General features: G+C 37.9%; 5 protein-coding genes and 1 long non-coding RNA gene across 9 annotated transcripts; 5 read left to right on the forward strand and 1 right to left on the reverse strand.

Moving 5' to 3' along the window:
* Positions 1–21344: 21344 nt before the first annotated feature.
* On the forward strand, positions 21345–29368 carry st3gal1l (ST3 beta-galactoside alpha-2,3-sialyltransferase 1, like). Its single transcript, XM_057354578.1, has 7 exons — positions 21345–21477; positions 23071–23406; positions 24193–24386; positions 26086–26265; positions 27348–27393; positions 27558–27677; positions 28094–29368. The coding sequence occupies exons 2-7, from the start codon at positions 23122–23124 to the stop codon at positions 28259–28261; spliced, it is 993 nt and encodes a 330-aa protein (XP_057210561.1). The 5' UTR covers positions 21345–21477; positions 23071–23121; the 3' UTR covers positions 28262–29368.
* A 7793-nt stretch (positions 29369–37161) lies between these two features.
* On the forward strand, positions 37162–37738 carry LOC130566809 (uncharacterized). The gene is made up of 3 exons (XR_008964526.1): positions 37162–37234; positions 37362–37467; positions 37604–37738. It is a non-coding gene; the product is annotated as an uncharacterized LOC130566809 (long non-coding RNA).
* Positions 37739–53217: 15479 nt separating this feature from the next.
* LOC130566795 (CMP-N-acetylneuraminate-beta-galactosamide-alpha-2,3-sialyltransferase 1-like) lies at positions 53218–59230 on the forward strand. The gene is made up of 7 exons (XM_057354576.1): positions 53218–53346; positions 54885–55220; positions 56008–56201; positions 56289–56468; positions 57562–57607; positions 57772–57891; positions 58308–59230. The coding sequence occupies exons 2-7, from the start codon at positions 54936–54938 to the stop codon at positions 58473–58475; spliced, it is 993 nt and encodes a 330-aa protein (XP_057210559.1). The 5' UTR covers positions 53218–53346; positions 54885–54935; the 3' UTR covers positions 58476–59230.
* A 5673-nt stretch (positions 59231–64903) lies between these two features.
* Positions 64904–79388, reverse strand: fbxl20 (F-box and leucine-rich repeat protein 20). Its single transcript, XM_057354561.1, has 15 exons — positions 79106–79388; positions 73100–73161; positions 72938–72992; positions 72428–72502; positions 72237–72331; positions 72021–72089; positions 71849–71944; positions 71651–71777; positions 70607–70681; positions 70306–70436; positions 70147–70207; positions 70003–70047; positions 69676–69732; positions 69157–69369; positions 64904–68461 (listed from the first exon to the last, which is right to left on the reverse strand). The coding sequence occupies exons 1-15, from the start codon at positions 79145–79147 to the stop codon at positions 68354–68356; spliced, it is 1311 nt and encodes a 436-aa protein (XP_057210544.1). The 5' UTR covers positions 79148–79388; the 3' UTR covers positions 64904–68353.
* A 1321-nt stretch (positions 79389–80709) lies between these two features.
* Positions 80710–99572, forward strand: cdk12 (cyclin dependent kinase 12). Of its 3 annotated transcripts, none has more exons than XM_057354545.1 (15): positions 80710–82599; positions 83634–84281; positions 86077–86274; positions 86356–86495; positions 89566–89736; positions 89820–90009; positions 90808–90864; positions 91151–91252; positions 91345–91422; positions 91502–91618; positions 91914–92045; positions 92218–92423; positions 92705–93109; positions 96835–96974; positions 99463–99572. In XM_057354545.1, the coding sequence occupies exons 1-15, from the start codon at positions 81518–81520 to the stop codon at positions 99493–99495; spliced, it is 3699 nt and encodes a 1232-aa protein (XP_057210528.1). In that variant the 5' UTR covers positions 80710–81517; the 3' UTR covers positions 99496–99572. The 3 variants fall into 3 exon arrangements, with proteins under 3 accessions (XP_057210528.1, XP_057210527.1, XP_057210526.1); XM_057354544.1 differs by having other exon boundaries at positions 99390–99489; XM_057354543.1 differs by lacking the exon at positions 99463–99572 and having other exon boundaries at positions 96835–99088.
* Positions 99573–99683: 111 nt separating this feature from the next.
* ppp1r1b (protein phosphatase 1, regulatory (inhibitor) subunit 1B) lies at positions 99684–115222 on the forward strand. Of its 2 annotated transcripts, none has more exons than XM_057354586.1 (5): positions 99684–99800; positions 110188–110271; positions 111059–111134; positions 112517–112636; positions 113392–115222. In XM_057354586.1, exons 1-5 carry the CDS (start codon positions 99687–99689, stop codon positions 113526–113528), a joined length of 531 nt encoding a protein of 176 aa, XP_057210569.1. In that variant the 5' UTR covers positions 99684–99686; the 3' UTR covers positions 113529–115222. The 2 variants fall into 2 exon arrangements, with proteins under 2 accessions (XP_057210569.1, XP_057210570.1); XM_057354587.1 differs by lacking the exon at positions 99684–99800 and adding an exon at positions 108980–109186.
* Positions 115223–115885: the final 663 nt, after the last annotated feature.

A 115885-nucleotide genomic window follows, 5' to 3' on the forward strand; every position in this document is an offset into this window, starting at 1 on the left:
ATTCTTAGAGCACCGGTAACACAAAACATAAATAAATATTTGTAATATAATACGACAAAAATGCCCTCTGGCCGGCGCTTCAGAGCACCAAACACCAGGACTTCCAGACACAGAAGCAGCTTCTACAGATAACTGCTCCTTAAGAGCAATATTCCACTTCCACTACTCCTATAGTGTGCACTATTGTGCCTTATTATATGTACATTTCATTTATACATGTATATAACATTACCTCTACTTACTACATTATCCATTTGCACAAGTGTACATACAATCTGTTAATATGTATATTCTACTATATACTACCCTGTACAATGTCTCTTATATGTTATTATCCCACATTTTCTGTACAATAGTCTTTATTTTATATATGCATATTTTAGAATCTTTTACACTGTAAATCTTATTATATTTGTATTGTCATTGTGTTGAATGTCTGTAGCTTCCAACATCAAAGAAAATTCCCTGTGTGTGAAAGCACACTTGGCAATAAATCTCTTCTGATTCTGATTCTGAAAAAAGTGCAAAAAATTGGAAAAACAGCATTTTGACTAATCACTGTAAAATGAGCAACAAGGTAATAGACCAGATAAGGGAGATCTTAAAGTGCAGTGAGATAGCAGAGTCACATTTGAACATTTACTGTAGATAACTGTTTAGGATATGTATTGTCCTGGGATAGAAACTGTCTCTAAATCGGCTAGTGTGTGTTTTGGCTGATCTGTAACGCCTGCCAGATGGCAACAGTTCAAACAGACCGTGACCAGAGTGAGAGCAGTCTCTGGTGATTCTCATTCCTAACAAACCTTTATTTTAGACACTCACTTTGCTTATTTGTACAATCTCTTAGTAGTTATAACTTTTTACCAAACTCAGCTAGCCTATAATGTAATATGCAATGATAAGGACAGGTTTTGATTAACTCAGCTTATTTTTGTAAACAGCTATCATACATGTAGAGTTGTATAGAAATGTTTAGTCTTTTATGTTTAACATTTTCATGAACTTAACATTTGACAACTTTCACATTTTTAGTGCAAACAAAGGTGCAAAATTGTTTCAGACGTGCAAAACGAGCTGCTCTCACTATGAATTTAAATGGGGGCTATGGTTAAACCTCCCTTGCTGTCAGCTTTGCAAGCATGTATGCGCCCGCGCACGCACACACACATTCTTTATTTTATCAGAATCAGTCGCAGTTTTAAGTGTTTTAACTGTTCACTTCCAGTTCACGCTTTAACTTGTCGATTTCATGCTTATGCGGAAACTGGCAACATTCTGTTATCAGAATCAGAAAGAGCTTTATTGCCAAGTATGTTTGCACATACAAGGAATTTGTTTTGGTGACAGGAGCATCCAGAACACAGAAACAGCAACAACAGTACACAGAGACCATAACACAATAGAATACAGTACACAGATGACTTAAATAAGGGCCTATGGGTATAAAACATTTAAGAAATACAATTCAATAAACATAAGATAAAGCTATAGAGAGTAAACTATGCGTGTACTGTGTACACGCATGTAAATATGTAAATATGTACAAGTAAAAAATAAAAATAGACTATTATAGTACAAGGTATGTGCTATATACAGCAGAATGAATGAAATATAATTTACATGAAAAGTTGTATAAAAATATATAGTGTATTATCTGGAGGATATAATTATTAATTGCACGTAAAACACCGTTTCATTAACTGCGTGTATACTTCTACATTGCACAGAAATGTCTACCTATGTGTCTGTATGGTTGTTTACGGATTTAGTGGCACACACCACTGAAAACATATGTATAATTCAGAGAGTGGTCTTGTGCTACCACCTCTCGTCGCCACAGGCGGCAGTGCAGCTGAACTTCCGGTGGACTAAAATGCGCTTTGTTAAGAAAAATACTGGATGTTCGTTTTGGTTTTGTTGTATATTAATTTGATGCACTTAAAGAAATATTGAGGAAAACAACCCAAAAATTAGTCTCGTATACGGTGGAATATGTAAAAAATGAACGGTTTATTCGTTTTTCTGTTTTGAAAACAAAAACGAATAAATGAATTACACGGACCTATACAGATGAATCTCAATAAATTAGAATGTCGTGGAATGTCATTTATTTCAGTAATTCAACTCAAATTGTGAAACTTGTGTATTAAATTCAATGCACACAGACTGAAGTAGTTTAAGTCTTTGGGTTTTTTTAATTGTGATTTTGGCTCACATTTAACAAAAACCCACCAATTCACTCAACAAATTAGAATACTTCATACCAATAAAAAAAAACATTTTTTGTGAATTGTTGGCCTTCTGGAAAGTATGTTCATTTACTTTATATGTACTCAATATTTGGTAGGGACTCCTTTTGCTTTAATTACTGCCTCAATGCTGCGTGGCATGCGGGGATCAGTCTGTGGCACTGCTGAGGTGGTATGGAAGCCCAGGTTTCTTTGACAGTGGCCTTGAGCTCATCTGCATTTTCTGGTCTCTTGTTTCTCATTTTCCTCTTGACAATACCATAGATTCTCTATGGGGTTCAGGTCTGGTGAGTTTGCTGGCCAGTCAAGCACACCAACTTTGGTCATTTAACCAACTTTTGGTGCTTTTGGCAGTGTGGGCAGGTGCCAAATCCTGCTGGAAAATGACATCAGCATCTTTAAAAAGCTGGTCAGCAGAAGGAAGAATTAAGTGCTCTAAAATTTCTTGGTAAATGGGTGCAGTGACTGGACCAACATCAGCAGATGACATTGCACCCCAAATCATCACAGACTGTGGAAACTTAACACTGGATTTCAAGCAACTTGGGCTATGAGCTTCTCCACCTCTAGGAACTTGGTTTCCAAATCAAATACAAAACTTGCTGAGTACTTTGGACCACCGGGCAACAGTCCATGTCTTCTTCTCCTTAGCCCAGGTAAGACGCCTCTGACGTTGTCTGTGGTTCAGGAGTGGCTTAACAAGAGGAATACGACAACTGTAGCCAAATTCCTTGACACGTCTGTGTGTGGTGGCTCTTGATGCCTTGACCCTAGCCTCACTCCTTTCCTTGGAAGTTCACCCAAATTCTTGAATCGATTTTGCTTGACAAGCCTCTCAAGGCTGCGGTTCTCTCGGTTGGTTGTGCATCTTTTTCTTCCACACTTTGTCCTTCCACTCAACTTTCTGTTAACATGCTTGGATACAGCACTCTGTGAACAGCCAGCTTCTTTGGCAATGAATGTTTGTGGCTTACCCTCCTTGTGAATGGTGTCACTGATTGTCTTCTGGACAACTGTCAGATCAGCAGTCTTCCCTGTGATTGTGTAGCCTAGTGAACCAAACTGAGAGACCATTTTGAAGGCTCTGGAAACCTATGCAGGTGTTTTGAGTTGATTAGCTGATTGGCATGTCACCATATTCTAATTTGTTGAGATAGTGAATTGGTGGGTTTTTGTTAAATGTGAGCCAAAATCATCACAATTAAAAGAGCCAAAGACTTAAACTACTTCAGTCTGTGTGAACTCAGTTAGCTGGATGATCTTGTATAGATCATCCAGCTAACACAATTAAAAGAATCAATATAGAAATAGTTTCTAAATCTCGATTTTTTTTCAAACTAAATCTCCAGTTTTAGGTTTGTGTTCTTTATATTGTCAAGGTCGATGTATTGAAGTTTTGGCTTTTTTGCATATATTCAACATTTAAAGACTTTAACAAGTTCATACATGGGTGCGCCCAGAATGATGCACACACTAAGGGCTAATATTACCCACAACTCACCGCGAGTAGGCGGAGTTAAGTGACGTTCCACTGCATTAATTCAATTTAATTTTATGTATATAGCGCTTTTCACAATGTGCATTGTTCCAAAGCAGCTTTACAGGAGAAGATAAGAAAAACTGAAAAACACAAACAAAAGGTAAAACACAGCACAGTGCATGGTGTTTATAGAACAAGCAAGATTATTATAGTAAATAATATCTAATAAATGCAGTCTCCCGGGGTGGTTTATTTAGCATATTTTGCATTAAGTGAATGCTTGGCTGAAAAGATGTGTCTTTAATCTAGATTTAAATTGGGAGAGTGTGTCTGACCCTGGAATAGTATCGGGAAGGCTATTCCAGAGTTTAGGTGCTAGCTCCGCCCCCTTTAGTGGATTTAGTTATTCTAGGTGTTATCAAAAGTCTGGAGTTTTGAGATCTTAGAGAGTGTGATGGGTTGTAGTGTGGTAGAAGCTCTGTTATGTAGGTAGGGGCTAAACCATTTAAGGCTTTATAAGTGATTGAAAGAACTTTAAAATCGATACGATACTTAATGGGTAACCAGTGAAGGGTTGATAACGTTGGGGTTATGTGATGGTATTTTCTGGACCTGGTTAGAACTCTGGCAGCTGCATTCTGAAATAACTGTAGTTTGTTTATTGATGGTGCAGGACAACCACTAAGCAGTGCATTACAGTAGTCAAGTCTTGAGGTCACAAATGCATAAATAAGCTTTTCTGCGTCAGCAACACATAAAATATTTTGTAATTTGGCAACATTTCTAAGGTGGAAGAAGGCTGTTTTTGTGACATTTGAGATGTGATTTTTAAATGACAGGTTGCTGTCTAATATAACGCCTAGGTTTTTAACTGTATTTGTTGGAGTAACAGTGCAGCCTTCAATTTGCAGGTTATAATCCAAAATATACTGCTCACGTGTCTTTGGTCCGATAAGTAATATTTCTGTTTTATTAGAATTTAATAGAAGGAAATTACAAGTCATCCAATGCTTTATATCGTCGATGCACTCTGCCAATTTAGATAGTTGGAAGGAATCATCTGGTCTTGATGAGATATATAGCTGAGTATCATCTGCATAACAGTGGAAGCTAATTCCATGTTTTCTAATAATGTTTCCAAGGGGCAGCATGTATATGGAGAATAGCAAGGGTCCTAAAACCGATCCCTGAGGTAATCCATAATTTACTTGCGTTAGATTTGATGATTCCCCATTTAAATGGACAAATTGATGTCTGTCTGATAAGTAAGATCTGAACCATTGTAGTGCCTGTCCCTAAATACCGGTGTAATTGTGTAAGTGATCTAGAAGTATTTTATGGTCTACAGTATCGAACGCAGCACTAAGGTCAAGCAGGACTAGGAGTGAGATGTTACCTTTATCTGATGCTATAAGCAGGTCGTTTGTAATTTTAACGAGCGCAGTTTCAGTACTTTGATGCGGTCAGCCTGACTGAATTTTTCGTGTATGTCATTATTTTGTAAGAAAGAGCACAACTGAGTGGACACTACTTTTTCTAGTATTTTAGACAAGTAAGGGAGATTTGAAATCAGTCTATAGTTTCCTAGTTCATTGGGGTCTAAGTTTGGTTTCTTGATAAGAGGCCTAATGACGGCCAGCTTAAAGGGTCCTGGGACATGGCCTAGATTAATTGACGAGTTGATAATGTTATAAATGGGCTCAATTGCAACGGGTAATAACTCTTTTAATAATTTAGTTGGTATGGGGTCTAATAAGCAAGTTGTAGGTTTAGATGTTGCAATAAGTTTAATTAAATCTTCCTGTTTTATAGGTGAAAAACACTGTAGCCTTTCTTTTGGGGCGATGGTTGGTACTAATTCATAGGACAGACTTGGAGGTTGAGTTTGTACTATTTTGTCTCATATGTTTTCAATTTTCTCTATAAAAAATGCATGAAATCATTGCTACCAAGGTGCGGCGGAATACCCAGATCAGGTGATGTCTGTTTATGTTAATTTAGCAACTGTACCAAATAAAAACCTTGGATTGTTTTTGTTAGTTTCTATGAGGTGCTCAGCCTTTGCTGCTTTTAGTGCCTTTTTATAACAGTTTGCACTCTCTTTCCACATCATTTTAAAGACCTCTAATTTGGTTTGTTTCCATTTGCGCTCCAGTTAACGTGTTTCTCTTTTAAGGGCGCGAGTGGTGCTACATTTTTCTCATTAATCTTTTTTGACTTCATAGGTGCGACAGCTTCTAATGTATTAGAAAAAATTGTGCACAATTTGCTGGTCATGTCATCGAGCGATTCTGTGCCGGTGCAGGAGTGAAGTTCATTTGGGCTGATCGTGTTCTCGAAGCCTGGGCTCTGTGCAGAGAAACACGCGGAGTAGAAGTAGTAGGAGTATTACAATCGCGATGAAAATTTACCGCGTGATTACGTCACGTGTCTTTTCAGTGTCTTTTCCTCATAAAAATCGATCGTTTGACCTCTGTACACTTGGAATATTTGTCCGTTTTGAAAAACAATTGTGACTCTTTTGTATGCTGTGTTTTATGTTATACAAATAAATAAATGGGTTACCTTGCTTGCTCAAAATGCGTGGATGGTGTCATTGTAATGTAAATACAGTTCATCCTGACAGTATAAAGTGAAAATCACACTCCAATACGTGTCATGATTGCAAAATAATAGCGCAATATATAATTTTATAATTACGGTAGACAAAAGCTTCTCCTGCTGCCGGTAGAAGCGCTACTTTAGGAAACGCTCCACGGGGTCGTATTTGGGGAACGTTGTAAATGACCAATGTGGTCGTATGAGTTGGAGGACTTGTTGCATTAAAACTGATCTGTGTCACCTAAAATGTCTAGAATTTTTGTGCGTTTCAATGAGAGTTTTGTGTCATCTCTTTGTTTACCAGTTCTTGTAACGTGGACAGACAACTTTGGTGAAAAAAGGCTGACTATGTGTTTATTTTTTAACGATGGTTTGCAAGCATGTAGAAGCATATGGAAAATAACCATTGCTTCAGCCATAAGGACATCTTAATTTTTTAACCTTTCTTCATCTTCAGGAACTGGCGTTTATTAAAACACATCTAATAATCTGTATTTTCGTGCACATGCGAGCCTTTAATTTTAAGTGTCGGTTTTTCAAGGTGTTGTCCAAATTTACATGTTTTACCTTTCTCGGCTATATGAACAAAACATAGTTTCAACAAAGTTTTTTACATTAAGGTGGCTTGGACTGAAGAACTTTAACACAGTAGATCAAACCTAAATCAAATCCGTAGATTATTGCAATGTAATGTTATTTAGGACTGTATTTAAGGATCAATGATAAAAAAATCTACTTGTTTTATGTACGTAAGAATGGCAATTGCCAGTTGGAATGAGATCTTTTGTATTTGTTTTGCTTGGCAACAGAATGATTGAGTCCTAACACAGATAAAGAACTGCCAAAGAGGATGAAGTACAAATGAAGTAGGCTAATGAGAAAATGTTCTAGGATATATGAAAACACTAGCTCTGTGATAATACCAGAGTGTCAGAATCTACAGTTGCTGATAACATTAGATTGTAACTTTGATATGACAAAAATATTAACATGTACATTTTTTATTTTTGTATTTCTCTTGATTAAACTTGACAGTTTAAACTTCTGTCTTTGGTGTTTCTAGTGTTTGGTCACTAGATGGCGGTGTAAGCTTTCGAGTTAAACTTTAAAACAGCGCCGAGGCCTAATTTCTAAATGTTGCACACAGAAAAACTGACATTAAAATGTGCACAATTTTCCATTTATAAAAGCAGTAAGCAACTCATTTTTATCTGCACACATTCTTGTTATGAAGCAGTGTTGCATTTGCATATTTCTGAAACCCAGTTAAATTCATTTTGTGTGATCTACTTTTTACAAACACTCATTCGATAAGAATAGAATAGAATGTGAAGATATAACCTGATATCTTTAATATTGACTGAGTAATGAAGGCCTATATTTGAAAGATTGAAATAGTGAAGTTAATGATTGAAATTATTGAAATCTTTCATGCCAGAAATCTCATAAATAGAGTGTGAGAAACATGAAAAACTTAAGAAATATAAATGGTAATTATAGGTTTGTTTTCACTTTTGTATGTGGAGGTTGGGTGTGCAGAACAGAGGCAAACATGATAGAACCGAAAGGTGACGCACAACACCAGTCCTGGCTTATGGAGGACTAAACCTGCAAAAATGATAAATAAATGAATGTATAAATAAATAAATATATTAACGAATAAATGTAATAATATGAAAATAAATACAGGAATGAATGGTTTGATAAAACAAAATAATTCGTTTTAGCTATTATTGATTTTAGCTTTAACTTTTCTTTTCATTTTTTAAATTGATTTATTATTTTTTGTGTCCATTTTTAATTATTTTTAATTATTATTATTTTTTAGATTATTTTATTTATCATTTCCTTTTATTTTTACATTTATTTATTTATACGTTTATTTATTTTTATATTTATTTATTATCACATGTATTTATTTCCACTTTTATTTATTTATTCTTGTATTTATTCTTACTTTTCTGTGTCTTGTATGATAATTGATGGGTTGGTCTTGCCTACTATTGGTTCAGCGTAGATTGAAGCGTTTGATCGATTACTCTTGACTTGTTTTGGACTAACGTCACGTCACTCACTGATCGTTTGCTTCGTGTATAACGTTTATGGCGTGCGCACAATTAGCTAGAGAGTTACAGCATTTAGCCAATGAAGTCGATAACCATGCATCAAATGACTATGTGTCATTCAGATTAGATGCATTTATTGAGGATTTATTACAGATTGACGGAGAGATAAATGACAAAATTCTTCAAAATCTGTGCGAGTCAGGGGGTGCTAAGGTGGTGACCAAGTTCCGGTTACAGGTCCTCTGCCATAGAGGTGCATGAACGACCTCAGCAGATTCGTCGATTCTGAAAGCACAAGACAACTTGATATTAAGATGTCTAATAAACACAGACTTTCTTGTTACATGATTTTGACATTCTTGTTAAGATTGCAAATTATTGGTATGATCGCCCGTAACGGCTGAAGCGAGGTGAAAAAATAAATAAAGCGATTTGACACGGGATTCGTACCCATACAATAAAGCGAGGCTGCGTGTCACTACGGTAACAATCACACTAAGCTATTTCGCAATGCTAGCTGCTGTGGATCTTTGCAATAATATCAAGATGTCACACAACAATATGCAGCTGGATGAATCAAGGGAATATGCCCGTTTTAACTTGTGACCTCTGTGTTATTTATCTCTTATGGAATGTAGTTTACGAGTACCGTTTAGTAACCACGTCTTTTTAGAAGGAATGGTTTCCATTTGATGGCCCCTGTAGTGAAAGAACGATGCTCATTACTACCGTGTTAACTTGTGACTTAAGTTCACTATGTCTCAATTCATTTACATTATGTTACATCATGTTACATTAAATCTTTACGCTTTTTCTAACCGAAAGGCTGCTTATAACTATCACTTTGACAAAGCGTTAGCTTGCGACTTCGGTTTACAAGCTCATCTGTGTAGTTAAACCTTATTACATTTGTGCTTTATGATTTTCACCAGTTGAACTGTAACACCACCATAGCACCCTCTGACTCGCACAGACTTTGAATGTGCTGCAAAGAGGCTAACAACCGAGGGAGAACTTTGTCATTTATCTCGCCGTCAATCTGTAATAAATCAATAAGTGCATCTAATCTGAATGACACACAGTCATTTGATGCATGGCTATCGACTTCATTGGCTAAATGCTGTAACTCTCTAGCTAATTGTGCGCCCGCCATAGTTACTTAACGTTATACACGAAGCAAACGATCAGTGAGTGACGTAACGTTAGTCCAAAACAAGGCAAGAGTAATAGATCAAACGCTTCAATCTACGCTGAACCAATAGTAGGCAAGACCAACCCATCTAATTATCATACAAGACACAGAAAAGTAAGAATAAATACAAGAATAAATAAATAAAAGTGGAAATAAATACATGCGATAATAAATAAATATAAAAATAAATAAACGTATAAATAAATAAATGTTAAAATAAAAGGAAATGATAAATAAAATAATCTAAAAATAAATAATAATAATAAATAATTAAAAAAGGGACACAAAAAATAATAAATCAATTTAAAAAATGAAAAGAAAAGTTAAAGCTAAGATCAATAATAGCTAAAACGAATTATTTTGTTTTATCAAACCATTCATTCCTTTAAATATTTTCATATTATTACATTTATTCGTTTATATATTTATTTATACATTTATTTATTTATCATTTTTGCAGGTTTAGTCCTCCATACTGGCTGGGCTGCGTTTCCCAGAAGAATCGTAACCTTAAGTTGATTTTAGAACCATTGCCACCAACGCTTTTGGGAAATGCAGCCCTGGTCAGTCGTGAGCAAAGAAGCCTGTGAAGGCTCCAACGGTTTGTGTTGCTTCATATTTTTACTCATGTGTGACGTGAATGTCATGGCTGGATGATTTTATAGTCACCCTGGTGTGCTAAGAAAATGTCAATATGAACAGAAATATACTTCAAAGATATTTTACTCGTGATCTTTTGAGGGGTGCCAATGGCCTACATATAAGAAATAATTGTTTTACTTAATCTTAGATGATGATCTTTGATGTTTTTTTATTATAAGGATAACCCATACATCTTTGCTTTTAGATTGTGATCTCTGTACATGAACTTGTAATATTGCATTTTAGTTTATCAGATAAAAATACAGAATACGTGCCAGTGAACGTCTTTGTGCTGCATCTGTTGTTGTGGTGTCATGTTGGCATTGTCTCTTGGCCGGAAAGTGATAAGTCACAAATCATGTACAGCTCAGGTGACTGTCAGAAAAATGTTAAAAATGACAGCACACACGTTGTGTACTTCTGGGTACCAGCAAAGCAACATGCCATTGAGGGGGAAACTGAAATCTACTTTGTGTACAAATATTTTTTATATTTGTATTCTAATTTTTGTATGAAGGCAGTGGTTTTATTAGGTTTGTAATGATTAGAGTGCTTACTCTATGTGGATGTGAAATACATGAATTCACTTTGTCATGTGATTTTAATTTGACTGGAATTTTAGGTGTTTTTTTGCATCTATTTTTAGCATATTTATCATCTAAATATGAGGAGAACGCTATTTCATACAGAACAGGATGTTCCAGTTTTGAGCAAACATACACGAGCAACATCAGAATCAGAACCTTTATTCATTTTTTTGCTGCATAATGTGGAAATAAATCCTCTTAAAAAGTTGTAATGTGTTTTTTTAAATGGTCCAGAACAGAACCCAAATTGGAGCATATTGTCACAGTAAATATAATGTGCGGTTAAACATTCAAATCAAATGTCTGAGCAGCAGTATGTCTATGTTTGATTTAGATCGGTGTATAGTGAATTTACACATCTCATTACATTTGACTTCATTAAACTAAATACACGAAGAGCAAGTGATGGTTTTTACCCAGGCATGAAATTTGGTTTCCTCATACATCAAATAATACATGTTAGACATGACAGTCAGACATAGAACAGATGATCCCAGTATTTCTTTAATTTAAACATCACAAATATGCATTTATCTACATTTGTTATATAGAAAAGAACAGACTGAGCTTTGATTTGTATAGAGGATTTGGTGCTTTGAATTGAAAATTGAATTGTGTTGTATACAGTACGTGACCGCAGCTGTGAAAAAGTTGCATCGAATTCTAAGATTAGGAGTGTCAAAGTCATATAGCCATTAAAATGACAAAGTTATTTTTAATGGCTGTAAGTGGTTTAAAAATACAGTACTCAAATTTACAGTATATCATAAATGTTGAAATGAATGAAGACCATGTTGTATTATTTTGCACAACAATTAAAACGTAAGTTGCCTTAATTCCCTTTAACATTGATTTCCATCTTTGACATTGCCTATGAACAAAGTCGATATGAACAATATCAAAGTTATGTTTTCGCAGAATGTTCCTACATTATGTAGGATGACTTTATGTAGGAAACAGTAAAGAACAAAATATTACTTTTGCTGGGTTTATATAAACAGAGTCGCATACCGAATGTTCCTTCACTCGTGTATTTCATTCTTGTTTGTCTTTATCAGGGGCGGATTTGGTGATTTGGGGGCCCTAGGCAAATCCATATGGGGCCCCAACTATGCACCATTTTACTTTACTGCAACCCTTATTTTTCTTCCTCCTCAAAGCACACAACTTTTCACCGCCAGTCAAAGTGACAGGGGAAAACTAAGCTTAATAAACAACACAGATACTGATTAATTAAAAAATATATAATAATGAATTCCCAAATGAAAAACATGGGATAAGTGTCTTAACAAAACACTTATATTAAAGTTCTAAAAAAAATTGATGAAATGAAAACTAATAAGTTATATAAAGCATTAAATGTATTCAATCAAACAGAAAAGTGGAAAATTTTAATATAAGCCTTTTTTATAAGACTTTTTCGCCCATAAGTAACCAGTCCAACTAAATGAGCAAAGCTCATTCACACCCTACGTTCTCTTGTAGTTCACTGAGCTTTGAACGATTCACTGATCTCTTACATTCTGTGTAAATGAATTGGTTCAAAGCAGTCATTTGTTGTCGAGTCGTTCTGATCGCAATGTGCGTTCATACTGGCGAACTCGCTGTGTACAGAATAACGCTGATTCAACGAGCCAACTTCACAGCTAAAAACATTATAATGATGTACAGCAAGTTAGTTTAGGAAATCTTTTAAAGAAATTCAAGAAAATGTAAATTGAACGTAAAACTCCTGAACAGCCGTGAAACACATCTAATACAGCTCCTAATACAGCTCTTTTACTGAACTCTTCAGCGTCTCACTGCTGGTAACGAAACAGCGCCTCCATTGTGGCGTAACTGCAGTTACAAATGACAATCTGTTTAATAATGCACGCAGTGTTTTTTGTGAAGACACCCGACATATTTTTGACGAGAGTCTAAGGCGGCACGAAATTTGATTGAAGCGGCCACCTCCAATTTCTTTATGCAGGAAAAACCCTGATCTGGGATTACTATATACAAAGTGTGCCCTCTCTCCGTGTTTTTTGTGGTTAACGACCTTTCATGCATTTAAATGTGACCAAATTTCTGTACTAGTGCGTACAGTACGAATCGTTAGCACTGTACTGACGTTATTATATTATGTCTTTATGTGCCCATCGGTCTGCGCAGCGGAGTCAAACAACCTTTCTACCTTTGAACTGGCCCTCTCCTACCAAGCGCACAGCACTCTTTGTTTGACAGATGTTTTGGTCGTCAGTCATTATAACTGTGTTGTCGGTGTTCATGGAGAAATACTCACCGGCACATTATCATTGCTCGTGGCCGGGAGAGTGCTGTGTCTGGCGGGAGAGAGATGCGCTGCTGCTGTAGGAGCAGCGGTGGAGTTTGTGTGGGGGGAAAGCAGAGACTTTGGCAACAATCTTTTGTAAATCGTCTTTTTTCCTCTCCGCTGGTGTAGCTGCGTTCTTTGTTGTTTTATTTCCCTGCGACTTTTACTTCGTTTTGCAGCTAATGTACCACACAATGACACTCTCACTGTGGGCAGTTCTACTAATTCCGCCACTGTGTTAACTTTCTCTAGCTGGTGTCGAACTCGTCTCGCGCATAAACGGTGCTAATGTAATGGTCCACTCTAATCTATAATGGGGGGAGTGCCTTCGTACAGCTGTAATAACGTAAAACGTTAACAGGGATATCCCGACTATTCTGATAATTACTTGGGGCTCTACGTGGCTGCTGACATGGCTTATTGGTTAAGTCTACCCCTTCTTTTTGGGGACCCCTGGTAGCTCGGGGCCCCAGGCGATTGCCTACCTTTGCCTAATGGTAAGTCCGCCCCTGGTCTTTATTGTATTGACTACAAGATCGAAAAAGTCTACACACTCCTGTTAAAAATAAAAGTTTTGGGTTATAACAATTTGTTTTATATTTCATTTAAATATTAATACATTCTATTGTATATTAATTGTATTAAATTAAATCAAAACTACTCAACAGTTATTGATATTTTGCTGAGGTCTTCCTGGAAGGTAAGTTTTGGCCACATAACGTTTGTTTATGCTGTTGCCGCTAAAACCGTCTATAAGACAGATGAATAGTCATAGTCACGTCATAGTCACGTCACATCAACATCATAGTTGATGTGACGTGAAAAGAATGATGTTTCACAAATTGATTCATCTTATAAGCTTATTGTCTAATAAGCAAAGTATGCTTTCTAGCATTTATATTAATACCAATAGAAATCAGCGAGCGTATTAGTATCTGTTCTGGAGATTTACTCAAGAAACTGGACCAGTTTCATTTATTTATCTGGTAAATGGTGTATTATGGGTGTAGCCCAATGGGTTGTTACACATTGATTGCTCAAAGGCTGAAAGTGTCTGAACATGACGTCAACGTCACAGACTAACACTGACAAACAAATGGCTCTATGTTACAAAACTGGTTCATTCCAAAACCATACAGCATGATCTTGGGACATTTGACATTTTTATCGGATGATGTACGTTACTTTTATACCTCTTATCCTGCGATAGAAAGACAAAGGTTTGACAAATTAAAACTATTAAAAGAAAAGCTTCTCATTCTCAATGTGAGCGGGTCCTTGAAAATTAAAAGATAAAAGTTACTGGCAGCAAACTCGAATGTCAAGTAAACAAGAACAACATCACTGTGCTGTTTGCCAACAAAATGTGTTGACGTCATGTGAATAAAGCCATGAGTCATTTGAACACTTTCCACTTGTCGCATGATGTATGATGATTTTTGACATATGATATGCAGACTATTGTGTTATAGTAACAATAAAATCTGCATACAGTCCTCCCCTCCCTCCATGTTTCTCAAATCACCTGACATGGGTTATGACTTGCTCTGTGTATTATGTGATCAAGTGGGTGAGTGCGTCTTGGGCATTAGGTCACTGACTCTCATTGGCTGCGGGACAATCTGAACATTCCACTCTCACACACACCATTACCCCTCCCTCACAGGCTACATCAATCCCTGTTCACTTACACAACACAGGCACACACATTCTCCTTATTCAAGCATTATTTCAGAGGAAAGATGCTAGTTTCTGTAATAGATTACTGCTTGAAGGAGGCTACATTTTGTAAAACATTCACCAATAATAATTTATATATTTTTTAGCATGTAAAGATGTGTAGACCGGGCAATTGTAGCGTACCATGTCCTAGCTCCGATGTGTAGCTTCTTGAAGCATTACAGAACATTCTCTAACAGCAATGTAAAAATGAACATAAGAAACCTTGGTGTGTGTTTTTAAAAGCAGATTGAGTTTAAAGGTACACATACAGTTCTGTTCAGAAGTTTGAGGACCATGTTAACTCGATGTTTAGAATAATAGTAAACTCATTGAAACTGTGACATAACACCAATGGATTATGTTTCTGACTAGTGAGAAATCCTAAATAAATTAAAACGTATAAGTATTATTATAGTTGTCATTTGCATTTTATCTAGCTCTTGCGGTCTCAAACTGCTTGTACTTCTTTATTCAGTCATGCATTTAGAAAATAATCTTTATGTAAATTAAACTTTTACAAATTTAAAGAAATAGTTCATCCAAGAGTTCTTTCGTTATTTTTTCACCCACATGTAATGCCAAACCTGTATTATTTTCTTTCTTCAGCAGAACACAAATGAAGATATTTTAAGGAACGCTAGTAATCAAACAACACTGACCTTAACAAAACCACTGGGACGCCTCTCAAAATATCTTCTTTTGCATTCCACAGAAGAAAGAGTCATACAGGTTTTGAACAACATAAGGGTGAAAAAAGGATGACAGTATTTTTTGGGGTAAAATATGTCTTTAAATAAACATGTAAAATAAGTATAATTAATTTTTTTCTACAAAAATAATTCAAAAAGGTTGGGATTAAAGTTGTTGCATCACAAAGGGAGAAAATTACATCTGTTAGTAGGATTCCAGAATAGCAGAATTTAAAAGGAAAAACTAAACTAAATGAAGCCCTGGTCAAATATTACTCCACTACAAGTAAAAGTTGCAAAGACAGATTCTTACTTAGCAAAAGTACAGAAGTACGTGCTTTTAAAAGTACCCAAGTATTAAAGGTAAATTTCCTTTATGTCAGTGGTGCATTGTTTTATTGTCGTATACCTTGTGCCTCTGAAGCAACCTACTGAATACACTGAGTAGCTCACAGTATCAGTTGTATTAAAGGAGTAGTTCACTTCAAAATTTACCCCCATTGACTTTCCATAGTCATTTTTATTCCTACTATGGAAAGTCAGTGGGGGCAAATTTTGCAGTGAGCAACTCCTTTAAGAGCTTTAAATGTTTAGCATATACAGTATATATATATATGTTTAGTTTATATATAATCCTGTGTGATCATTTAGCCTATCCTCATTAGCCCCCAGACCTATGTATTTATGAGCAGTGTTTTGTGTCGTGATTCTACCTCATCATGTCATGTCTGTCTTGGTTATGGGACAGAATCACGGCAGGATCCCTTGTTATGTGTGGAGAGAGTCTTTTTGACCCTTTCGGTCTTCGATACTCTCTCCGGTCTTTGTGTTCCCGCCCTTTTGTATCCCTCGTTATTGCTTGTTGATTAGTTCATGTCTCACACCTGTTCCCTCTTGATTTCCTCCCCTTTATATAGTCCTCATGTTTCATTGTCCTGTGCTCTGTCATTGTATCTGTACGCGTTTGATGTGCTTTGTGTTCTTGTTCCCCTAGTTCCTACCTTGTCTTGCTCTGTGCGTCCCTATATGTAAGTTGAGTTGTTTATTACCTTAGTTCTCGTGTTTGTCCCCCTTGAGGGAAGTTTTTGGTTTGTAGTTTTGTATTTTAGTTTATCTTGTCAGTCACCCCCTCGTGGGTATTTGTTTTGTTTTGTTTATTTAAATAAAAGTCTTTGTTTACCCTTTTACCACTGCCTGCCTGCAATTGGGTTCTCCACACCTCACTTATCATGACAGTTTTGTATTTTTGTATATTCCCTTTACCAGTTTTAGCAGCAATTTACCAGTAAGTAGTAAGGTTCTTGTATATAGTAAAGTGTAGAAACCATGTGTTTGTTGGATTTATTACCATTTGTATTATCATAGTTAAACTACAAAAACAAACTATAGCTACTACAATGAAACTATGGTGATTTTTTAGTTACTGTGGTTTTACTAAAAATAGCTTAATAGGAGTACGATTACTATATAGAGAAAATTGTACATTTGTGGATACAGTGGTTTTACTGAAAATACCATCCCTGCTGAAAAAAAAACAATGAATTTGTGAATTAGCATTATATTTTTCTATTAAATTCCTCTTTGTAGTGTGTTTTGGGTTTTATTCCAAGAGGATTTACCATCCCACATATAATCCATCACATACTGTACAACTAGACAACAAGTATCCATACAATACAATTCCCATCATAAACATTAAATCCATTACATTTACATTGTCACGGTATAGGACAGAACCCAAGCTCAGGCAGACGAAGGGTTAACAAACCCTTACTTAACTTTTTATTAATATAAAATAAAAACCCAAGATGGGGAAAACACGACTAACAAAACAAGAATGCAAACTTAAGCTTCCCACAAGGGGGACAAAACAAACAATGTTCAAATTCAAATAATAAGTCCAATATACGACTAGGGAATGGCAAACAGGAACAAGGTAAACAGGAACAGGGTAATCCACAAGACAACATGACGCATGTACTCACGAAAAGGCATACAATGAACCGACAAGGGATAGTGAAACAAGGGAGTTTATAAGGGGAACACTAACTAGGGAATAATGACAAATGGGGGGTGACGGGCAGGTGACGGGAATCAAACACTAAGGGAAACTAACGGGAAGATTACATGGGGCAGGTGAGGGGAATGAAACACTAATGGGATGCTAATGGAGAAACAAGGGGGCGGGGCCAAGAGACGAGACACCGGAGAGAATGCATGGCATGTCAAAACAAAGCCATGCTCCTCTCCACATTAAACACGTGGGTCTGTCATGATCCTGCCACAAGACTCGAAAATCATGACAGAACCCCCCCCCTTAAAGAACACCCCCAGGCATTCCCTAAGGGAGCACACTAACATGACAAGACCGACAGACATGAGGACAGACACCATAAACACAGAACAGAACAAACTAATGGCAGTATGAAGATAACAAAAATGGGGTTGTGGTTGGACAACAAAATAAACATTAATGGGAGGGGAGGGGAGGGGAGGGGGAGGAATGGGCAGACCAAACTTGGGAACACTAGGCTTGGGTGGGACAAGAGGCGGGGACTTAGGAGGAGCTGGGGCTTGCTTCCTAGAGCGGGGAGGAGGGGTAGGACGGGAAGAGCTAGGTGTGGTAGCGGAATCTTTCTTTGAGCGGTGGTGTAATGGACAGGCAGGACGAGAAGAGTCAGACATGGCATGGGAAGGCTGGGGCAATAATGGCTGGGCTGCCGGCAGGAGCACCGGCTGGACTAGGTTGGGCACCGGCTGGACAATGCTGGGCGCCATCTGGAATGGCCTCAGATATTTTTATCTGAGTAAAAATGATAATGACAAATGTGATTAAATTCATGCAATGAATATGCTAAATTTTGTGAATTAATTATTTACAATAATGTATATTAAGTTTGTTTATGGGATAGTTGTTATGTATCTTTACATTTTTAACGCCCCGCCCCACGTCTAAAGACCGCTAAGCGCAGGACAGGACAAGTCTTTTGGAACAAACATTATTATCACAAAGTGTCATCCAGTTGTTTTTAAGGAAAATAGTAAATACTACATTGGTAAATAATGCTAGAGTTATTCTGTTGGAAATAATAAACTACTGTTCAAAAGTCATTTCTGTTCACCAAGCCTGCATTGATTTGATCCAAAATACAGTAAAAGAAGCCTGTTATTTTATGTAAGCCTGTTTTCAATAAATAGTATATAACTAGATAGTAAAGTTCGAGTACAAACTTTATGTTGGCTTGACAAAGCCTGTCCTGAAGAGTTTGAAATAGTTTGAAAGGTTTTATCGTTAAGCTTTTTCTAACATGATGGAAAAAATAATGTAACCCCAGTGTGTTAAAACCGGGCTTAGTATGTTGTTAGCATGATAAGCATGTTACTAGCATGATTATAACGACACATGGGCGTGGCTTAGCATCTGCCATTTGATGATACTCTAAGCTATGAGTGAAACGAACCAACCCCCGTGTCCCTACAATGTTCTGATGCAGAGATATAGGTATTGCTAAATGGTTGCTAGGCTAACCTGTTTGGTTGCTATGGGCGTGGCTTAGTAGAAACCAATTGATGATGCTTCAAGTCCCAAGTGAAACAAACCAACCCCTGTGTCTCTACGATGTTCTGATGCAGAATTATAGGTCTTGTTAAATGGTTGCTAAGTTAACATGTTTTGTTGCTATGGCCGTGGCTTCGTAGCTTAATGAAGTTTCAGGGATACTGATTGGTTGCCTGAGCCAAATGAGCCCACCCCCTTGTCTCTACGACACTGTGTTGCAAAGATATCCATATGGACTTTTTATAATGGGAGTCTATGGATCTACCCGGATCAGTTAGAAAAGATGTAGCAACTCAAGTCAGACCAGACTGAAGGTTTATGGAAAGTTTGGTGGATGTAGCTTGAAAGCTCTAGGAGAAGTAGCAGTCAGAAATTTGGGGGATCAGAAGAAGAATCAGAAAAATAATAATAAGCTTAGGTACAAGATCAGTATGTTGGCTCTGTCAAGCCAACATAATTATGCATATTATGATCAAATATATTGTGTATTTTGTAAAAATTGTATATTGCGAGACTAAACCCCACCAAAAAAGAATATGCATGTGCTGGGAAGTTTGGTACCCCCCATAAGACTTGACTCAATTCGAGCACTGATTAAGATCACAGACAAACTCTGCAATTATTACAAATGACTAGCGGTCCCCAGGTAATACTAATCCCATGCGAATAGGGCTATCAGGGCATATCAAGCGATCTCTAACAAAGCAATAGTGACGCATAGTACAAATATGTTTTACTCACATAAGATTGCTGCGCCATGCCTATCAGATCCAATATTGATGCTTGACTACTTTTTAATTTTAGTCTCTCCACAAATTCAGCGTCGACCTGGGCCTTGTTCACAAAGGAATCCGCGGTGAACTGAAGCGAACAAACGCTCAATGTTTTACCCACGTGAGCAGGAACGTCTTTAAAAATAAACTTCAACCATGCATTACTATGTCGGAATCCGAAGGAAGGTTATGCAGCGACTGTGTTCTTCCACAACCAGGCACTGCACAATATTTTGTGATCTTTAACGGCATGTTTATTGCTTGCTCGCTCTACCTGTGGGCGGGGCTAGAGAAGTAGTCATTTATATTCTTCTGTGGAGGTGGTGTTCAACCTATGACGTCATTCTGACACTTACAGGATGTTCGCTTGAATACAATTCTCTCTTATATAACAAAAGCTCGGGTTAAAATTGATGTCTTAATTCATGACTCCTCTAAAATGTTACTGGACTGTTACATAAGCCACTGTCCCTGATAATAAGATTTTGTCAACCCCTACTTTGGCCTAAATAGTCTGTCATTCTTTCTTTATTTTGAAGTGGAAGTGGAACACACCTACAGTATCCCTATACACTTGTCCACCAGCCACAGGCAGCAAAAACTGAAGTCATAGCCCATTTGTTATGGCATTATGTTAATGACAAATGTTGCAAGTAGTCAACCAATCAGTGGCCCGCGGGCCCGCCGTGGAAGCCTATCCCTGATTGGTTGACTACTTTTGACAGCTTATAATGCCTGGAACACACAGGAGGACCTCTCGAGAGCAAGAGTACCAAAGGATTCGTGGACGCACGGCACGCATTTTGAGTGCGCACACGCTCACTGAGCGAGAGGAGAGAAAATTCATAAGAGAGCCGCGTATAGTTGAAAGCGCGCGTCCAGTTTTGTGCATGAGCAAAGGAAATCGGCGTGCGAGCGGAGAGATTCGTACAAATGCGTAAATGTAAATACAGTATATACTCATCCAAAAGAGTGGAAAATTTTTATTTGAAACCATTTCAAATTGAAACAGACTTTTTAATAATATCATTAACTTGTTAAAATTGTTAAATTTTTACACTGTAAAAATACTTTATTCATTCTAGGTGGAGGGGATGGGGGTGCTGTGAGGGGCTGTGTCATGAAAGTTACAAATCACATCAAAACAGCGTTACACAATAGTCTCAATTCTTCATAGAAAATCTAGAAAATCACATACAAGAATAACATCATACCATCCCCAAATCACAATTTTTTAATGAAGTTTAATAAAATCCATTTTGTTAAAAAAAAGCCATTTTGATTGAACTTTAGTTCAAGACCTTAAATGTTTTTTGAATTTTTCAGGGTGACTTGGTTTGGCGTTTTGTTGTATAGGTGTTTTTTTACAGTTCTCATTTAACATTACAACATCTTAAAATGTGAATCTTTGATCAGTCAGGCCCCATTACACAACAGGTGGAGTAACCGGATCGACTAGAAGTGTGAAGTCACAAACCAGCTCTCAATGAAACACTCGGCTCAAGTGTTTGCTTCCCACAGAACAAAAGAGGGTCATGCCATGTCATCCAGGAGTTAAATGGTTCCAGTGATTTGAAAAATCTGTCAAACATCAAAGGAGGTGAGTGAACTTGAACATGGGCTAGATGCATATGTGCAAGGTTTTACGAGAAAGCTTATTGATTTATTGAGTTGTCAGTGTATGGTATAGCGGACATGACTTTATAGGACTTCACTATAATGTTGGATGTGATACAGACCATTATCCTATAGACAAATTATTATGTTTCCAGTTACTGTCAGCTATAATATGTAACTTAATTAGCCTACATTAATAATAATACATTTGTAACTTTAGCCTTTATAGTAAACTGTGGCATGGTGTAATATTGCTCTTTGTTAATGTTTACTATAGTATGTAGTATTAACTGTAGTGCATTGATAACTGTAGTAAACACTGTAGTATACTAGGGTAAGGTTAAAACACAATGCAGTCTAGTAGTTTTTTCTATGTGGAACGTCTAGACCAGGGGTCTTCAACTACTTTTCTTTGAAGCCAGATTCCAAAAGTATCAATAGGATGCGGGCCAGTTTTTTCCCATATCATAATTTCTTCTGTTATTTTGTATTTCTGTTATTTATTGCATTTTGTTCCTTTTGTACTGTTTTTGTTGCTGTCCCTTACAGGTCATATATTAAAACATGCACACAAATATTGCATCCAGTATATATACCTTTTCATGATATTTAATTAAAAAGGATATTGTCTTTTTAATTGTATTTTATATTCCATAATACGTTAGTTTACCCAGAAATGGATTTGCCAAGATGTGGGTGGTGTTGTTGTTTTTTCAAGAAGATATTTATGAAGATATTGAATTAATGAAAGTCAAATAAAAAAGTCAAAAACGCTGATACATTCAGCACAAAAGTAATGCCTGCCCCTTGACGTTAAACTGGCGTCTTATAAAGCGAATCAGTCGGTCTGTGCAAGAAACTGAACGCTATTATAATCTTCGGGTGAAATCGCATATGTGCCCCACGCATGAGGGCAGATCCTTTGAAGTGCAAGTTCTGGAGGGAGATGAACAGCTGTTTTTGTAAATATTGCTGCTTAAATCATACATAATGAATGCAGTAATAAAAACAACATCGTTTTTTCCTTATCTGAGACAACAGTTCGCGTGGTGTAGTACTCTTCCTGCAGTTACATTCAAGGGCACAAGACCTGCTGCCTGTGGCTGTGGATTGCCGATTATAACATTGCAAATAACATTAAGTTTCTTGGACAGACCGATCAAATCGCTTTATAAGACGTCAATCGTTATGAGCCGCGGGAATAACTTTTGTATTGAATGTAGCAGCGTTTTGGACTTTCAAAGGCGTCTCAGGATGCGCATTTCTTAAAGCACACCATTCTCAAAGTCTCTCCACTTATTTGAAATGTTAAGTATAGACGAATACATTTATATTTATGCATTTGGCAGACGCTTTTACCCAAAGCGACATACAATGCGTTGCCATACATTTGTTTCTAATCCCCTGGGATCGAACCCATGAGCTTGGCATGCTAGCTCCATGCCACTGAGCCACAGGAAAGCTTAAAATACAAAAAGGCTAAAAATAAATGGGCTACAGCTTAATTTTAATTATTTAATTTGTCAACTTTCACGTTTTATTTCATGAATCATCATACACAACTTTCTCTCCGTAGGTCTACTTATAACTCTGCGTTCCCAATTTCTGGCGACTCCAAACTCCAGAGATGGCGATCGTATTACGCACATTGAGGCATCACCACCGCTATTTGACTTTTCTCCTCAGCTCCACTATTGTCCTGTTCTGTTTTCACTTTCAAAACTCAGTGGTGATTTTTACCTATAACTCTTATTTTCGTTATGTGTCCGAGCCCGCTCCGTGCGCGTGTGCCACCTGCGCGCTGGACCGGGGACGCGCGGACGGGTTCAGTGCGCGTTACGAACCGACAGTCCATCTGCTGCTCAACAGCAGCAACAGCGAGTTACGCGCAGACGTCTTCGGGTGGTGGAAGGTAAGTTTGCTGAAACTTGGATGAAGTTCCGCGTAAACGGGAATAGATGGCAACATTTAAATCTGTTGATAAACTTCCCAGGACATGCTATTCTTTAAAAGCCAGTTAATTGCACATTAGTTTAAGTCGTGTGGATCACATGCATTCATTGACCGAAAGATGTAAAAAAAAGATGAACATACAGTATGGAAGATTTATGGTTAAAGATGGGCAGGGCTGTTTCCAAGCAGTTCCCAGCATGCTTTCCGTGAGAATGGATCGGGAGAGTAAAAGCAGAAATGAACGTCTAAACAAGATGAGACTTATAAATGTTTGATGATGTTTAGCTGAAAACTGGAACATGTGGTTGAGTCAAGATTAGCCTTTTGCTGCCATTTCTTTCATATAGAAGGTGTCAACAGCTCATTATGAGTTATTAATATCAATTTATTAAAACCACCAAGTGTTTTTTTCACACATGACAGCAAAGCTGTTCTTTTCTTCTCAGTTGTGTAAACTGCTGAACATGGCTCTATACAAACAACAATGGCTTGAAGACAATGGCTTGAAAAACGTCTTTTGTGTGATTATATAGTTCAGTAGGTCAAACCGACGCTCATTTATTGCCTTTAGAACTGCTATTATGTCTCGATAGATTCAAGGGCCAAAAGATTCAAACATAACATGACATGATTCAAAACACATAGACAATAATAGTAAACAATTGAAGCATTAGAGCATTTCTTTATTCCACTGCTAAATAATAATGTATTATTATCATTATGTTCATTTTTAACTACCACACAGGGTCTACAAAATGTAACAAGTGTTGCCAACTACACAAGCGTGGTGAAGAACCTGTTTCCGCTCTTTTCGGATAAAGAACACTACTCAGATGCTGGTCCAGACCGCTGCAGAACCTGCGCTGTGGTCGGGAACTCCGGGAACCTGCTGAGATCCCATTATGGACCTCTCATAGATTCCAATGACTTTGTCGTGAGGTACAATTGCACACAAACTTACATCTGACTTTAATTTGATGTTTGATGTGTTGGCTTTTTTGAAAAAGGCCACAAAAAGGCTTTTTTGCAGTGGAAAAAGGGTCCTTTAGATTTGAAAAAAGAAAGAAAAAACAAAAATGGTTCTTATGGCCTTGCAGTAAAGAAGCTTTTGTAGCACCTGCTTTTTAAAGAGTGAAGCACAACTCATCCTGCCAAAAACAACACAAACGTCTTTGGTTCTTTACAAAGAATGCTATCATCAAATAGAAACTAGATAGTAAAGTTCGAGTACAAACTTTATGTTGGCTTGACAAAGCCTGTCCTGAAGAGTTTGAAATAGTTTGAAAGGTTTTATCGTTAAACTTTTTCTAACATGATGGAAAAAATAACGTGACCCCAGTGTGTAAAAACCGGGGTTAGTATGTTGTTAGCATGATTAGCATGTTACTAGCATAATTATAACGACACATGGGAGTGGCTTGGAATCTGCAATTGATAATACTCTAAGCTATGGGTGAAACGAACCAACCCCTGTGTCTCTATGATGTTCTGATGCAGAGATATACATATTGCTAATCGGTTGCTAGGCTAACATGTTTGGTTGTTATGGGCGTGGCTTGGCATCTGCACTTGATAATACTCTAAGCTATGAGTGAAACAAACCAACCCCCGTGTCTCTATGATGTTCTGATGCAGAGATATAGGTGTAGCTAAATGGATGCTAGGCTAACCTGTTTGGTTGCTATGGGCGTGGCTTGGCATCTGCAATTGATAATACTCTAACCTATGAGTGAAACGAAGCAACTCCCGTTTTGCTAAACGGTTGCTAGGCTAACATGTTTTGTTGCTATGGGCATGGCTTCATAGCTTAATGAAGTTTCAGGGATACTGATTGGTTGCCTGAGCCAAATGAGCCCACCCCCTTGTCTCTATGACACTGTGCTGCAAAGATATCCACCTGGTTCTTTTATAATGGGAGTCTATGGGAACAGTTGCTAGGTTCCTGTAAATGGTTGCTATGGGCGTGGCTTCAGAGTGTCATGATGATCTTGAAAGACTGATTGGTTGCCTGAGTAAAATGAGCCCACCCCTTGTCTCTAAGTGGTTGTACTGCGAAGTTATTCAACATGGGACAGGTATGACGCCTTATATGGGCATGTTTCCTGTCCCATTATAAGTCAATGGGGAATTTTGGGGGGCTGTTACGCCCCAGGGGTGCAACTTACACCCCATTGTGAGGTAATTTCTTACAGAGCCTGCCAGCTTCTTCAAACGTGGTAACTCGCAAGTTTCTACGACATCCTCACTTTGAGTTATGAACGTCAAAGTTTGTCGCAATGTTAAGTCTATGGGAAATTAGGTGAGTCCGGTTTTCGAAAACCAGAACCCGGATCAGTTAGAAGAGATATAGCATATCAAGTCAGACCAGTTTGAAGGTTTGTGGAAAGTTTGATGGATGTTGAAAGCTCTAGGAGGAGTAGCAGTCAGACATTTTGGGAATGACAAGAATAATAATACGCTTAGAACAAAGAACAGTATGTTGGCTCTGTCAAGCCAACATAAATATTCAGCATGAGGTTGCATGGATGCCACTATAAGGGTAAAAAAAATAACTCCTATTTGAACCTTTTCTCAAAATGTTGCATTTCTAATGACAAGTTCAGTTCAATAACAAGTTTTGCTGTGTGTTTTCCTTCAGGATAAATAAGGGTCCAACGGGAGGTTTTGAGAAGGATGTGGGTTCTAGAACCACTCACAGGATCATGTACCCTGAGAGCTCTGTGGATGTGGACAACTCCACTCACCTGGTGCTTTCTCCTTTTAAGATGCTGGATATAGAGTGGCTCATCAGTGCCTTCACCACTAAAAACATCACAAAGTAAGATTTACTGATTCTAATGATAGAACGTCTAAAATCTAATGCTATACTCGAACCAAGGGAGGCTCTCATAGTGAAATTAACCATGAAATCAAAAACGACTATTTTTATATTTTAATGTATTATTGCAGAGGTGGGTTTTTTATATGCCTGTGCACTAATCTGTCATCAAAAACATTAACAACAACATCTCTGTATGACGTTTGTCTCGGCCTGGGGGTGGAACTATACTGACTGTCAAGCAGCCAATCAGATACACCCGCCCACAACAGAGACACGTTAACATTTTCAAGGAGTTTAAACTACATGTCATGAAATACAGGGGAAGAACCCAATTGCAGGCAGTGGGGATTAAGGGGTTAACAAAACAAGATTTATTCAATACAAAACACAAAACAAAGACCCACGATGGGGCAGAACAGAACAAACAGGATAAATAACAGGACGAGGACTAACTAACACTAAACGGAGATAACAACACTAGACAAACTAAACTGGACACTTACTAGACTGACGGTGAAACAGCACGACAGGAACAGGCACTATTGGGAAACACTGGCCGAGCAACAAGACGAACTGAGTACAATGACTGAGCAACAAGACAATGAAACATGAGGGTATTATATAGGGAAGACAAATGAAGGATAACGACCCAGGGCAGGTGAGGGTAATCAAACACCGCGGGGAAACAATACAGGAAACCAGAGGGGCGGGGCCAATGACAGGACACTGGAGAGAACGCATATTATTGTCAAAAGGACAATAATATGTTTCTCTCCACACATAACCAAAGACTTTGCCATGGCTCTGCCTCAGGACCAGGAAATCCGAGACTATCCGAGACTAGAACCATGACACTATACTTGGTAAATCTATAGTTGTCTGTATTACAGTAGACTAAAAGAAAGTATTGTAACATCAGCTTTAAAACAAACCATCTTGCTGTAGGTTTACCCATAAAACCATGAATGAGTTTGTTAAGTCATTTAAGAGGAATTATTAAAAAACAACAACAGGGATATTTCATTTGAAGTGAAACTTGAAGTTAACGTTTTGATTTGGTCTCTTCTGTTCGTTCCCAGAACATATATGAACGTGTCATCCACAATACAGGCAAATAAGGACAAGGTGATCAGCACATATTTTCTTCAAATAAATACATTTACTAACAACAGAAAATGATTTTTTGTTCAAATGTGATGAAGGAGAAATCAAACTATACCAGATCACAACATTATATTAGTTCATTCACAAGAGTGTTTCACAAGGGTCTTGTTATTTTTTCTCTTTAGGTGATGATACTCCACCCAGAATTTATGAAATATGTTTATGTGAATTGGACGGACAGTCACGGAAGATATCCGTCCACAGGCTTCCTAACGCTGATGTTCGCTCTGCACATCTGTGATGAGGTAAAACATTCATTATACGTCTCAAATAAACAAATATTTTCTCGAGAAATTGTATGTTGTGATTCCAGTGTGACATTGGTTTTGTTGTGGAGTGAGGTTTGTTTAACGTTCACATCACCATTGAGGTTTTTAGTACAAGCTGTTTATACAAAAACAAATAGCCTCTGTTTGGATTGTAAATATTAATTTAATTTGGATGTGTGATATTTGGACCAGTGACAAAGATAAAGGGAAGGAACAGGATGCAGTTTCCACTATTTACTGTAACTCAAGATTTACTACATTTATCGCCTCTTTGTTCTTTTTCTTTTTTCTCAAATATGAAAGGATGAAATGCACAAGTTATTCCGTGAGAACATAATCGTGCGCTAAAGCTCTTTTCAATGATGAAGACATGAACTCCTTCTCTCTCACAGGTGAATGTTTTCGGGTTTGGAGCTACAAAAGCTGGACAGTGGCATCATTATTTTGATGAAACGTTGACTCTGTATGTTAATGAAAGTCATGCGGGAGACTTTGAATATCAGACAATCCTTCGACTTGAGCAGGAGAAGAGGATTGTGATGTTCAAGGGTTGGACATGAACCAAAATGAAGAGGGCCAATATAGTCCCAAATGTAGCAGTATTGACCCTTGGAAGTTAAGACAGGACACTGATATTAGTATACATAAAGTAGGCTTACAATATACTTAAACTTTACTTATACTGAATGAATTGATTCTGAAGTACTCATTCAGATCCATTCACTGGAGAAAAAGAGAGAAAATGTAATGATATAAATTACCCCAAAGCAAACTGTCAATCACAGTAAAATTACCTCCAGCAAATTGAATGTGCCATAAACTGATCTTCACCAATCTTCAAAGTTAATTTGTTGTATTGGTTAACTATATATCTTCTAATATTAAATACAAACGGAATAATAGTATAATGTAATTTATAAATAAAATATAAAAGACTGGGAAAGGGGTACACAGATGTTTCACTACTGTGAACTACACTTCATTGCCACATATCTTAAATGGCTGTGCATGCTTACAAGGGGATGTACATAGCACGCCATGACAGAATAGTGGATGTTATAACAAAGGACATATCAAGCTTCCTTTCACCCGGAGTAACAATGTATAAACATTCCTGTGTAAAACCTTCTATGTTTCAATGCAATAATAGTAATGCTGAAGTATTTTCCCATTTATCTGCTAATACACCAGATGTTATTGTGATCAATGAGGAGTGTAAAGAAGTGTTTGTTTTAGGGGTTGCGTGTACCTTTGACTCTAGTTTGAATAAAGCTTTTTTATGACTAAAATGATTTAATACCAACCTCTTCTGAGCATCATTGCAGAGATGGGTTATCGGGGTTGATTGCTTGTTTTTATATTTGGCAGCTTGGGACATGTACATAGGTTGGTGGTAAGAGGACTTCAACGACTTGGAATGTCTAAAAAGAGGGCCAAGCACTTAGCAAAGTACTGTGCTGTGTCTGCGGTTATAGGCAGCCGCGGTATATGGCGGAGACGTTGTTATTTATATCCCTAACAACTGAGTTGTATATTTAATATTGTGTACATTTGTTGTATAACACTGGTCCATGATTGAGTGGATATGCATTTATCTGTATCTATAAATATTTTTGTCCCTGTAAATGATTTCCTTTAAGCGGACTCAAATAAAATATTAAAATGTGCGTGCGTGCGTGTGTGTGTGTGCTTGCAAAGCTGACAGCAAGGGAGGTTTAACCATAGCCCCCATTTAAATTCATAGTGAGAGCAGCTCATTTTGCACGTCTGATACAATTTTGCACCTTTGTTTGCACTAAAAATGTGAAAGTTGTTAAATGTTAAGTTCATGAAAATGTTAAACATTTCTATACAACTCTACATGCATGATAGCTGTTTACAAAAATAAGATGAGTTAATCAAAACCTATCATTGCATATTAGATTATAGGATAGCTCTGTTTGATAAAAAGTTAAAACTTCCAAGAAATAAGCAAAGTGAGTGTCTAAAAAAGGTTTATTGTTATGTATGAGAATCACCAGAGACTGCTCTCACTCACGGTCTGTTTGAACTGTTGCCATGTGTTCAAATGTGACTCTGCTATCTCTCTGCACTTTAAGATCTCCCTAATCTGGTCTATTACCTTGTTGGTCATTTTACAGTGATTAGACAAAATGCTGATTTGCCAATTTTTTTGCACTTTTTTCAGAATCAGAATCAGAAGAGCTTTATTGCCAAGTGTGCTTGCGCACAAGGAATTGTCTGTGGTGTTGGAAGCTTCTACAGACATTCAACAAAATGACAACACAAATATAATAAGATTTACAGTCTAAAAGATTCTAAAATATGCATATATAAAATAAAAGACTATACAGAAAATGGGGGATAATAACATATAAGAGACATTGTACAGGGTAGTATACAGTAGAATTTACATATTAACAGATTGTAGGTACTGTATTGTGCAAATGGATAATGTTGTAAGTAGAGGTAGTGTTATGTACATGTAGAAATGAAATGTAAATATAATAAGGCACAATAGTGCACACTATAGCAGTAGTGAAAGTGGAATATTGCTCTTAAGGAGCAGTTATCTGTTTAGGAGGGAGATTGCCTTGGAGAAGAAGCTGCTTCTGTGTCTGGAAGTCCTGGTGTTTGGTGCCAGAGGGCATTTTTGACGTATTATATTACAAATATTTATTTATGTCTTGTGTTTTGTGTTAGAGGTATTCTAAGAATTTCATTGTTTGCTTTGCCTGCAATGACAATAAAAGCTATTCATTCATTCATATTCAGGTATGAAAATGTTAACTGGTCATAGTGACCCTGATAAAAGAAGAAGTAAAGTGAAGAAATAGTTTTTATAATATACAGTCTGCTTGATCAACATTTAATGTCTCATATTACTTCACACCACTCACTACATTTTATTAAGAATAAAAAAAAACAATAGAACCCTACCCTAAACACAATAGAAAATGTAATGGATTTATTAGTTGTAATAGGAATTTAGTTTTGGTTTTAATGCATAAACAAAGGTTCATAATGGTATTTACAAGGAAACCATTACATTTTCTATTGTGTTTTGGGCGGAGTTTTATTGCTATGTAATAGAATGTAACGTTCAATGAAAAGTACATATACACATATACATATACAATACACAGTATTGTAAGGCTAATGAAGTAGCAGATGAAAAAAAGCGGCTGTTTTGCTGAGTGTGATGGGCGCGAATACGTACGGATTGCTTCATAGTTTATTAACCTAACATCAAAAATGTCATCATTGTGGAAAAATGTCTCATGATGAAAGTGAATGTTGGTTCAAGGATAAGAACTGTAGAAAGTGCCATAAAAAGGGGCACATTGAGAGAGTATGCAAAACAGCCAAATGGAAGACACACAAAGACAGAACCCATAAAGTAAAACGTAAAGCCACTAATGTGCATCAGGTGACTGAAAATGAAACAAATACAAGCTCAGATAGCGATGATCTCTCCTATCTTGAACTATACAGTATCAATGAGACAGACCGTAGAGTCATTTGGCTCACTCCAGAAGTGTCAGGAGTTAAACTCAAAATGGAGTTAGACACTGGATCTGCTTTATCTGTCATCTCCACAGCTGATTACAAGAAAATGTTCCCAGAACTACAGCTGCAAAAGACATCAGTGATATTGAAGACATATACTGGTAAAAAAGTGTCTCCAAAAGGGAAACTAAAAGTAGATGTAAAGTACAATGAGAACACGCAGCAGTTGGATCTGTACGTCCTGGAGACTGAGGGTCCAGCATTATTTGGACGTGAGTGGTTGAGAAAAATACCATTAGACTGGCATGCCATAAAAAGCCTGAACATGTCATCTCACGTCACAAGCAAAGATGCACAAAAGACTCTTGCTCAGATTCTTGAAAACGCTGCACCAGTGTTTCAGAAAGGGATCGGAACACTTAAAGGCATAAAAGCAAGGCTTGAACTGAAAAGGGACATTTCTCCCAAATTCCTCAAGGCTCGTTCAGTACCTTATGCACTCCGTCTGAAGGTGGAGGCAGAGCTGGGCAATCTTAACTAAGGTGGATAGGAGTGAGTGGGCAACTCCCATAGTACCAGTGATAAAAAAAGACAAGGCAGAGAGCGTGCGTATTTGTGGGGACTTTAAAGCAACTATCAATCCTGTTCTTCATACAGTACAGTATCCCCTACCATGTATTGAAGATATATTTGCGTCTTTGTCTGGTGGAGAATGTTTCACAAAACTTGACCTTGCTCAAGCCTACCTCCAAATGGAGATGGAGGACAGTTCTAAGAAATTGTTGACCATTAACACACAAAAAGGGCTCTACCAGTATAACCGTCTTGTTTTTGGAATTGCCTCAGCACGAGCCTTGTGGCAGAAGGCAATGGACCAATGTTACAGGACGTTCCAGGAAGACAGTGTTACCTGGATGATATCATTGTGACAGGGAAAGATGACACAGAACACCTACAGAACTTACAACAGGTGCTGACTCGTCTAAGTGAATATGGACTAAGAGCCAATAAAGAAAAATGTGAGTTCTTCAAAAAACAGATCTCATACTGCGGACATGTGATTGACAAAGATGGTCTTCACAAGTCACAGGATAAACTTGAAGCTGTGTTAAATGCACCATGCCCGCAGAATGTTTCTCAGCTCCGATCATATCTAGGACTTGTGAACTACTACCACAAGTTCCTTCCGAACCTCTCTACTGTGCTGCATCCTTTAAATGCATTGTTACAAACAAAAACACAGTGGAAGTGGACAGACAGTTGTGAGCAAGCTTTCAAGGAGACAAAACGACTCATAACCTCTGATGTAGTGCTTGCGCACTTCAATCCATCCTTGCCTATTAGACTTGCGTGTGATGTGTCACCATATGGAATTGGTGCTGTGCTGTCACATACTGTAAGTTTCCAGATGGCACAGAAAAACCTATAGCCTTCGCATCCAGATCATTAACAGTGGCAGAACGTAATTATGCACAAATAGACAGAGAAGCACTCAGCCTTGTCTGGGGTGTAAAAAAATTCCATCATTACCTGTATGGTCAAAGGGTTACATTGGTCACAGACCACCAACCCCTGGTCTCAATCTTCAACTGTAGGAAGGGTGTCTCGGCAATGGCATCAGCACGGCTGCAGCGATGGTCACTTTTCTTGGGTGCTCACCAATATGACATTGAATACAAAAGCACCAAACTACACTGTAATGCTGATGGCTTATCACGCCTACCACTACAGATGACGGAGAGCTCAGACACAGTGGATCCGGCTGATGTATTTCACACAACAATTAGAAGCCAGCTACCAGTTACAAATGCCCTGATTCAGAAATAAACCCGCAATGATCCAACACTATCCAAGATCTACGAAATTACTGTCAGAGGATGGCCAAAACATGGAAACTCACTTTATCCAGCATTTTCGTCGAGACGAGACCAACTTTCGGTGTGTCAAGGAACTTTAATGTGTGGATTACGTGTTGTGATTCCCTCTAAATTGTGCAGAAAAATGCTGGACACCCTGCATGAGGGACATTTGGGCACAGTAAAAATGAAAAACCTGGCCCGCAGTTACATGTGGTGGCCAGGGATTGACAAAAAGATTGAGTATTTAACAAAAGCTTGCTCTGGATGTCAAAAGGTTCAAAACTCCCCACCGCTAGCTGCTCTTCATCCATGGGAATGGCCTTCAACACCATGGCAAAGAGTACACATTAATTTTTCAGGGCCATTCAAAGACTCAATGTTTCTCATTGCTGTGGACGCACACTCTAAGTGGCCTGAAGTCCTTCCAATGAAAACAACCACTTCTGCAAAAACTGTTTCTGTATTGAGGACAATATTCTCCAGAAACAGGTTGCCAGGGCAGATTTGTACGGACAACGGAAGATAGTTCATCTCTGATGAGTTTCAAAAGTTCATGAAGCAGAATGGCATCAAACACATCACGTCCGCGCCATATCACCCTGCCACGAATGGCTTGGCGGAGAGATTTGTGCAGACCTTTAAAAAAGCAATGAAAGCCATGGACAATGACAACGACAACATTCCCCTACAACACAAGATTGACAACTTTTTATTCATGTACAGAAATGCAGTACATGCCACTACTGGCCAACCTCCAGCAATGATGTTTCTCAAAAGGAACTTGCGCTCTCGCCTGGATCTCATCAAACCTAATGTGAGGCGGTATGTTGAAAACAAACAATTTGCAAGCATTAAGGACAGGCCTACAAGAACATTCAGAGTAGGTCAAGAAGTCTTAGCGCGAGATTACAGGATGGAAAAGTGGCAGCCAGGCACAATCGTCACCAGGACAGGACCCTTGTCATATGCAGTGAAAGTCGGAGAAGCCACCTGGATACGTCATGCAGAACAGTTAGTGGACTGCCAAGTGAAATCTGCTTCCTCCCCGGTTTCCGACTCAAATAAAAAAGAGGATGTTGTTGACGTTGTTTCTTCTGCCCCAGTCGAAGGGAATGACTCTGATCATCGTGTAAGCACTGCTGAGGTGACAAATTCAGTTGTGTCTGAACCACAAATACTGTAAGTTCTCAAAGACGTTATCCTGAGAGATGTAGGAAACCTCCACAGAGTTTTGATTTGTAGTCATGTTACAGTATGTACCAGTATGTTGGGTGACAATGTGTTGAGTTAAGGTAACTGAACATGGATGTTATTATGTTATAATTGGGAAAAAAAGCAAAAAAAAACTGTTGTGCTGGAGACGTATTTTTGTATATTTCTTGGGGGATAAAAATGTTCTTTGTATGGTTAATCCAAGAAGGGAGGAATTGTAATGTATGTATATGGTGAAGGGCTGCTCCCTTGTGGATGAATGTTGGAGTAGTTCAGAACAAGTTCAGTAAAAGAGTTTTTGCTGTTACTGCATCACACGTGTCAATGTCGTTCTTCTAATGCGTGCTTACCACATACACCACACCTCATCAGACACACTCAAGATTTGTGAAGCCTTTTTCAAATTGAATCACAAAAAAGTAATAAGTGTATTATTTCAGTGTGTGTTTGATTCAGGTTAACAGGTGAAAACTGGTGGGGAATAATATGATGTTTGAGACCACCTTTATTTCTTTAAATATGAAAAGTACAGAGTGTACACTTTCAAGTCAGCTTAGTTTTATTGTCATTCTGTTATATGTGGGACATACAAAGAAATTTAATGTCTCACATGACCACAATGTTGCATATTTAACATATAACTTATACCAGTGGTCTCCAACCCCGAAGAGCTACCGTCCAGAAGATTTCAGTTCCGACCCCAATCAAACACCCCTGAACCATCTTATCCAGGTGTTCGGGGTCGTTTGATAATTACAGACAGGTGTGCTGAAGTGGGTTGAAGCTGAAGTCTGCAGGACCGTAGCTCTCCATGAGCATTGTTAGAGATCCCTGACTTACATTTACATTAAGTTATTTAGCAGACGCTTTTATCTAAAGCGACTTACAGATGAGGGAAACAATGGAAGCAATTGGGACAACATAAGCACAAGAAAAAGCATGAGTGCAATAAAAAAACTGGTCTCGTATAGCCTACCACAGTATACAGAGCGAAGTTGGAAGTTTTTATTATTATTATTATTATTTATTTTTTTTATTATTATTTTTTGAAAGAGTAGAAAAGAAATAGAAGTCAGAACTGATCGGTCAGGAATTGATGGAAGAGATGCGTTTTCAGACGATTCTTAAAGATAGCTACAGAACCTGCAGATCTTGTAGCAGCGGGCAGATCTTTCCACATAAGTGGAACCGATCCCGAGAAGGTACGTGAGAGAGATTTTTTACCTTTTAGCAAATAAGATTACACATATCTATACATATACAGGTGCTGGTCATATAATTAGAATATCATCAAAAAGTTGATTTATTTGACTAATTCCATTCAAAAAGTGAAACTTGTATATTATATTCATTCATTACACACAGACTGATATATTTCAAATGTTTATTTCTTTTAATTTGATGATTATAACTGACAACTAATGAAAATCCCAAATTCAATATCTCAGAAAATTAGAACATTCCATAAGAACAATACAAAGAAAGGATTTTTAGAAATCTTGGCCAACTGAAAAGTATGAACATGAAAAGTATGAGCATGTACAGCACTCAATACTTAGTTGGGGCTCCTTTTGCCTGAATTACTGCAGCAATGCGGCGTGGCATGGAGTCGATCAGTCTGTGGCACTGCTCAGGTGTTGTGAGAGCCCAGGTTGCTCTGATAGTGGCCTTCAGCTCTTCTGCATTGTTGGGTCTGGCATATCGCATCTTCCTCTTCACAATACCCCATAGATTTTCTATGGGGTTAAGGTCAGGCGAGGTTGCTGGCCAATTAAGAACAGGGATACCATGGTCCTTAAACCAGGTACTGGTAGCTTTGGCACTGTGTGCAGGTGCCAAGTCCTGTTGGAAAATGAAATCTGCATCTCCATAAAGTTGGTCAGCAGCAGGAAGCATGAAGTGCTATAAAACTTCCTGGTATACGGCTGCGTTGACCTTGGACCTCAGAAAACACAGTGGACCAACACCAGCAGATGACATGGCACCCCAAACCATCACTGACTGTGGAAACTTTACACTGGACCTCAAGCAACGTGGATTCTGTGCCACTCCTCTCTTCCTCCAGACTCTGGGACCCTGATTTCCAAAGGAAATGCAAAATTTACTTTCATCAGAGAACATAACTTTGGACCACTCAGCAGCAGTCCCGTCCTCTTTGTCTTTAGCCCAGGCGAGACGCTTCTGATGCTTCCTGCATGTATTACCCTGCTTATATCATGGTCTTGCCACAATTAATAAGGTTAAAACTATCATTGATTTTGGAAAGACACTGTGAGTATCTATGCAAACTGACTGGAACTACATGTGCAGTAAACGGTTTTAATGCACACTACCTTCCAGCCAATAAGAATCCAGTATTGAGACTGACCATGGTATAATACAGTATGATCAATTTTTTGTTGTGACCGCCCCAGATTTATTGTTGTATAATAATTGAATGTATGTTTTATTATAGAAACAGCAGAGAAATGTCATCATATAATACATTATATGTACATCATAGTACACTATATAGCCCACTGTATGTACAATATGATCTTATTCCACTCTTAAATAACCAGGTGCACCACTTCAGCTTCAAGGGAATGACTGATTAATATTCATGTTAAGTGTTCATAATTGCTATACCATTGTTTCTGATCTTATATTAACAAATGCAGTGTTTAGCACACACAGAGTTTTGATTTTGTATTTTAGTACGCCATGTATGTGACCCTTGGAAAGCCCTTCAGTTTTTCAGCAGTGAGTTTTATCACTTTTTTGGTTATTTGTTCACCGAAATGGACTGAAAAGACAATTTAGTATCGATGCAATTAGTAAAAGACAATTATTAATGACAAGTAATGAGAATTATTCAGATATTTTACTTGACATATTTGATTAATTAGTTAGACATGCCTGAATCAGGAGGTGGTGGTGCCATCAGTTACTACAGGCATTTCGTCTGGCAAGGTATGATATTGCTAACTATACTTTGAATGAACATATTCATTGTGTGCATTTCTCAGTATACAGGTCATTTGTAATAAATAATGCACACTATAATAAAGTGTACTGTTTTGTCACTTTTTCTATAAAGCCAACAGTCAGTCACCAAACCAATGATCCAACCGGATCTAAACGTTATGGAGGTCACCCCATCTGTGCCAGACGTCATGGAGATCACCCCAGCTATGAGAATCCATGTACGTACAGGGAATGTTTATGTATTGTTTGACTCGTTTATGTGATTACCTTTACTGTTTCATAAGTGTTTGAGCAACACTTGACATTATTATTCATTATCTTTATTTATTTGATTATATTATTATCTTTTTGCAGAAAGGACTCGGCTGTGATGAAACAGATTCTGCTCACTGTGACTGGGTGAAGGAGTACCGAACCCACTTTGCTGGGAAAGTTCACCTTCCACAGGTCACAAGAATGAACGAGGATGATCATTGACCAATAACTGTCTGTCTGAAAAAAAAAAATCTTGTTGTTCATTCTCTCCTTTGCTTACTCCAGCTTTAATCCTAGTAGAATGGCCTTGTAAACTAACGGTACTGTTTAGCGTGTTGACAAAATGTTTATACTGTATGCTCTCCTACTGGTAAGTCGCTTTGGATAAAAGCGTCTGCCAAATGAATAAATGCAAATGTAAATGTAAATTATTCCTTGTTGGCTATAACAATGCAGGACCTATTTATTGACACCATTTTCTATGATGGTGGCATGGATCAGGACAAAATCCAGGCTCCCTTCCTTTTCACCTTTGAGAGAGTGCAGGACATGCAGTTTTTCATGCAGGAAGTATATGATAAAATAAATATTTGTGTGTCTTTCCTGCACAATCCTGACCTTTAAAAAGCTAACTGGTGGTGTAGATCTGGGTTAATTCTGTAAATGGTTTTGTATTGTCGTGGAGTTTTAGGTGTATAAAAATGTCTTGTTTTTGACCAATTAAAGTTTTGTTGGGAAAAAAGGTTACTTTATCCATGTGATTGTCTTAATCAAAAGGTAATGAGTCCATCCAAGATTATATTCCTTATACATTATATTCACAACTATACTGTTGTACATGCATTCATTTTTATTTGGCAGCAGCTATTTGCACCAAGTGAAAATAGTGACAGATGATATTTACACTAAGTTTAAATAGCTGTAGGTTCTGTTTACACTAAGTGAATATGGAAGCATTTCTTAGCGATATGCTATTTACACTAACCAAAAATAGCTGTATTTTCTTTTGATTAACTGTGAATAGGAGTTAGATGCTATATTGATACTTATAAATAGTGGGAGATACTATTTGCACCTCAGTATTGTTGTGCATTAAACATTATGAAATAATAACTGTGTAAATCATTATATTTATCCAAATAATTAAATGGATGGTAACTTATTGAGATAATAAAGCCCAATACCCAACGTACCCTTAACCTAAACTTTTTGAATAAAAGGCCATTGTAAGTTTAAATTGATTTGATTGAAAACAAATGCCTCCCTGGTCTGATATGTAATGGAATTAGGTAAAAGAGCATTTTTGGCGAAAGGTGAATAAGAACCCCCTATCTCCAATCCTCTACACACCATACCTTACGCCACTGTGGCGCTGTTTGAAATTACGTCGACAACAAGGTTACCTATTTGTACTCAAATTGACACCCCGTTTTTATTTTTTGAAGTGGAGCGCCTAAGTCTACATTTAAAATGAATAAATGAGATGGGACAAGCTACCCAGCAAACACAGAACGTTCCACTAACGTTAGTTTTTGGTTCCCTTTTGGTTATTTTTTTGAGAACCAAAAAATAACGTTCTAAGAACGTTCTTTTCCGGTTTTATTTTTTGCAACCAGAAAATAACTCCCAGAACGTTGCAGGCTGGTTTTTTTTAAATAACCAGAAAATAACGTTCTGGGAACAAAAAACTAACGTTAGGGGAACGTTCTGGGAACAAAAAATTGTTTGCTGGTAATAGGTGATCATTTTATTTATTTTTTATCACACCTGTAAGGGCAAAGCAAAAACCATATCAGCGTTTTTTTACATTAATGAATTATATATGTTATATGTTATATTATTCACAAATAGCGTTAATATGGTGGGGGGACGAAAGCAGGGGTGCAGATAGTGTAAGTCATACTGTTTCTCATAGAAACAATGTCATGAAAACATGACAATAGTTAAAGAGAGGAAATTAAAGTACGACCCATAGAGGTGGACCTTACGTAGCTCCTCCTCGCTGGATCTGTAGCTCCTCCTCGTTGGACGTCTAACGTCTGCCCATTTGCTCTGCATCGAGCACCATTTGCCTTCGAGTTCGCTTAAAACCGGCCAGACACCCATTAGTAAAATCACACGATATACAGTATATAGGCTATATAAAGCATCATCGAAATGTAGCAAATTACGAACGTGTCTCGGGCTTAAAGGCTTCTCAGTATCATTTGTTAAGCCTGTAGTTTTGTGTTCGCCAATTTAGCATACAGATCTCCAAATACAACACGTGCAGACACCAACATAACGCAATATGTTGGGTGAAAATAAATAAATAAAAATGTATTGACTTTATATATAGTTATTATTGAACTAGCAGGTACTTTGTCCATTTAAAAAAGACGTCTAATTTTTTAAGGCTTCGCTATAGCTTAGTGAGAGATACGTTGAGATACTTTGTGCTGTTGACATTCACAGCATTGAGAGTTATTGAGAATAGTGAAGTCTTGCGCCACCTGCTGGTCTTCTGAGATAAGCAAGTCTTGCGTTAACCTCAGTTCTGCATTTCATTTATACTTTTGTGAGTAAAATAAAGAGTTACTGATACTGACAGAGTCAGTTTGGGTGTTTTACTGACCCAAGTTTAAAAGAATTTAGTTCTTAAAAAAGTAAATTATTTAAGAAAAACTGTGACAGACTGTTGAAACTGTAGCGTAGTGATAAATTGTTAGGCCCTACATCAAAATGGATGCCTATGCAGTGTTGGGTGTAACTAGTTACTAAGTAATTAGTTGCTGTAATTTACTTACTTTTCCCTTAAAAAGGTAAAGTAAGAGATTACTCTTATTTTTTTCTGTAATGTGATTACAGTTACTTCAGATGTAATTGAACTAAATACTGTGTAATATATACAATAGTGGAATTGAAATTAAAATTCTAACTTTAAAATGCCTGCATTAATGTATCTTTCTCACATTTTACTTAGTCAGTTAATAAGAGTAGGCTACTTTATTTAGTTTTATATTATACATTTATATTGTTTGTGATCTGTTGTACCTGTAATGTAAATATTTTATCAGTTTATCTGTTTTGTGACAAAACTTCTGTCTTTGGTGTTTCTAGTATTTGGTCACTAGATGGCGGTGTGAGCCGTCGAGTTAAACTTTAAAACAGCGCCGAGGCCTAAATGTAACACAAAAAACAGACATTAAAATGTGCAGTAACACACTTTCTTATTTTTATCTGCACACATTCTTGTTATGAATCAGTGTTGCATTTGCATATTTCTGAGACCCAGTTAAATTCATTTTGTGTGATCTACTTTTTACAATTCAATTCAATTCAATTTGATTTATGTAGCGCTTTTCACAATGTGCATTGTTCAAAGCAGCTTTACAGGAGAAGTATAGAATAGAATAGAATAGAATAGAATAGAATAGAATGTTCTGAGTAATGAAGGCCTATATTTGAAAGATTGGAATAGTGAAGTTAATGATTGAAATCTTTGATGCCAGAAATCTCATAAATAGAGTGAGAAATATTTAAAACTGAAGAAATATAAATGGTAATTATAGGTTTGTTTTCACTTTTGTATGTCTAGGTTGGGTGACATAAATTGCAAGGACAGAACACAATTACAGACAGCTCTTTAAACAAAAACCTTTATTAACAAAACTTGAATAGAAAAATCCCTTGAGGGGGGAAAACGGGACCAAAACATATTAGGATAAAATACAAAACTCAATTTTTAACTAAAGAACAAGGCAAGCCGTGGCGGGGAATAACAAAACAGTCCAGCACAAGACAGATAACGCACAGGCTTGAAATAGGGAAAAAACTAAGGGAGGTGACCAGGGCAACAGCTGAAGGGCATAAACTAATGACGGGATAATGAATAGGGAAACGAGGGGTCGGGGCTAAGGCGGAGCACGATCAAAGGCCATGTGCTTCCAAAACAAACACAAGAAATGGGGCTGTCATGTCGGCCAGAACAAGAGAAACAGCTGCTAGGAAGGCGGGATTATGACATTGGGTGTGCAGAACAGAGGCAAATATGATAGAACCGATGGGTGACGTCACAACATCTTTGTGTCATACAGTCCTGGCTGGGCTGCGTTTCCCAAAAGAATCGTAATCTTAAATTGATTTTAGAACCATTGCCACCAATGGAGCTACGATCAATGTGGTTTACGATGCTTTTGAGCAAAGAAGTCTGTGAAGGCTCCTACGGTTTGTGTTGCTTCATATTTTTGCATTGACGTGAATGTCATGGCTGGATGATTTTATGTTCCCTATAGTCACCCTGGTGTGCTAAGAAAATGTCAATATGAACAGAAATATACTTCAAAGATATTTTACTCATGATCTTTTGAGGGGTGCCAATGGCCTACATATAAGAAATAATTGTTTTACTTAAACATAGATTTTTATGTTTTTTTATTATAAGGATAAACCATACATCTTTGCTTTTAGATTATGACCTTCTGTATATAAACTTTTAATATTCCATTTTAGTAAAAATTTTGTTTTTCTTGTATTTTACCCTTTGGCACAGAATATGTGGCAGTGAAAGTCTTTCTGTTCTTGATGGCATTGTCTCTTGGCCGGAAAGTGATAAGTCACAAATCATGTACAGCTCAGGTGACTGTCAGAAAAATGTTAAAAATGACAGCACACACGTTGTGTACTTCTGGGTACCAGCAAAGCAACATGCCATTGAGGGGGAAACTGAAATCTACTTTGTGTACAAATATTTTTTGTATTTGTATTCTAATTTTTGTATGAAGGCAGTGGTTTTATTCAAGAAAACTTAATAGGTTTGTAATGATTAGAGTGCTTACTCGATATGCAGATGTGAAATACATGAATTCACTTTGTCATGTGATTTTAATTTGATGGGAATTTTAGGTGGGGTTTTTTTGCGTCTATTTTTAGCATATTTATCATCTAAATATGAGGAGAACGCTACTTCATACAGAACAGGATGTTCCAGTTTTGAGCAAACGTGCACGAGCAACATCAGAATCAGAACCTTTATTCATTTTTTTGCTGCATAATGTGGAAATAAATCCTCTTAAAAAGTTGTAATGTGTTTTTTTAAATGGTCCAGAACAGAACCCAAATTGGAGCATATTGTCACAGTAAATATAATGTGCGGTTAAACATTCAAATCAAATGTCTGAGCAGCAGTACGGCTATGTTTGATTTAGATCGGTGTATAGTGAATTTACACATCTCATTACATTTGACTTCATTAAACTAAATACACGAAGAGCAAGTGATGGTTTTTACCCAGGCATGAAATTTGGTTTCCTCATACATCAAATAATGTTAGACATGACAGTCAGACATAGAACAGATGATCCCAGTATTTCTTTAATTTAAACATCACAAATATGTATTTATCTACATTTGTTATATAGAAAAGAACAGAGTGAGCTTTGATTTGTGAAGAGGATTTGGAGCTTTGAATTGAAAATTGAAATGTGTTGTATGGACGTGTCATCACCCCTGTGGGTGGCAAAACACTCAGCAAAATGACTGCTTAGTGCTTACAATATCAGGAAACGCAATTCCTCGCAAAATTTCAGTGTCCAGGAACACCCGATTCCTTTGTAAGTCGTAGTGAAGCCGTAAGGATCACCATCGAGTCCAGCTGCTTGTAAGTTCAGCAAATAATTGCGTTTTAGTCCCGGATTTTTTGTTTCTCCTATTCTCCTCAGCCATTTTGCTGGGTGTTTTGCCACCCGGGAGCGTGTCCCAGGGTGTGTCTCGACATATTAACGTGGTAAAGTGACGTCAATGCATACCCTCTATACCGTACATAACCGCAGCTGTGAAAAAGTTGCATCGAATTCTAAGATTAGGAGTGTCAAAGTCATAGCCATTAAAATGACAAAAATAAGTAATGCATGTTTATTACTGTAAGTGGTTTACAGTACTCAAATTTCCATTTACAGTATATCATAAATGTTGAAATGAATGAACACCATGTTGTATTATTTTGCACAACAATAAAAAACGTAAGTTCTTGCAGTGATTTCCATTTTTGACATTGCCTCATAAAATCAATATGAACAATATCAAAGTTATGTTTTCGCAGAATGTTCCTATGTAGGATGACTTTGTGTAGAAAACTGTAAAGAACAAAATTATTACTTTTGCTGGGTTTATATAAACAGAGTCGCATACCGTATGTTCCTTCACTCGTGTATTTCATTCTTATTTGTCTTTATTGTATTGACTACAAGATCGAAAAAGTCTACACACTCCTATTAAAAATAAAGGTTTTTGGTATTTAAATTTTTAAATTTCATTTAAATATTAATACATTCTATTGTATATTAATTGTATTAAATTAAATCAAAACTACTCAACAGTTATTGATATTTTGCTGAGGTCTTCCTGGAAGGTAAGTTTGGACCACATAACGTTTGTTTATGCTGTTGCCGCTAAAACCGTCTATAAGACAGATGAATTAGTTGATGTGACGTGAAAAGAATGATGTTTCACAAATTGATTCATCTTATAAGCTTATTGCCTATAATAAGCAAGGTATGCTTTCTAGCATTTATATTAATACCAATAGAAATCAGCGAGTGTATTAGTATCTGTTCTGGAGTTTTACTCAAGAAACTGGAGCAGTTTCATTTATTTATCTGGTAAATGGTGTATTATGGGTGTAGCCCAATGGGTTGTTACACATTGATTGCTCAAAGGCTGAAAGTGTCTGAACATGCCGCCAAACAACGTCACAGACTAACACTGACAAACAAATGGCTGTTTGTTACACAACTGGTTTATTCCAAAACCATACAGCATGATCTCGGGGCATTTCACATTTATCTCGGATGATGTACTTTATTTTTATACCTCTTATCCTGCAGGTAGAAAGACAAATGTTTGACAAATTAAAACTGTTAAAAGAAAAGCCTATCATTCTCAATGACATCATGTTTGATTTCATCGGTTTTACAAAATTCTGTGTGTTAGTTCGTTATCACTTGCATTTGTAACTTGTTTAAAGAGAGTCAAATTTGACAGATGACGAACTTGACAGGTTGCATGCCCCGTTAATAAATAAAACGCAGATGACATGAAAAATGGGTTTACTTTGCATTTTCTGTCATGTTTGAAAAGATTTGACAGAAGTTTTGGAAATATGTAATTTGTTCCATTTACAGAACAACATTATCAACATTGTTTATTGGTTTGCTCGGCCACAGAAATGCAAATATTTTTGTTATTCAAATGCTAAGGACAGGTCAAACCTTGCAAAAGTGTTGTTTGACCGAACTGAACCATGGCATCTCATTTTCTTATCTTCCATAAACAATGTCAGATGACTTTATCTTCATCTTGGTGGCTGATGTGAGCTGTTCCTTGAAAATGAAAAGATAAAAGTTACTGGCAGCAAACTGGAATGTCAAGTAAGCAAAAACAACATCACTATGCTGTTTACCAACGAAACGGGTTGAAGTCTTGTGGATAAAGCCATGAGTTATTTGAAAAGGTTCCACTTGTTGCGTGCTGTATGATTTTTGACATATGATATGCAGACTATTGTGTTACAGCAACTAAATCTGCATACAGTCCTCCCCTCCATGTTTCTCAAATCACCGGACATTAGTTTTACTGGGTTATGACTTGCCCTGTGTATCCAGTTACTGAAGACTTTTGTAAAACAATCACCATGTCATGGATCGAACAGAGAACCCAAGTGCAGACGACAATGAGGTTAAACAAAATACTTTATTTACACAAAAACACAAAGCAAAACCCACGTGGGGGTAAAACAACTATGAACAGGGGCAAATAACAGACACATCATCAACTTGGAGGGCTTGAGCGGATCATTAAGGCAGCCACTGAAGATCACCTTGAGTTCCGCCTCATTGAACCCCACCTCTCTCGCCGCCACCAGGAACTCCAGAGCGAAAGCCCGCACGCCTGCTTGACGGCTTCGCTCTGGAGTTGATGCGCTGTTCATTGCGCTTCTTGCAGCGCTGTCTGCTGGGTCCTTTAGCTGGCCGGTTCATTCGGTCATGGATCGGACAGAGAACCCAAGTGCAGACGACGATGACGTTAAACAAAAGACTTTACTTGCACAAAAACACAAAGCAAAACCCACGTGGGGGTAAAACAACAATGAACAGGGGCAAATAACGGACTCGACAAGAAACTAAACTAACTAGACTTGACAAGACTAAACTGGACTCAGACACGAACAGACTTGGCATGACAAAAAAAACTTGACTTGAAGATATAAATCTCAGGAACATTCGAACAGGAACAAGGTAAATCAAAGGAAACAGCACAAGACAGCAAACACAAGGAGATTAAATAGGGAACCAAATCAAGAGGGGAACAGGTGCGGGGCATAAAATAATTACAATCACTAATGAGGGAACGAGAGGGCGGGGACACAGACGAGACTGGAGAGACCAGTTGCACAGTTGCTTAATCAAAGATGCCGGAACCTGGTCTGGTGGCCGGGCATCAGAGACTGTGAACCGTGCCTCCTTAGTGGAAAGTCTGAACAACCTGTTCCAACCCCTTTGCAGCCTGTTCCATGGCCATCTCGTCCATGGGAGCACCTTCAACTAGACATTTGTGGGGAAATTCATGGTTGGGGCATCCCCCATCACCCCATCATTTCTGGTGGTTGTGTATGATCTCCACTCTAAATGGCTGGAGGTAGTACCAGCTGGAACGGTGACATCACAGACCATCACACAGATACTGGAGAGTCTGTTTGCTTGCTGGGGCATGCCTACGATCAATGGCCGGCAGTTTACTTCTGCTGACTTCTCCACCTTCCTCTGCAGTAGAGGAATTAAGCATATCCGAGGCGCATTTTACCATCCCCAAGCAAACGGCGGGGTTGAAAGGTTCAATCAGAGTTTTAAGAACGGCATTCATGCAGACATGGTCCAGGGGTACATGTTTCAGGCAGCACTCAATCTAACGTTGATGCATTAAAGAACTAGTCAGCACACCACCACCCAGGCTTCTCCTCCTTTGCTCATGCTTGGCCGAGAGATGGAATTGCCATTGGACAGACTCAGACCACAAGAACTATTACCAGCAGAGGCAGGCAGCACCTGGGCAGCAGCCAAAGCTGCTGTAACTTCAAACCAGAGACAAATGAAGGACAACTTTGACAAGAGACACAAGGTCAAGCGGAGTAAGATAACAGTTCTGGACTGGGTTTGGGTCCAGAGGCCCTGCAGTAGGAACAAAATGTCATCATTTTGGTCCAAACCCCTCCAGGTGGCTCGTCAATTAACGTCAGCTACATCCTTGTTGAGCGATGGCTCCCGCTGGCATGCTAGTAGACTACGGAAGGTGGCAACCCCTTTCACCCCATCTACGTGCTCACAGGCGAGGGAGCCTAGTGTTGGAGCCGCACAGAGCGGAGCTCTTCCACCGCCACTGCCATTACCAGTGGCAGTGCAGCCATGGCTAGGCCGGGCGTTTCAAGGTTCCCCTGTCAGGGAGGTCCCACAACTATCTCCGCCAGCAGTAGGGTCTCGACCCCTTCGGCCACAGATTGCTGATACTTAGGATGCCCAGGATGTGCCACAGTTGGTACCATTGGAGAATCGGCCGGTCTGAGCAAGGGCTCATCCTTTCATGCTTAGGTGTTAGCCATCTCTTTCTACTTATAGTTCCTGTACACAGAGTTTGATTAGTTCTAAAAAGGGGGGGATGTTATATCCTGCATGTCCTGTGTTCTGCCCCTATGTTATGTGGTTATCTGATTAGAATGAGTGGCACAGATAGTAAACTGATCTATTCAAGCCAGCCGTGTGTGTGACCTACACTTCTTGTTAATATAACCCGCCTAAGCAAACACAACAGATGCCTGCCCGGAGGTGGGGTGTGGAGTTGAGAGGGGCACCTTAGAGGATGAGGGCAGAGGGGCAGTGGCTCTGGGCCACCCCCCTGTGCACGGCCCTGGACTCCAGAATAGCAGAATATAAAAGGAAAAACTAAACAAAATCTCAAATTAAATTAAAAATACGCCTTTTATTATTTACAAAATCAGCCTAATGACTCCTAACCTTTTACCAACTGAGAAATAGCCTTGTGACAACTTGCCCCGGTCTCCCTTATTCATAATCTACAGAAGTGAGACCACAATGCACTGCCTGAGTCTGCAAACAAGCCGTTGAATAAATTATTTGTCCAATGTATCAGGTTAGGTAATATGTAAACACTTGGGGGACATCATTGTTGACGTGCACACAATCTGATCTGCAAGCAGTTTAAATGCAAATTTGTGCTAGATCCAAACGGCCACATAATCACGCTCTGCATTCTTTTTGAAAAACAGCCACATCTCATCTCTCATACTTGTTACAGAACCAGTAATGCTGAGTAACCGTGAATCTTGGGTTTTGAGGAGTGTCGTGGTTCATTTCATTTGTTTACAGCACTCAGATAAAAGCTCCTTTGACGGTCAGTTTAAGTTTAAGTTCAGTGTTTATGGATATTTGGTTTTGAAAGAACATTCCTGTCACTCAAAATCTTAGCCCTCGTTCTGGTGTTATAAGGGTTTTAGGAGCATTCTTTCCAAATGACTGACAAGTGTGTTCAGTTATTTCGCCAGACTGTGTGATGAATTACAGCCTCAACTGTAATAGGTTACATTTACATTTAGTCATTTAGCAGACACTTTTATCCAAAGCGACTTACAGAGAGTTCAGGGAGCAATAAAGCGGCATGTCATACAGGAGCAATAATACAATAGGTGCTAATACCAAGTTAATAGTTTCACAAAAGCCAGAACAATACCTGTTGAGAGAAAGAGAGAGGGTTAGGTTTTTTTCATTTGTCTGTCAAGTACTTACCGAAGAGATGTAGTTAAGTAGTTTTTTGAATGTTGTGAGAGATGTGGTTGACCGGACTGAGTTGGGAAGAATGTTCCACCAGGAAGAAGTTGTGATGTGAAGGAGAATGAGTGGGAATTCAAGCGATTTACCGCCCTTTGAGAAGGCAATACAAGACACCTCTCGTTTGCTGAACGCAGGGTTTTGTGATAAACTATAAACGGGAGGAGAGAGACAGGTCTGTAACTGTCGGTAATAGAGTAGTTGTGTAGTAGTAGGGATGTGGGGTTAAATTTATTTTTCGACAACACCTGATAAAAAGGCCTAAAAAGCATGATGCATTAAAGTGCCACGCAAATGAATGTTCATTCTAAACACATGACAACTGAGAGGTGAAACTGAGATTTTATGCTGTCAGAATAACCAGACGTTTTTCACCACAAACCATTTTTTTATTTAACAGCAATGTTTATTTCCAAACTTTTGACAGCAAGACCCAACCCACTGGTGCTGAGATGAAACCTGAGTAGCATTAATCTCTTCACCATTTTGTGTACTTCTTGTGGAGATTCATTTTCTCTGGGCTCTCCAAAGAAACCAAGAATGTATAAGAATGTTCAGCTTCATGAATTATGTTCTCAAAGTAAAGAAATATAATACATCATACAAAACGGGAGCTTTCTCTGAAGGTGGAAATAGTTCAAGAATGGAGTCAGGAATTCAGAGAGAGCGAGAGAGAATACCTGCCACGGATGTGCTGCAAATTTTATTGCAAATCATTCAGAGCGGCATCTTCAATTAAATAAACTGATCATGTGTGAGAAATTACACCGGAGACACAATGTACTGTGTGCATTTTGTCTCAATATCATCCTTTAGTGTTTGTCTTTTTTCAAAATAACCCCAAAATGTTTGTCACTTAAACCACATTTAAAGTGTGTGAATTGCATTTAATTATACACCTAAATGTAAAACCAAGTTTAAAAGTAAAATTCAATTTAAAAACTTTAGTTCAAAAGCTACCTTAAATGTTTAAATTAAGCCAAATTAATAAATCACTTGGATTTAAACTATTAAACTGATCTAAAAAAAAAACAGGGATGAAAATGGGGGGCAACAGGGGAAACGGAGACCAGGGAGTATTCAGTGAGGGAGAGGGTTTTATCTCAAAATGTCAAGGTTTTTCATCTTTTATCCAGCCTCCAAACACTAAACACATTAATAAAGTGGCTATTTGTATAAAAATATTAAAAATATCCCCAACTAGAGTCCACAAAGTGGCCATTTCCACCACTTATGAACTAAGTTTAACCAATTTCAAGCAAGATCTCTATCGCGTCTTTTTGCATGTCATATAAGTTACTGTGAAATAGGTGATACATATCTGACTGTTTACTTTCACTTATAGTCTATATCGGAATAAAGAATTAAAGGGACTGTTGTTCTTGCGGAATAAACCCCTTCAGTGAAGACCCCCGCTTCGCGTCGTGTCCTCTAAATCATGAACTGCTCTTGACTAAAGAAGTTTTGTTTCTTTATTTTCAACCCGTTCTCTCTCCTGACTCGTCACATATTTACGCTCGGTCAGCTCCCCTCAGCGTCACTTTTGAACGCGCAGGGTGTTTTGCCGTCGTTTTTCGACGAACGGGGAACTGCGTTGCTGTTCGCTAAATGCTCCAGACCGAGATGCGTGCGATTCTTATCATTTCATAATTATTTATGGTTTTAATATTTTGTAGCACCTCACCCTAAACCTAACCACCTCTCAGCCATATAAAACACGACACGCGAATAAAAGTACAGTCACAGGTATTTATTGCACAAACTGACAAAAAGCATTACAAAGTATTACAAACAACTCGTGTCGTTGACCTTTTTGCACCGAAGCCGTACGGTAACTTACGGCTTATATTAAGATGCCGTGCCATGTCGTGTCCGTGAATGCAAGTCGGCTCCCATTCAATGCTAACACCGGAACAGCTAGATTAGTGTTACGTTCGTGAACGAATCGTTCGTTTTGAACGAATCTTTCAAGTGAACGAATCGTTCTCGTTCACGAAAGGCAGTGACTCATATTTCTCGTTCACTGAAATCTCTCCCTCGAGCACAGAGCGTCTTGGCTTAAAAGAGTGTCTAAAGTTTCGTACACGAACGAAAGGACTGACTCTCGTTCGTGAACGACACGAATGAGCTGTTATTTCTCACTCGTGAACGAAAGATGAGGTCTCTTGTTCAACAAGTACATAAACGGACACAATGTAAAGATCCTTACAAAAAAATAAAACCATGCAAGCTGATGGTTAATGTAACAAAGACAAATTAACATTGTCATTGTATTGCATGGAAAATGTCAAGCCCTGTTTACCTGTGTTTTGTGTGCATTTTGTATCATGTATTGTTCTTTCAAATAAAAACGACTTCATTACGTTTAATTCATGTCATGCACTTCTCTAAAAACTGTAAAACAAAAAAGTATTTGGTTAGCTCTCAGTCGCGTCACGTCAGCAAATAGCATTCCAGTTCCGGCTGTGAAGGGACATGTAATTGGTTAGATCTTCCACTGAACGAATACGCCCACACTGACCGGCATGTTCAAGCTCAAATCGGTGCGCACTGCGCAACGTTTTGCTACGGTTTCCGGGTTGAACGACACGTTTCCTGGAAACGGTTTGCAACGGTGTGCAACAGGGTTTGAGATGCGTTTTCTCTTGTTTGGGGCTTGTTTGGGACGTGTCAAGAATGTCGGCCCAATCAGCAGCAACATGTGTATAACCCACGCGGTGTTAAAGAGACAGGTCGCACAATGGGTCCAAGTAAAGTCGTTTAAATGTGTCCGCTGCTGCTCGGTATACGCAACAATTGAAGATATTAGAAGAGATGTATTTTGCGATATTCAAAACGTATTTATGCCGATTTCATCAGGCTCCTAAAATTCTTCAAAAAGAACACAAAGAATGGCCTTCTCGGCTGACATAGTTCAACACTTGCGTCATCACAACAGGGCGTTCAACCGCACCACTGTTTCCGTTTAAAAACGTTTTGCAACGTTTTGGTCGCTGTTGAGTCTGAACGAGAGAGATAGATCTCGATCGTGAACGAATTGAACGAGAGTGTACACTGTAGGTCGGTCATTTAGCATGTGAGTCTCGTTCAGCAATCAGCAGAAAGCGGATGCAAAGCGCAGTTACAGGTAGGCTACTTTGCACGCGTGTTTATTTAAAACACATAAACTTCACGTTTAACATAATCCCAGATTTATGAATGTGTAAATGACCAAACAATTAACTTTATAATTATGCAGAAAAACCTTGTGCGTTGGTCATCTGAACCACTTATTTTATATATTTAATGAGTGCATCAGAGACAGACATTTTAATAAAGCCTGTAATCAGTTTATAAGTCCATTAATACGTTCGTTGACACAACACAACTCTTTTTCGCCACCTGCTGGCGTATTATAGAAATGGTCACTGAACGAGTCAGTGAACGAATCATTTTGGTGAACGAACTGATAAAGAACGAATCACTCAAATGAATCATAATTCCCATCACTAAGCTAGATGCAGTCGGTCGCGGGAGGAGCCAATACCGTGGAAGCCAGAATACATAGCATATAGTAATATGTATCGTATCGGGAGGCACTTGACACAGCCCTACCTTGGAATATCTGTATTTTTGAACGACATTGTGACTGCTTGTATCTTTTGTTTTAAATTACGATAAATAAACTGTACTTGCTCAAACTGCCTGAATAGTGTCATGTAAACACAATTATCCTGGCCATTAAACTTAAATTAAACCCCGAAACATCATTGCAAATTATATCGAATATACATAATGACGGTCAATTCGCTTGCCCTGCACGTCGAAAAACGACGCCAAAGGGGTACTCTGCGCGTTCAAAAGTGACGCCGAAGGGCGCTGACCGAGCGTAAATATGTGACGAGTACGGAGGGGGATATGTTGTTATTTTACATCAGTGTGTTTATTTAATTCATACAGTGAAGAAGCAGTGTTTCATTTCTACATTATTCAGTTTCGTTGTCAAAATGCTAATGGACTGCTACATAACCCTGTACCTAATAATAAGACTTTGTCAACCCCTTTGGCCTAAGTAGTCTGTCATTCTTTCTTTATTTTGAAGTGGAAGTGGAACACACCTACAGTATCCCTATACACTTGTCAGACATATTTTTTAAATGTCTACCTTTTGTTTATCCGTTGCATATGGAGTGTATTATGTAGCGCTTTAAAAATATACCTTACAAAAGCCATCTCTGTGTGTAGTTTTGGTTTATATACCCACTTATGAATTTACAATGCCCCCTCAGTCATTTCATCCTGCAGCCTATAGGGCCTCCAAATGTTTAGAACCGGCCCTGGAATCCAAGTTCATAGTGACAACACCAGAGTTCGTCAATTAATAATCACTTCAAGAATTCATCAATTACTAATCGTGTTCCATAAATGTCATTAGAGAGTGTCATTCATGAAAGTTACAAAATTACATTTAGTCATGTAGCAGACGCTTTTATCCAAAGCGATTTACAAATGAGGTAAACAATGGACAAATCACATCAAAACAGCGTTACGCAATAGTCTCAATTCTTCATAGAAAATCACGTACAAGAATAACATCATACCATCCCCATATCACATTTTTTTAATGACGTTTAATTAAATCAAGTGACTTGTTAAAACATTTTGATTTAACTTTAGTTCAAGACCTTAAATGTTTGTTGAATTTTTCAGGGTGACTTGGTTTGACGTTTTGTTGTATAGGTGTTTTTTTTACAGTTCTCATTTAACATTACAACATCTTAAAATGTGAATCTTTGATCAGTCAGGCCCCATTACACAACAGGTGGAGTAACCGGATCGACTAGAAGTGTGAAGTCACAAACCAGCTCTCAATGAAACACTCGGCTCAAGTGTTTGCTTCCCACAGAACAAAAGAGGGTCATGCCATGCGTAACATCCAGGAGTTAAATGGTTCCAGTGATTTGAAAAATCTGTCAAACATCAAAGGAGGTGAGTGAACTTGAACATGGGCTAGATGCATATGTGCAAGGTTTTACGAGAAAGCTTATTGATTTATTGAATTGTCAGTGTATGGTATAGCGGACATGACTTCATAGGACTTCACTATAATGTCTGATATGATACAGACCATTATCCTATAAACGAATTATTATGTTTCCAGTTACTGTCAGCTATGATATGTAACTTAATTAGCCTACATTAATAATCCAACGTGAAAAAATACATTTGTAACTTTAGCCTTTATAGTAAACTGTGGTATGGTGTAACATTACTCTTTGTTAATGTTTACTAGGGTTGTTCCGATTGACAATACTAGACATATCAGCTAGCTGATTCCTTAGACGATAGTTGGCTGTTTGCAAATATATGTTGCAAATTAATATTACAAACGCGCATTGCGCATTTCTTCGTGCAAGAGAGCTTGCAATGCACGCGCTTTTCCTCACGCCAGAGAGTTTATACTGTGCGGGCTTTTATTTTTCCGCGCACGAGATAGCTTGTGATGCGCGCGGCTCGGGCTTTTCCTGGCGCCAGAGAGAGTTTGTAATGTGCGGGGTTCAGTTTTCCGCGCACGAGAGAGCTTGTAATGCGCGCGGCTCGGGCTTTTCCTCGCGCTACAGAGAGTTTCCCTTACGAAAATTAACCATGTTTTTTTGTGGTACAAGTGTAGTAACCATGGTTTTTTGGTGCATTGATTACTCGGGGCAAAACCATGGTTTTACAACAGTAACCATCGTTTACTATGGTTTTTGCGAAAAACATGGTTTTCAAAACTATGGTTATTTTGTGATAACCATTGTTTTACTAACCATGTTTTTCAATTTTAACTGTAGTAAAACCACGGTAAATTTTCGAAAGGGTTGTAATATGTGGGGTTTGAGTTTTCCGCGCACCAGAGAGCTTGTGATGCGCACGGCTCGGGCTTTTCCTTGCAGGAATTGCTATATGCGTGAGGGTTTAAAACCAGCGCTGTTGTTCCCAGAGTTCCCGTTTGGCAATCAAGTGATAATAGCGCACGCGGGCATCAATGACGCATTTGGATTAATGATACTGACTTACAGCAAGTTTACTTTCTCTCGTTTAAATAGTTGCGATGTTGCCAACTGCACTGAACTTACACTCTGACAGAATGCTAATTGCAGTCACACATGAGAATTTTCTTTGCACGTTAGCTTCTGTTTTTGTCCACAAATCCAGCTCCTCGATACTGTCGTGTATCGGCGATCCACAGGCGGGCGATAGAACGATCTGACTATAGAGAATATCGCCCAACACTACTATATTATTCTGTAGTATTAACTATAGTGCATTGATGACTGTAGTAAACACTGTAGTATACTAGGGTAAAGTTAAAACACTATAGTTTACTATGCGGTCTAGTATTTTTTTTTCATGTGGAACGTCTAGACGAATCCATTTAACGAAAAGGCTAAAAATAAATAGGCTACAGTTTTATTTTAATTATTTAATTTGTCAAATTTCACGTTTTATTTCATGAATCATCATACACAACTTTCTCTCCGTAGGTCTACTTATAACTCTGCTTTCCCAATTTCTGGCGACTCCAAACTCCAGAGATGGCGATCGTATTACGCACATTGAGGCATCACCACCGCTATTTGACTTTTCTCCTCAGCTCCACTATTGTCCTGTTCTGTTTTCACTTTCAAAACTCAGTGGTGATTTTTACCTATAACTCTTATTTTCGTTATGTGTCCGAGCCCGCTCCGTGCGCGTGTGCCACCTGCGCGCTGGACCGGGGACGCGCGGACGGGTTCAGTGCGCGTTACGAACCGACAGTCCATCTGCTGCTCAACAGCAGCAACAGCGATTTACGCGCAGACGTCTTCGGGTGGTGGAAGGTAAGTTTGCTGAAACTTTGCATGAAGTTGCGCGTAAACGGGAATAGATGGCAACATTTAAATCTGTTGATAAACTTCCCAGCACATGCGTATTCTTTAAAAGCCAGTTACTTGCACATTAGTTTAAGTCGTATGGATCACATGCATTCATTGACCGAAAGATGTAAAAAAAGATGAACATACAGTATGGAAGATTTATGGTTAAAGATGGGCAGGGCTGTTTCCAAGCAGTTCCCAGCATGCTTTCCGTGAGAATGGATCGGGAGAGTAAAAGCAGAAATGAACGTCTAAACAAGATGAGACTTATAAATGTTTGATGATGTTTAGCTGAAAACTGGAACATGTGGTTGAGTCAAGATTAGCCTTTTGCTGCCATTTCTTTCATATAGAAGGTGTCAACAGCTCATTATGAGTTATTAATATCACTTTATTAAAACCACCAAGTGTTTTTTTCACACATGACAGCAAAGCTGTTCTTTTCTTCTCAGTTGTGTAAACTGCTGAACATGGCTTTATACAAACAACAATGGCTTGAAGACAATGGCTTGAAAAACGTCTTTTGTGTGATTATGTAGTTCAGTAGGTCAAACCGACGCTCATTTATTGCCTTTAGAACTGCTATTATGTCTCGATAGATTCAAGGGCCAAAAGATTCAAACATAACATGACATGATTCAAAACACATAGACAATAATAGTAAACAATTGAAGCATTAGAGCATTTCTTTATTCCACTGCTAAATAATAATGTATTATTATCATTATGTTCATTTTTAACTACCACACAGGGTCTACAAAATGTAACAAGTGTTGCCAACTACACAAGCGTGGTGAAGAACCTGTTTCCGCTCTTTTCGGATAAAGAACACTACTCAGATGCTGGTCCAGACCGCTGCAGAACCTGCGCTGTGGTCGGGAACTCCGGGAACCTGCTGAGATCCCATTATGGACCTCTCATAGATTCCAATGACTTTGTCATGAGGTACAATAGCACACAAACTTACATCTGACTTTAATTTGATGTTTTTATGTGTTGAGGACAAAGTCTGTGCTGTGTGTTTTCCTTCAGGATAAATAAGGGTCCAACGGGAGGTTTTGAGAAGGATGTGGGTTCTAGAACCACTCACAGGATCATGTACCCTGAGAGCTCTGTGGATGTGGACAACTCCACTCACCTGGTGTTTTCTGCTTTTAAGATTCTGGATATAGAGTGGCTCATCAGTGCCTTCACCACTAAAACCATCACAAAGTAAGATTTACTGATTCTAATGATAGAACGTCCAAAATCTAACGCTATACTCGAACCAAGGGAGGCTCTCATAGTGAAATTAACCATGAAATCAAAAACGACTATTTTTATATTTTAATGTATTATTGCAGAGGTGTTTTTTTTATATGCATTTAATCTGTCATCAAAAATATTAACAACAACATCTCTGTACAACATTCTCTCGGCCTGGGGGTGGAACTATACTGACTGTCAAGTGGCCAGGCATCCAACGATCCAATCAATTCCCAAAAGATGAACACATTTTTTTTCTCATTCCTGAAGCCGTTTCACTCGGCTATTGGATTGTAGACTGTATATTAAAAGCGTTTGATTTTATGAAAAATGTAGTATTTTGATTAACATTATTTCATCAGAATCAGAAAGAGCTTTATTGCCAAGTGTGCTTGGACACACAAGGAATTTGTCTTAGTGAAAGAAGCTTCATGTGCACATACAGGTTAAAAAAGTGACAAGGCACAGGTAACAAAAGGTAAAAAATAAATATGTGAGAGACAATACACATTTGACAAAAAGGACAATATTAGACAGAAGAACAATAGACAGTATATTGTATGTACAGATGTGCTACAAATTATACTGTGTTATATACAAGTTATGCAGGGGAATGTGGATAGCTGAATATTATATCAACAACATATGTATAATAAATATGAGAATAAATATTCATCAATTAAAAGTTCCTTGAGTAACTGTTAGATTAATTGTACGATTTCTGAGCTCCAAGCATTATCAGACCACATTGCAAACATAATTGGTTTTTCAAAGATTTATGTCAATCAGATACACCCACCCACAACAGAGACACCGTTTACATTTTCAAGGAGGCTAAACTATACTTGGTAAATCTATAGTTGTCTGTATTACAGTAGACTAAAAGAAAGTATTGTAACATCAGCTTTAAAACAAACCATCTTGCTGTAGGTTTACCCATAAAACCATGAATGAGTTTAAGTCATTTAAGAGGAATTATTAAAAAACAACAACAGGGATATTTCATTTAAGTGAAACTTGAAGTTAACGTTTTGATTTGGTCTCTTCTGTTCGTTCCCAGAACATATATGAACGTGTCATCCACAATACAGGCAAATAAGGACAAGGTGATCAGCACATATTTTCTTCAAATAAATACATTTACTAACAACAGAAAATTATTTTTTGTTCAAATGTGATGTAGGAGAAATCAAACTATACCAGATCACAACATTATATTAGTTCATTCACAAGAGTGTTTCACAAGGGTCTTGTTATTTTTTCTCTTTAGGTGATGATACTCCACCCAGAATTTATGAAATATGTTTATGTGAATTGGACGGACAGTCACGGAAGATATCCGTCCACAGGCTTCCTAACGCTGATGTTCGCTCTGCACATCTGTGATGAGGTAAAACATTCATTATACGTCTCAAATAAACAAATATTTTCTCGAGAAATTGTATGTTGTGATTCCAGTGTGACATTGGTTTTGTTGTGGAGTGAGGTTTGTTTAACGTTCACATCACCATTGAGGTTTTTAGTACAAGCTGTTTATACAAAAACAAATAGCCTCTGTTTGGATTGTAAATATTAATTTAATTTGGATGTGTGATATTTGGACCAGTGACAAAGATAAAGGGAAGGAACAGGATGCAGTTTCCACTATTTACTGTAACTCAAGATTTACTACATTTATCGCCTCTTTGTTCTTTTTCTTTTTTCTCAAATATGAAAGGATGAAATGCACAAGTTATTCCGTGAGAACATAATCGTGCGCTAAAGCTCTTTTCAATGATGAAGACATGAACTCCTTCTCTCTCACAGGTGAATGTTTTCGGGTTTGGAGCTACAAAAGCTGGACAGTGGCATCATTATTTTGATGAAACGTTGACTCTGTATGTTAATGAAAGTCATGCGGGAGACTTTGAATATCAGATGATCCTTCGACTTGAGCAGGAGAAGAGGATTGTGATGTTCAAGGGTTGGACATGAACCAAAACGATTTGGAAACGTTGCCAGAACATTGTGTTGTTGTTTCTTTGCAATATTGCATTTTGTAGTTTGGTGTAGTGGACTTTAACTAAAACATCAGATTAAAAACTAAATCACTAAAACTAAAAAACACTAAAACATTGCCAGCGATGGCTCCGAGTGTGTATAAGGACATTTTGGTTATTAAAACAAACTAGACAGGTTGATCAGCACCTGCGGATTGTTCCACTCTTTTACTTGAAAACAAACAATATTTTCATCATTTTTAGTATATAACAGTTAAGTAACCCAAGATGAGGCCCAAAATATTCTCAGGATTCTTGATGTCAGGATTGCACAGTATATCTTGATATCAGAAGTCAATATGGCTTGCAGACGTAGTCCTGAAAGCGCAGTGAATATTGAGGAACGTCAGAACGATGGACCAATCAGAATCAATATTCCAGAAAGCCGTGTCTGTCATTTCATCTGCTATACATTCTCAAGGAACATAGAATTGATTAGAATTTGTTGTATTGTCATTTATTCTTGTTTGTTTACTTGTTATTGTTTGTTTTTGGATTTAATGCTTGTGAATGCAAGAACAGGATTATTGTGTGTATATTGTGTGAAAACGCTCGGCCGTGTTGTTCTTTGATGTTTACATTTGTCTACGTTGGAATAAAAGCTCTGGATCCTTGTTCTCCATTGTGATACAAACAGATACATCGAATCTCGGAGATGAAACCTTATTCAATAAAAAATTTTAAGCAGTGGATTGTCTGATTTGAGCTGTGTGTTGGGAGGCTTTTGAGGTTCGTCTTTTTATTTAATTTCTCTAAACTAAATTTTTTGCATTAATATAAAGTCTAAAATGGAATGAGTCAGGACGGGTGATTCATAAACACGTGACTGATGGCTATGAATTGTTTCACAATGGTGAGTGTTATTTTAACACGGTGTTATTATAATCACATATGACATCAATCAATGTCGCTTTGACACAGATTCAGCTCACAAGCGCATAGAAATATAAGCCTGCTGAAAAAACATAGAAACCCAATAGAATAATGCCCAAAACAATACTAAACAAAGTATTAGATAGCACCTTCAGCTTAAAGTGCTGAGGTGTTGAAATAGGGTGACTAAAGCTTTGTTACCGGAATGAAAATCTTGTCTTATTTCATTGTCATTACATTGTTAAACACAATACTACAAAAACATAAACAAAACACATCTTACAATGTGTGATCGTATAAATCCAATAAAGTTTTTGAAAAACTTTCACAGAACATTTTTACACAGAATTTTAATGTACAGTTAAAGGTTTATTGCAAGTTTAAACATCAATAGCTAAATAGGAACGAAGAAGTATACCTAAAGTGCCAAAATGATCTACAGTATAAATACTAAACTCTGCGTATGATGTTAAGTGCACTTGAACTTACAAGTACACTTGCAGAATGAATACTACTAAACTAATACTGTAGTTTACTAGGAGTATACTTCAAAGTGTACTTTCATGAGCTAAAAATGTGCTAAAAGCTGTGAACTATAAGTTTACTCGTAGTAGTTGCAGTACAAACTAAATAGTTGTAACGTGGTTGTGTACTATTTTACTATTGTTGTACTTAAAATATACTCGACGTGTATACTCAATGTACTCAAAAGTATATTAAAAGAGGGTCAGAAGTCCCTATACAGTATTGACACTTGGAAGTTAACTAGAAAAGACATTGATATTAGTACATAAAGTTGCAATATACTTACAAAACTTTACTTATACTGAATGAATTGATTCTGAAGTACGCAGTATTCAGATCCATTCACTGGAGAAAAAGAGAGAAAATGTAATGATATAAATTCCCCCAAAGCAAACTGTCAATCACAGTAAAATTACCTCCAGCAAATTGAATGTGCCATAAACTGATCTTCACCGATCTTCAAAGTTAATTTGTTGTATTGGTTAACTAGATCTCTTCTAATATTAAATACAAATGGAACAATAGTATAATGTAATTTATAAATAAAATATAAAAGACTACGAAAGGTACACAGATGTTTCACTGCTAAAACATGTTTAAAATGTGACGCGTTCATGCTAGAAATTCTGTGGAATCAGGACTGTAAACCTGCATAACAACATAACAGCACAGCCACAAAATGACTTATTGATTCTGTACACATCCAAAACAAGCATTGACAGAAGACCTTTTTGTTTACCTGTTTCAAACAGGCTGTTTGTTTTCCTCAGGATCAGATTCACAGCACAAAACAATATGTTAGTCCTCATAGAGATGATGCTGTACGAGGCTTGTGTTCTTTTGTTATTGGGTCTGACATTAGGCTACTGGAAGAAAGAGGTCAAACTGTGTTTCAGTAGGTGAACAATGTGTCATTCAAGTTTATAAAGTTGTAGTTTCATCCTGTTCGTATGCCATGTACTGTAATTTCCCCAAATGTCTCAATTACTAACAAGTACTTTGTTTAGATTGGCCTGTAAGCACGCATTGAGTCTTGTGTTGGTGTTTTTGGTCATTCATATTTTCATATTAAAGACACAAAGAGCTATTTATATAACATGTTAAAATATCTGTTTCCTGATCAATTCTGGCCACGTCTATATATATATTTAATTAATAACACTTTATGCAGAAATATTGTACAAACATGCTATAGTGCCAGATTGAAATCCAGTGAACATGCACACCACCTAGTGGACATATGTTGTATATTTATGAATTAAGATTTGGGGGGCAAACTAAGTGAAATTAATATAGCTTTATAAAGAGAAACTGAGTGAAAATGCTGTCGCTAAAGAAAAATTTAGGAAAAGCCATCAATTGTTATTTAATCTGTAATCTAACAAATGTGTAAAGAGCTTAATGACAGTAAAAGACAAAGTGTTGAATTTGTTAATGTTTTGAAAAGAATATTGGACCTTTATAAAAGCGTTTTTATTATATTAGAGAATACACGTGAGTTAGATTACATACATCACATTTCTGGAAAGACATATTTTCTCTTTCAGTTGTACTGCCCTCTTCTGGTGAGAAAAGACACCTACAGTCTTCTTAAGGCCCAATAGGAACTATTTTTGTAAAGCACACTTTGCAGTCAAAGCATATTTTACTGCTACACTGTATTTTTTCCATATGTCTCTGTGAGTTTACTGTAAAGTTGCTGTGCAACAAGGACAAACTGTGAAAAGCGCTATAGAGGTCATTTTAGTTTAATTTGAATCTACAGTAAAAAAAATGTAGATCAGACATGACAAGTATTGAAAGGAACATGTTTTAAATTGAATGTGACTTCAAAATGATTACAATTATTGTAAATGTGCTAAAAACAATGGTAACACATGATAACATTAACATGACTTTAAAGGAAAGCATAAACAAATGAATAACATAAACATAAATTGAATGTGACTTTAGTGTGATAACAATTATTGTGAAGATGCTAAACAGTTATAATATAAATGTCTTTAAACATGAGAAAGATATTTTGATAGTAATGTACTATCGCACCTACTGTATGTGATGTTAGTATATGAATCAACCTATACAGCCTTTCAACTTGATGATCTTGAAACATATCAATTTACTGATCTGAAGTAGGTATATATATATACACTCACCTAAAGGATTATTAGGAACACCTGTTCAATTTCTCATTAATGCAATTATCTAATCAACCAATCACATGGCAGTTGCTTCAATGCATTTAGGGGTGTGGTCCTGGTCAAGACAATCTCCTGAACTCCAAACTGAATGTCAGAATGGGAAAGAAAGGTGATTTAAGCAATTTTGAGCGTGGCATGGTTGTTGGTGCCAGACGGGCCGGTCTGAGTATTTCACAATCTGCTCAGTTACTGGGATTTTCACGCACAACCATTTCTAGGGTTTACAAAGAATGGTGTGAAAAGGGAAAAACATCCAGTATGCGGCAGTCCTGTGGGCGAAAATGCCTTGTTGATGCTAGAGGTCAGAGGAGAATGGGCCGACTGATTCAAGCTGATAGAAGAGCAACTTTGACTGAAATAACCACTCGTTACAACCGAGGTATGCAGCAAAGCATTTGTGAAGCCACAACACGCACAACCTTGAGGCAGATGGGCTACAACAGCAGAAGACCCCACCGGGTACCACTCATCTCCACTACAAATAGGAAAAAGAGGCTACAATTTGCACGAGCTCACCAAAATTGGACAGTTGAAGACTGGAAAAATGTTGCCTGGTCTGATGAGTCTCGATTTCTGTTGAGACATTCAAATGGTAGAGTCAGAATTTGGCGTAAACAGAATGAGAACATGGATCCATCATGCCTTGTTACCACTGTGCAGGCTGGTGGTGGTGGTGTAATGGTGTCGGGGATGTTTTCTTGGCACACTTTAGGCCCCTTAGTGCCAATTGGGCATCGTTTAAATGCCACGGCCTACCTGAGCATTGTTTCTGACCATGTCCATCCCTTTATGACCACCATGTACCCATCCTCTAATGGCTACTTCCAGCAGGATAATGCACCATGTCACAAAGCTCGAATCATTTCAAATTGGTTTCTTGAACATGACAATGAGTTCACTGTACTAGAATGGCCCCCACAGTCACCAGATCTCAACCCGATAGAACATCTTTGGGATGTGGTGGAACGGGAGCTTCGTGCCCTGGATGTGCATCCCACAAATCTCCATCAACTGCAAGATGCTATCCTATCAATATGGGCCAACATTTCTAAAGAATGCTTTCAGCACCTTGTTGAATCAATGCCACGTAGAATTAAGGCAGTTCTGAAGGCGAAAGGGGGTCAAACACCGTATTAGTATGGTGTTCCTAATAATCCTTTAGGTGAGTGTATATTTATTAAAAGTAGATCATAAACTGTAAACTTCAATAACAAAATAAGTTTCATTTATAATTGTCTAAAATACGTGTAACATGTATATATAATTATTGTAATATGTTTTAGTGATATTTGTGTGCCATTCTGTTGAAAATCATTTACTGCATCTTTTACCCTTACAGGTGTCTGTGCATTTCATCATCCTCCTCATCACCATCATCCGCACTAGGAACGTCTAAACTAAGTGTAACGGCTCTGTGGTCAGTTGATAGTTCATCTGAGAGTATTTTACATTCTGTTGCTGGCTCGATATATTGTTCCATCATCAAGAAATAGTCCAGTCTGGTTTGGACAGCCACCCCATTTTTCCGGGTTGTCCGTGTGTATTCTCTTCCATCTGGGTGTTTATTTCTCCAGACATCAATGTATGGCCAAACCTTCTTGAACATCTTTCTCCGTCTCTTGTGGTCATTTCTCCTATAATGCGCCATGTCCAAATAAGATTCATTGTTACATTGAAGTCTCCATCTATTACACGAATGCCACATTGCCATTTGATGTCTTCCAAAAACTGAAGCAGAAGGTTTTCGGTGCTGTCGTGATGGAAGTAAAAGCTTACAAATGTGTATTTGTGGCCTCCAATCGTGGCACACACCCCAATGTAATTCCCGTAATTTAAAAAAAAATTCATGGCTGGTGTTAGCAATAATAGCAACACCTTTTGGCTCCGAGGAGAAAAATGTCAGGTAGCCTTTAGAATCATCATGGAGGCCAAAATGTCTGCATTTCAGTATCTTGAGTTTTGGATTCAATGCAAGAAATGACATTCTTGCGAAGCATTTTTGTCTTCTTTTTAGTAAAAAATATCAAAAACTTCATAAATTACTTGGCAAGAAAAGTGACCACAGATATTTAGTCTTGTTTAATGAAAAATGATATAAGAATCAAGTAAGTTTATGGTAAAATTAAGCGAACAAATCTGCTAATGGGGTGAGAAAAAGAAAAGAAGAGAGCCTATATCGGATTGCTCTATAGACCTATACACTAATAAAAATGAATTGCTGATAGGGATGTAACGATTCACTCAGCTCACGATGCGATACGATTCACGATTCTGATCTCACGATGCGATTTATTCACGATTTATTTTTACAAAATGAGTTGAAACAAATTAGAAATGAACAACTTCCCTTGCATTATTTCTTAAATGCTTCACATTTCTTTGTATAATAAAATAATGTTTTATTTCAAATAACAAAACTAAACTGCAATTTTATAACAAATTAATAATAGAAAAAGTCTCTTTAATATAAACAAACTAATACTGTCTGAGCTTTTCTTGGATTTTTTTGCATTTAAGAAATATCAGCATGTCCACGTTTAGATTTGCAGTGAAAATAGCGGCCCCTGCTGTTCAAAAAATGTATTGCGATTCAGTTCACACCTCAACCGATTTGAATCGTCGCTCATTATAACCGATTTTCAACCGGCTCACGGTGAATCGTTACATCCCTAATTGCTGAAAAACTATACCATTCATATAACATTCAGTCAGACAGTGATGAACATTTTAGCACGGCAACAATAACGGAAAAAACACACAGCTCTTAATAATATAGTTATATATTTATTCATTCTGCCATATTCATTTATATTGTTAATTGTAAAATAAAAAAGTACAAGAACTAACATAAGTACAGCCTTTGTGAAGGTTTTCCTCCCCACATTCTCAGGGTCCTGAAAGCTCATTGTTAAGGTCTCAAACGCTCAGGCCGTGACCTCAGATTGTAAATGTGTCCGTTTATCCCAAAATCAGAACGTGACCCCAAAACATCCAGAAGTGAAACACACTCATTGATAACAAGTGCACAGATAAGCATGTTGATTGAGATGGCGCTGTGACAGCAGTCAGATCAATGTGTGTTTGTGTGTGTATGAAGGATGATAGAGACATAAAACGAAAAAGAGATACAAGATGTTCGTTATCAGCAATGTTTTGAAGTCCCACGGCTTCTTAAAAGGCGACAAAGAAAAAAAATGGTTGTATACTGAATAGGGCAGAGATTTCTATTATAACTAAATCATTGTTGGAGTTAAATGTATAGAGAAACATTATTTGGGGTATTGCCGACTCGTTCTCTCAATGATTTAACGGCGAGATTAAAAATCAAAAATGATTTGCAGACAACACAGCGCAATGGCCACATTGAGAAGGAAGGATGTTAAACACACACATACAGAATACCAAAGCAGCGAGAAAATCTAAAAGCTGAAGAAACAAACCAAACGTGGACAAATCCTGATCTGACCTTTGCGAATCCTTTTGCTGGTGTAACCAAATTCGGTCAAAAATAAACGATTAACCATTTGTCGCATTTGAATTATAAGGTTCTATCTGCATTCTGAGCAGTTTTGAGATATTGAGCTTGAACCTTTGACTTTCCAATATACACACAACATAAAGAAATAACATCACAATGTAAATAATTTGCTACAGAAAAAGAATATGTACCTTGTAATCCCAAGGTGATGTAGAACTCAAATTATTTCGACTTGACAAAATAGTTCATTATGTTTGGTTACCTGCACACTATTATTAGTGTTTAAAACAAACAGTTTGGCTCGCGTGAGTCCTGCGTGACAACCACCCAAACACTCGTAAACATGTCAGAACATTTGGCGTTCCATACATTTTCTACGAAACGGTTTTAAAACTGGTCGCGCAGCAATAAAACAGAAACTCCCAACATGCTCAACATTGTATGAAGAGGTGGACTGACATCTCCAGATAAACTCGTGTACAGTGTGGGGTCCAAACGTCCGAGACCACTCCTGAAATCTCTACACGGGTGCATTTCTCTCGATTTAATAGCACTCGTTTTTATCACTCGTGAGTTGATCTGTTTATAGCTCATATGATGACGCGTTCTTCGTTTAATTTAAGGTGAACTTCACCTCGTATGTTTCTAAATGAAATAGACGCCGTTAAGAGAGCTATAAAATTCATGTGGCGAGCTCGAATCATTTGTGATCTTTAGTACGTATGAATTTGCTTACTGACCTAGTGCAGAAACATTTTTACTTATTACTTTTACATACATGTACTTTTATGTACGTATAGTATTTATTTCCACATTTCAATTATATTGTGAATCACAGAATCAAAGTGTGACCTGAGACTTTTGGACCTTGCTGTATTTAAAGGACAAAACTATAGACCCAAACGCAAAAGCATCAAGCGTATGAAGAATAGAGCATGAGCAATAATATCAATATTTAAGAACAGAGAGCATCATGAGAACAACGAAATGCCTTCTTAAGAATCTCTGCACTAAAGACATAGCCAACTGAGCAGGAATACACAAAAATAAGATTAACAACAAGAAAGTGGGGAAAAAACGAGCGGTTAGTGCCTCACACACACACACACACACACACACACACACACACAAACACTAGTGACTGTGTTTCAGTTCATGACTGGAGAAATACGTCTCTGATTCCAAACCAATGCATTTTATGTGCTGCCGAAAAGCCGATAACTTGACAAAAAAAGAATCAAAATAGGTACGAGACATCACAGAAAACAGCACCTGGTGAAGTCTACACGGCTCATACTACAGGCACCAAAAGTATACGCAACAAAGAAAAACGTAGTCCGAAATAAACAAATACATTGCGTGTGATTCTAACCAGATGAAAGAACTTTATCTTAAAAGCGATGGTAAGAATGGTCAATGTGTTAACCCCAGATCTTCTTTATGGCAACAGTATATCCCGCGAGTACTTTTGGGAGAAACTGAATATACATTTGTGCAAAAGTGGTTTATTGTAACTGCGACCGCATCACTTCATCCAATAACATGATCGCGATCACACGAAATGTTTACGTAACAAAATGCCACCAACTCGCCTCCAGGTCACGTTTATACTTTATAAAGCCCTATTGAAACAATCTTCTAATCTTGCAAGTTTGAGCTGGACAGATGTTTATTTTCAATAAAGGTCATTATCTAAACTACAAAAAATCACGAAACAAAGAAACTTACATTTTCGCAAGAGGCCAAGACAAAACGGAAACGATTACAATCGCGTTGAGAACAAGCACAACAAACAAAACATTTTAAAACAAACGCTTTTGATTGTGTTTGTGACGGGAGGACGTCATCTCATAGATCTAAAAGCCGAACCATTGTTGGCGGTTCGTTTACAAGTCATCTGGCGATTCGGGCGCATAAAATAGATTACGGTTGATTTGTTTGTTTGCTTTGAACAAATCCTAAATACCGAACAGTGGTCACCATAGTTATTGTTATCGACAAATGATGATCTCTTTTTAGATTCACATGACCAGTCCTGAACCATCTTGGCTTTTTACATTCGAATTTGCGGATGCGTCTTTTCTAAAATTCAAAGACTTTCTTAAGTGCATAATGGTGAAAGAGCAAAACACCTTCATGTGTGTTATCCAGACATCCAACCTGCTTCATCGGCAGCGTACATCAACCCCTCACCTCCGTCAGCGGACTGCCGCCTCCGTCAGCGGACTGCCGCCTCCACCTCTTATAGATCAAAAGCAAAACTTGGGAGTATCATGCTTAAAAAATGTCATATTTTACAAAGCCACAGAGTAAAACAAAGAGAGAGAATGTGTATTTGTGTGTCCATGGGAGGGGGGGGTCTTACAAGTAAACAACTATTTTTACACATCCGTGTAGGGGCAAAAAGAACGGGCAGGGCAGATTGTGGCTGCCAAAAAACTCGCCGGTTTCCTTTTAATGTTGTCTCTGCACAATCTGACGTATGTGATCCGTGGTGTTGTATCGAGTAGGAGCCACATTCTTCATGCTCTGTTTTTTAATGAACAAAAAATGCTCCCCAAATCCGTACGTGAGTTTGGTATAAAGCCACAGACGGGACTGTAGTGTTGGTTGAAGCTCATGAGAGTATGACCGGATGTGTCTCTCTTTTACTTTCATTAGACCTGACCGGGGACCCACCAGCAATGTGCTCTGGGTAGATCAGGGGGAGGGGTCAAGATGCAGTCTGTTTTTACATCATAGAAGGATGCAGCAGCGACAGAATCTCTGACGGCTTCCACCCACCGATGGAGGCGGAGTCACGGGTGCAAAGTAGGCGTGGACTTTAATGTTGGGTAAGTGAGTCTACAGAGAAAGAGGCGAAAAAGGGTCCAAAATGTTAACGGGTTTTTTTCTTCTTCAAACTTATCCAAACTTTGAAATTACACAAATGTAACTTTGGGAATAATGTGGGCAGGATCTATTTTGGGATCTTATTGGCCGCTGTTTGTGCAATATTTAGTCCAAGTCATCCATTTCGAAAACATTTTTAACAAAATTATTTAGGAATGAAAAAAGTTTCAATTAAAAGATTTTATAGATCATGTGAAACATTTAAAGCGTCAAGTGACCCTAACGTTTGAACGGTAACGTATATGTATATAATATATGATTATGATGTAATACTTGTTTAAATTCACTACAATAATGCACAACGTATCAAATATTTTTTCATATCCAAAATATAAATCTTCACTTTAATTTTTTAACTAATCAAATTAATCTATACCATTTAATAAATCACATTAAAATGATTGTCACAGCATGTATTACAGCCCTAATCTATAGACAAAATCAAATATTCTGGCTGAAAGAAATATTATCGATACATCACAAATGTGCATAGGCTATTGTAAAATGTCTACTGCATATATCTGAGAAAAGCTTTATTTTCAGTGATTATTATTATCTCGAGTTCATTCATTTAAATGTTCACCATCCAGAAACACAAGATCAAGCACATGTTGTCTATAAGCGAAAGACAGGGGTTGTGGACTCACCCTCAAGCGTTTGATGCCCGCGCGGGTGATCTGCTGGCAGTCGTAGAGCTCGATGCGATCCAGGCTGTGGCAGGTCTTCAGATGCTCCAAGGAAGCGTCCGTGATGAGCGGGCAGTTATCCAGCTCGATGACCTCCAGCCGGTCGTGAGCACAAGGACCGCTGCCCAGCTGTCTGATCCCATCATCAGTGATCAGCTCGCAGTGAGACAAACTCTGACACAAATCACACAACAGTATGATATCTGATATACTGTATATATATATATATATATATATATATAACGTGCTGTTTGTGGAAACACGCATTTCCTATCTTACACTTTAACATTTGCCATCTAAAATAAAATGAGTCATTTGGATGTTAACATATAACGAACATTTTCATCAAATTTGATATCTGAGAATTTTGCTGTTGTGTCTCTGATATCATGGAAAATTATACCAAATGTTTCTCTGGTTGCACGGCAGTTTTGAAAATAACTTGATATATGATGTGTGTTTTCTTATTTCATCTTTTACCAGAACTTGGAGTCGAGGGCAGTGTATAGATAACTGGATGAGTGTCCCATCTGTGATCTATAGAAGAAGCATTACCATTACTGTATATCAGCGACACACGTTTGAAGCCATGTAACAGAGAAATCAAGATGAACACACACACATACAGCAGAAAAAAACACAACTTTAACATATATTTTGCATACACATCGATTACCGATGGGCAGATTTTGTTGTTTATTAAATACTAAAATAAAATCATAAAAGATGCGATCTACAAACATAACATTATCACAGCTCAAATAACCTAAATAATATTACTAAGAACAGCAACACATTCTCCCTCACCTGTACACACTCTTCTAAATCCATCTTTTCTAGTTCATGACAATTCTGTAAAAAAAAGACAACATGGAGTGACATAAAACACATTTGATTTGGGGTTTAATACATGCAGGATTAAACTGCGAGATGTTTTGAGAAGTATCTCACCCGAGCTAAAGAGGTAAACCCGACGTCTGTGAGCTGAGAGCAACGAGCCACTTCTAATATTCTACATGAGACAAAGAGATAAATCAATGATCCACAGTCAACTTTCGGTTTCTGATCAACTGATGATGTCCGATGATTGATCAGATGCGTGTTATGCACCTGAGGCGAGGGCAGTTTAGGCCCAGGGCATTGAGAATAGCATCTGTGATGTTCGCACAGCCCGACACACACAGCGACTGAAGCCGATGACACCCTCGACAGATGGTTATCAGACCTTCATCTGTGATCTGCTACTCGGTTCACACACAAAGAGATTTCTACATGAGGAACCCATCCACCCCTTGATCATACAATCTGCTTACGGTATATGTAACAAGTGTCATGTTTTCATCAACACGATGTATTCATTACAATCATTTAACTGATGTCACAATTTGTCTTTGTCATTTGTGTGTCTTACTGAACACGTCTGTAAGTTGAGCGTGACCAGCTCTGGACAATGTGCTCCGATTTGCTTGAGAGCCTCGTCTTCCAACTAAATAAGACACAACATAAGAGCTTTGGATCAGACAAAATGTTTCACAAAATGTTTCATTTTAATCTAACCAATAAACATGCCTCATGTGGTTACATCTACATGTCAAAATTTCTATTTCATTCGGTTGAATCAATTAGTGACCACATGAGGTCGCACCGGGACGTCATTCGGTTTGATCAGACAAAAATAGATCCTTAAAGGAACAGTTCAGGCAAAAATACAAATTTGATCAACGTTTATTCAACCTCATGTCATTCAACTCGTTTGTTCTTTTGGAACACAAAAGAAGATATTTTGAGAAATGTCTCAGCGTTTTTGTGTCCCTACAATAGAAGTCAATAGGGGCCAGTGTTGTTTATTACCATGTTCTTCTTAGTTACCAATATCTTCTTTCGTGTTTGCAGAAGAAAGTCATACAGGTGGGTAAATAAAATGAAAAAAAAAATCACTTTAGGAGCGTGTTAAAGAGACTCTGTCATTGACATTGAGTTGTTCCAAATCTGTATAAATTTAAAATAAAACAGAGAAAGATATTTGGAAGAATGCTTATAACCACACAGATAGATCTATTAAGAACTATATTATAGAATATAGTATATAATATATAATATATACCTATTATAGAACTGTTTAAAATGTGATATATATTTTTTATATATATTTACAGTAGGAAATTGACAAAATATCTCCATGTAACATGATCTTTACTTATTATCCTAATGATTTTTGGCATAAAAAAAAAATCGATCATTTGGACCCATACAATGTTTTGTTGGCTACATATTTTATATTTTTAATAAAAAGATTTCATAACTAATTTTAATCATAAATAATTAATTCAAATAAATATGATCAATAAATAAAATCGTTTCATGGGTAAATTATCACAATTAACCTCAAAATGTTTTAAAACAGTCAATTCTGTAAAGGAATAAGGTAAAGTGAAGAGGTCTGAATCAGATTTACCTGTGTGCAGCCCTTAAGGAACAGGCATTTGAGACCTGGACAACATCTCACAAGCGCCTGTACGCCATCTTTGGTCACCTGGTCACACCAAGAGATGTTCAACTGCTCCAGTAGAGGACAGCCCTCACTAAAACGAGAGAAACAGACGCTTCAGAGACGTTCAACCAGCACGTGCCCATCATCTGAATGACCTCTGACCTCAGTGCTTTGAGAGACAGGTTTGTAATCGAGGTACAGGAGGCAAGATCCAAGTGCTTCAGTTTGGGACAAAACTTACTCAAGCTGTTGCAGGTACTGCAAAGAGAAAGCCAGAGGTTTAATACACATCAACAAGATGCGCACGACATCACGCACGCTGGCGTGCACCCACCTGTCAGTTATCTTTGTGCAACCGTTGAGGCTGAGCAGCTCGATGTTTCTGCAGTTCTGAGCAAACGTCCTGGCAAAATTAAATAGTTTAATAATTACATTTTGTCACGATTAAATAGTAATAATAATTCCTTGGTGCTTTTCAAAACAGGAATGAAAAGCAGACGTATGTTTGGGAATAGAGCAGAGATCTTAAAGATGCTAAGACGTTTTTCACCTGAGCGCACTGTCACCAACTCCCAGACATCCTCGGAGACTTAACTTTCTAAGGAAGCCTCCACAGCGTTTTGAGATGTTCTCCACCACACGGCCCTGTAAAAGAACGGGTTTTTAGCATCTCTTATCTATTTCGGTAAAAGCAATGTTTTGTAAGTTTTAGTGTTTTGAAACAATTTCTCAGTTTCTGACCTCAATGTCCCTCTGGAAGTCAAAGAGGTCAATACGCTGCCAGTTACTGCCATCCAGAGCTAACAGGTTCCATGACTGAGAAACAGACATGTAAACAAAATAATAATAATAATAATAATAAGTAAAAGAGAATAACCTACTACAGTAAAACCTGGTTTGTTTAAATGGCTTCTGCATTAGGAGCAAACAAGAAAAAAAGTCATCATCATTTACCCCAAAATTATTTTTTCACCCTCTTGTTATTCCAAACCTGTCTGACTTTCTCTCTTTCTTCTGCACAACACAAAAGAAGATATTTTGAAGACATAACCAAACAACACTGAACCCCATTGACTTCCATTGTCTGAACATAAAACTGAGACATTTCTCAAAATATCTTCTTTGGTGTTCCACAGAAGAAAGAGTCATTTACAGGTACTGAATGACATGAAGGTGCATAAATAAATAATGACAGAATATTTATTTTGGGACAAACTATCGATTTAAAGCCCTGGGGCTAACGGTACGTACTCGTGAGACTTGTGCACAGCGGCAGAGTGTCACTACATCCAGAAACGAGAAGATTCTGTAAAATAACAAATTAAACGAAACATCAAGTCATAATATCTGTCTGCTATTTGCACAATAAAACACAGAGTTTAAATGGATTATTAGGAAAGACTTCACACCGACCGTAACAACAGCTCCTTTGGCAGCTTCTTGTTGATAAAAGCCTCATCATTATTGGAGAACATCTGAAGAGAGAGAAACGTGCCATCATAAACGGAGTTCCTTATAGCTAAAGGTCAATAACAACACTCTGGTGTGAACGATGTCAAGCTGCTGAAAATGAACAGCACAGTCGCCTCTTTGTTGTGATACCAGAAGTGACTACTCCATAATAAAACAAGAAATATAATCGAACAGAACTGCTCAGAAACCAAAGTCAAACGTCTTTATATTTAAAATGCATTAACTGCTGCTTAGAGAAAGCAGTTTCAATTTATTTTAAAAAATCTGCCAATGGGGTAAAAAAAATAATCTTGAATTAAGGTTTACCTTTTTCTTAGTCACTCAATTCAAGATTATTTTTCTTACCCCATTGGCAGATTTTTTTGCTTGTTTTAAGCACAAATTCACTGAAATTTCATATTTTTTGACTAAAAACAAGACTTATTTTCTTAGGTCAGTTTGCTCATCAAGAAAATGCTTCTTGATTCAAGAATGTTTAGACATTTTTACTGGAAAACAAGAAAAAACGACTAAGTAAGAAAGTCATTTTTTGCAGTGTAAAAAGTAATATAATGCTTGTGTCTGACTAGAATATTCTCAATCTAAAGGTTGTAAGTCAATTTATAATGCATGTAAAGCTTTTCTGGACACACATTCATAAAGCACATTTATGAATGGAATGGATATATGAATGAAAACACCTCTGATTTAAAATAACTAACTAACTTGTAAAGTACAATTATTAAACCTTTTGGTAGGAAGAAATAAAATCAAATATAGGCCTAAATATTATTTACAAAATCTAAGCTAAACAAAAATTTGAATTGTTCCCTTAAGCCCATTGCACATTGAGTCCGAAATTTGCGTCCGAAATTTCTGCACGTTAAAAAATAAATACGACCTCACGTTGTGTCAATCACATTTACACACTGCCTCCGATATTTTCGTCTGTCAAAAAAAATTCGGACCGGGTTCGATTTTCTGCGTTTTTCGCATCCGTCAAGCTTTTTGAGTGGCCTTTTATAACAATTCAGAGACACCGTACAAACAAGAGCCAAATACGAAAAAACGCATACGAAAATTTCGGACTGTATGTGCAAAGACCTTTAGCCCTCATGTTGTGTTCGGGTCATTTTGAGTGAATAATTTTGGCAATATGACATAAAATATTTGCACTGATGTTCACACTAGCCTACTTTAATCTAGACTAAGCAGGAAGTTTGTTCAGTCATTTTTAAGGTGCCTTAGCTCAAATCAATGAAGCCTATGATTAATCAGTTTGAAAAATAAACGCAAAACCAGTCCTAAATGAAAGAAAAACAGTTTGACAAAAGATTGAATCCAAATTTTGCCGACAATATAGCATATTGAGTGATTTATAAGCTCTCTTTGGTAGGCGGGTCATTTTGACCCGGGAACACCACAAATGTGATTCTGTGCCATTTTGTGCACAATTAAAGGTCCAGTCAGTGAAATCTAGCGGCAAGGTTGCGAATTGCAACCAACCGCTCACTCCATCCCTCCCTTTCGAAACACTACGACGGCTGACAGAACATGGCGAATTACATGCAAGGGGACCCGCGGTGTATGTAGATAGAAATAGCTCATTCTCAGGTAATAAAAACATAACGTGTGTAAGCTCTTTATACACCTCTGAAGGCATAGATATATATTATATTTCATTTCTATCAATCGATCATCCCAAAAATAACTGGACCTTTAAAGCATTTCAAAACAAACTTTCTGATTGAACATTAAAGTTGGCCAGTGTGAACAACAGTGCAAATTTTGGTCATATTTTATTTAATATTACCAAAATTATTCACAAAAAATGCTTTTTTCAGTCAAAGACTGAGGTGCCTAAACTCAGATTAACTAGGCCTACGATTAATTTTGATTTTGAGGTGAACTTTTCCTTTAAGCAAAACATGTTCAAATTATTTTTGGTGCCAAATTTTGATCAGTTTTACTGGAAGTCAACTGTATGAAGATTTTTTGGGTATGTCACGGTTTACTTTATTTTGCTATCCTCATTTACATCAATGAACTACAGTGTCCTGCACCCACTAGTAAAAAAAATCAAAAATGATATCTGGTGTCTGAATAATTTTTGGTTTGACTGTAGCTGTAAAACACAGCACATAGGCACATGGGCGGTGTTCTTAGAGATGTGTTGGCCTTATCCGGGCAAGCAGGTTTATCTTGGTCTCATCGAACCACAAAACCTTTTACCACGTGGTAACAAGAGATACAGATGTCCTACTGAATAATTCAGACAGGACCGGATGTTCCTTTTTTTTAGAAGTAACTACTGCAGATACAAGAATTATGAAGAAGATATTGTTTGTGCATGGTAAGTAATGATGCATGCATGGCCTTCTGTTTCTATAGATTTACAATCCATTTGTTTGCTTAAGGAGCCATACAGTAGATCAAGTTCAGATTGTGTCATCAGGTATGACAATCTACCATCTAATCTGAAATACTCTGTATAGCTGGAGGGCTTTATAATTACTATTAAATCTACAGTATGTATTTTTTTCTTACCAAATTTGTTCAGATCATGTCTGTGTTATATATTTTAATTACAAGAAAAACAAGAAAAAAAACATATTTTAATGATCAAGAACAAATGACCCCAAATTCCCATTACTACTGGTAAAGAAATAGTAATATACAAATGCAAACCAACTATGAAGTATGTTCTCAAAAACAATACCTGATTTAAAATAAAAATGATAAAATGTCTTTATACATACATATTTTAAACATAACAAAGACTACAGTTCAACTGAAGGAAACATCTTGTTATCTCATCTGTCATATAACTTCAGAAGACTTGGGAAAAAGTGACTTCCTGTTTTACACACATGGTTTCCTGCTTTCTGAGTGGTCCAGGTACCTTCACAGACTGTAGTCTCACTCAGAGCCGTTGAAACACAGAGTTACGACACTCGCATATACGTCCGTTGGACGAATGAAATGCGGAAGTAACTTGTGTCATGGAGTGACCAATAGTTCCAAACACTACACTGAAGCCCATTCATTTCAATGTCTCCCAAACGCATTTGCTGTACAGTTGGTGAAACAACGGCATGTTTATACATTTTAACAAGTTGGCGGACATATCTTATATTCATAGATCTTATATTCATATTACTCCCAAGACAAAATGCTGATATAAATGTAGTCAACGTAGTATTCAGTGTACACAATGTGCTAATATATTTAGCAAAATTTATGCAAATATAGTTGCTGTTGACTGTCCCGCTAAAATCCATTCAAATAGGTTGACAGCACGGATTTGTTTTGAACTATATGTAGGCTCAGAGATGACGTATTTTTGTTTGCAAAGCCCGGAAGCAAGTTAGCATTTTAGGACTTCTGGTTCCATCGCTCCAAAGTCTATGGGTTTTTTTAATGGGTTTTGGGTAAATTGCCCGAAATAAGGTCTGTGGTAAACAAAACCTCTAAATATTTTCACGTTTTATTCTATGACATAAAACACACCAATTATAACCCGCTTGTGATTTTTTAAAGCCTTTTTGTGTCTTAAAAATGGCGGTTGCTAACAAGTTGCTAAAAGTGACTACTTCCTTTGGCGGGGACGTTAGACGTCATCGGGCATATAAAGCTCACAAATAATGCAACATGGGCACAAATCTCTTAAAACGTAGATGTGGATTCATTTACCGAGTAATTACTTACCAGGGAACACATTTTTAATAAAGTTTGAAAGAGTTGTCGGAGGCTTGGTGGTGGTGACGTTGATATCGAGCGACCTTAAGTGAAGTCTGTTTATAGCATCTTGTTAGCTTTTTACTTCTGCTGGTTGTATTTCGGCTTCAAAAGTAACAAATGTGGTGTTGATCTGTAAAGATTATCTTGATAGACAAAATGTGTAAACATCTTAAACCTTTGTTAATCACGGAGCTTATTTTTTGCAATCTTCCAAGTCTATGAGAAAAATGCATAGGCTTTTGGTTGAGGGAACCAGCGCTACTTCCAGGTTAGCCTACAAAAATACGTCATCTCTGAGGAACTGGATTGAGCGCTCCATGAACCTCGTGACCACACAGCGGCAAGATCGAGTGTCGTAACTCTGTTTTTCAACGGCTCTGGTCTCCCTTATCTCACATACCAACGCCATTTCCACAGTCTGTAGTCAGAACACATACATAAATCAGTCCTGCAGCCAATGTTGCTTTTAAGTAGCGCTGTCGCGATAAACCGACGATAAATATCACGTGATTTATGCACAGCTTTTGAGTGAAGTACGGGAAAATGCTGCTGCATCCGAAAGCCAGAGGGCGCGCTCGTGCGGAAACTCCAAATACGCACTGCAGAAGAAGACCATAACACGTTCAAGAACCTAGGAAATGCCTATGGACATGTTTTTATCACTGTTACTCAAGCCTCATCAGGTATTTTTATGATAATAAAGTATATTTATAATGATCATGTTTGACGGGTGTTGCTTTTTTTAAATGCACATTATAAGCGACTCAAACTCGCACTGCTCTTAGATCGAGCAGCATTTCCTACTGATCCCGGAGCCGTGCTTCACGGACAAGCTACGCATTGAACTATGTTCAGATAATCACAATGTTACTAAAAACAAAACAGGTCTTTAAACAACACCAAGCTTTTTAAATAAAGTTCAAACACAGAGTACAGTCATGCCAATGAGAAATTGCAGAGAAGAAACTACTACAAAACTATAAACATATGATAAATATAGTTTCTATTCAAAATGGCATAGTTAAATTACTGTGAATGTATACTAAGTATGACATTTTATACACAGACCGTTCACAAAACAGCAACTTTAAAGTTACCACGGTGTTGTTAACATAACAACAGGTGTATTTTTAAATAAATTGATGGTCACTTCAAATATAATCAAAGCAAACCTTATGCAACAAAAAAACATACTTGTCTAAGGGTTTCAGGTAAACCATCAGCTGTCCCGTTAAAACCAGCACAAAAATTATTTATGTGTGTTTGGGCCTAATCTCAGTAGCAGGATTTAATGGTGTTTTTTTTCTTCCCATCTACTAGACAACATCCCACCATCACATCACCAACAGAGACCATTGTAGTTTAACACCAATACATTTCCTATAAGAACCATTGGAATTTCTGTACAGTAGGCTAATGGTTTCTATTGTTTTGTTTCCAGCAGGGGGCTATCTCCTATTTAAGCTTGAACCCAACCATCAGAACAATGTCAGGCTTCTCGACATAATGGCTGTGTTTCTAAACGTAGCTGCCTACCTAACGTTACCTAGGCAGCATTCTAGATAGCGTCCCCAAACTGCAGTCTAGGTAATAATCTCAGTAAGTTTTAAAACACAGCCGGTGTTAACTTGCCCGAACGCGGCTTCACTTTGCGTATTTAAGAACAAAAACAAAGCTAATGTGTGCGTACACATTCCCAAGTGATATAAGTTGTGATGTGGTTGTGTTTAAACGTAAAGGCCCTTGTATGCACAGCATTTGTTGTGGCCGGCTGTTTTCACTCCAGCCTGCAGGCCTATCAGCATTATCCGTATCGACTGCTAATATAATCTCAGCTAACCGGTTCAATGTACAAAACCCATCTTGTAAATATCTGGCAAACATGTAACTTGTAACTGTTGCTTCACGTAACATAAGATAAAAACATTAAAGTGCATTGTAATGGCTCACTAAGCGTTCAGCTTGACACAGCTGTTTATACAAACGGACACAAAGTAGCGACAAAACCTGATGTCTTCTCTTTGACTTTACTCAAAACACAAGTTGATATGCTAACATTGACAAGTGATTATTTAAAGTCATTTAATTGCGGAAGCTCGGCCTCTTCTACCGCAACCAGTTGGAATCCTCCATTATTTAAGACGTTTAAGAATAAAAGACGCAAAATATGACGAGACGATTGTTTACATCGACATGTCAATGTGAAAATAAACAGTGGCTACTCGCCTCAAAGCGACTCCGCGAGACGCCGTTCACCTCCTTACCCATCCCGAACGGTGCCAACTGAACCAACTCGGTAAACCGGGGAGGAAAAGCGCGTCCGGTTATTAAAAGGGAACGAACGTGTCGGCGCCGCTGGTTTCCGTCGAGCTCATGTCTTGTTTTCGGTTAATTTCCTCGAGGTTGCTGATGGCGAAGATACAGAAGAGCCCCAGCGGTAGAAATATGAACAAATCAAGCATATCTCCTCTGTTGTGTAGATCACCCCCTCCCCTTTTACCAAGACTTGATCTCACAGTTTCCACGTTTGTTTATAACTGTAAAATACGCGTTGTGGCTTATCTTATACATAAATATTGCATTTCCATGGGCGCATAAACATCTCTCAATAAACGAGTCTTACAGCTGCTGTATTTATGAGATTGACAGTATGTGTAGGCCTTGTAACATGGTAGTACTTGTCTATGGACTAGATCAAGGTCGAAAGTATCTACTTTTTCATTTAACATCACCATCCTTTAGCTGTCACAACATCAACCTATCCTCAGTTGGTTTTTTTATGCATAATAGGAATAGGGGAGCTCCAAGCAGAAGTCAATGTATTATTTATATTACACGTAGTTTAGTAAGTTAGTGTGCTTGGTGGGCTAAATACATTGTGAATGAATGTGTCATGATTAAATAGCATGAAGATAATTATTTTTTCATGGTGGTTTAAGTAAACTGTACAGACTGCAATTCATTTGTGGTCATGTTTTTGTTATGCGTTTTCCGGGTATGGTTTGCCAGACCCTCCCCCAGTCGTCGTAGCCAATGGAAACTCAAGGAAAGAGTTCGTCATTTGACGTCTTCCTGGTGGTAACACGAGGCAGCGTTTTCCCAAACAAACAGCAAGCAGTGTGACATAGAAAGAAAAAAAAATTGCCCAATTTTTGATTTGTAAGATCAAAATTGCATCTTCAATCTACATACTATTTGCACGTAATATTTTCTAATAAAATAAAATCTTACTCGTACATTTAGCCTGACGAGACTTGCACTTTCTTGAAGCATAAATGACTGTGATATACTACCAGTAACAAGTAAACTTTAAAAGTATACGAATTTTTATTTAATTTATTTGTGCATGTGTGCAATTCAAAAACTGTATAGATTTATGAACTCGAGTGTGAATCCTATTGGGGTTTTTTTAACATGATATGGACAAGAACCAGTAAAGATTCGGTAAATGACAATGCAATTGAAAAAAATGTATAATGCTGATCTTTAAAAAAAAACAATGTTTTAATCTATAAAGACTACAAGAACTCGAACGAAGCGCGATGGGGTGGAACACATTTCCCCTTTTTGATTGGCTGTCGCCTAGTTACCATGAAGACGGACAGTGTTGTTGTTCCATAGAAACCCATAAGGAGCGGTCAGTTGGAATACGTGAGGACGGGTGAATAAATGTATTATTTAATATTATTCTAGTAAACACTTTCACAAGTATTTTTTCCATGAAATAACAAAAATATGAGCCGTGCCTTTATTAGGTATCGAACACATTCTGTAGTAGTTCTTTGGTATTTCCTTTTCCGTGGGAGGGGCTTTTACCACACATGCGCAGAAGAGGCTGCGCATAATTTGGGCTGTGATGGATGATGTGAATTCTCTCTGAATTAAGGGCCGTGGAGGGTTTTATATCCACGAACATCGCCCGAATTATAGGTCTGGTTACTTCCCAGAGCCGCTTAAGTAAACTGGAACAAATTTTAACACATAAATATGTGACAATTTCCGACAAATATGAAACTACAGAGAGTTTACACTGAATATTAAAGCGAATATGTGAACAAGAAGCAAGCGGGTCAAGTTTTTCATTTTCAGTTATGTGGTGAAATATCCATGCACAGCGAGCTTTACTTGATCAAAGCTCAACAGCCGTGTGCAAGGACATCTAAACAACCGTTTAGACGTTGATATCGAACAAGGATAAGCAAACTAAAACAAGGGAGCGTGTATTTTGTTCTTTTTTGGCTTTCGATGGGAGCTAGCTTAGCCTAAGCTAAGCCGCGCAGTGGAGTGGCGCGAGCGCAACGCGTTGACCGAAGCGCCCTGGAAGCGACTAGTAACACCATCGTGAAGGACATGAATCAGATGTATCGTTAAAAGGGTCGTTTTTTGTTTCTTGTGTACGTTTGGATACGTTTTGAAGCCATAAAGGAGCCAAGTCTTGCTTAGCCGCACCAGGGGATGACTTCTGGATACGCTGTGCGCAATAAGTCGCACGCGCATCTTCGTGCTTAGTAAACTTTTTCGTCTCGCAAGATTTTTTGTTTTTTTTACCCAACACTGTGCGATTTCTGCTGTTCATGTGCTGTCTTGACCGCAGAGGTTCGCGTCTCCAGAGGACACCGGTCGCTCTAACGTGGAGGTATGCCTGGATCAGACCGCCTGCATGCGACCAAAAGGAAGGCTGAATCGCTGTACCATCAGCAGCAGCAGGCGGCCGGTGGGGACGGTAAAACGGCTCCACCTTCGCACACCGGCTCCGGTAAGCATCTCCTAAAGTCAACGAGCTCTGCTTCTTCCAAGCTCAAACGAAGCAAGTCCAAACATGAGGCCGAAACCGCCGCCGTCGCCTCCACGTGCAGTTCCGCGGCGCCTCCAGCAGTGGGCGTCATTAAGCCGCTGGTGGAGTACGACGACATTAGCTCCGACTCGGACCCTTTCCTGGATTCTCCCGCAGGTGCGAAACCGATCGAAGGCAGAGACTCTGACCGAGTAGATTCTGATGACAGCAAAGCGGGGGTTAGTAAAGACAACAGGACTCATAAACACAAGCGCTCCCGGAAGAAGTCCAAAGACCCCCATCGGGTCCGGGAATCATTGGAAAGCGAAGAGAACCCCACAAAGAGCACAAAGGAAAAGGATCGCGCGAGCAAGGAAAGTCGAAAGGTCAAGGAGAGCTCACTTGTCTCCGCATCCAGGCGCTCGGATGAGTCCGGTAGTAAGAGATCCAGCGACTCTCTCTCATCCGCTGTGGTCCAGTCGGCCGTAAATCTGGGCAGCAGCGCATCCTCAGCATCTTCATCCCGAAGCAAGGAAAGCGGGCGTTCGCTGAAGTCCCGCAAAGACAAGGAAAAGAGAGAGGGCTACGAGGACAAGAACCGTCGAAAGCCCTCCAAGAGCCGCAAGTCGAGCCCCAAGGGGAAAAGCCAGTCTCGGGGTAGCCCTAGGAGGAAGGCCGCTGCCCAGTCGGTGAGTCCCAGGAGAAGTGCAGGGGACAGTCCCGCCACCGGAGAGCCGGACAACAGTTATTCCTCCAGGCGCAGGGCTGCGAGCCCGAGCCCGTACAGGGAGCCGTCCAGACGGAGCAGACAGAGATCAGAGAGTCCGTATGGACGGAGGAGGTCTTCGAGCTGCGAAAAGGATGGAAGTCCGTATGTAAGCAGGAAACACTCGCCGTGCAGTCCCTATGGCAACCGACGCTCATCCAGTACCAGTCCGGTATCCAGGTGAGTTGCCGCACGTGCACAAAAGCATCAACTTTTAATTTGACAGATCTGAAGTGTGCAAGCACGGTTTAATTCGTATCTAACATTTACTAATAATGCCGTCATTAATGGCAGTGCATGTTAGTTTTAACACAGATGAATAAATGCTGTAAAAACATATGGTAATGTGTTACAGCAAGGTGAAACTGTTTTTAAGAAATGTCATTTGTTTGCAGATTGTTTTTTGTTGAATTCAATGAAATGCACTCATTTTAGTGTCTAAATAGTTTTGGGGTCTGTGAAGAACAGCACAGGCTGAGAGGTGAGGTGTGTGGTAGTCTTATGATGATGTTGACATTAGACCTATTTTGTTTTGCATGATACATGCAATGTATGGAGGAAATTTTCCTTTCTATTTTATTTTTTACTCATGGCAATGTTTGTTATCTTGTTGAGAAGAGGTTTTTCTTAACACCATATCAGTCTTTATCATTCACAACTTGAGTCCTTTAGAGGACCTAGATTTCTTTGCAGAAATGTTAGCTTGAAAAATCAGCCCATTCCAGTGGCATTATTGTGAATTCGTGGTGACACTCATGTTATTGTATTATCTTTGTGCTGTCAATCAAACTTTACGGTGTTACTTATTTGATCGTAGATGAAGGTGAAAAAACTGCAGCGTTTGATCATTCAATCTACAGTATTGGCGAGGAATATTTGGATTTTTAGTTGCGTATGAATATGAGAGAAGGCTGGATAATGGTGCATTTGCTAATGTCTAAACAGTTCAAGCCATATTGTGCTTTTTAGTTGCAATAAAATACTTGATCAATGCTGAAGTAATGGGGTTTTAAATGTTGTTATTGGTACTCTCTTTGTCTGCAAAGTAGCACGTTGGTGCTTATGATACACCATGCAGTCCATTCAGAAGGAGAAAACAACATTTGATCTTTTCTTATTTTTATTAATTCATTAGCAGTGTGAAGAATATATTTAATTGACCAGTTTTTATGTTGACGTGATTTTAAAACATTTCCTCTTTCTCTCCTCTTCAGGCGATCATTACGTTCCCGTAGTCGCTCTCCACACTACTCGGCCTCTCGCCGTTCGTCCTCTCGTTCTCGCACTAAGAAACACTCTTTATATTCCGGAAGTTCGAGAGGAAAAGGCGAAGAAAGTCGATCCCCTTCTCATCTGCCGATCTCATCCAGCCTCGGGGCCGAGCTTACGCGAAGAAAGAAGGAACGTCAGGCGGCCGCCGCCAAGAACTCTCCCTCTCTCCCTTCAAGCACGGCAAGCGCCACAAACGTGGCAGCGAAAAACACTGAGTTAACACTAGAGACTGCTCCACCCCCTGAGAAGCAAAGACCTCCATCCCCACCTTCGAGCACCGTTACGCCGGAAGAACCGGCCGCGGCTCCTCCTCCACCTCTCCCTCTGTCCAGTCCTCCTCCATTACCCCTCTCGACTCCTCCGCCTCTTCCTGCACACTCTCCACCCCCACTTCCTCTCTCGTCCCCTCCACCCCTTCCTCTAAACAGCCCACGGCCAGCCGCTCCACCTTCAGCACCTGCTGTGCCTGTTCCCTCCCGGTCGAAAAGCCCCATGCAGAAATCCACACAAAGTTCTGGACACCTGGTGAAGACCTCCACCCTCCCACTGCTCCCACTTCCACCCCTTCTTCTGGGAGACAGCAGGGACAGGTGAGATTTCACAATTTTATTGGCGGTGTTCTTTGCAATAATGAAACAAAATAATGGAGGGATTTACTTGTAATTTAAAAATGTAATGCTTCTATTGATCTTGATGTAAATGTTATCTAGTCTAGTTTTTTGTGGTTGTATGATGGTTGTATGTATCACCTGTGTGTCGTAACTGGGGAACCGCCTGTATAATTTATAGCGGTAAATTGATAGTTACCCAAAAATAAGAACCATCATGTCATTCAAAATCTGACTTTTCTCCAAAATATTTCCTATATGACTTTCTTCTGCAGAACATAAGATAATGAAAGAACATTTTGTTTGATCAAGCATTCCTTTAAACTAAGGGCGAAGCATTTGACAACCGTGAAGTGTCAATTCCTAACATGTTCAACAGTTGTACAAGCTAGCAAGCAACGGTTAACTTGTTAAATTCTTTTGCTTAAAATGTTGTTGTGCTTTCATTTTTTTCACGTTTAATACTGCTTGCTTTGATATTCTGTCTATGATGGTAATGCAACACCTGCTTTTGTCCAAACACTCTTTTAGGTCACTGTCCACAAAGCCGTGATGACATATGGAAGATTTCCTTAACAAACAAAATAAAAATGTAGTTTTTCTTGTTTAGTGTTATGGACGCAAGACAGTTAGCTGTGTTAAGCGGTGCTCAAGGTTGCCTATGCAAAACCCTCCATCACAATGTTAGTTTGATGATGTTTCCTTGTTTCTTTTTTTCTGTCCCATGTATGTACTGGCACTGCCCTATGTCAAATGTATTTCTGTGATGTTCAAATCTTTAGTTTGAACAGTAGAAGCAGGCAGGATTTTTTACCTATGTATAAATACATTTTCACTTATTGTTTCCTTTTCCCAGGGTGTCCGCCGGGTCTTAAAAAGTATTAAAAATTGATAAATCAATTTAGAGAAAATGAAGGCCCTTAAAAAGTATTAAGAAGTCTTAAATGCCATTTTCCAAGGTATTCAATTTTGTATCATCTTTTCATATTTGTCCAAAGAGGTCATATGATAAAGTTTGCCTGAATTTAATCATTGTAGGCGAATAGTGGGAGGTCCATTTACACCCGGTTGTTAAACAACATCGTTGACTAATGGGGAAATGCAAGTTTTCGTGCAAATGGTTGGAGGATAAGGAGTTGGAACCATGGCAGAGAGCCGTCTCTGGGAATAACCGTGAGGTGTACTGCTCTGCGTGTCAGAAGGCGATTAGCGTAGCCTCGTTGGGGATCAACCATAGACTGTATAAAACATGGACGTAGTGTCCGTGGCGTGACGTCACCCGTAGGTTTGTGAAGAGCAATTCTGAAGCCTAAAGTGGGCAGAGCCTGCTGTCAGGAGTTATCACAAACTAAGGCTGTTTAGTTGTGCAATCTTCCAATCAGTGTAGAGTAAATGTAAGGTAAATGTCGCCAATGTAACCGATTAAAACTTGAAGTGGCGATGAGGTCTTGAAATGTATGAAAAGTGTCTTAAAAAAGGTCTTAATAAGTATTCCATTTAGCTCCATGATTCCTGTATATACCCTGTTTTTCAACAAATATGAAAGTTTTTTTTAAACAAAGAAAAATGTTACTGTGGTATCTGGTATACGTTTCCCCGTATGTTTAGAGTGTGGGTATTAAATTCTCTATATTAACAGTTCTTGTCAAGTCTAAATAACCAATTTTAACCAATCAACTGTCAAAACCAAAGGAAAAAAATTGTGCCTCTGTTTTGGTTTTAATAAACTCTTCCAGTAACTTCTTCCACTATAAAACGGTCTTTTCTGCTCTCTCAGTCTGAAGAAGAGTCTTTCCCAGAGGTCGTCACGAAAGGAACGAGTGAAGGAGAAAGAAAAGGAAAAAGAAGTCAGGACACGCCTTCTCAGCGATTTGCCCCTCCCACCTATGCTTCATGGCGGAGACCCCTCCCCTCCACAATCACCTGTCCAGGAGCCTCCGAACCCCCAGCAACCGACCTACAAGAAGAGACCAAAGTGAGTATCGCTAAAGAGAGAAAACCTCATAATGCATGAACAACAGTCTGAACATTTGTTGTTTGCGTGAAATGTCTCCAGGATTTGCTGTCCGAGGTTCGGAGAGAGGAAGCAGACTCAGAGCGACTGGGGCAAACGCTGCGTGGATAAGTTTGACATCATCGGCATCATTGGAGAAGGAACATACGGCCAGGTGTACAAGGCCAAAGACAAAGACACAGGTGCGCTGCCTCCGTGTCATCCTTAAAGGGAATGAATGATCGGGTGTTGAAGTTGAAAATATAAGTTTAAGATCATCTGCCAGATGTGTAAATATTAGAGGTCGACCGATGTTGGGTTTTACCTGCCGATAACGATTAATTAACAATATATCAATTTTTTATTGATTCTGAATCAAAACAACACTAAGTCCCAGTTCTATATTCTACCCCTCGCCCCTTACCCCTTGAAACAAAGTGGCAAGGGGAAGGGTTACAAATTTTCCGTTAAGAAATGGGACACCACTACTACACTGGTATACGTCGTCATACGTCGTTGCTAGCTCATAACGTTAAGTCAGAGGACATGCGCCGATGCACCGGGTATATGACATAAAAATATATTTTCTAATATCGTGCAATCAGTGCTGTCCGCTAGCAAACTTTAGCGATTTTTTTGCAAACGTTAAAAGAACATAACCGTAAATACAAACACAAGATTGAATGTAACATACATAAAATGAAAAATTGTCATAAAAATCCTTATTAATGGCTAAAATTACTTACAGTTGGGTCTGCTTGCTCGAGTGAGCAGCCATGTTGGAAGTTTCTCTTAGCCCTTCGTTTGAAGTGAGGTCCCGAAAAATCTTCGTTTGAAGGGCTATCTGGCCCTTCCCCTTACCCCTACCCCTCCAACCAAAAGAGAATTGAGACAGGGAAAGGGGTAGACTTGGGCCTAAGTAAAATAGCAATGAAGTTTAGTGTGTGCCTATAGAGCAGGGCTAGTCAACTGGCGGCCTGCGGGCCTTAACATTTCAAAAAAGTAGAGAGACTTTAAGAACGGTGTGCTTTAAGAAATGCACTTCCTGTGACGCCACGTCTTTGAAAGTCCAAAACGCTGCTACATTCAATACGAAAGTTATTCCCGCGGCTCATAACGATTTCCGTCTTATAAAGCGATTTGATCGGTGTGTCTAAGAAACGCAATGTTATTTACAACATTACAATCGGCAATCCACAGCCAGGCGGTCGATCGGACGAGTGCCAAAACGCATCTTGTGCCCTTGAAAGTAACTGCAGGAAAGTACTACATCACATGAATTGTAGTCTCAGATAAGGAAAGAAAATGTTGTTTTTATCACTGCATTTATTGTGTAAGATGTAACCCGCTATATTTACGAAAAACAGCAGTTCATCTCCCTCCAGAACTTGCACTTAAAAGGATCTGCCCTTGTAAGTGTGTAGGGCACATGAAAGCGACTGGAATTCACCTGAAGATGCGATAATAATTCATAACTGTAATTCATAGGCGGGATTATGCTAATTGTGAATGAGCGTGCATGCGCGCCTTGTTTACGAATGATTGGAATTCGTTAACATACACACATTTTACTACGAAATCTGACGTTTACGAAGGAAAGTTTTCGGGAAGGTCTGTTTTACGCACAAATTACTCTGAATTTACTCGTATATTTACGAATGTTTCATGAATGAGGCCCAATATCCCTATTTATTACACGGCTCATTTGAATGCTTGCTTCTGATTGGCCAGTCGCTACATTCCAAGGGTTGTTTTCAAATAACAACCGCTCAAAACTAATAACATCCTGTAACCCGGATGCTGCAAATCATTGAGAGGGGCAGTTTAATATTACACAAAAATTAATTATGAATATGTCTTTTAATAACATACATATATGACGTTATATTTACAAATGATTAAACCAATTTGCCTGTTCGTGACGTTTGAACGTCGTTTCTTACTTTAAAACCGAACGTAAACAGCTTTTCCTCGCGGATGGTCTGCATTCAATAAAAATGAGCTAATAAAATATTTCCAATTCACATTTTATGTCCAGTTTTTTTCTCATGTGGCAAGTAGCAGTGTAATAAGCGGGATAATGTACAAGCAGCCGGCTGTTAACGCGAAATAAACCTAGGGCTGGGCGATATATCGTGCGATTCTTATGCTCTCAGTTTCTCAATGATTTACGGTTAAATGCAGCCACATCCGAAAGCCAGAGGGCGCTCTTGCGCAGAAACTCCAAATATAAGAAACAGAAGAAGAACAATTAGTTCCAGGAAATGCCAGTGGTCATATTCTATCGCTGTTCTTCAAACCTTTTCAGGTATTTTCATGATAATAAAGTATATTTATAGTGATGATGTTTGACGAGTGTTGCTTTTTCAAATGTACGTTATAAACGACTCAATCTCGTAGTCGTGGTTTTAGATCGAGCAGTACTTCCTACTGATCAAAGAGCCATAGTTCACGGAAAAGCTGTGCATAAAACATCAAATCGATTTCAGAATTGATTTAGACGTATAATTAGCGTGAACCGCGATATATATCGCCCCAAGACCCTTCGCGTCGGGTCCTGATCACACTGTCGAGGCTTATTTCCGCGATAACAACCGGCTGCCTGTACATTATCCATTACTACTTAAATATTATGAAAAGGCACAAATACTGGATCCAATATTTCTGTGCATGTTTTAATGTATGACCTATAAGTAACAGCAACAAAAATAGTATAAAAGGAACAAAATGCAATAAATAACAGAAATACAAAATAACAGAAGCCCACCCATACTAAAGTCGTGACATTTAAACATTTTTGCATGCATTTTCTCTCACATTGTCCTACCACTTGAGCGAATAGGCTACTAATGTAAGCGCGCTTTTGTCGGCAAAATACTGCTGTTCTCCATTAATGCAGCATACAGTCAACAAATGAATTACTTTTTAACGTGTACTGCAGTGTGCTCTACCTTGTCATTGTCAAACTTTTAAATCCGCAAATAATGTAGCCTATTCTGCATAGTGTAGTCTCACGTGATGCGTCTCCACAGGCTGTCAGTATTATTTTGATTTCCTCCTCTAGAGGTCGCTGTTTTACTCTCATATCACAGTAAAGTTTTCCCTGCTGCGTCTGGATCAAACGCAACCAGGAAAAACTATCGGTGGGGATTTTTGCAGGTTAATAAGATAGTTGTTGTTATCGAAAACGATGACTATGCCAACCTCTAGTAAATATAAATGTTGATAATGTGTTTGTCCTGACATCTGTTGTGTGTGTTTGGGTTTGTAAAGGTGAGCTGGTGGCACTGAAGAAGGTACGATTAGATAATGAGAAGGAAGGTTTCCCCATCACTGCCATCCGAGAGATCAAGATCCTGAGACAGCTCAACCACAGCAGCGTTGTTAACATGAAAGAAATCGTCACCGACAAACAGGACGCTCTCGACTTCAAAAAGGACAAAGGTCTGTTCGGTTCTTGACTTGATATGTGCTTCCCTAGTGTTCATGTAAGAGCATCACAGCTCATATTGTGCATGTGTGTTCAGGTGCGTTTTACCTGGTATTTGAGTACATGGACCATGACCTCATGGGTCTGTTGGAGTCTGGACTGGTGTCGTTCTCTCATGAACACGTCCAGAGCTTCATGCATCAGCTCATGGAGGGATTAGATTATTGCCACAAGAAAAACTTTCTGCACAGAGACATCAAGTGCTCCAATATTCTGCTAAACAACAGGTACTATAATGAACTACTAAACGGTGTTGGGGATTTCTTATGGGTCTTGTGTCCTTCTGTCTGATCTTATGGGTGATTCTCACGAAATCTTGGTTTCAAGATGTCAGACATTATTTTCTTAAAAACACTCGCATCAACAGATTTCCTTTTGATTCATTAAAAACAAGGTATGACATGTTTGAAAGCATTCGTTTCAAAACGTTTACTAACAGTTTAACACAATTTTCAACTTTTTTTTTTACAAAAAGGCCATAAAAATGCTCATTACCGTAACCATTTAACACTGTCGATCCCATAGCATTTTTAAGCAAGTTTTCATCAATCATACAAAAGACGAAATTAATTAATTATATTTTAATAGAAAATTATACATGTAACATTTTTAAGTGCGGAAAATATACCTGTATCGGTAATAAGAATGAAAATACGCAGCGTAACGAAAGAATATTAAGCTTTTTACTAGAAAAATATAAAGTAATTTGTTGACCGATTCTGTCAATCTAGAAGAACATCCATTTGAATTTGAATTATACTTTGTTAAAATGAACGTGTTACGGTAATGAGCAATAACTAAGCAATAAAATACATAAATAATTGATTCCTATGTTACAATTATGCTTTGTGCAAGGTAGAGAACACAATTATCTTTATTATGATATTTTCTTTTTACCACATTACATGTTTTATAATTAAAATCTTTGCCGTAATGCTTCAGTGGTTTCGTGAGAATGACCCAAATAGGCTTTTAGTTCTTTAAAATGCAAGTACAGCCTCTCTTATGTTGATTGTGGTTTACAGCGGTCAGATCAAGCTGGCAGATTTTGGGTTGGCTCGTCTCTATAACTCGGAGGAAAGGTAAGTCATGATGTCAGAGAATTGATTTATTTAGAATGTGTTTATTTTTGTGAATTTAAAGGAATAGTATACCTGTGACAATTCTCACGATGTTCATTGAAACTCATTGGTGCATCTTAAAGAAACACACATAACAACTAATTATAAGATGCAAAATTCAAGAGTTATTTTGGTTTCACAGGATTTTTAAACATCATAATTCAATCCAAAGTAGACGTGTGTGTTATTGTAAGCTGATTTTAAGTGGATGTGAGTTGTTTACAGTATGATCTCTGGTCATTTCCAGTCGGCCGTACACCAATAAGGTGATCACGCTGTGGTACCGGCCGCCCGAGCTGCTGCTGGGAGAGGAGAGATACTCCCCCGCTATAGAAGTGTGGAGCTGCGGGTAAGATCACATCTGTTACCCTCTCACACCAACTGCATTTGTGTGATGATTATATTGCGACGCTAATCATGTGATTTGGATTTTGTGTACAGGTGTATTTTGGGAGAGCTCTTCACCAAGAAACCAATTTTTCAAGCTAACCAAGAACTACTGCAGCTGGAGCTGATCAGGTGTGTTTACATTCACTGCAGCGATGTACTGTTTGTGTAGTATAGACTGTGGTGACATGGTTGTATTTGTTTCCGTCAGTCGTCTGTGTGGGAGTCCGTGTCCTGCCGCTTGGCCAGATGTGATCAAGCTGCCGTACTTCAACACCATGAGACCCAAGAAACAGTACAGACGACGCTTACGAGAGGAATTCGCTTTGTACGTTTCTCACGAGTTTCTCAAATACAGCAGAACATTTTAACTTAGGTTTATTGTGTGAGGTTTCTTTTTTCATCTTAACTTTGGCCTTGTTCACCCTGCAGACAAATGCAGTTTGGTTTTTAAATGGTGCCTTCAGATTTCATCACTTGCAAATGAATGTTTATTTGTAATCTAATGTTTAATCTTCATTGGTTGCGGTAGTAACAATGTGATCTGTGCCACAACAGGCGAGAAAGATGTCAGTGTGGAGTTTAGTTTTTCTCCCGGTAGGTAAAAAATGCCTTTCTTACAGCCTGCCCGCCTCCGCTCTTGACCTGCTGGACCACATGTTGACGCTGGATCCATCGAAGCGCTGCACAGCCGAACAGGCGCTCACGAGTCAGTTTCTGTGTGACGTGGAGCCCAGCAAAATGCCGCCCCCAGAGTCAGTGCATGTCTCATGTTATTTACAAATTCACCTCTTTTGCGTTTGCAAATGCAGCTTTTATCGTTCTCCATCGTCAAGTATTCGTGCAACTTTCAATAATGATTTGTCGTTCACATGACGATGTGTATTTATGAGATTTGTCGTAACAACTCCTTTTATTATCCTGTAGTTTGCCTCATTGGCAAGACTGTCACGAGCTGTGGAGCAAAAAGCGACGGCGACAGAGGCAAAGCGGCGTGCCTGAGGAGTTACCTGTTGCCAAAGTGCCGCGCAAGGAGTCCGGAGGATCTGCCGGAGGGGAGAACAGCCGCGCGCCCCCGCCTCCCCCCTCCGCCCAGCCTGCGCCTGCAAACATCACAACTAGTGAGCTTGAAGGTGAGTTATGAGGTGTTTTAGCTTCTAAACCGTCTCTGAACCTGAAAAGGCTTTCTCGATGTAGGAAGCACTAATCTGATTGGCTGACTTCTGTTTTTTAATGTGTTCTTATGTCCATATGCAAGTAACCGTTTCTGCATTTTTCGCTGTTTTATGATGTGTTTGTGTTGTCTCTCGCAGCATTAATACGATTATTGTAGAGCGATCTGTCGTTGAAATGCGTAATATATCCTCATTTAAGAGATGCCAGTTGTAACTCGTATGCCGCCTTGTACGCACAGGTTTGGGAGCCGCTGCGGAGCAGTTGAACCAGACCGAGCTGGCGGTCCTTCTGAACCTGCTCCAAAGTCAAACAGACCATCTAAACCTCCCGCAGATGGCCGAGGTCCTCCGCAGCTCCTCTGAAGCCTCCACTTCAGTGCTGGCCAAAACGCCGGCCGCCGCCCCCTCCATGCCCGAGCTGGACCCCGCGGAACTGCTCAGCCATCTCTCCACCTTACTCCAGTCCTCTAGCAATCCTCAGCCTTCAGGACTCCCGCAGGAAGACCAGGCCGGCCTCCTCACGCTCCTGTTGGAGCAGCTGATAAAGGCTCCGACACAGGGGGCGGACGAAAGCAACGGAGTTCAGTCGGACGAGGCCGTGGCACGAGGCAGCTCTGCTTCCGTCAAGGGCAGCAGTCGCGAGGGCAAGTGTTAGCTTAATCTACGGGTGGGACGGGGCGCGAGTAGTCAAAAAAAAAGGTTGTAACGTCTCATCAGCTCAACGCGTGGCGGGTTTGTGGGACCGGCCCGCAGTAAGGCTAATATACGCTTTTCATGCAGAGTTTTTCGTTGTTGTTTTCTTATCTTATTAAGGGGAACAGCTAATTAGTTGAAAGACTGCAAGCTAACAAAATAAATAAATTGTCATGTTTATTTGAAATCCAAATGTTTTTTTTCTGCTGTCGTAACTTTCCACTAAATTTTACAGCCTTGCAGCGTTCAGTTGAAATTTCATAGGAACAAAATCCCAAGCCGCTGGTTTTGTGTCGTTTGCAGGATGCGTTGGTGTCCCATGGACTGACACATACAAAAGATCTTGTGTGCGCTGCACCCCGAGAAGGGTAAACCCTGAAAGATGGTTAATGTTTGCGTTAACCTGTAGTAGTTTTGGAATAAAGAGCAGTTTCGGACACATCTTCACTTGTGCCTCTGTTCTAATACACAGACTGATCTCTACCTATGAGAAAACAGCAGTTTTCTGAATCGGGTTGGCGTTACCCATCTATTGCTTTATGCATAGTTATTTTACACTGAACGGATATTATTTTGGGTGAATTTCACAAATCCTGTTGTGTCTGGGTAGTTCAACACAGCATCATGAAAATACTGATTGTTTTTTTTCCCCCTTATTTTCGTAAGTTTCCCCAAATGGTATTCATATAAATAATATAAGTGTTCTATTAAAAGTAATAATATTTATACTTGGTAATAGAAATTGTTGCAATGATTTTTTTTTTAAATTGGAATAAGTATTGATATGCAGTACATGACAGTATTTTTACTGTGGATGTAATGATAATCATGGTAAAAAAATAATCACAATTTGAGGCAGGTGAAAGTTGCAAAATGTCATAATGCAAACTATTAATGGTCCTAAATTCAAGCAAGTATTGATGGGCAGCATTCACCTGTTGCACACCTGGACGATCTCAACCGGTTTTGTGAGATTCCCCGTCTATCTTTGTTCTCGTACAGTGGTGCATCTAAAAGAGATGTTACTTACAATATCTTACTGATCTAATCCGGCTTTATAAAATCTTATTCTTGAGCTCGGCTGACCCTTGTCCTGACAGATGAAACCATCAAGTTCATGTTTGTTTCCAATCACTCTTTCCTTATATTTTTTCATAAGTAGTTTTCTTTTCTCTCGTAACTAAACAGTCTTTGGGTGTTAATCTGTGAGTACACACTGTAATAAAAGTCTTACTGTGAGACGAGTGTCAAATAAATTATAGATACACTGTATGTATTGTCAGCACCTTTATCGTTTTTTCCAAATGGATAAAGGTCTTGTTTATTTATTTTTTTATGTTTGAGTTTTCAAGATGTTTATTGGATTTTTGGGTAACACTTAACAACAAGGTGCTGTTTGTTAACAATTAGTTAATCCATTAGCTAACGTGATCTAACAATGAACAATACGTCTACAGCATTTATTAATATTAATTCATGTTCATTTCAGCATTTACTAATGCATTATTAAAATCAAACGTTGTCACTGTTAACATTAGTTATTACATGGCTCGTTGGAATGCTTGATTCTGATTGGCCAGTTGTGACATTTGCAGGTTCGTTGTTCCCAGAAAACAACCTTTCAAAACTAACAACGCACGGTAACTCGGATGCAGCAAATCATGTTGACAGGTTTTATTGACAAATTAAATATAAAATGTCTTTTAATAACATATGACGTTATATTTACAAGTGATTAAACCAATTTGCCTCTTCGTAACGCCGTTTCTTACCTTAAAACCGAAAGTAAACGGCTTTTCTTCACGGAAGGTCTGCATTCGGTAATAATGAGCTAATCAAATATTTCAAATTCACATTTCATGTCCAGTTTTTTCTCATGTGCCAAGTAGTACTTCACGTACTTAAGGCACCATGAACTAACATGAATAACTGTATTGACATGAACTAACATTGACAAGGATTAATAAATGCTGAAAAGCTAAATTGTTCATTGTTAACTAATGGCACCTTATTGTAAAGTGTTACCAATTTTTCTTTGCTGCTGAAAGTCTCCAAAATATTTTACATTGTCAGAGTTTGACCAGCAGGGTTTCATAAAGCTTGGTAATATAATTACAATTTTATTCATAATGTCTATTACCTTTAAACATGTAATGCTTCAAATCACCCTCTACTATCCATTACAACAAGTCAGCCATCAATTTCAGTAGTTTCAGAAATGTGCATGTGTGCAGGCATAAAGCGTGTTAATTTACCCACACAAACCTCAACAACCCACTGCCTGTAAAATAGTGTAATACAATCAAACTTTACTGTTAGATCAGTTTTGTCTCTTAAACTGTGAGTATACGCTTGGCTAGTAACATGTAAATAGGTTTGCTGAGGCGGGTTAGATTAAATAGCATGCCTTGTGGCTATGTAGTTTATCATTTAATGTCAAAAAACTTTTCATTAGGCTGGAATAAGTAAGACACTTTAGCTTGCATTCATATTTCCTTACATTAAAATTCACGCAACAGCTGAAATAGAAACATAAATAGTTTATCAATGTTTTAAATGCATGATAATAGTCATGTTTATAACCACAATATTTATGAACTACCGATATATATTACACAAATTTGCAAAGATGCATAGATCAATAGAAATGCATTAGTATTTACATCAGTCAATACAGTAGGTTTGGAATAAACGGTGATACAAACACACTTACCATATTTTGTTCCTTGTGCAAGTTCAAATGCATTAACCAAAAATGTTGTGCACTGAAGTTCTTGAAATAAAATCAACAAAGCTACCATCATTTCCTAAATGTACTGCCTAGGAGTAGGCAATCGAGCCATTTGTCATGTTCTGAAACCAAAGAACTCAAATGCATCAAACAAACACAAATTTAAAAGAATTTTTCTATTTGAGGATGCTAGTGTTATTAAACCTATGTATAAATGTGTAGTTGAAGCACATCATCCTCCTGTGCAAATAAATGTATGCTCCGAGATTATTTTTGTTAATCTGTTTATGTGTTCGCGTTCTGAATACAGAGTTTGACCACACCAGGCGCAATAAACCCGTGCTGTTAAAGGGGACAGCTCACCCAAAAATGAAGATTCTTTCATTGTCATTTCAAACCTGTATGACTTTCTTTTGCGGAGTACGACAGAAGATATTTTGAATGTTAGTAACCAAACAACATTGACGCACACAAAACCACTTATTCTCAAAATATCATTTTTTGTGTTCCACTGAAGAAAGAATCATAAACGGGTTTGGAATGAGATGCGGGTGAATAAACGATGACAGAATTGTTAGTTTTGGATGAACTATCCCTTTAATCATTGCTTCGTTATTTGGACCGCGGTCGACATTGTAGACACAATAAACGCATGTTAAATCTAGTATTTAAACGCCAAAAATACTGTGGAGGTCAAACCCATTTTAATCGCCTCTTAGGTAGCACTGCTGTGTAAATTTCATTATATTCCCTTTTCACTATTTAAATGCAGTCTATGTTATATGATTCAAATACTTCAAAGTGCTAAAAAATGTATAAAAGTAGTAGGATTATTTGGCAGCAAGAGTAAGCACGTATTGCTCGCGTGTAGTCACTAGTAGGTGCTGATTTGAATGTATTGATAGCAGTGTGTTGTATTTAACTCCGTCGTTTTTTCTCGGGCAGATGCTGCATTAAAAAAGCCCGAGGCGACAGGCTCCAAGTCTGCAGTAGCACCCTCCACCCCCGAACACCCTCGTGACGCAACAGCCGCCCTGCTCCATCTCCTCTCCCGTCAGACCTCCGAGGACCCTCACCCCAGTCAGGTACCCCCCTCTCCCCCGAGCACAACCCCACCCCCTGCATCCTCTCACGCCCCCTCGCCCACCGCCGGCCCGGAAAACGCTGCTACAGAGATTCAGTTCCCCCAGGACCAAGACCTGCGGTACTCTCTGGGTGGATCCACCGGCCCGTCCTGAGCCGGGACTGAGAGTCGGCCACTCTGAACTGCATCTGTTGCTTTTTTACTAGTTACGCTTGTGTCTGCCATTTCTTTCTTCCGTTGAAGGAAAAAGTGAATGTTCAAGGAAGGATTCTTAATTGCTGAATGGATGACGTGCATCCCTCCCAGCATTGTTTTGAGGTCGTCTGTCCGGTTAGTTGAAAATGTTTGTGGATCTGTAAAGGCTGCATAAACTTTGAATCCACATTCTCTCGTGAAATGGCTTTCCTCGTGCCCTTTCTTGTCCTGGTTCGGTTTCAAGTCCAGGTGTGTCCCATCTAGTAGGAGAGAAAAGAATGCTTGGTTTTATTTTGGGTGGCAAAAGTGTACTTATCCCCAGTTTTCGAAGCCTGTGTCGTATTGTTTTCAGGACCAAGAGGTTTAGCAACGTTCATTTAAATTGAAGGCATTTTCCCGAATTCTTGCGAGACACATTGGCCGGTCTGAATTTTAGCAACAGAATTGCTTACTTTGATTTTGTCTACGACAAATGTACATGTTGTAAAGTGACAATAAATTAAAAACGTGGCTGAGTAAATTGTGTCTGTCAGCGTTTTACTGAACTTAATGGTACTTTTGCCTCAATGTTTTAACATCCTTAAGATATTTGATTATAAACGTATAAATCAATCCGAATTGGTGTATAGGGATCAGGGTTGGATCAGGTCACGTGGGCTTGTCTTTTTTTCTCAAGCAAATCCGAGCGAGAAAATTCTAGTGCTAAACCATTTGCCAGAAATTCAGGAAAAATGTGTGTAAAATTCCGGATACGAATATTATGCATGTTCTAGAAAGCTTTTAAATGGGTTTCTGACAGGAAAATCAGAAAACGTGGTTGATATAGCAAATATAGACCTTGTTTACATCATTTGTCATAATTGCAGCTGTCTGAAAAGCTACTGTGATGTGCACAAAAGACACTGACAGATGACCTTTGACCTCACCGATGAGCCTAACGGGTCGAACATAGTTTAGTTGCTGTTTTCCGAGATCTGAATCCTAAACTTTCAACGGCAAATAACACTGAGAACTAGACCAGCAGAATCTCTAGATTTGCGATTAGTGTCGCGCCTTCGACAACCAAACGTTTGTTTTGGTTAATCTTTGATGTTGATGTATGTTCTTAGTTTCTTGATTCACTAAATGTTTGTTTTATTGTAGGCATTACATTCATGTAAAATTTCGAATATATAAATATTTGTGAAATATGGTATACCAATGTATTCTCTTGTCTTTGCTCCCAAGATTTTATCCACCAAGTGGCGCTAGTGAGCCTATTACAGTCTCTAAAGACATTTACTGTCGTTTTGTAGCAGTTTGTGTAACTCATGGCCGTGCGTTACAAAGGCTTGTTTTGTTATTTCCCCAAGCATGCTTGCAGATACAGTCGAGTCGCATCTATGCCTCTATATTTGCCTGTTAATTGTAATATTTGCAAAGCAGATGTCTCCTCAAAGTATTTGACATGTAAGCCATACCTAAAGATGTACGAATGCCATTACAAAGACGAAATCTAAGGCGGTGGTACCGTACGTATTTAAACCAAATATAGCACAAGCAAAACATTTGACAAAAACAAACTAAGATTAACTAATATTTTAGCGGTTCAAATGAAGACCAAGTGTGTTTGGACATTTTCTGGTTGTCCATTGTTAATGTGGTTAATGTGTGTTTGCACACCTGTGAACTTCATACGTCCACATACATTCTTAACACCAGGTGGTTTAAAATGAATCCAAGAGTAACTTGGAAAATGACACGAGTTATGAGAAAATCGTTTTCTCGCTTGCTTTGATATGAAGAGTTTCTTTGCAAAAGCAGATAACTGTTTTTAAAAATGTTTTTGATTCTGTTATCATGTTTCTGTGTTTTATTGTGTTGTTCAGCTGTAATTGTTTTAGTTATTACTACTTGATCAAAACAACCCAACTGCAGTTCGATGGATATTACTTGGAATGCATTTGGAATGATCTGTTTATGCAAATAAACTCTTCATACATCATATTTAAGGGCACTGTTATCTATATTTTCAATGTGACTTCAAAGTCATTCTAGGAACCACAGATTATCAATTAGTTTTAATATATATATATAATTTCTGAAGGATGCACTGAAATCGGTTTCCAGTATAAACGATTATTGCCCTCTCTCTCTATATTTCTCTATTAATCTCTTATTCACAAATGGAGGCCCAAAGAGGCTCAGCCAGCTGGATGAGATTATCTTTTTTTTCTGATAGAAATCAACGTCAGCACAGCCCCCAAAAAGCCAGCAAGTTGTCTCTCTAAGCCCCGCCTCTTTCCCGCCCCCAGGCTGATATAAGGACGTCCCACGCCGACTCTTAACACAGCCGGTGAGAGAGACAAAACCAGAGGTCAGGCTGATAAGAGAAAAAACACCAGCACATCTGAGAGACTCGAGGAAAGGAGAGAAATAACACGGAGAGTTTGGAGGACACTGTGTGTGTGGTTTTATATGTTGAGACAGGGTTGATTCAAAGGATATTTGTCCCACTGACAGAAGAGAACAGCAGATTATGGAAACCTCGAGTCCTTCTGAGGGCCCCGTGGAACCCAAAGAAAAAAGGAAAATCCAGTTTGCCGTCCCGGCCACGGAACCGACCCAGCTGGACCCTCGGCAGGTTGAGATGGTGAGAGTTTCTTGCTCCAACGTGTTGACGCTGAATGGTTGTTGTGACCTGAAATCAGTTGAACTTTGATGTGTTTGCGTGTATGTTTACAGCATTTGTTTGTCAGTCTCCACATTGTCAAAAATGTCATGATTTTGGCACCAAAACTAATTTCACGAGATCTTTTCGGTGGATCTTTGCTGAATTAACCTAAACTCAAACTGAGACCTGAGCACAAGTTTAAAAGCTATAAATCTGTCGTGAAGCTGGTGATAAGCGTGTGACCCACTCGAGCGTGTCGAGTTCTGTCTGGATGTTCTGGATACCAGGACCTGCTTTTATTGCCTCTCGGTGTGCGCAGTAAATAACACGGCGATGACTTCCCCTCCAGATGTTTCCGAGTATTGGTTTGTTCATTCGGTTCTTGAGATGAAGTGAAGCGGCCGCGAATGTTTCTGATGTCTGTGCGTGTGTCATCATGCACTAGTTCTCCGTCCTGACTGTGTTGTAATTTTAGTCTTAACAAAGTGGGTCGTGGAGTTGCAGAGATGGGCCAGCGAGTCTCAGGAGACGCGAGTTAAAAAAAAGGTGCCAGGAGGAGAAAAACTAGATTCTGCTGTGACGTTGCCATAAACATATTTATGTGTGTGATTGATTCTTTTAGGCTTTATTTCATCTCACTTCCTGTGCTGACAGGACGTCGTTGCTTAATTCTAGAATGTGTGGTGTTGGTTAGCGTCGCAATGAATGGATGTTGCCGATAGGTAGAGATTAAAGTGACGGTTCACCCAAGAATGAAAATTCTGTCATCGTTCACTCGCCCTCGAGTTGTTCCAAATCGGTATAGATGTATTAGTTTGTTCGGTCACACTTTATTTTAAGGTCCAGTTCTCGGTTTTAGTCAACTATTAACTAGGACTTTTGCTTGGTTAACTCTTAATTTGTTGCTTATTAATAGTTAGTAAGATAGTTGTTAGGTTTAGGTATTAGGGATGTAGAATATGTGCTTTATGAACAGCCAATATGCTAATAATAGGCATGCTAATAAGCAACTAGTTAATAGTGAGAATTGGTCCTTATACTAAAGTGTTACCGTTTGTTCGGATTAAGAAAAAGAGAAAGATATTTGGAGAACGCTTGTAACCAAACAGTTCTTGGCCACCATTGACTACCATAGTAGGAAAAAGTACAATGGTGGTCAAAAGTGCCTCAGAACTGTTTGCTTTCCTACATTCTTCAAAATATCTTCTTTTGTGTTCAACAGATTAAGTTAAGAAGTTCAAGTCATTTTTCCTACTATGGTGGCCAAGAACTGTTTTGGGTCACACTTTATTTTAAGGTCCAGTTCTCGGTTTTAGTCAACGATTAACTACGACTTTTGCTTAGTTAACTCTTAATTTGTTGCTTATTAATAGTTAGTAAGGTAGTTGTTAGGTTTAGGTATTGGGTAGGATTAGGGATGTAGAATATGGTCATGCAGAATAGGGCTGCATAACGATTAATCGCGACTAATCGTTTGCAGAATAAAAGTTTTTGTTTACATAATATATGTTGGTGTACTGTGTGTGATAATTATGTATTTATAAATACACACACATGGATGCATGATTTTAAGAAAAAATATATTTAATATTTATATATAATATAAATTATACATATAAATATAAAACACATCAAAAGTTACATATTTCTTAATTATATACAGTACATGCATGTACGTGTATTTATATATACATAATTATCACACACAGTACACAACATATATTATGTAAACAAAAACGTTTATTCTGCAAACGATTAGTCGCGATTAATCGTTATGCAGCCCTAACAGAATATGTGCTTTATAAGTGCTTGTAAACAGCCAATATGCTAATAATAGGCATGCTAATAAGCAACTAGTTAATAGTGAGAATTGGTCCTTATACTAAAGTGTTACCCTGTTGTGCTTACAAGCATTCTTCCAAATATCTTTCTCTGTGGTCATCCCAACAAATGAAGACAGAATTAAAATTTTCAGGTCAACTGTTCCATTAAGCATGATCATCCATGGAAGCAGGAAAAAGATCTATATTGGCGCTTTCCCAATTTACTTTAAAAGTCAAAACGTGACATTATGATGGTGTGTCGGCCCGTTGCTTAAATGACAAGAGCGCTCGAGCTGGCATGATCTCCACATGTCTTATAACCAACGTCACGATCTGAGAATGCTTCACAGGTGTCTTGTGTCTTAGGAAATCTGATCTCAATGTCAACAACGTTGCTTTAGTTTTGGAAACTTACAGCTGTGGAAAAACGCATTAAGAGAGCACTCCAGTTTTGTGTTAAATCGGCATTTTCTGCATGTATTGTGTTCATTTCAGTTCGGTGTGTGTTGAATTTCAACAAAAGCAGGAATGACAAAGTCATTCAATGTGAAAGACAGAGAATGACAAGACGCATGAACGTCGTTAAAATCAGCCTTTTTCCATCATATATAAATTTTTGAACTGATCCTGATTGAACTGATTGGTATTGTGTTGTTGAAACAGTATTCAAGATCTGAAAACTTTTGTTGTTGTTGTTATTTTGACCAGTTTTCTCCACATAATGCAAATAAAAAACAATATTTTCATCTGGAATTTTGGAAGAACTATTGTCATTAGTTCACAGAATGAAACAAAAAATGATCATTTTACTTAGACGCATAGTCTACCTATGATTTGTTCAGAAAAACGTGGTTAATTTTTTACACAGCTGTATTTCTAGGTTTAGTTCAGATGTTGAATCCTTGGCTTCTAACTTTACACAATCTTCTTGAATCTGAATCTTCCTTTCATAATTCAAACTTGATCGCTATCTATTTTACCAGCTGGCTAATTTATATCAATTTGAACCATGTGAATCGATCTTATTAGAAAAAAGTAATAAGGCCTCAACTGTCATTGGTGTGAAAGCAAAACATACCAATAAATGAGAATTACAAATGAATACGAATTAGCCCGTAAAATAGTAATGAATTGCTATGAGATTGTGTTAGAGCTGGTTGTTTTTAGTTTAAAGAATACATTCAAAGGACTGTTGCATTTGCACCAGGTAGATATTTTCCAGGGCATCTGTTGTTTTGTCTATATGTTTGTCATGCACTTTTACACTATACCAACTATTCGCTCTTTAATACATTAAAAGTGTTGTCCTGTTTACCATATCTTATTTACTACAGTGTTTTTAAATTGTAGCTGTTTTAATTATTTGAATGTTTTACTTTACTGTGTATTTTGATAGAGATTACATTTAAACTATTCAACCATTCAAACAATCAAAACTGATTTTAAATGTTTAAATGTAAAGCTGCACTGTAAAAAAATCTCAACTCATCTTTTTTGCATGGGTTTTTTTTTAGTCGTACTGACTCCCAAAGGTTTAAAATTGTATAACTTATAACTTCTTGTCAAATAAAATAGATTGGACAAATCTATTAACACAGTAAATTAAGTTTAGTTGACTATAATAAAAAAGTTTTACAGTGTGAGATCTGTAACTTTTTAGTTTAAAAATAAACAAAAATCATTTATCGAGCAAATAACAACAGTAAGTTTATAACAAGTCAAGCTGTCGTGTGCAATTTGCATGGGTTTTTTTTAGTCGTACAGACTCCCAAAGGTTTAAAATTTTACAACTTTTTAAAACTTTTTTTGTCAAATAAAATAGATTGGACAAATCAATTGGATTAACACAGTAAATTAAGTTTAGTTGACTGTAATAAAATAATAATAAAAAGTACATTTTTTCTGTAATCAGTTATCGAGCAAATGACAACAGTAATAAGTCAAGCTGTCGTGTGCGATTTCGTGGGAAACGTCAGTTGGGCGTCAACCCACGACAAATAGAAATAAAGAATAAGTACGTAAAGTAACCTGCAATTTGATGTTTCAAACAGAGATTGTGATAGAGTGGCAAAAAAGTTCCAGCTTTAAAGTATTTTTACATTGTTTATAAACCAAAGGCGGTCCTTACATCATCACATAAATAGAAGTAACTTAGAACGCATCATTTATTTTTACACTAACTTGCATTACTTGAACTGGCATTCATTTTCTTTCCATTTATCCGAAAAATGTACAGTTTGTGTAACAGGTTCATTTATTTCAGCCTGGTTATTAAATCCAAATCTAGGCTGATTCTCATCCCTTGATGTTTCATGCCCTCTGGGATGTCTAAAGTTAAACTGTGCTGCTGTATAGAGGGCAGTGCAGCGTCACGTGTGTTCCATGTAGTTTTGTACGCTGATAAATAAAAATCTATACAGAACTGAACAGGATTTATAAGCAGCCTTCAATAGTTTGTCTTTTCTTTCCCCTCCATTAACTGTGTCTGCACGAGTTCACCTTTACAGAAGCCGACAAAAGTTCAAAGGCAATTATAAAAACGAGGACGGTGAAGAAACGGCCCTGATTTCATCTAACATATTAAATTAAGAAGTGGCACGCAAACCCTGTCAGCGCCCTTACTTGTGTCCGCGTATCTTTCATCCGAGGAGTTTTAACTACATAATCTTCTTTAATGAAGTTTGCCTGATTGATGAGAAAACTGAGACGTCTTATCTTGATTGTCTTCTGAAGTAATGTGATAGCTGTGTGTGAAAGACAAGTAGCAAGGCCGGTAGCGGCATGTAGGCGAAGGTTCAAGAGATTTCCATTTCTCTTGTTTTAATCTCTCCAAAGGTAAAATCTTGTTGATTTCATTATGCTATGGAGCACTAAAGACAAGCTTTTCTTTAATCCTCTGCATTGAAACAAAGTGATGATGTGTGCCGTCGAACATTGCATCATGGGATAGATTGGTTATGATTAGTGTTATAGGTGGGGGTGGTGAGGATAGCATTTGAAGATAGCAGAAGCTATCGTGTATTGTTTGCTCACACGACCGTAGAGTAACGTGCATTCAGGAGGAGGCACTGGAGTGTATTGATCGCTGTCTCGTGACCTTTGACCTGAAATGTGCTCACAGATTGTTTGCTAGAGTGGTGTGATGTAGTTAAAGCTCAGGGAAAAAGATGCTTATTTCGAACAAAAATCATAAACTCAATATGACCTTAACCTCAGGTTGCTCCAGTGAGTTTGTCCATGTAGTCACTTTGGATGAAAGCATCTGCTAATTGAGTACTTCATAAACATCTCGGAGAGAGAGAGAGAGGTACATTAGATGTTTAACAAAAATATATATAAAATATATTAATAATATAACAAACATGTTCAACATAAACATATATGAAGAATTTAGGGAAAAAAAACTAACAATGAAGATAAATCCTCTCGTATGCTATTTAATTATAAATATGAATAATATAAAATAATATATTAATGGGGCTGTCAAACGATTAATTGCATCAAGAATAAACGTTTTAATGTTAATATTATTTTTTTATATTAATGTCGTATTTATAAAAACGTACACGTACATGCATATGTAAACATAATATCTTTATTAAAAATATAATATTTTTTCTATTTAAAATATTTAAAAATAAAAAACTTTATATCTTTTAATTTGGGTAAATATAAATAAATACATTTAAATATTTCCTAAATATTTATACATGTATGTGTTTATAAACACAACATTTATATGCACATTACACAGACATATATTATGTAAACGCAAACTTTTATTCTGGATGCAATTCGTCGTGATTCATCTTTTTGACAGCCCTAATGTCACCCCATAGGACACTTTCACAGTTTAATTGTCAACTATATATTATATGTGTATGTATGTATTTATGTTATTGTGTGCGAGTAGAAAATATCTATATAGATTTTAAAACATTCTTTGCTAAGGCTAATAATCAAGTGAGATTTGTTTATGCGTCTGTTTACCCACTTTTTTCTATATTTATTTTAGTTAGGTTAGGTTAGTGTTTACTGTGTATAAAAACAATAGAAGTCTATGTGTGGAATGTCCTCATTTAGGTGCGTGTGTGTTGGCGTGGGTGTGTGACCAGACAAGAAAAATATAGTTATTAACTGGTCAGAATATAGCTTCTTAAATACTGTGTAACAAGTATCCCATGATGCTTTGAATTTGGGGTTTTCTTACTTGATAATTCTCACACTTAAATTAGTTTATTCCTAGTTTTAGTGTCTTTTTCATAATCTAAAATGTGAAAGCAGTCATGATAACTATAATTAGTAGTTTGACTGCTTGTGTATACATAAAATTCCTCACAGCAGATGACATAAGACGACTGGTGGTGGTGTAGGAAGGTGATGACAGCAGGTTCATGTAATCTGAGCAGAGTTTAACTGTCATTGAACAACACAACAGTCATACGCTCCTGGATATCTGCGGAGGTATTCCCTATATTTTGAGAGACGATAAAGCGCTGTCTGAAAAGTTGTATTTCTCTCTCTCTCGACTATCTACACACACAATCCCGGTCCTTGACGTCACAGGGTGACCTTTGGTGTGGCGTGTGTTTGTGGGTAAACAGAAATGAAGGTGCTGTGATTTTACAGCGAGTCTATCCACAGGGCCATGCGCTGACAGATTCAGAGAAAACGCTGATTCCTGTGAATCTCAGTGAGATGAAAGTCAGTACCGTAGTATACCGAGATTATATACACCAAATACTGAATGATTGTCAATATTAATCAAGGTACGGTATTTCAAAGAATATTAGGTGCTACTCTGATACATGTCCAAATTAATATAAATGATTGATTTAAGATAAATTGGCAATTTACGAAAATAAAGACAATACATTTCTTTAATTTCTAATAATTTCACGTAATTGTTCTGTATATAGAAGTAGGGCCTACTTAGCTCACCGCTTGCGGTCTCTTTCTTAAAATGTCTCTATAAGCCACGATCATATGAATGCAGTCTGTGATGCATTAAATGTTAAACTGTGTAAGACACAAATATTTAACAGCCTTTTTTACTCGTAATATTGGAACGGAGTTGAAGTGGCATCATTAAACATTCAATGTGCGTTCCACAAGCAAACATTCAAGGCTTTTTTTGCAAAGATTAAGGTGATTTTGTATAATTAATAGTGACAGCTGGTTGATTTATTAAACCTATAAAACAGAAATTACTTTAAAAAAAAATACAACAATAAAAATATATAAATGGAAAAACATAATACAATTACAATAATAAAATGTTATATAACAAAATATAACGATAAAATATAATAATTGTTTGTTTTCTTTTTTAATGCTGACAGAGCCAAACAGGACCAAGAGTGAAAAAGGCACAAAATGGGAATGTTTGTCAATTGTACAACATGTTTTGTTGAGATGCAGACTTTAAAGGGGTCATATGGCGCGAATACGTGTTTTTCTGTGTCTTTGGTGTGTTATAAGTTGCCCATGCATGTATTAGACACGTAAAAATGAAAAAAAAAAAGAAAAGAAAAAAAAAAAAAAAAAATATAAAAAAAAGAAAAAAAACACAAAAAAAAAAAAAAAACAACAAGTAAAAACACACCCACAAAAATAAAAAAAAAAAAGAAATAAGATAAAAAAAAAAACACAAAAATATAAACGAAAAAAAAGAGAGAACCTGTCAGTACAATTGAAAAGGAACCTGATGTTCCAAATATGGTAAGAGGCGTTACATTTCCATCACACGCTTGCAGTATTCAACCAATCACTACGCACTGGTTAACTGGCCAATCATAGCACACCTCGCCTTTCAGAGCCATGAGCTTTATCAAAATTTAGAGAGGCGGGGCAAAGAGGAGATACAAACATGCACGGTATGTGGAAAATACAGCGTTTTTGAACCTTAAATGATAATATTCGTTTTAGCCGTGTCATATGACCCCTTTAAAGTTACAATTACATTTAAGGAAAACAGGAGAATGTTTTATTACATGTTGTAGAATAATAATAATGTAACCATTCTTTGTTTACATACAATATACAATCTATTGAGATGAATGTGAGAAACTGCATCGTGCATGAAATCTATAGCAGTAAATAAAGGCAGTCATATGTAACGTACACATTTTCCAGAGGTTCTGTTATATGCCTACAGTGCCACACCTGCACAAATCATTTACAGTGTAAAGCCCTGAGGCAGAAACACACTGAAATCATTCCTTCAGCATGCTTCACATTGTAAGGGAAGATTTGCCGTGGAACTTTCTTTTAGTTTTTTCCCGAAACGCTGTGTACTTTGTTCCAGTGCTAGTCTACTAAGAACATCCGGGTGGTATTATGGAGAGTTTAAAGTTGTTCGTTCTTCTACTTTTTTGGTACTTTTTCTCGTCCTCTGCAGTAACAAAATATGAAATCTCTTAAAGTTTTATGTATAGAAAGAGACTTTGTATATACAAATTGCATGTTCCTTTGAGAACAGAGCCTTTCTGTGTCTGCATGGCCATGATTACATAATCCGAAAAGTTAACATCGTTTTGGAAGAAATTTGGTACATTTTGATAAAAGATTTTGACAGAAAACGTTGAACATTAGTTTGTATTGGAGGTCTGGTATAGAAATGACACTTAATCTTTAAAGTCACCAAGAAATCAAAACTGACAATTCTTAATTTCGTGTGGAATATTGCAGTGTTTTTTAACTACAAATGTGACACTGGACCACAAAAGCAGTCATAACTAGCACGGGTATATTTGCAGCAATAACCAACAATACCTTGTATGGGTCAAAATTACCGATTTTCCTTGTATGCCAAAAATCATTAGGATATTAAGTAAAGATCATGCTACATGAAGATATTTTGTACATTTCCTACAGTAAATATATCAAATCTTTATTTTTGTGAGTGGATGCAGCAAAATCGCGAACAAAAATGGATGGAAACATGTCGACAAACTTCACTCCCAGCTGCCCGCTCTTTGAGAATTACCCACTCAAGTTTGGTATCTATGTAAAGCTTAGAATTTCTGCTTTCATTTCTGGGTTCATTTACTCTCCACAACGTCATTACAGCTGAAAGCCAATAGAGAGTGTTAAAACAAACCTGTTTATTCTTAGCAAAGGCCTGCTACAGAGCCTCTAATGGACAACTTTAAAGACAATTTTCTTAAAGCAACAACGAGCCGTTTTTCGACCTTAAAACAATCTCTCTAAAATTATTTTAGTGGTAGGATAACTCTTAACTGGACGAATTTTACTGCCGCTGCTACCTAAGCAGCCCTCTATCGGCTGAAATCGCACTTGTAACTTTGGTACGCGGGTAGGATCCCAAGCCCCGCCCATCACCTGCATTACGGCATACGTCACGTTTTACTTATAGCCTGGGTGAAGTTAGCCAACATCTAACAATAAGACGAAACGATCTAGTTCAACGCAAGTCTCCAAACCATCACCATGGCAGAGCCAGAAAAAAAAACAAAGAGGAAAAGAGAGCGAGTGATCGGACACGAGCCCGAACACGAATCGATATCTGACGGACCTAAGGTTAGCCTTCCTGCTACTGGATTTGAAAGTCTTATATGTACATTTTTTTTCTTACTGTCCTGTACTTTTGAGCTTATTAGTTATTAGGCTGTGCTCAGGTCATTTATTGGCGCACTAAGGTTAATGGTTCACAATTTATAACTGTAAGGTAGACTAGAGATAATGTAATGTTGCCGGGTCTCAATAGCTTACGTAGCATGATCGTGCCTCGTCAAGAATTTAGTGTTATGCTTGTAAACGATGACTACCAAACCACAATAAATGTTTAATGGTCAAAAGTCGCTGATTCCTTAGTTCATGCACATAGACTAATGTTATCGTTATCTATAGTTACTATGCTAGGCACCAACTAGGTTACTAAACACATTCACGTCCATGCGTTGTGTTTTAGGTGACTGCAAATGTGTTATGTAGCTAACGTTAGCAAGTTAGCTGCTATGGAGCTAGCACGCTATGCGCTAACGGCTAACAACCAGCTGCTACCTCAGAATCTAGTTTGAGCTATTAGTATAGCCCAGTAGTATACCCAGCAGGAGCCAAAAGAGTGCTTTAGTACATGCACAGACACAGTTTATGAAGTGACATGATGTAACAGCGGTTTCTGCTCAAGTGGAAGCTTATACAGCGACAGTATTTACGACATTGATAACAGACAATTATCAACCACATGGGGGAACCATACACCAAAACGGCTCGTTGTTGCTTTAATATTTCGATTTTTTTGCCCCCTCAGATTTAAGATTTTCAAATAATTTTATCTCGGCCAAATATTGTCCTGTTCTAAAAAAACCATACATCAATAGAAACCTTATTTATTCAGATTCAGCTTTCAGATGATGTTTACATCTTAATTTTAAAAAATTGACCCTTAAGACTGGTTTTGTGGTGCACGGTCACACATTCATTTAGGGCGAATGACCCCATTCTGTTAGATGTTGTGTCTTCTCGTTCAATAGTTCATGATAACATTTTCATCACTTTCCATTGTGCTCGTCTTTCAGATTCGACGGCGAAGACCCACACCTGCCACACTGTTCAAAGTAGCAGACCAAGCGTCACCTGAGGACGACATCTCAAGCCATCAGGTACCACAGTGCCACCACAGTTCTGGAGGTTAAACTGCATTCATAATACTTACGCATGACAATACAATTAAAAAAACATAGTCTAAGTGAACAGAACTTCACTTTAAAGTGTTATATTTAGCAGATCGTGTGAGTGATGCGAGCTGACAAATATTTTACAATTTGTGCGGAAGAGGAGATTGACACGCGTTCGCGGCAATCGCGCCGCCTTATTCGCGTCATTCGCATCGCTTGCCGCAAGTTTGCGACTATTCGCATCTTTGCATTGACTTGTATGTAATTTACTTACGCAAATCGCTTCATTCGCGTCTGGTGTGAACCCCCATAACCCTTTGTTTTCCATTGATGATGTCAATAACAAACACATTTTTAATGCGGTATTATTCGAGACGCACCAATAGGCCAATAATCGGTATTGGTCAATACAAGCAATTTTTCGCACTTTATTGGCTATCGGATATATATCCTGTCAATCAACAGAGGACAGGTACGTGAAATCAATTTGTGCTCTGTATATAGGTGATGTTAAGAAACATCAACAATTGTTCAATGTTATTAGTAATTATATGAATTAATAAGATTTATTAAATTTAATCTTCAGAATCAGCATCAGCAGATATCACTCTAAATAATCGGCTATAGCGGTATTGGAGGAGAAATTTAATATCGAGCATCTCTAGATATGATTGTTTATGTAAATATAACAGCATCATATGAACTTGTTGTTTTAAATACTCTGTGTGTGTTTTATAAAATACTGTAATTCTTACACTTGTACTGTCTTCAGTGGGTTGTAGGGGAAAACGGCGTCCTTAAACCAAAACGAATCAACCCAAATATCTACCAGCCACCATCATTAAAAGGTAACAGCATCATTTGTGATTTATGTTCTGTGCGTATAGGTTTATTTTCACAGGACTTTCCTGTACTGTGCCAACCAAGGGTTTAAAAACTTTCCTGAGCCACAAGTCTGTTTTTTCGTTTTACACACACTATGTGTGCGTATGTGTGTAAGATTAGAGATGGTGACAGCTGTGACGGGTGTGAGTCTGTGCCGCTTTGGATTATCCTGGATTACAGCAAATAGCATACAGCTGCAAACACACACACACACACACACACACACACACACGCACACACACACACACACACACAGATTGTAGAGGACAGACGTCCATCAGATGTGTCCATTAGACTGGTGCACTATAATTCTGACCCTATGAGAAAAATCTAGATCACTAGATTATGCCAACATGCCTGTGCTGCTCAAATATCACAACAAATACAGTAAATACACATTCGCACACATGTTGTATTAATAATGAGTTTAAGCAGTCAAAAGAAAACTATCCAGGCATTGTCTCAAGTTGTGTTTTGTCTGTTATGTGAATTGACAGGCAGGTGGACTGTATGGCACAAAACCAGGCTGGCACAGTACAAACATTTTATTTAGAAATTAAAGGGAGACGTCACCCAAAAATAAAATTCTGTCATCATTTACTCACCTTCCAGTTGTTCCAAATCTGTATACATTTCTTTGTTGTGACGAACACAGAGAAAGATATTTGGAAGAATGCTTATAACCAAACAGATCTTTCCCCACATTGACTCCCATTGTAGGAAAAAATACTTTATAATTTTTTATTTTATAATATTAATTGATATAGATTTGGAACAACTGGAAGGTGAGTAATTATGACAGAATTTTCATTTTAGGGTGAAGTATCCCTTTAAACAACCTTTAACTCTTTACATGTGTCTGTGTATGTGTGTGTGTGTGTATGTGTTCATGTTTATATATCCCGGTGGGGACCTAAACCTGAATGCACACCAACACATGGGGACTCGTGTCACCGTGGGGACCAAAATTGAGGTCCCCATGGGCAAAAAAGCTTATAAATTGTACATTTTTTTAAATCTAAAAATGCAAAATGCTTTCTATGATCTTTAGGTTTAGGGGTTGGGTTAGGGGATAGAATATACAGTTTGTACAGTATAAAAAACATTACGCCTATGGACTGTCCCCACGGAGATAATAAACCAGACGTGTGTGTGTGTGTGTGTGTGTGTGTGCGTGCGTGCGTGTGTGTGCGCGTGCGTGCGTGCGTGCGTGCGTGCGCGTGCGCGTGCGTGTGTGTGTTTTTGTTTGTGTATGTTATTGTGTTTTTGTTTGTGCTTTATCCCCTTGTGCTTTGATGTTTTGTGCGTATTTTCTGTGTTTGCACGTGTGGTTGTGTGTTTTTAGCCGTCCGGGAGATGGCTGAAGCTCAGATGCTGAAATTAGGTGTGTGTCCTCATGTAGAAGAGGAAGGGGAGGAGCCGAATCTGACAGAGAGGGAGGAGCTTAATTCATCCTGCACAGCGGGTAATTTGAATGAGGATGCATGTTTTATAAGGCAAACGACATTTTAATATTACTCACACTGTATATATTTGGGGTTAAATACAGAGGGAGGTAGACTTACGGGGTTATTGGGGTTTTGCTCTGTGACTAATTCTGAGAGTTAGTCACTTGTTTTTTAACATTCCACAAATATGATCTCTAGTCCAGAATGCAATCTGTATTTGTGACAAAGGACATGCTTTTCTACCCAGGGCAGATATCCAAAAACAACAAAAACACTGCAGTACATTTACTCTGTGTTTTCACATTCGTTTCATTGTGTTATACATGAGTTTAGAATTAAGAAATGGTTATGTATTCTTGTATAATTGATTAAATTGCATTGTTTGACATAAATAGGTGAAGTGATGTGTTTTTTGCCTTTAAAGATAAAACATGCTCGTAGAAATCCACTCCATAGGTATCATCCCACGATTATACCTCAATAGCAAATGTCACTAAATTTCAACACAAAATTTCACTTTTGTAAGATGAAATCTTATGTGTTACCATTTAGGAAGTGTCATTTGTTTTTAAGTGTCATTTTTTGCTATCATAACACTCTATTTTAACATTTCCATTTGAGTGCTGACATATTCCCAGCAAAATCCAGATCAATATAGGTCAAAATATTACTGTTCACAACATTTACACTTGGCGTCTGTTCTACATGTCATACAATCACTTCGTTTTTATATTATTTTCACATTTACTAAAGGGAGATGTTCCTCTTTAAGGTCCACAGGAGCAAGCGGACGTGACAGATAACCAGTCAGGCTTCAGAAAGCCAGTAGCCACGGCAGCGACTGATGAAGAGGAGATTGAGGAAGAAGCAGATGATATGACAGATAAAGACAGCACACATGTGGACTGATGATGAATGTTTAGAACCTTTTAGGATTTTTCATTTTGCAGATGTTTGTTCGAGAATCAAAATAATTTTCGTTTGTTAACAGTAATTTCATTGCTGTTTATTTTGATTCTAGAGAAAATGACTGAAAATATTTTGACTGGAATTTCTAAGAGGTCTGACAACTGCAAAACATTCTTAAATGGCCACAGAATAGTTACTTAGGGTAAAACCTTTCAGGAATTATATATTATAATATCATTCTTGTATGAGGCTGAGTGAACTATGAATGTAAAGTGTTTCCCTCAAAGATTTAGAGACGTGTCAGTGGTCATGTATCAAGTACAGTGGCACATTCCCCGTGTGTGTATGCGTGAGCTCGAGAGAGCGTGTGTGTGCGCGCGCGTGTGCGTGCGTGCGTGCGTGTCTGAACTAAACTTGTGGGAGCTTAATTGCCTTTAAAATTGTAGTAACAAATAAAACTGTCATTTAACTCATTCTCACTATTTTAAAGTTCAATAAATTGTCTAAGTAATGTCTGGATTTCAATCTAATGTCATCAAGTTTGAGGGTAGGATTAGGATATAAAAATATGCCTGCTTTAATACAGAAAGCATTAAAAGGTCCTCGCTAATAATGTCTTGAGATGTCTTGTGTGTGGCAATGTTTTTCATTTTTTTGTGGGTTTACACTGCCATCTAGTGTACAGAGAATTGTTAAACTGAATGATATTAAAGGGGCAGTTCACCCAAAAATAAAAATTCTATCACAATTTTACTCACCCTCAAGTTGTTCCAAACCTGTATACATTTCTTTGTTCTGATGAACACAAAGATATTTAGAAGAACGTTAGCAATTGTCAGTTCTAGGACATCATTGACTACCATAGTAGAAAAAATATTGTAGTTTTGTGTTCTGTAAAACACAAAATTAGATATTTTGAAGAATTTAGGAAAGCAAACAATTCTGGGGCACCTTTGAATACCATTTAAACTTTTCCTACTATGGTAGTGAATGATGCTCCAGAACTGAAAATTGCAAACATTCTTCCGAATATCTTTGTGTTCAGCAGAACAAAGAAATTCATACAGGTTTTGAAAAACTTGAGGGTGAGTAAACGATGACAGAATTTTCATTTTTGGAAGAACTATCCCTTTAAATCACAGTCTCTTTATTAAGTCTTATTGTTTATTTTCAGCAATGAATTAGTCTTAAAATTCACGTGGAGTTTGTCTGTGGCATGAGGATAAAATCATACTTGCATACTGACAAGAATTTTCATTTTTTGGTATTTTATTATGGCAATAGTTCCATGGATCTGAAAACAAACTAATTCAGTGCTTCACTCAGGAGTCATAATTTCAGTCAGTTATGTAAGTGGAAATTACAATAATAATAAACTGTACAACTTGGGTTTAACTGCGAGAATGTATAACTAATTTTTTGTGTCTGAATTTGGGGGGAATCTTTAATTATTTTAATCGATAATGAAGATTTAAAGTGATTTGGAATACTCCAGTATTTATAACTTAGTCACATGTTGCTTTTTAAAGAAATTTTACTGCTTTCTAATGAATAACATTTATATACTGTATGTATGCACATTTAACAGTCCATAACTCATGCTAGTACATATTGATTTTGAATGAACTAACAAAGTAAATGTGTTCATAAAAATTATGAAATGTCAAAACTTGCTGTATAAATAAATATATTTGCACTCAATTGAAATGTCTCTTCAATCATATTTTAAATGTATTGTGGAGCCAAAATGGTGATTAAGTGGGATACATGTGAATTTGTAACCCTTCACACAGTTATACGTTATGCTCAAATTTTTCAGAAGTCTGTAATTTCCACTGGAATCTTGTCCTTTATTGCCAACATAAATGAGAATTAATGTGTTCACTAAAACACTTGACAGAATATAGACCTTATTTGGAAAATGATCTGTATAAAGTCACAGAACACATGACTGGGGTTTCACGTGTTGTGGTTAACACATTGCCTTTCTCGGGCAATACATTTTGCAGAGGTATAATTTGTTATACGGTGAAAAAATGCCTCTGTTATGGGAACCGTAGAAGACCGAGGAAGTGAAAGCTGGTATTACTGATGATTTTACTTTTATTCAGCAGCTACTGTTGTGGCACTAAAAGTGGGAAATTCTATAGTTAGATGAGACCTGCCAATAAAAAAGGTTTATCGTTTGTTCCTTCTGTGTGTGAAAAAAGGAACATAAAGAATTTCCTTTTGACCGCCATAAAAAAAATTCAGTTTCTACTTGCCATGTAACTTGATGTATTTAATCAGCACATTATATGTATGAGAGAAAGGACCAAAGGTGCTTAGAAGGCTATAGTTCTCACCTTGGGGCATCG

This window comes from Triplophysa rosa, linkage group LG16 (assembly GCF_024868665.1).
Source record: "Triplophysa rosa linkage group LG16, Trosa_1v2, whole genome shotgun sequence".
Classification (NCBI taxonomy): domain Eukaryota; kingdom Metazoa; phylum Chordata; class Actinopteri; order Cypriniformes; family Nemacheilidae; genus Triplophysa; species Triplophysa rosa.

Bases quoted from the DNA above. Each gene is read 5' to 3' on its own strand.
- st3gal1l (XM_057354578.1), top strand. From the start codon at position 23,122: ATGGCGATCGTATTACGCACATTGAGGCATCACCACCGCTATTTGACT. The intron at 26,266-27,347 runs GTAAGATTTACT...GTTCGTTCCCAG, and splicing joins ACCACTAAAAACATCACAAA to AACATATATGAACGTGTCAT. The intron at 27,678-28,093 runs GTAAAACATTCA...TCTCTCTCACAG, and splicing joins CTCTGCACATCTGTGATGAG to GTGAATGTTTTCGGGTTTGG.
- LOC130566795 (XM_057354576.1), top strand. From the start codon at position 54,936: ATGGCGATCGTATTACGCACATTGAGGCATCACCACCGCTATTTGACT. The intron at 56,469-57,561 runs GTAAGATTTACT...GTTCGTTCCCAG, and splicing joins ACCACTAAAACCATCACAAA to AACATATATGAACGTGTCAT. The intron at 57,608-57,771 runs GTGATCAGCACA...TTTTCTCTTTAG, and splicing joins TACAGGCAAATAAGGACAAG to GTGATGATACTCCACCCAGA.
- fbxl20 (XM_057354561.1), bottom strand. From the start codon at position 79,147: ATGGGTAAGGAGGTGAACGGCGTCTCGCGGAGTCGCTTTGAG. The intron at 72,090-72,236 runs GTGAAAAACGTC...TAATTTTGCCAG, and splicing joins GTTGGTGACAGTGCGCTCAG to GACGTTTGCTCAGAACTGCA. The intron at 71,778-71,848 runs GTCAGAGGTCAT...CTCTCGTTTTAG, and splicing joins CTGTCTCTCAAAGCACTGAG to TGAGGGCTGTCCTCTACTGG.
- cdk12 (XM_057354543.1), top strand. From the start codon at position 81,518: ATGCCTGGATCAGACCGCCTGCATGCGACCAAAAGGAAGGCTGAATCG. The intron at 91,253-91,344 runs GTAAGATCACAT...TTTTGTGTACAG, and splicing joins ATAGAAGTGTGGAGCTGCGG to GTGTATTTTGGGAGAGCTCT. The intron at 92,424-92,704 runs GTGAGTTATGAG...TTGTACGCACAG, and splicing joins CACAACTAGTGAGCTTGAAG to GTTTGGGAGCCGCTGCGGAG.
- ppp1r1b (XM_057354586.1), top strand. From the start codon at position 99,687: ATGGAAACCTCGAGTCCTTCTGAGGGCCCCGTGGAACCCAAAGAAAAA. The intron at 110,272-111,058 runs GTACCACAGTGC...TACTGTCTTCAG, and splicing joins ACGACATCTCAAGCCATCAG to TGGGTTGTAGGGGAAAACGG. The intron at 111,135-112,516 runs GTAACAGCATCA...GTGTGTTTTTAG, and splicing joins CCAGCCACCATCATTAAAAG to CCGTCCGGGAGATGGCTGAA.